Source organism: Ixodes scapularis, unplaced genomic scaffold (assembly GCF_016920785.2).
Source record: "Ixodes scapularis isolate PalLabHiFi unplaced genomic scaffold, ASM1692078v2 PGA_scaffold3__209_contigs__length_174095766, whole genome shotgun sequence".
NCBI lineage: Eukaryota > Metazoa > Arthropoda > Arachnida > Ixodida > Ixodidae > Ixodes > Ixodes scapularis.
This window is the reverse complement of record NW_024609868.1, coordinates 63,897,566-64,041,744: the sequence shown is the minus strand read 5'-3', so window position 1 is coordinate 64,041,744 and position 144,179 is coordinate 63,897,566. Positions and strand designations below refer to the sequence as shown.

The following is a 144,179-nucleotide window of genomic DNA, read 5'->3' as shown; positions in this document are numbered from 1 at the left end:
TAAAGGCGATGGCGTGGTTCCGAAATGCGATCTTCAACGAGAACATGACACCCATCGTACCCCATAAATCTGTAAAAAAAAAAAAAAAAAAAAAAAAAAAAAAAGGAAAAAAAGGTGTTGGATTGTAATTTTTATTTTTGTCGAAAGATGTGTTTTGCAACATCCAGGTGCCCAACATTCAATGTGGCGGATTCAACGAATCACGCTCACGTGTTCTATGGTCAATATATCGCTGACTGTTTTCTGCGGTTATCACCAGACAAAAAAACAGCCGAGTTGCTGGGTTGTGAATGCATGTGCGGCGTCTGAAGGTCCGCAGGAGAGAGCTATACTGCGCATGTGCAAAACGCGTTTTACAGCCCAGCAGACAAAGATGGCAGCGCCCAGAAGGCGACCATTAAAGGGGCACTGACACCCCAAATGTCGTATTTTTTTTTTTATTGTCTAAAACGATGCAAGTTGCAATCATAGACACGCAAAAAAAAAAAAAAAAACGCATCGCGAAAAAAAATTTTTCCGCGCGCGCGCGCGCCTTTTTATTTTTGGCGTTTGATTTTCCCGCCTCTCGCCTCCTCGCTTCTTTTGATTCGTGACGTCAGAATCATAAAATTTAGAAGCTTTGTAGGCGACGTTTCTATAACATTTAATAACGGAAATCGTAAAACATATTTTTTAACGCAATTGCGAACGCACTACGGCCCTTCTTTTTGAAATACCAAAAATCGGAGTCCGTTGTGGTGCCGTATCCTGGATTGGTATCCTCCAACGGAAAACAGGCGACACCGCTCAAAACCGGTCCGCCGGCGCTTGCTCCTTCCCTCCTCGCTTTGGGTCGCCATGGCAACAGCAGGGAGTCGTGAAAGAAAGTGGACTCTCAGGGCTCCGCAATATTTGGCGTCAACGCACCGGCGCGGATCGCGCGGGAACTTCGAATTCGGCATTTGGAAATTGTTTTTTTACTTCACAAATACTGAATTCCCAAATTTCGAATTTTGAGGGTAATATCCTGGCATCGTTTTCAATGGTCTCGCATAATAATAAAAAAAAAATAATGTTGATGTGTCAGTGCCCCTTTAATGCGTCCGCATCAGTGCCCACATGACAAAAGAAGACGGACAGCGAACGAAGGAGACGGGCTGCCGAAACCGGGGAACAGCGAAAGCAGCGCCAGGCAGCGGATGCCGCTGCTAAGCGGGCAAGGCGGGCGAACCAGAAACCACAAGACCGTAAAAAAACATAAAAAAAAATAAAAAATAAAGGAAGACTCGCTGGTGGATCTTTTGAGAATGCGCTAGCATGACCATTGGGAAACGCCTAGTGGCGTAGACAGGAATTATTTTCGGGGGGAGGAGGGGGGGGGTTGTCCCACCTTCGCGTGTACTCGTCAATGTACTGTAGAATTAACGGGTACGGACACGGCCGTATCCAACCCCCCCCCCCCCCCCCCCCCCCGGCTGGCTGGCTGAAACAATTCAGTAGTTATTCAAAACTTGTCTTCCTTTACCACAAAAAAAAAAAGGATTTCGGGGTAGGGGGGGGGAGGTAGGAAGGTCTCAGCCCCCCCCCCCCCCCCGCCCCCTTTCCCAAACCACCCCCTGCCTACGGCGCTGGAAACACCATACAACTCCCAAAGAGGCAGCAACAAATAGAGGAAGCCAAAGAGAAAGCCAAAAGAGAAAAGTGAAGGGGTCAGCGTTAGCGTTTTCCAAAGGGGAACGTGTGCGGAGTTTTCCAAAAGTGACTCTGACGCATTCCCCAAGGAATCCGTCAGCATGACGCATATTCTTTAGGGAATGCGCCGTGCTGACCAATGGATCTTTTGGAATGGTTTATAGATGCGCCATGAGGAAAGAAAAGAGACTGTATACTTGACGCTCGATGATACCCAATCATTTCGAGGTGAAAATCAAAATAAAAGAATTTCACGAATTAAAGACCGACGACCAGTTCGCACTTTCCACTTTTCCCCCGCTTCCACCTTCTACCCTGTCCACCATTGCCTGTTTCCTCCTCCCCCATGGCGAGGAGGATCTTCCGCCTTGCAGAATCTCGAGTCTGGTCGTCGGCCTTTCAGGTTAAGAATCTACACCTCCACGTGTGTGAATAAAATTCTGGGTATTTTCTTCGCCACGCACGCAACCTCGTGCATTTCGCCCATTTTCCTTAGTTTCACATTTCAGCCGCCAGGCCAGTTTTCGCTGCGCACATCGGTACCCGATATCTCCCGACTCCTCTCCATCACGACTTTTCCGCTGGGTGGCGTTGCCGCCCTTGGAGTTGTGGACAACTGATAGCAAATTCGTTACTTATGATAACAATTTTCAGTTGTAACATACATCTTGGGAGGAAGGCAAGTGGATCTCATCCGATGATCTCTATTTATTTATTTATTCATTTATTTATACACTAGTTTTTTGTAAATTGTGTTGCCCGCTAAGCGCCAACAGGCCTACTTAGTGGTAAACACAGGACGTCAACGGCATACAGTAGAAAAGAGAAAAGTAAAGTACACAAGACCAAGGGGAAACAAACGGATTAACGAAAATACTGAAACAAGAATGCTATAAAAAGCCCATGTTACTAATGAAGTTCGCGAAACGTCTATCTAATGCCAAATAAAATATTGATTATGAATACGCTCGGAAACACATCGATCATAGTATACTCCTGTATGCCGATAAGAGGGAAAGCCCTTGACCTCCAGATTTTTAAGATACAAAATTATGATTGGCAGCGGCAAACTCCTAGCGAAAAAGATTTAAAAAATAACAGCATTTTTTCTTTAATTACTGTAACTAAGGAAAAGGAACAAGAGAGAAAAAAAGAACAACTTCCTCGTGATAAAAAAAAAAAAAAAAAAGGTTCGATGCAGCGATTAAAGCTGTAATATTCACATCTTCAAATCGATGACAGTATTGCTTATACGCCTTGGACATACTTAGAACCGCGATTGGCCTCCAGATAAATGCGCGACAACTAAATATTTCAGAAGTCTCGGAAACACAAAATATAAACAAAACATGACAGGACAAAATATAGCCCAGTGTCAAAACGCGCGAGTACCTGTTTTCAAAGAATCTACCTGGCACATGTTTTAGATCGGCATCGCCTTGACATTTCCATGGGTCACTGTCAGAAAACGCATTACCGTTATCTGATGAAAAAAATATAAACAGCAAAAAGGACTTGTAAGATAAATGCGTACCAAAATGACGACTTGAAGTTTCCTTTCAAAAGGGTAGCGTACAGGAAGGTTCCTGTACGCTACCATTGAGAACCATGCTGGCGCCGCGTAACGTTTCCGCCATGTTGAGGTGGGCTAGGGGCACGTCACTGAGCTGGGCGAGGACAAGAAGGCGGCGTTTGCTGCATAGCCAACGGCAAGCGTTAGGGACGCACTTATTGTTTCGGAACGCAGGAGAAGTTATCCACACAGAATCGTATAGCATCAAATACTGTAGAGGAGGGGGCAGGTTTAAGGGCCAAAGCTGACTATATAGCGATCGCAGCCTCTGTTCCAGCACGTCGTGGAAGTCAGAGCTGCCGCGAGCGCAGCCATCGTTGACGCGATGGTCATGCGGCTTCTGGGGCGTTCTGTTAAGCGCCTTGAGACTAAATATTTTAATACTTTTTTTAATTTGTCACTAGTTTAGGTATTTTATTTCATTGTTTGTGCTCTTTCGAGGGGCGAAAGAGCACAAACCTGCATGTTTTAAAAATAATTTGTAGTCCCCTAATGCGCTCAGTGGTGTAAGCTTCAGCAAGAGACGCTTAGCAACATTGTACGAAAGCAGCGAATGTCCTCAGTGAGAGTAGGTCCGCCTTACCTCGGCGCGCGGTTCGAGGCTGAGCCGGGATCTCGCTTGCAAGGGTGTATAAAGGCGTTCCGCGCCAAAAGGCAAAATCAAGCGTGGCTGAATGATGGATGTGAAATGAAAGATGTGTTGCTCCGTCCCCTGTCTTTACGTATAAAACTCTTTCTAAACCTACATCCTTACCAACGCGCTCACTAACAAGTGAATCCACCGAATCGGCAAGTTGATCAATCAGTTATTCGGGCGTCTGATTGACAAGTTGGCGGGATAAATGATGAGAAGCGTCAAAAGAGCGTGCACCCTTATGGTGTTCGTTATGTTTCTGAACGTGTACTCTATCATCGCTCAACCAATTATAAACATAAAAGGCCCCATGACTTGCGCTCCAGACGCTGCTTGACTGGACTCGAGCTGAAAGGAAGTATATTACTATCTGCGTTGACTCAACAAAAGATTGCCAGTCAAGTGGGAAGTATAACGACAAAAGTCGAACAGCCGCTGAAATGCCGCTCATACACGCAATATAGCTTAATGATGACTCAGCTTTCTTCCGTCAGAGGGCACTGGAGGTCTCCCGAGCCACGCGCTCGCCTTATATCGTCCGCGCCTGTACATCCGACGGCCGACAGCTGGCGAAGAGCAAACGCTGGGTCATTTACATCGTCAGTCTCTACTTTCATCCATTTTAGCTGAATATATGTTAAACAGGGAAAACAACGTATGGCAGTCCCTTGGCAGCTTGCTGCATTAGCATATCCCTACTACATTGTTATTTACTCAAGGTGACCTATCAACTTTCCCCCGTTTTAAAGCTTCAAACATGCGGAAACGCGCGGCTACATGGCAGATTGAAGAGCCCAAGAGTCAGGTTTGATTACGTACGCAAGTATTGAGTCATAATTTATTTATTTATTTATTTATTGTGCCTACCAACAGCCACAGACCCATTACAGTAGCACACGAAAAAATATCAAAATACAACGCTGCAAATACGCAGGAGATCGAACTATAGGGGGCGCTTTATCCAGCTTGCCCCCACAGCCCGGTGTTTACTAACACAACATAGCAAAGAAATTGAACCTTATCACGTTATCCCAGCTGATGATGACGCTGCTTTCTCAATAACAAACGAGACAAAATCGGAGTCCGGAGTGATGTCGCCTTCTGGCTTCGGAAAGCATGGAAAACAAGCTCGACACATGGAAAGCAAGCTCGACAGATGTAACACTGAGGATGATCGGTAAGTCGGGGAATCGGACGAAGTTCTCCTTTTCAGGTGCACGACGACCTATCAGACTTCGAGAAAGAAATAGTCCGAAACGGTCAAAACAGCTGGGTTTGGTTGGCGTCTGTGTACCGTAATTCGATTGTGACTCCGCCGGGGCAGCCTTTTACGGAGAACCGGCGCGACGTGGCCCCTCACGTCGCTCACAAAAGTCCACGGCGCGTTCTCTTCGACCTCACTCCGTTTCAAGGAATTTGAGATCGCCAAAACAGCCCTAAAAGGACTTCAAACTCGGAAGTGAAGCGTCGTCTGCTCACAGCGATAGGCGCCACTCACGGAGGAGTGCGGCTGACCGCGGGACGCGGGCGGACACGACACTTCGGGTCGGGACGATTCGGAGGCGTGAGAGAAACTCGAGTGGCAGAACGACTCAATCTTTGACGTCACATGCAATGGCGCGGATAACTCAAAAACTTTAAATGACTTTTTTTTTATTTATTTATTTATAATTATTATTTTTTATTATTTTTTGACAAGTACCGAGTTTCCAAGTTTCGAATATTGAGGGCAATATCTAGGCATCGTTTTCAATAGTTTCGGATAATAATTAAAAAAAGTGAAAGCCGCTTACAACTCCATGTAGCGCCGAATTAGAGCGCAGCTCTTCAGGAGGAGGAGGGAAGGGCACTGGGGGGGGGGGGTTAAACTAACCAGGGGGGGGTCACGTGACCTTGGGGGGTCACGTGACCTTGGGGGTCGCGTGACCCCCAATGCCGATGATGTCATCACTGACGTCACTGATGACGTCATCAGTGACGATGACGATGCGGGTACCGATGACGTCATTCGTGACGTCACTGATGACTTCACCAGTGATGATGACGATGACGATGCAAATGTCGGTGACGTCATCAGTGACGTCGCTGATGACGTCATCAGTGATGATGACGATGACGATGCGGATGTCGGTAACGTCATCAGTGATGATGACGATGACGATGCGGATGCCGGTGACGTTATCTGTGACGATGACGATGTGGATGCCGGTGACGACATCAGTGACGTCACTGATGACGTCATCAGTGATGATGACGATGACGATGCGGATGTCGGTAACGTCATCAGTGATGATGACGATGCGGATGCCGGTGACGTCATCAGTGATGATGACGATGACGATGTGGATGCCGGTGACGTCATCAGGACGATGACGTAATCGGGGGGTCACGCGACATCGGCGGGGGTCACGTGACCTCGGGGGGTTACGTGACCTCAGGGGAGTCACGTGACATCGGGGGGTCACGTGACCCCCCCCCACGAGGTCACGTGACCCCGGTGGGGAGCTCGCGCGGTGCATTATGGGACATTTCCCATGATGCACCGGGGTCACGTGACCTCGGGGGGTCACGTGCCCCCACGAGATCACGTGACCCCGGTGGGGGGCTCGCGCGGTGCATTATGGGACATTTCCCATGATGCACCGCGCGGTTACGCCGACGGCGACGGCGACGCCGCTCAAGCCGGAAACGGGCCCCTAAGAGCTGCGCTCTAAAAAAAAAAGAAAGAAGATTTCGACGTGTCAGTGTCGCTTTGAAGTGACACACGACCGCACTCCGGTACGATGCTCCTCCAGATCAAAACGGGCATAGGGGTGGGTAGGGGTGGCCGTGGGGACTAAATCCAGGATCCCTGGGTTGTGAAGCGCGAGCTTTCGCTCCACGTGCTCTGAGCTGCGGTGCGCTAGCAGACTCGGCCACCAAGATCCTTCTTTGGCAGATGACCCCAGCTAGGGCCTCGTAAACCCTGCATCAGCCATTAAAAAAAAATTCCTTGAGGTTTTTACTGAGGCACTACTCGTTAATGTGCTAGGAAGGTAGGAAGGGAGTCCGTTTTGTTACACGCGAGTATTACTTACGAGGAGAAAAAATTGGGGTTGAGTTTCCGGGTTTCCCGACGCTTGTATATAGTTTCCGAGCAGATGTTTTGTTTGGCACACGGGCTGATTCCCCTGCAATGTGTGTCACACCACCCACGGCTCTTTTGTAGCCGCTAGGGGAAAGCAAAGCTCAGTTGTCTTGTTTGATACTGAAAGGGGTCGAAATTCCTCGGCTTCCTTCAAACTTGCCAAATTCCCTGACAATTCCTGGTTTTCCGAATCGGAATATATCAGGGAGGAAATAAAACGTATTCATTCAACATAAGCGATAGTGCATGCGCTGCATTGATGATACTTCTTAAAGGGGCACTGAAGTCGATTCTGAGATCGTCCTTTTGTGGTAACAACTCAATCTAGACGCTCTAAGCGTCCCAACAAACTCGAAACCACAATTGTGCGTAGTTTATTTTCTCGTTAAAAGCGTGTTCAAAGATCGCGACACGCCCTTTTTGAGAAGAATTTTGTTCCGAGTGAAGTGGTCGACGAAGGGCGCTTGTCGGCGAGTTGCAAGCGATGGCTGCGCCCGCGGAGAAAAAGAGGAGTCTTATCCGAATGTGTACCTCTCAAACTTTCCTCAAAACGAGTTATAATAAAATCATTCGAAATCTGCGCGTATTGTAGGGCTTTCGTTAGTCCACACAATGTAGTCCGCGAGAGAGAGAGAGAGAAAACAAAACAAAAAAAAGAGTCCACATGTTTTTTTTATTGCCCTGAGATGAATAGGCGGTTTTATAATAGAGGACATGGTATATGTGGGAACTAACAGATTTTAAACAATATAAGATCAAAAACAATCTTTCCAAAAACGACTTGAGTGCCCCTTTAAGACGTATGCGTACACGCCATTTTCGAAATGCAAATCGCGGAAGGCTTTGCAGCCAACTGAGTAAACGCCAAAACCACGGCCAACGTAAATATTACAGAAACAGAAATGTCCGCGTACCCCATCATATTTCTACGGCACTGATAATATTGCTATTCCGATTAATAATATCGTTGCCTTTTAAAGTCCAAATCACACGAGAGATGGGCAACTCTCAGTATGTTTTTTTTTTATTTATATAATAACAATTATAATCAATGAATCAATGTTTTGAAATAGTGCCTCTTGCGGTCGTGGCACGGGCGCACCTGGTTAAAAACGTTACAGATGTCATAGATGATAGCAGTTCACAAGAAAAACAAATGCAGATGAATTTTTGTTTTTTTCACAGCTGTGCGAATTAAAGTCGACAGATGTGCAGACTTTGTTCCTGGTCTGGAGTCCTTGTGACTTCCGTATCCTCCAACTGTGTGTTTGACACACAGCTGGGAATTCAATTTCTGAGCAATATCCTAATCAGTACAGGCATTTCCAGTAAAAAATAAAACCACGTTCAGAGGAAAAAAAAAAAAAGTATCCGGGAAAGCATACATCCCAAGTCGGTGTAGGTTTATCTTAATCACGTTATCCCAGCTGATGATCACGCTGCTTTCTCAATAATAAACGAGACAAAAAGCAGACGAACACATCCACCTAAAAATGTGCGGCAACGCGCCACTAGGGGGTTAAAAGCACGCGGATGCGCAGAACCTTTTTAGGAACAGTTCCACTCATCAGCCGCCCGAAAGACAATGAACAAAATACAAAAACTTCTACCCCCCTCCCCAAAAGCAAACCGTATGACGTCACAGCACGACCCTTCCGACTAATTTAATCGAAACGAACCACGTGTACACCGCGGCTAGTACCGTGCAGTGCACAATAAATCCTCTCCCGTTCTGCGGAACCTATATAACCCCCACCGGGACTTGGCCCCTCAATGGCGGCCATCACCCGGGGTGCCGCCTCAGCGCCGCCTAACGAGCGCAGCGGGGACCGTCGGCATTCTTTACCGGTTCGCAAATGTGCCTAATCGGGGCTCCGTTTGGTTATTAAGCGGGGTTCGACGGACGACGGGGGCTGCGCTAATCTATACTTCGCTCGCCCCTACGCCGATCGTGCGGTGGAAGCTATACCCGCTCGTTGGACCAGTCGTGCGTTACGTCCCTCGGCACGTGATCGCGCTCCCACCCATATTACCCAAGCGCAGAGAGCGCAGTCACGTGATCAAAGGGAGGCGGTTGATTGGCCCGGAAGCAGCTCCGATCGCACTGTTAGCTCAGGGGTGAACGGAGCATAGCGCTCGAGACAGGGGCCGGTCTCTTCCGCCTTTTCTTGTTGGCTTCGCGTCTTGTGTGCGCGTCCCACGGCTAGAAACGATTAATGAACTTAAGTCAGCGGCGAAGGAGAGGAACTCCGCGAGCTTTTCTTCTTTGCCAAAGGCCAGAGCGGGACAGGCAGATTTACTCCTCCGAGAAGAAATCGGTCGCACGTGCCTGAAGAAGAGACGGCAGAAGAGAGCTCTTTGTCTGAGTACACGGACTTGTAGCGGAAACTGCGCTGGACGAAATTAATCTCGCAGCACTTGGGTATACCGATAGCAAAGAAAGGACGAAATAGAAGTCACGTTACTACGATATAGATGACTGGAGTGTGCGTAAGGTGAGGCTCCACTCTATCGCTCCTTGCCTGTAAATCGCAACGATCCCAGATCGGCGTAGCTGAGAAAAGCGGACAGCGAGGGGCGAAGGCTGCGGAAAAAATTCTCTCTCTTTCATAGATAGGAGCGGAGGGACGAGAGAAGAAGGAGAAAGAAAACAACACAAGGGGTTAGCGAGCGGGGGCGGCAGGGAATCGCGAATTCCCTCGACGTAATTAAATTATTCCGCACGTACAAGTAAACCTGGGCAAAAAAAGCGAAGAGGGGACTACGTGAAGTGGGACACTGGAGGGCGGGGAAGCTGGAGGGGGGGGGGGGGGGGGGGGAGGGGGTATTTCCCGGTTAAAAACAGCATTCCTCAGGTTTGGGGGAGATTTTATACAACAGCGGGGAAGCTTCTCTCTCCTCTTCCAGAAACGGAGTAAAAGAATTTCGGCGCCGCACACCACCAGCAGCAGATGGTGTTGATTCGCTTCGTTGGAGACCCGCAACCCTCCCCGATCGCGACACGCGCGCGTGCACCGCATCGGCGGCGTAGGACGCCCCGCTTTGCCAGCGAGCGACAAAATACCCATGCACATACAAAGTGCCCGTATCCGGAACGAAACGCTTCTCTTCGCGAGTCTGCGCCGCGCCACACACACACGAGCGAGCATGAGCTCGAGAGCGTGCCGAGATGAGGCAGGAGCGTGACTTTAGCTTCCCCGCCATATACTCCATTTCACCGTACGAATGGAGGAGCGCAGCGGATGCTATGCTTCACAGAGTAGTTTTCTTACGTTGTGTTAGGGAAGCTTCCGATCAGCCCGTGTCTCGTTTGAAGCGTGGTAATAAATTCAATGAGTATAGAGCTATTCGACTCCAAACAGCGCGCATGCACAGCTGTCGGCAGTGCGTATGCGCGGAGGCGGTGTGGGCAAATGCTGTTTTGTTTGTACACAGTGTGTTGGTGTTATAGCTTCGCACGCGACGTTCCAAACGCGGACGTACCAGTTCAAAGTAACGAGACTGTAGCCATCTTATAGTGCCTAAAATCATTGCTGCCAGTCCTCTTGACGCTTTCCCTCAAAAGTAGCAGGAAACGGTTTTCCATCCTCCATAAATGATAACACGGTTAAAAACACGTCAAAACCAACGATATTGCATGTGCTTCCTGGCTTCGCTAATTATAACGGCTGGTTCTCACATCTGCGTTGGTTGCGTTCGCATGGAACCCAAACGATAACGACAAAGCCACCGGGACTAGTGTTTACCGTCCGCAGCATGGTGGCAAGCGATGCAAGGGGTAGCTTCGCGAAGCAATCCATGAGTCACGTTTGTTGCGGCGTTTTGGTCGTTAGGGTCGTTTCGGTTGCATGCGAACGCAACCGTTGCAAACGTGTGAACTAGCCTTAAAGCTCGATAAGTTGCGGTTTTGAATTGGTGAGGACCGCCGATTGCGCCAGCCGTGTGTGCACATAATACCAAAATGGCGGCGCACGCGAAAAAATCGGGGAATATACAGAGTGCCGCTAATCTAGCCGTAGTTTATTTAGTGACTCTAATCGGATCTATTCTAATGCTGTGTGGATGTCGCGTGAGCTCCCGAAGGGGAGCGGGGTCACATGATGCCCTCACAGAGCTTGAATGGCTATGGGAGCGGCGGAAACATGTAGGCACCCTACTATGGGATGGCTCGTAGTATTCGTTGCGGTCCACTGCAAGGTGAAACGGTCTCTCCTATTCAGATTCGACAAGGCATAGAAGTATACCTGATCGCGTCCTCTCCCATCATCCTTACTATATTATTATTATTTTTTTTTTTTTTTAATTCTATACTTCACTTTAAATTCTATACTTCAAGCACACGAGGGAGCCTGCCCAGGCTCGAGCTATGCTATCGATACACGGCAAGCTTCCCAAGCTTGCACGTATCGGACCAACCCAAGTAAGATGGGATTTTTTTCTCCTTTTTTTTTTTTCTTTTCCGTGCGTAGTAAACGGTGAAATTGAAGTGCCTCCCCATTATGCGGCTCTATTTTTACCGTTTTGTTTTATGACTTTTCGTTACGGTTTTCACATCCTGGTAGATATCGTAAAGCGTTCGTCGCTGCCGGGCGTGAACGCACACACGTTCTCGAACGTTGCTTGCGCCTAGTTGGGTGTAAATATTTTTTTGCATACCAATAAGGAGCGATTAAAGCGACCATAAATTTCCGGGAGGGGCCGTGCGATTAACTCGTTCGTGAAACGACGTGCCATGCAAACTAAACATTAAGTGCAATTTTGTTCGCTGCGGGCATTATGTGAGGATTCTTTGGGCTCCTTATAAACACAAGAAATTAAAACTGAGTGAAACAAAGGGGGAAAAAATAGTAAAGGAGGGGGCAACGACTTTGCGTGGGCACCGATATCTCGAGGCTTATTTATTTATTTATCCTCGTTTTTAATAATACTACAGGTGAGAATTTTAACACGCTGGAGTGAGTATGGGCAGTAAACAGAAGGCGACTCGGTCGGCCGTTAGTCAGCGCGGTGGGTGGCCAAAAACGGCAACTTTGGGTAGTACATGGCTCAGAATGATTGGTACACGAGCGCTGCGCCACTGTTCGGCACGGTACACCAGGACCGCGTTCAAGATCGAGATCATGACCAGCTGATGACAGTGGCCAAGGCACGTCTCAGAGTCGCGAAGGTTAAGCGATAACCACATGATGTACAGTCCCCTGCAATATGAAAGACCCATTCGCCTCTTCAATTTCTGAGCTGGTGTTAATCCCACAGATGCCAGACATATATAATTTTAGGGAGAGGAAGGAACAAAAGTTAATTATTTTTTCTGCAAAAAAAAAGGGGGGGGGGGTTGCGTAGTTAAGTGTTTGGAAAGGTACGGTTAGCTTTTATGTAAAATAAAATTACTTTTGCGTTTCAGTATACTCGAGTTATCTGAATTCTAAACAATTGCTTTATAAGTGCACGCTCCCCCCCCCCCCCCCCCCCCCCCCCCCATGTACGCTGCACCACCCCATTGAACCTCCTGATCGCTCCCCGCAGGCTCAAATTACCCTTTCATTTCTCAAGAAATTCGGAGACCTGGACCTAAGCATGGAGCTGCAACAAGGCGTGAAGTTGGGCTAGTTGGTTCATAATGCAAACTTGGAAACAGCGCGACAAGTGATTGAAAATGAAATATGAAAAATGGATTAAGTGTCTTTCATCAAGAAATTCGGCAGATTAGTTTAAGTGCTCGGGCGTGCCTCAAAGGGGTGGATATGTTTTATCTGTCTTGCATCTTTCATGTTTTCCTTTCTGTTCCTCGCAGAAATAAACTTCAGTTGCCAGTCAGCGTTGTGTTCGTTCCCTTCTCGTTCTTGTCCCTTTTTTTTTTTCTTTTTTGTCGCGCTGTTTTCAAGTTTGCTACACATTCAGTTTCAGCCCTCCCATGTATGGAGATTCAAAAAATGCTAAATACGCAAAAAAAAAAAAAGCTAATCCGATAACGTTACGACCAAAATGTGCAAGAGCAGTATCGGTTACCGTCGTTAGAGTGTAAATAAATAATACTAAAAAAAAAACTACCTACTAAATCAAGTTAGTTGGAGACATTGAGCACACATTTACAGTCGATGATCGGACTAGAACGGCAGGGACGACCGGAGGTCGTTCCTGCCGTTCTTGTTTGGTCATCGATACCCGGTATGAGCGACGAAAAAATATCAAAACATTTCAAATTGCAAGAAGTAAAAAACTTAGAGGGGAGGCAAAACGAGAATCTGTGGCGGTTACGTTTATGTCCTAAATGCCTTCTATTGACGTGGCGACGGCGAAACAATGTCTTCGCCCATACTGCAAGTGACGACAATTCAAGATGGCGGCGCAAGATGGCAGCGCGTTCCTATCCTGCCGGTGAATACGGCCCACACAAAATATCCTTCCCACATTAATATTGCGATCGATCAAATCTCACTGGACGCCATTTTAAATTTTAATAAGCACGCGAGGATACTTTTTTTCCTTCTTTTCTTTTTCACGAACACGCGTACGTACGCTATTCGTGAAATAAGAGACGGGAGTTCCCCGTCGACGGCGCCGAGAGGGAGCCCGTCGGGCGACGTCTGGCGCACCGGCGGCCCGTCGCCGATAAGGCATGTGCGACCTCTTCTCGCCCGAGCTCGCGGAGTGGCCGCTCGGGCCGACTGCCGAAGGGACGCCCAACTGCCAAACCAGTTCGCTAAGAGGACGACCTTCCGCTAAGAGCAAAAACAAGCGCACGTGAAGGGACATCAACGCGTAAAAGAAGCGGATCAAAGCAGAGTCAGAAGGTGACGAGAAAAAAAGTAAGCGAGCGATACGGCAAGGTCATTGAAGGAAGCCATCGGAGACGCTAACTGCCGCCTAAGTGACGGCCGTGGTGAAATCGCTCTTTGTTGCTGTTCAAGTCGAGGAAAAGAACGCGCCCCGAACAAAGAGGACGACTTCAAAGCAAAAAACAGTCGACCTTTTCTTCATCTTCGTCTTCATCTTCTTCTGTTTTTTTTTTCCAAGGCTTTTGAGAGCAGAGGATATCCGTAGAACACTCGGTGTTGTTTACGATCTCGGGGGCAGAGGCCCGAAAAGCACGCCGAACTATGTTCGTGTGTATGTTTATACAGCCAGAAGTGAGTCTGCCACAACGAGCAACTTGTCTCTCAGCTGTAGGTGAGCAATTTAGCTAGTGCAGTACAATTGCTAGCCCGGGATCTTTAACGTGCACCACGCGGTACGAGTGTTTTCAGTTGGCTTCGGTGCACTTGCATTGATCTTCGCTCACTCGTACACGTATATGGAACCCCGGCGCCTTTGTTCTGGAGAGTAATGTTTCAAATGGAACTCGGCGACATCACATACGGTACGGCGGTGCGGCTAACGTCGGAACCAGAGCGGTCCGTCGTAATACAGTTATCCGCCGTATAACGCATTTCGTCGAGATGACATTGTTGGTTGTAATGCCCACGAACCACATGCATCGGGCACCTTTTGGAAGATCAACGAGAAAAGAAAAAAAAATCTGAAGAATAAAATCTTAATATCTTCGTTTCTTTCTTGTTTAAACGTGGTTTTGCCGTACCCAGACGTTCACAAACAAGAGACGTTGATGAGCGTCCAACATTGCTAAATTACGGGCGTTCTGGTAACTCGCGGTTGCATCCGACTTTCGTAGCAGGCGGCGTAGTCAAACACAGTCAAACGCCGCAGTTTGTATGGGCCTTTAGTCACTTCATTTCCGCAGCTTAAACAAATCGAAAGCTGTACGTCATTTCCGTCGAAAAGTTAAGTGCAGTGTTAATGAAGGCAAGGGCGCGAGCTTGGAAACGTATTGTAGAGCTCCGCTCGCGCGGCTCTGTTCGAAGGACAGTGCAGCGTATACAGAGTATGAGATCACGAGGATTCTACCTTATAATGGCGTCCGGTGTCTACGCTATATGCAGTACAACTGCTTACCTACGGTCTTTAAAGTGCATAGTTGTAGTGTAACGCACAACATTAACCTGTCACAAGAAAAAAGTAACCAGGCACATGTCTCGCCAGACCTTCATCCGCCTAACTTAGCCATATTTCCATACAAACCCTAGTTTAAGAAAATAAAATGTATGCGCCCAATAAACATATTTCTTTATATAGTACAAGCACAACCCGCAGCGCCCAAGCATTATAGCAGTGCAGAGCCTAGTTATAATAGTATTACAAAAATATCGTTTTTTCTTCTTTTCAAAACTTGTATAATTTGTATATGTTCTGATATACATATTAAACACGTATCACGGAATTTTTTTTTTTTTTTATAAGGAAACAAGCAACCAAAACAACCCGGCGACAACACAGCACCAGTTTAAAAAAAGATCGCTGTACATGAACATACATAAGCTAAGTATGACCTGTAATAACACAGAAGTTCGGCGGGAAAAGAAAAAGAAAAAAGAATCATGGGCGCTTCGCAAGGTCCTGCCTGCCGCCTCCTCCACCAACACCGCTAATCACGTTACCAAACGGGCCCAGACACCCGCTCGCATTCGGGAAGTGAGGAAGACCTAAGAGGCGATTAGGGAGAGCGGCGGCTTTACAGCAAGGATTAGTGCCGACGCCGAAATGAGGCGTCTCCTGTTTGCTCGGGGAACACAGATCCGAGCCGATTATCTCCCATTTAGATAATACGGCGCACGGAATCTCAAGAATGTAACGGCCACAGCTAACGATCGGCGCTCGGGCATCTCGACGCACTTTGACCAAAGATGTACGCCCATTACGTCCCTCCCAGACCTCAGAGCGTCCAGAGAGTTGGGAAGAGAAAATTTAAACAAAATATACCCGCCTTCGCGTTCAGACGCGTCTCGTCGCAGTCTCCCGGAGAAGCCACCTGCGAACCAGCAAGCAAGTAAGTAAAGGCTGGTTCCCACACTTGCGTTGGCTGGCAAGTGGCAACCGAGTTCGTGTCACCTACGAGATAGCCCCGGAAGCAACTAGTGTCAAGGTTTTGCACTACTCGCGAGATCAAATGTGCGCTCTATGAAATATGGTCGTTTTATAACTTTGATTTCTCGAGTCCACAATGAAAAAATGACGATGGAAAAATGACGCAAAAAATATATATATACGCAAATGGCAAACTAGTTTAGGTGTGTGTACCATTTGATGAGGTCAGTGTTATTCTCAGATAGTAAGCGAGCACGAGGCTGCACAACCCACTCGGTTGAAAACAAACGCGAATGTATGACTTAGCATCGATATACGATAATGAATTATTTTAGACATAGCTGTGTCTAATAGTTGCAAAAAAAAAAAAAAAAGAAACGTACGAAGTTTTTCTTTTTTTTTCTTTTTTTTTTTTTTTTGGTAGGGGCCATTAGCCCCCTTACACAGTCAGCGGGCAAGGAATACAAAATAATATAAGACAGTAGTAAATGTATACAACGGAGATCAAAGAATACAACATAATATACGAAACACGTAAATGGATACAACAGAGATCGAGACAAACAACAAAGGAGCAGGGAACATTTACGACGTCAGGGAGTATATTTGCCGCCTAAGAGGAAGTAAGTGAAGACAGGACGCCTACTCCCTCCCCCCTTTTTCTCTCTCTCTCTCCCTCTCTCTCTCTCTCTCTCTCTCTCTCTCTCTCACACACACACACACACACACACACACACACACACACACACACACACACACACACACACACACACACACACACACACACACACACACACACACACACACACACACACACACACACACACACACACACACACACACACACACACATTAAGATGAAAAAGAAATTTAATAACGCCTTCCAGCATTGGAGACCATCCTATAGCAAGTCGAAAGACTCCAGCACTAAACGTAAAATGCGCTCCTTGGCAAAACTGTTCTTAATTTTCAAACTCTATAAATTCTGTTCCCTAAAGAAAAGAAATCACTGAAAAATATATATTCTTGCAAATCGACACACTCAGGAAGGTCACTCACCAGCATGAAATATGCCGCTCAAGGTCACATGTTTCTAAAAAAAAATAAGTCTAAAAAAAAAAAAAATTCCGCGTACAAAAATTTAGACATCCCGCGATTAAGAGATCTCGTTAAAAATTCCAGACGCACAAAAATGAAGGTAGACAACGAATTTTGTGCAAAACAAGGGGAAATCTCGGACACCAATCGCAAAAGTTGGCACTTTTCTGAACACCTTCGATGGCAGGCATTTTTCGGAGAGTCAGATCCAAAAAGTTCAGACATTATTCATTTTTAATGTACGTCGTAAAGCGACTTCGAAGTGTTCCTTGCGAAGTGCCGATTCCGGGTCTTGATGCCTCACTTTACGACCCGTGACTCGTGAACAAACGTTTCCGTCTCCACGTTAATTTCTCAACACCAAAACTAAAAAAAAAAAAAAAAAAAAAAAAAAAAAGACTGCTTTAGTTATTGTTTTAACATAAAAAAAAACGATTTAAAAGAAATCCGTTATTTTTCTTTAAAAAAAAAAAAGGAAACAGTAATCACAACGTGACGATTGCAGATCAGAATGACCAAGGAGACAAATTCCTGTTGGACATTTTGACTCGATGGACATTTGACTGGACATTTTGCCAAATGTGTTATTTCGGAGCCATTTTCAATAGCTATGAGCCAACTGATCAAATCACCACCTGAAAAAGTTATAAATGTAAAAAACTTGGCATCAAAAAAAAAAATAAAAAAGTACTCTCGTCGTTTTGGTAAAACACCAAAAGCGCGAGCTGCATTTTTCTTTTTGTATATGTATGCTTTTTTTTTAGATCTTTCAGATGATCTGTTAACGCGCTTTTACAGATAGATGCTGGCACTCTAAAAAAAGCCCGTGCGTTTACTTTCCCGCACAACACTCGGAGAACCAATCAGCGCAGCTTACGGAGACAGCTCAGCCAATGACGATGCCGAAACATGCGTTTAGACCAAACAACGCAGTCTGAGTTGCGACATTAGGCAATTCAAGCGTGACGTTTTGCATTGCTTAATGTCACAACTCAGACTGCGCTTTTACATCAAAGCTGCTGGTTTCCCCAGTTTCGTGTCGGGTACCAAACGACACAAAACTACACAAAACTCTGGACAGCTACCGCACTCTATGAGTGCCGTCGGTCGCTCATAGATGGCGGCAACCTGTCAAGCTATCACAGAAGAATGGATAGTTGGGCGAGTTGGTGGGAATTCATCGTACGAAACAGCGTGGAAAACAGACGACGACGAAGAAGCACACAGTGTATCAAGTACAGCTCCGCTGGTCTTCCTTCTTCACCAGAGTGGAAAGGCTGAACGTTTTTTGGGTCTAAATATATGTTTTTGAAAGTTACGGTGATTGGCACTCCGAGTGCTGTGCGGGAAAGTAGACGCACGGGAGTTTTTTTAGAGTGTGTCTGCACGGTCGCGTCTTACAAACACCTTTGCGCCAGCTGATAGAACCAGACCTATTTTGCCTCCCACTTGCCGGTACGCAGATTAACACGGCCGAGGGCCCACAAACAGGGACGCGGTTTATCCGAAGCCGGGGGGAAAGACGGCCCGCATCGGATAGCGTCCTCTTCGGATGATCTGCACGGGAGGCGGCCAGATGAAAGAGGCTCGACGGACGCAGGAAAGGGGCGACCTCAGCCAAGGTCGTCGGTCCGCCCGATCAGAGCAGCCTCGTTCCGCTCCCATGGCGGTGACCGGGATATTCGCGGAGGGCAACCGACGCCGGCGGCTCGTCGGTCAACATCCTATCCACGCGGTCTGGCCGCTGCTGCTGCCGCGCCTGTGAACTCTCTCACGTCAAGCCACGCCGGTGGCGCTGCTGTTCGTACCGCGCATGCGCAGATGCGAATCTCGTTTCTGCGCGCGCGCAGTGCCCATACCTACGGTACGGTGGCTAGAACGGGCCACCGTACCTACGGCTCTGATCCGGACACTTGGCGAAAAAGATGGCGAGGAATCCGGCGGCCGTGATGGCGTAGTGTGTAGACGGAGAGGCTATAGCAGACGACGCTCTTGTTCGATCTGATTGGACGAGAGAAGCAGCTAGCCCTTGTGGCCTTCCAACGAGAGCTCGGCGCCACGGTGCTCGGCGCTCTGACGTCATCATACGTTCTCATCGCCTGTATCACCGCGTAACTACCGTAGAATATACATTCGCACAGCCATTTTTTTTCTCGTCAAGAAAAAAGTGAAAGCCGTTTACAAATCTTTGTAACGCCGAATTGGAGCGCAGCTCTTGAGGAGGAGGAGTGAAGGGTACTGAGGGGTGGGTAGACCCCTCCTCCTCCTCCTCCTCCCCTCATTTAATATGCTCCGGGGGGGGGGTCACGTGACCTCGGGGGGGGGGGGGGGGGGTCACGTGACCTCGGGGAGGCGTGACCTGGGGGTCACGTGACCTTGGGTGTCACATGGGGGTCACCTCAAGGTCACGTGACCCCCAAGGTGACCCCCACGTGACCTCCGGGGGTCACGTGACCTCGGGGGGTCACGTGACCTCAGAGGGGTCACGTGACCTGGGGGGTTACGTGGGGGTCACCTTGGGGTCACGTGACCTTGAGATGACCTTGGGAGGGGCCACGTGACCTTGGGGAGGAGACCACGTGACCTCGGGGGTCACGTGACCTCAGAGGGGTCACGTGACTTGGGGGTCACGTGACCTTGGGGGTCACGTGACCTTCAAAGGGTCACGTGGGGTCATCTTGGGGTCACGTGACCTTGAGATGACCTTGGGAGGGGTCACGTGACCTTGGGGGTCACGTGATCCCAAGATAACCCCACGTGACCCCCAAGGTCGCGTGACCTTGGGGTCACGTGACCTTCAGGGGGTCACGTGACCTTGAGATGACCTTGGGAGGGGTCACGTGACCTTGGGATGACCTTGGTTACGCCGACGGCGACGGCGACGCCGCTCAAGCCGGGAACGGGCCCCTAAGAGCTGCGCTCTAAAAGTAGGAATGAGCACTAGCATGGCGCGACAACGTCGCGTGCCAGCCATGCATGATGAACACTTCGCTTCATCACCAGTGCGAGCGAAGGCGAAGTCATAAGCGTGAGCATAGAATGACCCTTTCATCGGCACAAAGTAGCGGTAAACCTGCGGCACAGGCGCGCGTGTTCGGCGGTTCTGCATAGACAGCGCATGCACGTGTAAAGTTCACGTGACCCCACAAAGGATTCCAAAGTTAGTACCACGATATTTAATGTGTGAACACCTGTTTTCGCGCATTGATTGTTTCCATATGGGTGATTAGGCCCTCGCGCAGAAAGGGAAGACAAGGCCTCCATAGGTAGCGATAGGGAATACAGGAAAGGTTATACTCCATTTCACATCTTGCGTGAAGTGCTGTCAGGGACAGGAAGGCGTCGCTTTCCAAAGTGCCGCCCGTGTATGCGTGACTTATCGCGAAATACTATAAAGCATCGCGGAAGACCTACACGATCTTGCGCCCAGTGTCTTTATTAGCGCTGCAAGCAATTCGTGGGTTACAAAACAAGGTATCCATCTTACGATATCGGCATCTTTCGCAGCTTTAACCTCGCGCCCTTACCGCTCACTATCCTTCAAGGCGGAAGTAAATAGGAGCGTACAGTTGCGCTTTTCATCGCAGCACGAGGGGCGGTCGAATACAGTGATCATCAATACTGGATGTCGTGTGCAGTGTTGTGGGCATCGTAGAATCGACCCCGTGATTTTAGGAGACGTCTTGGCAACAAAACTCCTCATACAAACAAAACATTATGCGCATATTTATTTATTGAAAGTACACTCAGTGCCCGAAGGCATTACAGAGGGGGAGAGCACATACATGAAACAAAGATAGTAATATAGTAACAAGTCAACAATATTAAATATGCAACAAACAAAGAAAAATAACAATAATAGGTCATGGGTCACTGCTAAAATAGCTAGTGATAGAATTTCTAAACAGGTTAGTACCAGTTATAGTAGCAATCAAACCGGGGAGGTGGTTCCATTCCTCGGCTGTGCGGGGTAAAAAAGAAGATTGAAATGTTGTGGTAAACGAACTTGGAACTCCAACTTTATGCTGATGGTCAAGACGGGATGAACTGTAAAAGGGGGGAGTAATCATCCGATTGCGTAGGAGAGGGTTATGAAAATACATTTTATGAAATAGACATAGGCGTGAAATTTTACGTCGCAAGGAGAGAAGTGGTAAACATAAACTATTTTTTATTGATGTGACACTTGGAAAGAATGAAACGGGCTGACCTATTCTGAATGGATTCCAATGCAGTGATGAGAGTATCGTGACCGGGATCCCAGATGGAGGCTGCATATTCTGATTTAGGCCTGATTAATGTTTTGTAGAGGATCAATTTTAGTGAAATAGGTGCCAATGAAAAGTTGCGTTTTAAGTAGCCCAACATGCAGTTAGCACGGGTAATAAGGTGTGCTCAAGCGCACCTTTCTTTCTCATCAGTGGGCAGATTATGACGTAATTTTGATTTGGTCCAACCAAGAATATATGTATTTATTTTTTTAGTAGATATTGATGATTATTTGTTTCGGCGTGGAGAAGAGCAAGGATGCGAAATTTTGATCGCGCGTCTTATTAGAAGCGGGACGCGTATGCGAATTATTTTTGAAATTTTGAAGTTGTATAGATTATGCGCCGCATGTCACAACAAGACGAAGTAGAAAAAAGTGCTGAACTGCATCTTCAAGTTCACATAGCAGTTTTACGTGACGTCGATCCTGCTTAAAGGAGCTGTGCAACGATATTCAATTGGAATGTTTTTCTCTCTACACGAGCTTACTCGCACACCTGGGACTCAAGGATACACACACGCAACGCCATTGGCCAAGAAACTCCTTTGTTGCGGTGTAATTTCAAGGACAAAAGCGATCATTTTCATTCAATCTCTCCTTTGCAAAATTTGATGACGTAACTCGGGGATCGCAGTACACCCAAGTGACGATATTTGAATGCGGTTCATAGATTGGACCCGAGCATTGCGTGGGCACTCGACTTGGGCTCGTGACAATTGCTAGCTCGAGAAGCATTCGGGTTGTGACCCGTGTCCAATCGCTGCAACGACGACAACAGCCGAGCCATAACAATGTCTGGAACTCAGCGCGTGTCCTGTGCTTTGCCAACCCCAGCGCGTGGCTATGATCAACACTGGCGGCATATAATCGGCTCCAGATCACGTGGCCGCTTGTTCTGGCTGCGAGTTGAGGGGGTGAACGCTGCTCGTTTTTCTTTAATTTTTTTTCTGGGACTTCTATTGCGTGGGGTGAAAAACGAACGCGTGTTTCATAGGTCATTAACGTTAGGGATCCGTTTTAAGCGGTATTTGCGCAAAGTACAAAAATTGTTGCATAGCTCCTTTAAACTCTCGAAACAAACCATACTGCTAAACCGTCAGCCTATATTTTTCTTACTCTTTTGTTTCTGTGCGGGAAGGCGATGTTTTCCAGCCGGCTCCAGTTCTCCCGCGTTGTAACCTACCGCTCAAGCCGGAGTATAGCTGGCCATACATATGGAGAATTGCCTGCATTTTCGGAAATACCGGCCAGTATTCGGATTTAAGACGTGGCGCTACACAATTCCTAGAAAAGCTTCCTATAGGACCATAACGGTGCTTCGACGGAGAAATGAGACACGTGGTAAGCGACGGTTTGTGCGACCTAAATACACATTCCGCAGTATTTCTTGAGTTCTGTTGTCGGCGGAGTCACTTCCATGTTTCTAAATCTGCCAAAACCAAAAACGAATGCTAATAACAAGTCGCTTACGCGAAAAAAAAAAAAAAGAAAGGAATATGGCAAAAGCGGTTTACAACACCAGGGTCGCAGGCAAAAGACGGGTTACGTCGATCACTGAACAGCGTTTTGTGAAGCAAAGCTGCAAGAGCCTGCAACCATATCACTTTCTCAGTGGCAATTTATGCAGTCATTGGAGCTGTTCCGACAAAACCACCTTTATTTCAATAAAAAAAAAGGACCTGCCATTTTTTTTTTGTTTTTTTTAATCGAGTTCGCATATCCGCCAAGGCAAATTTTGGTCAAGAGAAAACGTGTTTTCTTATATAGTTTGCACCCGGTGTATGCACTCGGTGCATAGTCCGTAGTGCGTGGCAACTCCGCACCTAATCCCTTTCGTACACAGCACACACTGACAAGTTTAGGCCCCATTAGGCTACAGAAAAGCGTGAACCACACGTGTAATTATCACCACCGGACTACGAAATTTGACACGCCTCATCATAATAAACGTCCGCGCCGTGTAAAGTTTCATCTTCTTAAACGTGTGGCGCAGAATCCACTCATTTGTTTACGAAACTACATCGAATTTCCAGCCGTCGACCTGATTTATCAACCGAGACGAAACTCGGCGCGAAAGAAACACGCGTTAACGTCGTAGAAACGCAGCTTATGCAACTTTCTTACAGCCTCGCGAAATTATAATTAATAAAAACCCACACAAAAATTTAAAAATTTTCAAAACAGGGCGCAACTGGCCAGAAGAAAAAAAAAAAGATAAAAAAAGCGGTTTACCTCAACTTTCTTCGCTGAAAACGTGTTTTAAGCTAACGGGTTTATATCCGCCTAACGGCTCCACCAAGCGAGGGCGAGAGCACGCGCGGGGCACGACCAGAATCCACAAACGTAAATTAACATCAAGATACGCGGATTATTTATTCCAAAAGAAACGAAAAAAAAGGGCAAAAAAAGTCGCTCTCTTTTCTACTACCTGCAGTAATCTGTCGCAATTTTTATTGCCCTGTTTTTGTATCAGTCAACGGCTAGTGTTTTTTTTTTTCTTTTTTCTTTTTTTTTACCCGTGACCGTACCACACGGGATAGTATTATAAGCTGCCAGAATTCCAAGCGCCTATCGTTTCGTCCCTAAGCTGAAAGTGCGTTGGAAGGTCTATACGTGCTCGTTGGAACAGTGGTACGTCTTTCTTTCGCCACGCGATCACGCTCTCGCCCCTACTCACGTGCAGAAAGCGGGATCAGGTGACGAAAGGGAGGCTGCTGATTGGTCAGACGAGCGCTTAGCTTCCACGGCACTGTCAGCAACCTTAGCGATAAACTGAGTATAGAGGAAGCGCCGGCGTTTGCTTCCCACGTGATCCCGCAGCACGGTTCAATACACACACACACACACACAAAAAAAAGGGAAAGAAAAGAAAAGAGGCGGAATAAAAGGAGGCAGAGACGAAGATATGCCGGTCGAGGGAATTCGGCAAGCCTGGAGGTGATCCGATTATTATTCCGAAGCGGCACCAAGAGTGTGTTTATACGTTGCAGCTGAGACAAGATTAAAGTTTGGGCGCTCTCTCAACTCTTCTTTCTTTCTCTTCTTCTTTTTTTTCCGCATCGCGATGCACATTTGGACACGGGGAGAGAGAAAGAGACAGAAAGAGAAAGAAAGAAAAAGAGATAAATGATATGATCTCGGTCTTACCTGAAAGGTGAAAAAAAAAAAAAAAAAAGAAACACACAGATAAAATCATATCCTCAAACGCAAGACGGGCGCGCCGATATCGCTGCAAAGTGACAAAGTTTGGAAGCGCTTTTGAGGGTGACGACTAGACTTGGTCGGACTACGGGAAGGAGCGCGACTGGAAGTTCAATACTATACTAATTGACAGCTTAGGAAAGACACAATGCGGCTACGTACGACAGTGTGGTTCTCGATCGATTCATGCATTTTCTTAGTGTTAGCAAATGATGTTGCGATGCCATGATCTCGAGATCAACAGGAGATCGCAAGGTGGTCCTACTCCCCAAACCTACTCTTTCTTAATCTTTATACTGATTCGGCTATTTACTTATCGCTATTTACTTATATATAGCTGGAATTGTTAGTGTGACGAAAGATACGTGCAAGTGTTTTTTATTTTTTCATTTCCTTCGAATATTTGCGACAGATATATGTTTGCTTTTGTGGGTTAGAAATCTGTGTATTTTACGAAATTAAACATAGTATTATTATTATTATTATTCTACACTCTCCCTTTGATTCCTTTGTCAAAGGAAGAGTATTCTACACTCTTCCTTTGACAATAACATGTTTGTGTCCGCACTCTTTATCGACGTTGCTAAGGCGTTCGATTCTGTAAACCACAACATCCTTCTAGACAAGCTCCCCAGAGTGGGCTTTCGTGGCCCATTTTTATGCATTGTTAAGAAGTTTTTTTAATAAATCGTAGCCAAGTTGTTTCAGTAGGTAACGTACGCAGCTCCCTCGCTTCCTTAACTTTCGGAGTTCCACAAGGCTCTATTTTGTCTCCATTATTTTTTTTAACATCTACGTAAATGATATTTCAACTTCAATCACAACTTCCAAAATATTTCAACATGCCGATGACACCCTTATATTTTCTCGACATCTAGTGTACGAGCGCGCAATCGAAATGCTTCGGATTGATGTCGCTAAAATAATGGACTGGTTTTCGCCAACAGGCTTCGGGTAAATGCTTCAAAAACGAAGCTGGTCTGCTTTCGTTGCCCTTTAAGAAATGTAAGCTTGACTTCTCAGCTATTTCTCCACAACTCCAATTGCTCATGCTCTAACTGTACACCTGTTGAATATGTTAGCTGCGCAAAGTATTTAGGCCTTCACTTTGACAGTGATCTCTCATGGGACTCTCACATGTCATATATATGCCAACGATTGAGAGCTGTCTTTTGTCTGCTTTACAATATCAAATCATTTTACCTTTGTCCATTAGAAAGAACATTGCAGGCATAAGCGTATTTTTTAACTGTCCACTCTTTTGGCACTCAAGAATTGATCGTACATTAAAAGGAATTCTGAAGAGTGTAGCATACAATACACACATTTCATCTAGTGCGAGCTTGTTTACTTCGCTTAAGTTACCGTGTTTTCACTCACTCTTTCTTCAACCGATAATTTGGCGACACTTCTGGGAGAGTGAGTTTAAGGTCTCGGCCAGTCCATCTCGCGAACTTAGATCTGTTCTGCGTTTTCAATATCCTCGAGTGAGAACTTACTATGGCGAAAGCATGCGTTCTTTTTATGCGCCAAAAGTTTTTAACGACGCTCCAGCGGCTCTGCTTGCCATTACTTCAAACAAAATGTTGAAGACCTCTCCGAGAAACAGGTTCTCCGATGTGGCTCGATAGTGACTTCTTTCCCATGTCGTTATTTTCCTTTTCTTTCGTATATAGTATGGTGATGTATGTGCTTTTTATTGTATTCACTGGACATGCAAAATGACGACTGCATTTGTTGCGCAAAGTTTCGTTGTCTTCGACCCGTTGATTGACTGATTTTCTTTCTACTAATAAATGTTTTTTTTTTTTTTTTTTTTACTGAACATGACATATTTGAGAGAAAGACTCATGAATTCAAGAACTGTGTCTTCGAATCTATTCATACAGTGTGTTAAAATACTCGCGCATGAGTGTTTTTGATTTTTTTTTTTACTTTTATGACTTTAATGACTGTAATTGACACAGTGATCAAGACAACGTTTGCTATAGTTTCATCTTCACTGCTTCAACCAAATCACGGACACAAACTTTCCGACTGCATCCTGTCAAGTCAATCACCTGAAGGTTATTTGCTTTTTTGTTTTTCTGCACGTGATGTTATTCCGAGCAAACTTCCTTTTTTTTTTTTTGTATTTTCCAGTGAGGGGTCTGGTCCCACAAGTCCCTGATGGCTTTGATCGGACCCGACACTCAACCGGCTACACCTGCACCATTGAGTAAATTTATTATTATTATTATTATTATTATTATTATTATTATTATTATTGGGATACAGAGCGTTTGAAACGCCTGTCTAAAAATAGAGGGAAACATTAACCTTGTTCTTACCAATGCGGATATACAAGGTGACGTAAACATCTTTTATTAATTTGTTAATGTTTTGTTTAAAGGAAGTGGCGTTCGACTGTCTTGACCCAGTGGTTGAATGTCCAGAAAGAACGCAACAACTAAATGCCTTAAAGATCCGCTCAAATTATTGCCCGTAAATTGACGTTAGCTCAAACAAACGAGCTGGCGGTTCATTAAAAATGTAATTATACCTCGGGAAACCTCTCTCAGAAGAGGTCATCTCAGAAGAGGTCAGTGTCGCGATTTACTTACCGCGAGCACTGTCTTTCGGCCGAGTTCTGTCAGCATTGAAAGGAAAAATGGAAGATTAATGACTCTTTCTGAATTCAATTCGAAAACTCATTTGGGCGCTGCCTGCGAGGCTACACGCATGCGCACTTGTGAATCTTGACGCGCGCACCGGCGACTGCTTGGTGCGCTCATTAAAGGGGCCCTGGCTAAACGGGACTGTTTCGATCGGGGTCTCTCGCAGACATCGATCGTGGGCTCGCTTTTGCACACGTAACCCACCGGTGTACGTAAAACTGGTGGCGTCTTCACAATACACTAGTGCACACACGGGGTTGAACACGTATACATTGACACTTTTTCGAAGATTCCAGAACGAATTCCTTATCGGAGTTCAGCAGCGGTTGGTTGGTTGGTCGGTTTCGAAACGTTTAAAAAGGGACTTGTCGTTTTTAAAAGCTTTTTAACATCCAAGGTTGTGAAGAGTCGCGCCTTGAGAAACAGATATAAAGGTCAAAAACACCCAAACAAGAACATGGTTCTTTTTCTTTTTTAGTACACGTGAAGCAGGTGTTTCCAGTGTCAATCATCTGTAGAATTGGAACCCGTTAACACCTCGAAATAACAGCAAACAGGTTTGTTTTTTTTTTTTGTTAGTGATATAAATATGCTTAGAATTTTTTTTCCGGCCTTAATATACCCTTTTCGAAATTCAGTGCCATCCGGTGACTCAAAAAGCAGTCTTCTTTCATAAAATTAATGGCGCTCATGAAACTGTATTCATCGCGCGCCATCACTTTCGCACATCATTGGCAGATGAAAATTGGTTCTTCGATCATTTCGTAACTTTTTCTTGGCTTGTTTGAGTTTCGATGGTGTGAACATAGGAACGGACCAGTACAAGGTAAAGCCCCTTTATACAGAAAAGTAGTGAAGTATGCCGTCTGCTATCTTGGGCCGATCCAGGGGGCGCTACCGTCGACGCGCGGGTGTAAAAAAGCAAAACAAAGATAAAAGGTGTGCGGGTCAGAGGAGGAGGGAGAAGTCGCTACCTATCTTAGGGCATCAGTACAAAGCAGAGACCCATAAGCCCATCGACTAAATTTCCGGAATCAAAAAGGCTTTAAAGGCAAACTTGTACAAAGGGGTTGCTCGGAGCACAGTTCAAAATAAACGCTTGCGCACCCTTGTATCTAATTTGTGCATCGTGTTGCGCTCACGTCTCGAACGTGCAGGCCTCAGAAATCTTCCGCTCGGAAGTATCTTCAACTTATTCCTTAATCAGCCTCAAGAATTAAGGCCGCCAGTGGCTTGGCACAAATGCCATACACTGAGATGATCATAGCGGCCAAAGTTTCCATGCTGAATTTTGAAAAAGGATTTTGAAATTAAAACGAAATTCCACACCAGAAAAAATATAACCTCTTTACAGCGACAATGTGTAAGTCGCAAGAACGCGTTTCGAGGCAGGTGGACTCAATTCTACCTACGTCCAGCCCCTACCTTTCAAGTGCAATCGCGACTTTAATTCTTGTCCGGGTCAAGAGGTTCTGTGTTGTACTTAATTAAAAAAACGCATTTACTTCTTAGTAATTAACCTATTTATACCAATGTCATGAAAATTTTCCTAAATAGAACTTTCTGCAAAAAGCCGGCACAGTATCGGCTTTTTTTTTTTTTTCTTTCTACGCGATGTGTATTTTTTGCAGGAACGAATAGACTACCGGCGAAAATCCATTCATGTAACACAGCGCACGTTGCATTATGGTACCCTTTTGTCCATGGAGAAGAGAGGCATGGTTTAAATTTCGACCGTTCCGTTGACGTGTATAGTAAAACATCTCAGCACTGCATACAAATAAAGTCACCGCTCGCTCGCATTACACTCATTCATCTTCGTAAGAGCCCTTTGAAGCATGGACCTTCAGCGGCCGCAAGGACCTGCATGCTTAGGCTTAGCGTGGAGATAGCAGTACGACCGGCCGCGTCCCTTTCCGGGTCACGTGGCCGGCAAAGTAACGAAGGCGGGGAAACATGGCGGTGACCCTGCGAGCGAGCGTCGCTCGCTTTGGAACTAATATGTCGTAGTAGCTGCAATATTGGGCGCGTTAGTCAGCAATGAATGGTGCAGGAAGCTTTCGCTTTTCCTTACCTCACTCAAATCGCGAAGCATGAGCAATGACCTCGCCCCATTTTTATAGATAGTCTTTCGATTCTGACCATTCCTAAGCCTCAATGAACGCGGTATACTTGTCAGCATGGCAACGTCTTTGGAGTACTATAAAAGGTTCGAAAGTTTTAAGGTTGGTTGGGGTAAATAGACTCGGTGTAAACAGTAGATACAAACATTACATATGTTGATAATTGTTACTAATGGCCATAACCGACTTGCTATGCCTTATTCCCTTGGCCCGTTTCTGCTTGCCATTTTCAGCATCGATGTCGACCATCTCCGCTACGGTCCACGCTTTGGCAGCGCGAGCGACGCTCCGACTGAAAATAACGAGCAGTATCTCATCATATGAATCAGGCTTTAGCACCCATTCTGTGACGTCCACGCGGAATGAATCGCCGCGTGTCACATTATTCACGCGACGTTTTGCGGTGTAACGTAATCGGACATTGCAAGGAAGACGTGGAATCACCCATTTCAACGCGAAAAAGAGCACGGGGACTCACACCGACGCCGACAACATCGCCTTCCGATGGTTTGTTTATGGGCGACGGCGACCTTCTTGCCCACACTCCATCGCACATGCGCGGCGCCGGTGGCGTGCGTTAGGGGCGCTCCGGTTTGTTTCTAAACATGAGTTTGTCTATATAACCTTTTCAAAATTCAGCGCCTCATCTGACGGCTCATAAAACAGTTTCACTATACGACGATATAATGGCGCTCATGAAACTATTTCATCGGGCACCCTCACTTTCGCACGTGAATGGCAGACAAGAATTGGTTTTTCGACCACCTTCAACTTCAGCAGTTTCAATTTCAGCTTTAGCACTGTGGAGAATGCTTTCGACTATCCAACCAGATGCTCCTATTCGCCCATGCCTCAAAAAAAAAATATATATATATATATATATATATATATATATATATATATATACGCGTTAAAAAAAGAAGAAAAATCTTTCCCAGATGGAACGCAGTTTACTCCAAGACAAGCGAACAAACAAATCCATCCATCCGTTCAATCGATCAACACTCCGCCCTCGCCCCCTCCCCCTCCCCGGGGCCAAAATAACAACAACAACAAAGAAACAGAAGAAAGCAGCCTGGCGTACCGAAAGACAAGAAATGGAAGACAACCAACCGATATGGCACAGCTAAAGGTCGAATATCAACAACGAATATACGAACAAATCGATCCACGAAAACAAGCGAAACAACCAGGAGCAAAAAAAAAAAAAAAGCGGAAACCTTCGCCCACTTAAACGTACATAAGAGGACAGCGGAAAAGGGACATTGGATATGACGCGTTCAAAACATTAGTCAACCTTTTTATTGGAACGCTCTAGAAAAATGAAGGAGAATTCTAAAAAGTGGGCTTCCAAAATACTTTAGGGCGGTTTGATGCCCCGTAACCTTTAAAAGAAACGCGCAAATAAATAAAAAAAAGTGCAGTAAAATGGTGTACTAAGCGACGGCCTAAAACAAGTTGAATAAGTACAAATCCCGTTGTTAAAAAAAAAAAAAAAAAGCGAGAAAATACAATAACTGAAACAAAGGAATCGACCTTTTAAAACGCGGAGAGGCGTTCTGAAACAAGTGGGAACAAGAGCCTCGTTGATGCTGTTCTCTTCGCCGCCGTTGCTACGTTCCCCTGGCGACGGGCACGGCCCCAAGTGCACACAACTCGGATCGAGGAAAAAAGAGGGCGAACGTATCCTCGAGGGAACATCGACATAGTTCACGGCCATTTGCAGGCATATAGGCCGCTATTGTGGGGGTAAAAGAAGGATTCACTCAGAGTCCGTCGAAATTGCGAGCTTCTTTTCGAGTTTTACGAACACCTTCCTATACATTTCTTTTTTTGTTTTAGTTGGGGGAGACGTTTAGGACCTCAGAGCACTTGCCCGTCACACTCCGTTGTTCGATGACGAGACAAACAAGAGGCTTTGTACGCGGGTAATGGAAGTTTACACGCGTGCGAACAGAGAAACTAGGGCGAGGCGTATAGACAACACAGCACTTCGTTCAACCACCCCCCTCTTCACCGTGTACACTCTTTCCTTCCTTTTAGAAAGAAAGAGAGAGAGATGGATAGATGGAAGGTGCGGAAACACAGCAAGCAGCAGATATTGTACGTTTTCTGAAAACTAATAGGCTTTTTTTTTAATTTTCTTAAGTTTTGCTGAATTGGGTTAAAAAAATAGCGATTAAAAATCGTATTAATATACGCTGAAAGATACAAACTCTAGCTACTTATCCATACAATTCACCCTCAGTTAAGGCAGCTATTATGACGTGGCACAGGCCTTTAGATCCCCTTCCAAAAAAAGAGTGGACGCCGAGGTGCTCGTGTCATTCCATCATGTGCGTCAGAAAGACCGACACTCGCCGCAGACGTACAAAGTGTATGGAGGAAACCGCATGAAGCTTTGGGAATGACAAACATACGTCCTTGATGATGGCGGTCAAAGAAGAACGTCGGTGGCGACTGACGCTCTTGTAGAACTCGCGATGGAATGACTAAGAGCCCAAGCGGCAATCTTTCTCGGGGAGAGCATGCAAAAGCTTGTGCCACGCCCTAGTGATTACCTAAATATTTGCCGCGATTAAGTGAAGAAGCAGCTATAGAGTACGCACCCACATTGTCTGTCAATTAACAGATTTCTCATCAATTGTTTTTATCACCCAAGTCATCAAAACTTGAGAAAAAAAAAAAAAGAAAGAAACAGCCTCGAATTAAGGTTTGCTCGCTAGTGGTTAACAGGAATCAACGCGTAGTAGCAGTGACATAAATACGCATACACAAACAAACAACACAGCAGCATTTAAACACTACGGGTCTTTCTCAGTGATGTTGAAGGCTACGCATTCGCTTCTTTACAAAAGTAAAAGGTAGATTCGCCTTTGCATGATGTAAGAGAAGCATCAATTTAGGAAGCCGGAATTCAAAGTACAATAAAAAAAAAAAAAATCGGACAGTGCACGCAGAAAACTGCGGTATGGATTCAGAGCCGCTGGTTTGCTGCGTCAGTAACCACTGGCAGCTCTGGACCGCGGATGGGCAGAACGTGCGCGGGACATCTGACAGCACATAGAGTACCATGCTTATGTCATGCGCGCCCAACCCTAGCTGAAATCGGTTAGCGTCTGTTACCATCCTCCGATACGAATCATATCCAAGCAACTTGGACATCACGTGTGGAAGGAAGAGCCTTGAAGATGATTGAGCTTGGCTTACCGTTACGGACGTGGCCTTGTAGCGTAAGCACAGCCGGCTTTCCCACTTGTAAACACAACTACGAAGAAACAGGTTTTCACCACGAGCGATTGTGAAACCACCTTAAAATATCCTGGCCCTGTTCCTGACCAAATAGGCGCCCCGATATAACACAGAACAAAATGAACACCTCCAGTCTCATTTTAGAGGATGACACACAGGCACACTTAGCATTCCGCTTCAGCACCGAAAAACATATCCAAAGCGCGAAAACACGAGAAAACAGAAAGTGCGCCTGAAATTTTTAAAAATTCACCTAAAGATATATTTTTACTTATTTATTTTTTTTGCGACGTTTGACACAAACACGCTGCCACCTCATCGCTCGAACCAGTAGCTTACCGCCTATAGATAGTCCAAGAATGCCAACGGTGGGCAAATAACAGAGGCAATGGAAGCACTTACGACAAAGTCCGCTTCCAAGTAAAGTGAAAAAAAAAAAAGAGCAAACGTGTTTTTTGGTTTTTAACGCGATAGCGTTTAGGAGCTCGCGTTGCAGAAGATCCGGCGTCGGCGTCGGCGGGACATGCCCCTGGTGACGTCACATGTGACACCACGAGGGTTGAATTTTCACGCTAAATTTTGCGAGAAAATTTTCTGCTACATTTAGTGAGTCGATAGGGTCACAACGTCACAGGCACGTGTGACGTCACGCCCCATGGCATCGCGCGGGAATTTCAAACAACCCACAACGCTTACGTGTGACCCCCCGTGACACCTGACGCTACCGACTAGACCACGACGCTTCCATGCTTTGGGAACGAGCGGGGTTCATATGAAAAGGCTTTGCGAACGAGGCCCGATAACGCTATCGCGTTCCACTCTTAGAGGAACGCAATAACGTCCACCACCATTTTTTTTTTTTTTTTTTTTTTTTTTTTTTTTGTGATTGGGGCAATATTTACACGTGCCTCTGTCCCGAGTCAGAACCTGTGGGCTTGAGACGGCGTGGTTGGGAGTCTCGCAGTTTTTTGGTCTTTCATGAAGCGTATCGAAAATACCGAGACTGACCTCATTTCGTAGTGAAAATATCCCCTACTGAGGAAGAGTAGTTTTTAAGATGCCTGCTCATCGCTCCCACACTTACATTTCAGAATTCCTCATCAACGTCTACTACTTCCTAAGTTGCAACGAAATTTCAGTAACAAGCGACACACAAGCTCGAAATGATTTAGTTTCAACATTAACAGTGTGCGTTGTCCTGGCTTAACTCTACAGCGAGCAGAGTACTCAAACAAAACGGAACTGTGCCAACATCTTGCCTGTTTTGCAAACTGAATCGCTGCAGGCCTATAAACGCAGCGCACGTTGACGTCGTGATATATTTTAAAGCAATCAAATTATGACTTAGTCACGATAAATTATGTTCAAATGCAACTGGATTCCTAACTTATTTACATTTCAGCTCAAGCAACCGTGACAGCAACCTAAAAGCATTGTAAGGACAATAGCGAAGAACACAGATCGACTAAACGGGGGAAGGAAGTGAAAAGCTTCACTGCTCTACGTTGATGAAGGCATTTATTTTCCCAGCGGGCATTTCCCACGCAAACACCTTCGAGCTTATAGAGGGTAGCCAAAATATAGAAAATAAGTTTACAAGAAAGAATACAAAACAACTCAAAATCGCTTTTCCATAATAATCACGGGGCGCGGCCAATGTCGGCTATGCATCCGGTCCCAAAAACCAGTCATCGACACAATCCGTCGCGCCAACGTGAGACCGGCTGTACCCCATTTCCTTTCGTAAACAGGAATCACACAATTGATTCACGCCTACGAGTGTCCGCGGGTTGAAGGCCGCGCGACACGCCTCCCTGTGCAGAAGCCTTCCGTGACTCCCTCCGGGCACCCCATGTAGCCCACGTAATCAGACAGCAATAGAAGCTTGTTACGCTAGCGCCAATGACACGTCCTTCAATATCACGTGGACAGTGTTCTGTCAAGATAGTGCACTCAAGTCATGCACTACCCTCGACTGCCACAGGAAAGCACCAAGCATCACCCTCCTTGACCATACTCTCTTAATCAGGGCCGTCTAGCTACTGATACCCCCCGACGAATCGAAACCGGGTTACCGGAGCTCCGCGATGTTTTCGCTAGTCCAAGATTAAAAAGTGCGACGATATACACTGAGCCATCGCAGCATATGCGTTTATCGTTCGCTGTGATGTATACTACCAGTGTACTGAGATGCTTCGAGTGTATCAGTAACTGATACACCTTGTAAGGTATATTTCTCAAATACACCATCTATTATCTCTACATGTGTATACTTCGCAAGTTATAGCAGCGTGCGAATATACCTCGCATATCAGTACGTCGATACACCTGATATATCAGCATACCGACATTCCCACAATCTCGCAACATTGTGTTAGCTTGAAAGATGTGTACAGTAGCAGGAAAAGTGAGCACGATCTGACCGATAACCAATCAATAGGTATAGCGCAATAATCGATAATCCATCAATAGGTACTGTCTTATCTCTTTTGCCCCTCGCGACCTCATAGCCGGTCATCGCTCCTCGTGACGCTTGACCCTCGTGACTCCACGTGGTCACGTGACGCCTGTGTCGTCGCGCTGCCGCCAGTCAGCACCGTGCCCGTGACGCCCTATGCTCTGTGTCACCTTACGTCCGGACGCAGCGGACGCACCACGTGACACCTGTGTCGGCGCACTGACACCAGGTGCCGCATCCGGCATCAGCATCTCGCAGAGGGTTTGGTCAAAGGGAGGCGCGGGCAGAGTCAGGGCGTGCACCAGACGCAGAAAGAGGACTTGACATGTTCTCTTGGCCAACCAGAAGCCGAAAAGAATCCCCTAGAGGTGGTAGCGAGAAACTGTTTTAATCATGGGTATATGGTTTTAATAAGCGCGTAAGAGTTAAATGTAGTAACCCTTCATGGTTGAAAATAGGATGCACGTGATGTTTCGATCACGATCATGCAGAAAGATGCAAGAAACGAATCTGCCGCTCAACTCTGTTTTGCTCGGACAGAGTGTGACCACTCGGACGGCAGATTATTTATTTATTTATTTATTTATTAATACTGTACCCCCTTTTTTCAGGGCGGTTACAGGGGTGGAAGAAAATGACATACCAATACATTTCACAATGTATTCCCGGCCCTCGGCGCCTGGCATACGGATTATGTCGATCGTACCGCTAGTCGCGCTCTTCCACCATGATACTGGATGACAGCGATTGAAACACCACGTGCACCATATTTTCAATCACCGAGAGTTACTCCGACGCGTTTATTAAGTTTATTTCTCGCGACCACCGCCAGGGTATTATTTCCGGTTTCTGGTTGGCCACAATCGAATTTGCGAAGACGCAGGCTACATCCAGCGCTGCTGAGACCCCCGATACAAAGGGGTTAGCCCTAAATCCAATCCAATCTAAGACCTGGAACACGCCCAGCCTGCTTTCGGCCAATGGCGTCTCCTCATTTGCGTCCTATACTTCCCAATGAATGGCCAAACTGTATATACGGCTCTGGTATCTCGCGTTGCCGCTGGGTGGCGCAACCAGGTTCAGTGATGCGATTGACCCGAGTCATTTTGCAGTCCCTTCTGGAGCAGCCAAAAGTCGATTATGGGGCAACAAAAAGTACTTTCGGAGCAAAAGCACACACTTCATTTTCATTCGCACCACTCTGAATATTATATGTTCAGATTTGCGTGGTGGCCTCTCCAAATAATAATAATAAAAAAAAAAGTGCATGCTTTGCTTTTACATTTCTGTGCAACGGCAGGTTTCATTTCCTAAAACACAGAACTAGCTGTTTAGTTACACAAAAAAGCACTAGGCATGGCCACACGATGCTGATCGATCAAGGACAGTATGAACTGCTGTGAATTGTCATTTTAGCTTCAGAACAAAATGTCAACCAAATAATATATTCCACTAAAATAATTCCAGAATCTTGAGCACACAAATTAATGCTTCCATCCAAGTTCTAAAGGTTGTAATAAAATTGAAATTCTGAATTCTCATATATATATATATATATATATATATATATATATATATATATATATATATATATATATATATATATATATATATATATATATATATATATATATTGTTAGGGTGAAGCTTTCGACAGCATAGAGGACAGGACAGGTGATGACAGAGAGAAGATAGAAGGATTTATGGAAGCCGAGCCCGCCTGCGGGGCCTGGCACGAGTTGGTCATGCGCGCCATTACCCCGTCGTCGTCTTCATCTCCCCCCCCCCCCCCCCCCCCCAGAAAAAAAAAATGTATATATATATTGTCAATAAATTATGCAAATTATTTACATTTTGTATGTAGAACCTCAAAATAACCGAGATCGGCATGTGGACGATAAGTATGCCTTCATAAAATAATCCAGCTAAAGTTGTTCAGGTTATGCCCAAGCTTCCTTCTACTGCTCCTCCTATTTTAGTTTTAGCTTTTTCTATTGACTGTGCCTCAAACAATTGAAACATAGAGGTGACAACTAAACAATGGAGCTCAAATACAAATAAACGTATAGAGCAGTTCATACACATTTTCTTACGAGTACCCTCGCTAAATCGCTAATTTGAAAACGATATTCCTAGAGTATCGCAGCCCATCATATATAATAGCCACAGCCTAATTCAAAAATCGTTACTACAACTAAGAGCTGTTTCATTAATACTCACAAAGGTCTTTTTTCTTTTCTTCCTTTTATATATATTCGATCTTGCGCGTTTAACGTCCCGCTCTGGGGTAATGCTTTCCCTTTGGCACTCAGATGCATTGTGGCGAAGCAAAAGAAGCAAAATTTTGATGCTCACTTCGCGGTTACTGCTTTATTGCACTACATAAGAGCGCGGTGAGATGCGCACCAACAAAGCTAACACGCCGGAGCAGACTAGTATCATAACGTATATTGCGAAAATTCCCAGTACTGTCAGTATTTGACACTGACAGAGAGATCAAATAGAATAGAACGCAATTCGCGGCTAAAATCGAAAGTCCCGGAAATTCGCAGAAGCCTACCATAACGATACGGACGTGAAGCGGGGCCTGAGCCATCCTATCTTCAGTACTTAATAAAGTGAAATCAAGTTTTGGCGCAATGTTGGCGCAAGTTCCTCACATTTGGGCTAAATGTAGCAAGATGTAGCAGGGTAAGCCCTTTGATGTAGTTTAGCGCAAATGGCGCAGCAATCACATCACTGCGGGTGGCCGCCAAGTGGGGAGGCGGTTACGGTGGTCTACATCACAACACGAAGTTATAAGGCGCATTGAATACGAAAAACGGGAGTTATCGGGCTATCAAACTCGACAAACTTAAGGGGATGCGTTGAGCCTTTTCCAATCACTTTCTAACTGTTCGCGATTAGCCCGCGTCTCTGAGGTCTTACCCAATCGCACTATGCGTATATATACGCATAACTCTGGGAACCGGTGTACGCTCAGGAATCCCAGTTACGCAGAGATCGCCACGAACGTAGTGGTAGCCATAACGGCGAATTAAGCCACAGCCTGAGCGGCTCGCGAATCTCTCGACGAATCAATTCCGACAAAGCGCGAGGCTGCACCAGCTGTCTCTGCCGTAATCTATACAACGATCCCCGACGGCCAACAAAATCCTGGGCGGTGTTTCCCGAACGGCCAGTTTTCTTGTTGAGGCGCGCAGCATGCACATAAACGAGTTTTCTTTTCGAGAGGAGCGAGCAGCGGCGGCGTGTCGTGGGATGAGTGGAAAGTGGACGAACCGGAAGACTCGAGAGGAGACACGTCGCCAGCCAGACACGGAAACAAAAACACTGTAGGATGGACGCGGAGGGGGTGACAACGTTCGGTGCTGCGACCGGAATTATGCAACGGAGGACGCCACCGAGCGCTGCGGACGACGCGAACACGGAGCGAATGCGGAGAAAGGCCTCTGATGTTCGCGGAATTGGGAAGCATATGCTCCCGCGGCAGAATGTTCGACTCTTCTATCCCTGGAACCAACTAAGGCCTCAGAAGTGGCGAATATGCGAATGATGATCGATGGCTTCGGTGACCCGTAAGTTGAGAATACTGAAGTTTGGAATGACCAGAGCTATGCGCCGAGAATGTGAGGGAGAGGAGGAGGCGACAGCTCGCGGTGACGTCAGACCGCCGAGCTCTGATTCGAACGAATAGTGGGTAGACCTAAAGCTATCTCTGCCTTTGTCTCCACTGCACTGGTCGAACGCGTTCGAATGCGAGAGCCAATTGCCGGATGCAGGCGCTCCGCGTTCTAACGCGTTCTACGAGTACAGCGGACACGAAGGCTGCCAGCTTTCGCTCTACCCACTAATCATTCCAACCACTAATCATTCCAACTCGTCTCCTCCTCTCCCTCGGTTTCTCGGCACATACATTCCGTTTGATAAAACAAACACAGCAACGGCATGAAGAAGCAGACAAAAAAGAAATTGATGCCGAAATCGCTGCTGTTGCTATAGGGTGATTCTCGATGATATGTGTTAGCATTTCGCGCAGGGGTTTCGACTCGGCGAAGGATGGAAATTCCAGCCTCGCAACGGTGAGCATATACTGTTGTCTTCGGAGAGCCAGTCCGTACTCTCGGGCGTCGGTGGTTTCAAATGCAGCCACCGCAGCGTCCCTCGATCGCCGCTATACCGCCTGCGGGAAAGGGGACGCAAGGAGCCGAGGAACGGAGCGAGAGAGAACGACGGGAAACGCGCACCGGCCTCACGAAACCCAAACCACAGACGGCTGCATGCACCGGGGCAATAGATGCTAACGCGTCTAAAAGGCGAGGAAGAACGTATTAGAAAGTGTGGGTTTCATCTTATGTTGACAGGTATATAGATACGCAGACATATACGTGCCTGCATACAAACGATACGTATACGCGAATACGCACAGGCGCAAAAGTACGAACGCACGTGCACACACGCAAACACACGAAGTCTGGTATAAAGACCAAATGACTGTACGTGGGTTAGATGTTTCTGATTTCGTGTACTTCAATTAAATTAATTCATCTTTACTCTTTCCGGAGTAGCTTCTTTTTATTTTTTTCGTCAGCTAGCATATATTATTTAGAGCCAGCCGTTGCTGCCTTAACTTGATAAGAAGAACACGTTCAAATTAGAAGCCACGCCTGTCGTAATACGGAACTTCACAGTGCTTGCGAAAGCATAGGCGGCATGTCAACTTGCGAATTTCTAGACCATATACATCATCGCTGCGGTGGAAGCGTTCGTGAAATATGCTCTTCGGGGTCGATGGATTGCTACCACATATAGGCGAAACCCCACTTATCAACCGGCGAGGACAAATGTTGGTTGCGCGAAATGCACGATGTAGAAATTCATTGTCTGCACGCGCTCTTCAGCAACGGACCCAGCTATGGCCACCAGTATTCGCTATAAATGGACACTAAAAAGCTCAACTTGGAAAGTAATTGTTTTCCAGAGCCACTGCCAGTTCGCTCAAACTCACTGGAACTAAAAACACAAATTACTTTGGCGGTCCCTATTAAAAAGTCTAACGTCATTGCTTCTTTCTTTTTTTTTTTTTTTTTGTTATATTTATACTGCGCTACAAAATACCTGACGACCGCAAAACCGCGTCTACGTGGAACTCCTCCCGAATCGATCAACTCCCCTAATGTTGTCTCACAACTATTCCTGCACGTCGACGCGCTCTTCCGCGAATGGAAACGCGCCGTATCTTTTAATGGAAGCTCCAAAAATGAGATCCCAGTTTCCCGTCCAATGGCACGCTCTGACGTCGTGAAATGGAACCAGACAACAAAACCACAACGAAACATGCAAGCACCACAAAAACATCCAGAGCCTCGAAAACAACAACAACGACGACTGGAATTTGGGTCAACAAAAGCGACATACAGCATGTGCCTCGAGAAAGCCCAAAAGAACACGACTCCACGCGGGGATTTTACACGAACGTAGACGCGTGTGCGTGTTTATACACACGATACACTCGGAGGGGAGATGCAATTTTCCTCTCGCCGGCCGCGCCGCCTCGAGATGAGACTTTAGAGCACGATGCGTCGCGTCTTTGTCGTATAAGTCGTGAGCCCCAGCCATTTCTGCACGTCCAATTCAATATTCAAGGTCCGCTGCCGCCGTCTACAGATAAGCGAAAGGGGACGCATTTGGAAGTTTGATTCGCGCGCTGATGCAGCTGCAGGAGTGATCCGGCTCCGAAAGTTTATAATAACGATCCTTCGTTGAACGTTGTAGGTCATTGTGAATACAGCAAGCCCTTCCGATCACCCGCAACACCGTCCAAGTGAAAAAAAAGAGAGACAAAGCACGTTGTAATGTTGTTTCGTATACTCCCTTTGAGTCCGTGTGAATGTACGTGCGAGCGTCGCTTCAGCCTCCATCCCCGACACAGAGAGAGAGAGAGATAGAGAGAGAGAGAGAGAGAGTCATTGCGATGAAAGGCTTAACCTGATTCACTCCAAACTGCCCAGCCGGAGGAAGCCATCTTGACCCGACGCCATCTCAGAAGTATATGTGCAGCGAGCGCTATCAAAGGAAAAGGCGCAGGAGCAGAGCTTGGCAAACTGCCTCGTTTCTACGAGTACTCGCGCATACAGAAAACGCTTTCATGCAGCTACCCGCTCGTGCCTTCCTTAACGCCACACAGAGCTCTTGCAATTCTTGTAAAAATAAATATAAGAAAGAACGAAATAAGGAACAAATAAAAGTAATAAGAAAACTTATCTCGAAACCGTCACTTCCCTTTTCAGTCAGTTTCTTCAAAAATCAAGGGTAGGCCCCTTCTTAATTTTCTGTTATTATAGTTGTAAAGCGGCAATGGGTTCGTCACGTGGTAAATAACATCTAAATACACACACAAAAAAAAAACCGTACACGAAGGTTTTGGGACAATGGCCGAATTGAATCGACATCTAAATAGAGAAAGCCTTCGATTGCACTGTCGCTTTGTTTGTCCCTTGAAAAATTGCGACTGAATCTGCAAAAGAAGGGGTTTTACGCTGTGCTCTTTGTAGCGCGAAAGTAACGTCATTGTCCGACAATCCGGTCACAGCCAGCCACGGCTGTAAATTTTAAATAAGCTGACAAAAAGGATAAACGGCAAGGTCAAGGTCTACAATGACCTTGAGAGTAAATAAATTAATAAATAAGTAAACAAATAAGTAAAACTGCCACTTAGCAACCGGTGATAATTTTCTACAAAAGCTCGTCTGTATCAAACATTTTTTTTTTTTTTCATAGATAAACTCATCTGCAACATAACTAAACATCAGCAAGCCTTAAACCGTATACACGAACTCTTAGCTGGGTTACGTTACGGCGCGGTGGTGGCGCGTCCGGAGCACTTCCGGTCTGGGCTGTGGGCGGAAGTCACCATGCGGGACGTGCAAACCTGAGTTGTTTTGAAAGAAACCAGACAAAAACCTGCCTTCTCGTCAAAACACCGCGACTGGGGCTGTACCAAAAGAGTCGAGAAAGGTTTCAAGATCATTTTCATCAGCTCGGTTCGTCCGAGAACGTTGATATGTGCCGCGAAAAGGGAAAACCAGACCCCGTCGGACTACGATTGCTTGGGCGGGAAGCACTGTTGGTTGAATTCACGGATACTTGCGGTCATAAGATTTATTTCTTTCGTTCCAACATGAACGCGGGAAAACCGTAAAGTTGTATGGACCACCTGCGGATTCCGTTCAGTACCTTTAAGTTCAAACGGCCGCCTGATCGTTCGAACTGTCGTCCGCTTTTTCAAACGTGTCTGCTTGCCGTCTGCTCTTTCAGACGACACCGGCCAGTGGACGAAATGTTGACCCGGTAATTGCGATAAAAAGTAAGTTCAGGCCTCAAAAGACTTTAAAGCTTGACGGTTGGTTATGGTAAGCAGGCCCGGAGTAAACAGTACAGATACAAGGAGATGTTGATCATTGTTACCAGTGGCCATCACCGACTCGTTTTGCCTGATTCACTTGGCCCGATTCTGCTTGCGATTTTCAGTACCGACGTCGACCATCTCAGCTAGGGTTCACGCTTTTGCAGCCCGAGCGACGTCGCGACTGAAAAATGCGAGCGGAATCTCATCATGCGAATCGGGCTTAAAAGTCCATTCTGCGGCGTACACGCGGGATAAATCGCGGCATGTCAGATTGTTCACGCGAAGTTCTGCGGGTGTAACAAGCCTCAGTAATTTCGCTGAGCCGGCACAAGTAGTCAAACATTGTCATAAAGGCGTAGAATCAACAATTCGAACGCGAAAAAGAGCACGGGGACTCACACCGACGCCAAGATCGTGCTTCAATGGTTTGTTCATGGGCGACGGCGAGCTTCTCGCCCACACTCCATCGCGCATGCGCGGCGCCGGTGGCGTCCGCTAGGGGCGCTCCGGTTTGTTTGTAAACAAAAGTTGGTCCATATAAAACACAATTATATTTGCATGGCATCTTTCCGTGTATGTTAATTTCCGGGAGTACACGTTCGACGCCATAACACTAAAACATTGTCGTATTTCTCTGTCAATCGGTAGGTACAAATCTAACGCGTGACACCGATAATTTATGGAGTTAAAAATAAACAACGTTACTTCAAGTACGAGTACGCGGCGATAAACCGCTAATCTAGTGAAACAGTGTCAGTAACTTGCTGTAGTAGCTGCCGTCCTTTTATTTCGGACCACACGTACATATAACGCCGTTCGAGGTAACAGTTATGATCAACACTGCAATGGAGGCTCTGCTGAGGACTCAGCGACCGTTTCTTCAGAACACACGCGGGAGTGTATCGTCACGGCGTTGCAAGAAACGTCGGAAGGCATCGTTAGCCTCGCCCCAAGACGCCTTCGACACACATCCGCGACACGTTTCTCGCCACCAGGAAACACGAGAAAACAAACACCCCGAAAAAAGGCTCGGCGATGCCACTTACGCTGTAGCGAGTTGTGGGGCTAGCGATAAACGAACAAACATAGACACATACGCGCCAAGTCCTCACATGATGCAGACTATACTGACGTCGGGTTTGGCCGGTAGCGAGAAGCCCTCACCATCCTAATGCGGCTAAAGCCCACCCTGGCAGCGGCGTGAACTCGCCTCTTTGGCAACCAAGAAAATGCGCGCCCCAAAAGCGCCAACACGGACACGAGGGCGGAACAGAGTTCCACTCACGTGAGACGCTTTTACAGCAAGAGTTGAGAAAAAAAATTGAACATTACCACGAGACACACCTCACCACAGGAGTAGTAGTAAGTAGCACCCAGAGGAGCAGGCGTGCAACCAAACACAAACACACACAAAAAAAAAAAATGAGCCACTTTGTAATTCATAGCGGGACAGGAGGTGCGGGCAGCACAAGTAGGCACCAAATATGCGCGAAAAAGAGCGTAAATAGAAATGCAGTATATAGGGTGGAGGCTTAGCACGTGCGCACGCGACAGTCGTTTAACAAAAATCGCTATTCCGGTCGCGTTTGCTCTCGTCCGGGGGGAGGGGGAGCGAATTTTAGACGCGCAAGCACAGAGAGCGGCCAAGTTCGTACTCGTCGTCGCCGTCGCCAGCGCCCGGACGCAGTCTATCACGCGCATGACCGGGCGTCCCGCTCGGTTTGGGACGGGTCACGCCGGAAAAAAAAAAAAAAAAGCGCCCACCACCGTTCGAAGGACATATAAGGTCCCACGTTGTGGTTACCCCCTAAATGCGTTCCCACTGGCGTTTGAACCGTAACGCGAAGCGCTCGTTTTCAACATAAAACGCGCGTGAAAATGCATTGCATCTTCAGAGGGACGAAATGTCGACGAAATACGACGAGATTTCGGCGTTTATTTCTTGGTCTAAACGCCTTCAAGGGAGCAGTATCAGAACGGACACCCCAATCTCTCGTTCAAAAAGAGACGAAAATAAATTAAAAAAAAAAAAAATTAAACTTTTAGCAAATCGCACCTGGGGGATGTTGTTAAAGTCTCGTTTATAATGTCCGTATAGGAAGATTGACAAGTAGTGACGATGCCTGTCTCGCCTAGAACTATAGCCTCTCTGGCTCATGCTCGCACACATCCGTGCAAGCATGTGCAACGTGCGCGTTAATAACGGAGTTTTTGCACGCTTGTAGTTGCAAGCACTTGACTGCACGAGCAGAGACTTGGCAGCGGCCAGATGCCCTGCTTGCAATCGTCTTGTCGACGTCAGCCTCGCCGCAGCCAACGTTGCCGCAGCTTTGCTCGTCCCGAGACAAATACGTCACGATTGCGCCGGATGTCACGTGCTCTCCGCTGGCCACTCTCCGCGCGCTTGACAGAGTGGGCCGTTTATGACGAAAAATGAAAGCCATCAGGCTCAAAATACAAACGTGGGATTGTCATTTACCGATATTGTAAATCATAATCAGCCTTTTCTGAACGCGACGAGTTTATATCAAATTTCGATGAAGTGTCTAGCAACCGCTTTACGAACGCGGTTCGACCGCGAGTGCGAATACGGCGTTACCGGTGTTTGATCTCAAGAAGTAACAAAGGGCACCAGTTCCCGATCAAAGAAAAAAAAAAAAAGCGTGTCCGCAATGCACAGTCCGCGTTGTCTTCCCCCTGTTTTACGCAGATTCAGGAGCAGCAGTATACTGTTTCGCAGTTATACCCGAGACAATTTTTTCTACCGGCATATATGGTATTCCTGTACTCCGTTTAAGCTGAAACTGTAGCCAAAGCTACAAGCGCGAGCTAGCCCGCGCTCCTGGCTTCGAGACGTGCATTTCTAGCGCTAGTGCACGTTCTGCGGAAAAACGCTTCGAAGCAGCGATTTCGAGTTTTCGTTCTCGTGGCATTGAGTGTAGTCTCAGCTTAAAGGTGAACGGAGTTCATACTCTGTTTCACCTTATGATGTACCACAGGAAAGGCTACAAGCGCGAGCTCCTTGCTCTAGGGCACATCTCGGCAGCACAAGCTCCCAACGATATATGAGCTCGCGCTTCTTGCCTTCTCTGCGGTACAACATAAGATGAAACGGAGTATAGTATTCGCTCGCAGTACGAGGTGGGTGATGTTGCGAACGAAAGTGAACGTAACAAGTTCTACGGTTCTCAATCCACAATATCGATAGTGCCGAAAACGACACGCGAAATAAGGTACGCTCGAAGAACATGCAAGCTGATTCCCAATAGAGCACTCGCACTCGCACGGCGTCCTATATAAACAACTTGTTCATACATACCCTAAACAAACAAAAATAACCCGCCCTAAACAAACAAAAATAACCCGGCGTTTTTTTGTGTTTCTTTTTTTTACGTTCATTTTTTTTTATTAGTGTGCACGCGTGCGTGCGTGTGTGTGTGGGAGGGGACGGGTGCGTGCGTGTATAAAGGTGCGCGAGTAACGCTAAATCATGTTTAGTTAGTTAGACACTCCTCGCCTTCGCGCCGGGGCTCGGAGCTCCTCAAAGGTTCCGCGAGCCGAAGCCATTTTCGGCGGAGCGCCGAGAGCAGTTCCCAGCACCGAGAGGTTTGAGTCCCGAGCAGGGTGGGAACGCGAAGAGGAGCTCGTCCGCTGGGAGGGCGCCGATCCATCAAGCCGCGAGTGACGCGGCACACAGATGCACCCGCTGCACCCAGGCTCGCTTCCAGGCGCCGCAAAGGGGCGCTCTCGAACACACACGCACCGAACGAGCCAGATTGCGACCGCGCGCACTGTCGCTAACAACTCAGCCGCAGTCAGGCTGTTAGGAGACACTCTGTTCGTTGCAGACGTGATGAGAAAACCGTCCACGGAAGACGCCCCAAGCATGCCTGCAGGCAGTTTTTGTATGATCCAACAGAACCGTTCCTGCATGGAACAAACACGCCTCATACATCGAAAATGTAATCGCACATTTTTTTTTTTTTCTAGCGCTACAATGTGTTGCTAGCATTAACGAACACGACAGCCGGAATAGGCCAATCGGCATAACGTCGGAAGTACCTAAGGAAGACGCGGGTACCAACGAGAGCTCAGAACTTCAAACCACTTTCAGAGAGAGAGAGAGAGAGAGAGAGGGAGATGAAATATTTTTTTTTTTTTTATGTTGGAGAGACATCTGCTTCCGCACAACAGTGCACAGAACTCCCGAAATGAAGTATAGACCCTTTTAGCAGGCGGCAGGCTACAGCCCTGCTGACCTTCTCTTACCGATATATCGAACCACTGAAGCGGGCGTTGACGTTAGCGTTGGTAAGTCAGCAAGGAAGCTTGCGTTGGACAGACGGACACCGTCTGTCTGTCTAGAAAGGAAATGACTTGTCCTCCGTTACAGCAGTGATGAAGTTATGAAGTTAAGCGAATGGAATACAAGAAAACAAAAGGCCAAGGTCGGTTATAGAAGCGCCAATGCAAAGCTGTCTTAAAGGTCTATCTCTCTCTCTATCTCTCACCCTCTCTCTCTCTCTCGCGGCTGATAACACGGTTATTAGAAAAATGTTTAATCAATTTCAAGAACCCGATTTTTTTTACAAACTCTCTTAGTTAAGAACACGCATATATATCTGGAGACACAAGCTTGAGGAGTTTGAACTAAACGCAGCCCGATCGCTATACATGAACCCACCGTACGCAGCAATGCAAATACAGAAACGTAAACTAGTAGGGAGGTAGCGGGCCGTCGGCAGCTATCAACACGGAACGGCATGCTTCATGCTGCACATTCCTTTATCCCCGAGATCTCAACTGATGGATCGGCGCAAACCATCAGACTACAGAAAGTGACGTCACCGTGATTTATGTTATCGCTTCGAGGCTGTGTTGCGAACCTTACGCAAGTGGTCCGATCTCTATCCGCGGGTTATGCCACCCGACAACACGAGTAGGTCAATGCAGAATGCGGGAAGACTTTGGAACGCCAAGGTGCTGCACGTTTAAAGTTGCTGCACCCTTCAAGAGGCGCTGACAGCTTCGGCGTCGTTCAAATAAAAATAGCGGAGATTGAAACGAATTACAGAGCTATACAAGCCCGGACATAACAATGAAGTCACGCCCCGCGTTTTCGAAGCAGTCATTGACGATACACCATTATGGATAGTGCGTCAAACCACAATATAATGGGACGGAAACAGAGTGCCCATAATGCCGGCCGACGAAATGTACAACGCGTGCCACGCTGCAAACAAGCGTCCCTTCCATTTCCGCGGCAATGGCTGAGCATTTCAAAGAGGTCGGATAGCTCAGAATACTTCAGAATCTTAAGCAGCGTTAGGAATATCTTAAACACGGCCCTCGCGCAGCCGCCGTGTGAGAGGGAGAGTGCGCGGCGTTCGTCGCATTTTGAGAGTGCGAGTTCGGCACCCGACCGAAGCGATTGCGCTAATTGCGGCCGAAACATGTGCTGCAGGCTGCGGTGCGCACGACCCTCCGGAGTACGAGGCCGATCCCAAGTCGGTCGCCTGCGTAGAACGTCCCCGCGCACGCCCCGTTTTTAGTCGCCGCGCCACGCGAGACCTCAGATTTGAATAAATTCGTCGCCGTGCCTAATGAATTCATGTTTGGAAGGAGCATTAGCTGCCTCTTTGGATGTACACGCGGATAGACCATCGCGACCTTGCCTCACACTTAGGCGACGAAATTCGGCTAGAGTACTCCCGAGTCCCCAGCGCTGCTCATGTTTCGTGGTGAAAAGCTTTTACGAAGACAATATAACAGGAGACTTCAATCGGGTGTTCATTTCAATAGAAAAGTAACGTCTGAAGGAGGACAAATAAAACTTACAATTGAGCGGCTGAGTTAACCCATATGGTCGATTTGCTTTTATAGCCAAGGATTAGTTCTGTCAGAATGAGTCAACATCGTGTCCTGCGAGTCAATAACAAACCGCAGCTTCACGACTAAGCCACTACAAAACCCAGTTTTCCTCCCAGCAAGCATCTTTGACCTATACAGAAAGTTGGCACCGCCTTTTCTCGGGCACATAAGTTGGCAGACGCTCTAAAGTCTGATTCACGGTGACACTTTTGGTATGAGGCGGTTATAAATTTCCTCGAGGAAAAAGGGCGACAGAGAGGTGCGGTTTAGAAGTAACTCGAGGAACGCGGAGACGATTTTTGTTGTAAATTAATTAAACCATCTGAGATCAAATTGGCATCGTCAGGCTCGTTCAATTTATTCACTGTCGTTCGAGGCAAGTTCTGCACTCCGATGATCAACAACGGAGGTTATGACCACAATAATCTGGTATCTCTGGAAATAAGTTCTACTGAGCATGTGCTTTTGAAGCACTCCAGGACTTACCTGGTGCTCACAGCTTTCTGAGAAGTGCAACGAAATGTATACGAAGCGTTATCGAAGCTAGGAAACTCGCGCTGGAAGCGGGAAAACTGAAAGAAGTTCTCGAAAGTATTTCTCCAAATGACATCGTCAACGGCATTCCGAAGTTTCTTGCAGATAGTCCTAGACAGTCTGGACAGGTCAACATACCAGATCTTCGTATCATCCGCCAAAATCGTCAGCAAATGTTTGGTGTGGACGCTTCCTCTACACGCAGTGAGGACAGTCTGCCATAGCAGGGTTGAACAAGTAGGGAATTACACGATGATGACTTTGAAGCTATATTAAAGCGCTCATTCTATATATATCTATTTATGCTCATGGATGCGCGAGTTAGCATTTACAGCCCTAAAGACGGATCCGTGAAACCTTTTTGAATCGCTCCGAGTCCACCAGCGGAATTCCCCAAGAAACGGGCTCAGCACAATTTAGAACGGCTGGTGTAACCTCGTGTAACCCGGCAATACAGTTGCACGCCCTCTATTACCGCAGCGCGCGCTGACCACTAGATGGCGTCACTCGCCGCCCTCATCGAAGGGAACAACAGCCGGCCATCACCGCCCACCGATTCCTGTCAGGCTCAGTTTTTTGCTTCGCGAAAGGTTCACGAGGTTTCGGGGCAAACAACGGCCCGCTTGACGTCACGTGGCGTCACCGGAGATGCGGAGATCAAATTAAGATGCGGATTTCGCAAAATCAACCACGAGCCGAGAATTACGACAGGCGCCAATAAAAGTGACGCAAGCGCGCCGCGGCCGTTTGGCAAGGCCGTACATCAGTGCAGCTATTCGCGTACTGCAGCCTCGCGGAAGGAATCCTTGGAACGCTCGGACGGAATTAATTCACGTATGCGGGAGAGTTGGCAGTTCGACCGTGCTCAAGAGGCTCGTCTTCATTCGCCTGAACGCGCAAAATCGGTGAAAGGAACTTTTTTTTTTTTTATATTAAACGTTTTCTCGATAAATTCGCACCGTCAGCAACAAAAACGATCGATCTGAACAATAGGCGGGCACTCCATGTGCAAATCCTATAAGTAAACGAGTCTGCGTAAACGAAAACCCCCCACTCCGTTGCGCTTCGTTCCTAGATTTGCTTTATGCCAAATCTATGGGAAAGACGATTTCTGCGAAGGAGTCCAATGAGAATCGTATTGCTAACATTCACATTAAAAATAAAAAAATAAAATGCTGCAGCGCCCAGATTAGTACGGTACTCAAGACAAGTAGTCCAATCACTTATAATCGATTCTATTCTCTTAGTAACTTTGTAATCGTTGGATTACATTTATTAGGCAGCAATCACAACAGTAGTCCGTATACTTTTGGAAGTACTAAAATTGTCTATAACCGTCCCTATTTTTTCCTTTCCCGTTTCGAATGGCGCCCTTTGTTCTTACAAGTTTCTTCCGAAGAAATCTTCGAATTAAGTCTCCGAAAGGAGGACGGTTTACCGAAATCGGTGGATTACCAAGATAAGTAGTTCACAATACAATATAAATATAGTTAATAATTGGCAAACTCTGTCGTTTTGAAAATATGAAGCAATCGGAGAAGCAACGGTCACTTTTTCAGGTAACGGCCAATTACTTTGCTTCTCAACTAGTTTTTATTATAGTTCTTTTTTTTTAAGCGAGAGTAATTGCAATTGTGATCTATTGCTTTTTTCGAGTACAGTGTGCGAGACTGTGAGCCCCATGCATTTTTATGGGATATTTATAAGTCGCGTAAGGCGCGAAAGAACGACCCGGTTCATTCCGTTTTGCTTTTTGTTTTTTTTCGGTCGAATGAAACGAAATTTGTGAACACAAGTGGGCTTATTTGAGACCCGGGCAGCCATCCGAAAACTATCGAGAAAATCACTTAGCTGATTCGCCCTCTTAAAAACACTTCTACACAACCCCGCAAAAACCAAATAATAATAATAATGCAGGTAATTATACGGCGGTTGCACAAAATCGTGAAACACTCGAACGGTCTTGCACTTCGGTGCATTCTAAGAAATATCTGAAACGTCTGCTTCCGCGCAAAGCACAATTGGGAGAGCCAATCGCTGGAACCTAAGGAGGTATACCTCGGCAAGTGATGGGGCTAGAAATACATGTTTCGGCCTAAAAATAAAAATAAAATGTTTTGCTGTGGCATTGACCATGGTGATTCGCCGATCTCCCTCCGCAGATTGCAGCGATTGCCTTTCCAAATTGCCTCGCGCGAAAAGATAGACGGCCCAGATTCCTTTTAGAGTGCAGTTCCGACGCTTTGAACAGGTATTACCATACGCGAGGACACGTATAAGCAAAGAAACAGAAGTATCCGCATAATTCGCCATACCCAACGCGTTTGATGAGTATACGATACACTTACGTTTATTCCAACATTTTTTTTTTTTTTTTTAGTTTCGGTTGACGGGACAAAAAGACGGAGCTACTCTAAAGTCAGCCGCCTGATGAAACCCCCACCGGCCCCCTCCACATTGCCCAGCAGAAACAAAGTTTCTGGACGAAGTCCATTAGTCACAATCAAGATGCCCCCGCGTTCCCCTTTCTTTAGTTTCGCGAAAAGAACATGGAAGAAACGAGCAGACGAGCAAAAGAAACAACGCGAGTCACAGGGGAAAAAAATAGAAAGAAAATATAAACATCCAACAGCGAGCATCGCAAATAGGATTTGATACCCGCGGCGGCATTCGTATTTCCCCAAGACACCGTCATCGGCCCGGAGCAGGGAGCGAGCCCTTTCTCCGACGCCCGCGACCGTATAGGGACTAACAGCTTAAGAAACAAAGGGCGTGGGTTATTATTTTTCTCATAGTTATTTCGCTTTGTGAATTGTGCTTCGGCATTGTTATCGAATAATGCGGCAATATCGATGGCTGCGGAGCCCGAAATGGGGCTATATATACGATCCTTTCCAACCGCCGGCAGCGTCAAGGCCGGGAGTGCGAACGCGCGGTTCGCTGCTCGCGATAACCACGTCTGCCTCGCGCACGAAACCCGTCGCCCCTCGACGAGCGAATGATTCGGAGAGAAAAAAAATAATAATAATAATATTTCTCTCGATTCGGAAGAAGGGGACAGCGCGCGCCGGAGGGGAAGACACGCGGAAAACGACGACGGGAGGACCAAGCGCGTTATGCCGGGACCCCCTTGGGCGACCAAATATCGACAGCACGTACGGCAGCAAAGTTGAGGACAAGAAGAATTTAAGCGGGGAAAAAAAAAAAAAAAAGAAGAAGGGGTTCCCAAAAAGACGAGACAGAAAAACGTTCGTGACGCGAATGGAAATCGAAATCGCTCCTGTAGCGTTCCCCTTTTTTTTTCCGACGACAAAGGGAATTGCTTCTATCGCGAGGGGATGAAATAAAGTATGCCGAGGTCGAAGGAATAACTCCGGTGTCTGCTCCGCCGGAAATAAGTAAATAAATAAGCGCGTAAACCGGGAGGGCGAAAGGCGAGCTGGCTGGCGCTTTGTTGTCTTGTCTGCCTTCCTGGTTTCTTTCGTCCGCATGTTGGAGTTGAGTAGATTGAAGTGGGACGACGGCGAAGCGACGCATTTTTTTGCCGTGCTGCGCTCGTGGGGACAGAAAAGCCCGCGAGTCCTGGCATTGGGACGCGACACTATACGACTGCCTTTTGGCGGCAATCGGTGTCCGAGTTTTCGGGAAGTTAGGAAAAACGGGGAGCGACTTTCACAATTTTCGTTTCCTTGGAAAGAATGTGCATCTATATCCTTCGAGCCGTTTCATTTATATTCGGAAGTATACATCGTAAACCAGACCCTTTGCCGACGTCTCGAACGAACCGATGTCGGGACCTGCTCACCTGACAACGAGAATACTTTTTTTTTTCTTTTTTTTACATACTTCGAAGCAAGAACGAACAGAATTTAATCTTCAACCCCGAAAGCACGTTTTAATTTAACAGCACGGCGACACGACGTCTCTCAAGAGCCTCACCAGAGAGAGAGAGAGAGAGAGATACGTCAAGACGGGTTTTTCGTGAACCCAAGAATCCTCCTCATCTAGCGTCGATATCTGCCTCCCACTGTCTCACGACGATCGCCCATTCTCCCGACAACATCCGACCCTCCCCATATCACCCTTCTGAAAGTCCGTTTCACCCTAGAATGGACCGCACGGGACGCTACAAGCCATCAAAGCCAATACGATGGTGCGTCAGATTCAACGCCTATCTTTTGCGCGTATTTCGTCTCTCTTCTTTTTTTTTTTTTTTTTTTTTTAAGATTCTTAGGTTGTTTGAGTGTATACGCTAATATGAGGCATAAAAGAAAACGAAGATCAACACAACGGCACGATGCCAGTGTGTTCTGACGGGCGAAGGCAAGTTCGACTGCCCCTCACTTGTAGTTCGAAGACAACTCCGCAGACGGCGATTGTTACTGGAAAAAGGGTCATTGGGTGTGAACGGCCAGCCTCTTCCCGACACGGATGCTATCGGGAAAGGCGTCGTCGGTGGCAGAGGCATCTTCACGCCGATGCGACCCTTTGATCGAGAACGAGGAGCCGCGCTGTTGCGTCGCTCGCGTCACGCCCGCGCCACACACTGCTCCTCGCGAGTGCGCGACACTAACAAGGTCGCACCCGATGGACCGCAACGGACGCTACGAGACATCCCCAACCAACGCTTAGAACGTATCACGCGTGACTACGCAACTCACGCGTCGCTGCGCCCTTCCCGAAGGTCACGTGACGCTCGCGCAAGATTTGATTGGCTGGGATATGGCTCCGCAGAGTCCTCGCGGTCCGTCGTGTAAGGTGAAACGAAGCGTAGTTGCGAGGCGTAGTTCGCTACTCGCTGCATCACCGCGCTGCGTAATAAGCCGCGCGTCCGATCCAGGGCGCCGATATTCGCGATGCGGAATGAGCATATGCATAAGTTAGTAGGCTCCGACGTAAATATCCCGAGCGGAAGATGGATGAAGTAAGGGTGGGATAACGTATGAGAGAGCCGCACGCCGCTCCCCGGCCGCGTATCCCCACACCAGTGACCCACTCACTCACTTTCAACCTCACGCACACCAAAGCACTCGCTCGTTTCTTTCTTCTTTTTTTTTTTTTTTTTTTTGTTAACAGGTGTTTTGAGCAGGTTTTCTCGTTTTCGTCAGGATGCCTGAAAACACCGCGCACTTTGTCTATAAGGAAACGTGAAATAGAAGTTAAAGTGGTGACGGGAGACTGCAGGTGATCCATCTTTCCCTAACGAGATTACGACGCTGTCGCGTTCCGGTGCTGTACCGGAACGCGACAACGTCCGCCCCATTGCGTGTCTTCTGGATAGATAATTGCCAAAATTATCTCCCCGCCATTATCTAAAAAAAGAACTAAGAAAAAATCGAGGAATACCTAGTCAATTACTTTTTTGGCAAACACAAGCGCCTGTGAGCAAAATACTTATTACGTTTGTGCCATAAGCTTAGTGCACGACAGTTGGTCGTGGCTTTAGAAAGTGAAAAGCTTTATCTCAGAGGTGGTAAACCTAAGCCAATCACGCGATCACGCACAGTCGTTTCGCGAATTGTACGAAGACGCACCCCCCTTCGCAATGCGCATCACCGTCAGCTCAACCGGTATGTTTGCTGATAAAATAGATCTTTCCGTATGGGTTTCTGTTGCTAGCTGAGTCTCGTGCCACCACTTCAAGCATGGCCCGAACACGCCGCACAACTTGCACTCCGCAGAGTAGGATCTACAAAACGTCCCTAAATTTAGCCCGCCTCGCATCGGCTCCTGAGCTCCTACGTAAGCTCTAGCCCGCTGGCAGGGTTGAGGCTTCCCTAACCGCTTTCCTACGCCACCGAACTACTCTTGCGTGAAACAAAGGGATTGACAGTGCGCTCCCCGTGTCACAGGAAAGAGTGGCTAAATCACACCACACCGAAACGTCGCCGCGTCACGCTGCGAAGACCACGACGACATTCCGTTCCGGCCCTCGTTTTACCCCCCCCCCCCCCTTTCCCGCGCACAGACACACACACAGAAAAATTGACGAGAAGCCAACGGTGATTGCATTGTTCCGGAACTCTAAGGTCCCTGCGATCCCGAGCCCATGAGGCCCGCTTCAGATGGTGAAATTTCTCACAGCAGTTTGATGTCGCAACACCAGCAACACTCGCCACCCGCGTTCACACGCAGCAACCGAATTCCTACGATTTGTCATCACCATCGTTACATTTTAATTTTTTTCGCACTATTTAGACACACAGTTACGCGCTATAAACGTGTTTTTATAATATCAAGTCGTCTATTAAAACGCCCTTTGTGGCGGCATTACCGCCACAGGGGTGTCACCTGAAAATAATGCGTCCCTGATTGGCCGATGCCGCTTCAAACGTCTCCGAGTTGCTTGTCCGAGTCGCTCGTCTGTTTCGAACCGGAGAGCAATTCGTGTCCCAGCGCCAGGATCTAGGGAAAACTAGGGAACAACTCGCCAGCAATACGGAAAATGAAGGGGAAGTTGCCCCGTCCGAAGTTGGAATGAGGTACCCTTTCTCGCAATACCAGTTTTACCCGAACCACGACGAAGAAGAAACAAAATTTGGAACAAGGCAAGTTAGTCTGGCGTGACATGGATGGAACTGCGCCACTACGTTAGACATTAAACGACAATGAGAAAAGGAAAAAATGCGCAGTTCGATCAATATCAATGAAAAAGAAACGGACCGACCAAAACCCCCATCGGTTTCCCTCTTTCTTTTTAGATTGATTGATCGCTCAGATACGCCGTCCGTATAATCCTCGATTGCAGTGTACGTGTACTCCCGCACCGCAGAAACGCGGCGGGACAAATGACTAAAACTTTTCGTGGCCGAGCGAACCGCGAATTATCGTTCGCCGCGCCGGAAAAAAGGCAAGCAGCGTCCTCGAAGTTGGGAGCGTGGGCGACGTACGAGCGGCCTCCCTTGCCCGAGGCATCACTCAGAGCGCCGCCGAAAAAGGGCCATTTATCGGCATCCCCATCCTCGCGATTGCCGCCGCTGCGGCTAAGCTGCCGCGGATTGGGAACACCGCGCGGGCACTCTTCGCTAAAAATATGTCTTCTCCGCCCCTCCGACCCGATGCCACGCTCCATCCGCGGGGGCACCGCATCAACGCACCCACGGGCACGGACTCGGGGTCGGCTGGATTGACTCGGAGGAGTCGGGATATTGCGGAACTATATTAAGGAATCGAGTGCGATCAAGTTCGACTTGTTCGAAATTCGCACGCCGAGTTCGACTGAAGTTTGATTTTTATGCGCACGCGCGAAAGCCGATAAACAAGCTGACGCCACCTGGCGGAGAAAAAGTGCGATATTCGTTGCGTGTGTTGTTTCGTCGCTCCGCATTAATAAACTAACCCAAGGGCTAAAACTACAATTGCTTGTTTGTTTTTTTATGTTGTGCGGACATTGGTAATTACTTTATAAGATATAAAATAAACAATTTCAGTAATTATTTGTTTCCCAACGGTCTAATTTGTTTTGTAGAAGTCGGGCAACACTGCCCATGGGTCGACCCAGTCGAACTTCGTCGAAGTTTGCTAAAAGTTCGAAGGGTCGCCGAGCCAGTGGAACCTTATTCCTGGCTTGATAACGAAGAAACGTAAGCACGGCTGAATGAACAGCGAGGTAAGACATAATGTAATAGAAGGCGAGAGTAGTTGTCCAAGAAGATGAAGGGTGCAGTACAAGCTCCTCCTACCATGCCCTCCACCCTTTCCACTTCAGTAGAGCGACCGCTCGAGAGGAGGCGGGTCCCTGCTCGCCTGCTCTTCAACGACAGCTCTACTAAAGTGGAAAGGGTGGAGGGCATTGTGGGAGGAGCTTGTACTGCACTCTGCGGGTGAAGTGACACGTGACAGCAATGCTGCCTGGCCGATAACCGACATACCGAACAGATGTTGAAAGAAAAAAATTATACGATGTCAGAACGCGAACTTTTGTCCGACTCACTTTCGAGAAAGGCACAATGTTCCACTGGCATCAAGAAGGCTTCAACACTCCACCTGTCAAATAATAAGACAGCGCTCCACTGTTTACAAAAAGTGGATTAATTATGCCTATGGCGGTACCAACCAAAATACTTTTTTTTATATACTTTACAAACAAGTGGGCCGAAGCGAGCCACTATTCCAATCGTCCGGCACGCCTTGCATTTCCAATGAAATACTAGTTTACTCGAGCATAAACGGAAAACGGGCGTCCTTTAAAGGGATACTAAACCGATCTTCGGAGCTCACAAAACAGGGGTGGAGCGATAGGCGAAACGCTGCAAAACCGAAAAAAATCACTCATAGTCATACTCGTACAGCGATATCTCAAACAGATGGCCGTATTTTTGGGAAAGTGCGCGACTAACACAATGTCCAATCTATAACTTCAAATATTTTCAAATCTGTCAGACTCGAAACCCACAGACGCGAAAAAGAGCACGCCCAAAACGTTCTTGAAACCGAGCCCCACAAAACTCTGACCTCAGGATGTCTTTCTCAGCAGCCTGCACTGAGAGAGCAAACTGTTCTAAGCAGCCAAGCCGAGCCTACCATTGGTCGGAATACAGATGCGCGGAGACGACAACAAATCAGAAACGCCGAGAAATACCGCGCGCGAACCAATCCTCGCACTTTGGCGCAAATACCATCTCGCATCTCTCACGCTTAGCCCTGCTGCTGATTGCCTTTCTGCGGAGCGACTCGACTAAAACATAAAAAAAAGCTGATCCAAAAAACTCGCGACACAACAAGCAAAGGAGGAGACGATAGCAGAAACAATAGACACTGCGGGGGCCTCAAGGCGGCGGCGGCGGCGGCCGAGCCCGCGTGTGATTCTCAGCACGAACTATGAGCGGCGTCGAAGTTGGCGGTTCGTAACAGCGGGCCGGCTTTCTTTGGAGAACAAACAACCCCGCCAACAATGGAGTACGGGCAAAACGTATCACAGAGTAAGCAAAAAAGAGCACAGTCGAAACAAAGGCAAACGAAGAAGAACAATGTCGACCGAGGAAGCAGACGAGCGCAAGGAGAGCACAGCACATGCAGTAACAAAGCTGTTGCGCGCGCCGCTGCGACAACAGCGCAACGGTTGTCTGCATGCCGTGCTCGCATCCTTCTGGCCGTCGATATTTCCACGCTTTTATAAAGACAGATAAGAACATATTCCCCCATATGATTTATTTAAGGAATTAGAAAGAAAAAGAAAAACGGTCGTTTTAAAAATGGGGTGCAAACATGTTCCAAAAGCTACGTAGATTAATGATTAAGAATGTTTACTCTGGCTAAACACAACACAAATGGTAGCAATACGGTTTAAACGTTTCGCCCCTACGCAGTGGTGTCCGTATGTACTGAAGATGCCCCCCGCATGGGTGGCGAAACGTCTAAGCCTTTCTCGTTACCATTTTTGTTGCGTTAAGCCATGGTGTAATCATTTTTAATTCACAATGGAAAGAGTTCCAAGTTATCGTTGACGATCACACGAATGTATACGCACGTTCGTGATATATCGAACATATTTTAGTGCATATCAACATCATCATCCCTCCAACTTAAGACCGACACGGTAGCGAAATTTAAATGGATTGACGGCAGGAAATGTAAGAAATTACCAGCGACCTTTACTTCCAAAGCGATCACTTCAATTTGTTCACTTATTATTCCGATGAGTGAAGAACGCATGTTTTACGCATTTATCCGATAAATTTGGCGGTAAAATTGACGTCACATAACGTCATGGTATCACGTGACACCGTGTCTAGACGCATCTCGTCATGTTGTGAACACGACGCGTGACGTCAGGCCACGTGGCTTGATGTCACGTGTCAAGTCGTCATGTCAATCTTCCGTTTAAATATAGCGGTGAAATTCGCGGACGGACGGCCCGACGAAGGAACTATGCTCCCTTTGACCTTATGTTGTACCGCAGCAAAGGCTAGAAGCCCGAGCTCATAGCGTTGGCAGCTGCCCTTGGTGCACGAGAGCTTGTGCCGCCGAGTTGTGCCATAGAGCAAGGAGCTCGCGCTTGTAGCCTTTCCTGCGGTACAACACAAGGTGAAACAGAGTATAGGGGTGAGCTAATACCCTCTCTTTCACCTTATGATGTACCGCAGGGAAGGCTAGAAGCGCGAGCTCATAGCGTTGGCAGCTGCCCTTAATGCACGAGAGCTTGTGCCGTCGAGATGCGCACTAGAACAATAAGGAGCTCGCGCTCGTAGCCTTCCCTGCGGTACATCATAAAGTGAAACAGAGTTTAGGGAAATTTCAACTCGAACCGAATTTGAATCGAATAGTGTCGAGTCCAATATAGCGGCCAAAAAGTCGAATATCCAATCGAATAGAAATGCAAAGTATATTATTCGCACTGCTTGCAAAACAAAACAAAAATATAGATAAAAAGTATACGTGCCTATTTTTCTAAAGAGCACGCGGAACGAGGATAGGCTAGCAGGGATAAAACAGATGTTAAAAGCCAAGTATGAGGGTTTTGCCTGCAAAACTGACAGCAGGCATCTGGCACGCCCGACAGGAGGTCATCAGATTAATTGCTATAACCTGAGGATCTTTTGACATTGAAATCTCTATCACACGGCGCCTTCTCTGCGTGCACGTTAGACAGCGGGCACCTCGGCCGGGATAACCGACGGATGTGTCCACCTATCCACGTGTGGATACGCAGCCTTCTGTATGAATGCACGAATATGGTTGAACCGGCTGTATCGGGTGATGTCTAGCATCACCGAACCCTGGGCCCTCGAACCTCGCTCGATGCAGCGGAGAGCGACCGGTTAGAGAAAGAGGGTGGGCAGTTACAGCTGTTATTTGTATTTTGACAATAATTTGTCACGTTAACGACGTAACAACTGAAAATTGGTTTATAGTGCACAGAGCTGGCTGCAGGTGACGTAAAATACTAGAATTAAAAAAATGACGACATGCCTGATTAACGGGTTTTCGTCGAGCACATCCAAGACGCTGTAAACAGCGTCTTGGATGCGTTCAAGGAACAAGAAAACAAACCGTCTGTTTTTTAAAATTATTTGCTATCCTAGGCTTTTGAATGCAGGCTTAGTTCAGATCCAGCAAAGGCCTGTGAGGAGTATTTCGCCACGTGAACGGCGTTCCTGGGTAAACCAGAATTTTTGCCGCAGTACCGCTACCCGATCTGTCGAATTATTTCAAAACTCGAATACTAGGAAATCGAAAGTAGGATCAAATTATTTTAGGCAATCATTATTCGATTCAAATGTGAAACTAGAATATTCACACATCCGTGTGAATATTCTAGTTGCGACTAATGCGATCAAAAAAAAAAAAAAAGTTGTATAAATGTTGTTCAAGTTGAGGCTTGGGCTAGTTGGTTTGACAGCGCGATGTCCGTGTATTTCATCTGGTCCATCGTCCTTTGCGCTGTTTTCATCGTCAAAGTTATATGAATGGTTACGGCGACCGGAAATCACCTTGGGATTAAACTGTCGTGGCATTTGGCGAAGACCAACATTTGCCCATAGCAGTGTACGACTCTCAACTAAGTATACCGCCCGCTTGCAACACGCACAAGCAGCAAGTACACGAGTAGGAGTCGGCAACAAAGCTGCTCCATAATGGAACAGGTATACGCCAAACACGGAAGAGCAGGTGAACAACAACGCGCACTCAGAGGTCGCACTCATTAGGGAGTTTTCGTAGACCGTTTTCCCTGCTCGGCTATCGCTCTCTACAACGATGACGCCACTAGAGCGCATGCGCACCGCTGGCCTTCACTGCAGAGTTCAGCATCCCCTGCAACGGGTTGCGGAGAGCGCTGCGGGACGAAAGAAACGATTTTAGAAAAACGCCCTACTATTCCCCAGCCTGGTGGCACACCGACAGGGAGCTAGTGCCCTGGATTGTCACACGCGGACACATGCGAGACTTTGCAGTCCAAACAGCCACTTCCGCCAGGAACCCCGGGCTCGACGGGGAACTCACTCCCAGGTTCCCGACGACTAGAGCAACCAAAGACGCTGCGCTTAGAGATAGCGGTAATCCGTTCCCCACTCGCCTCCAGTGATGGAAGTGCCATTTGACCTTTTGGAGCAGGCCTTGTAGCAGGCAAAATGTTGTTTTGGAGCAGGTAGTGGCCCTCTTGGAGCAGGGTTCGGCATATGTTGGCATATTACTTGAAAATGAAATAATGCTGCATGGCTGCAAAGCCCATCTCCATTATTGGAACACAGCGCCTGTCGCCCTTTTAAGACCGGATATATAGAATTCAACAAAGTAAACACAAAAAAAAACATTTTTTAAAAATAAAGTTTATCTGCTAATCAGATAAAAAAATTCAATTAAATATGTCACACTGAGTTCTGATGGTACAGGATATTTAGTTTAATCAGCGTGCACTTCTTTTAAGGTATTTGCAGCAACATCCAACGACCCTCACTGTTGTGGAATGTTTTAGTTCAGATTAGAGTTGTCTTTCGGGCAGCAGTTTCAAATATTGCGGTATCTGATATTCGCTTCAAAAATTCCGATTCATTTTCGATGTGCTGGCGAAGTCACGATCGGATCACGGCGAGTTAACCCGTTGAGTGCGCTCCTTGGCATGCACCGACGCGCTGCAGAGAAGCGACACCCGCGGAGCATACACCGCAGTCGCGCAGAGCTTTGTGCTCCGAAAAGGACGGTGAGGCTTTACGAGCACTACACCCAGAGTTTGGTGCAACCCAACTATACTCCGTTTCAGCTTCGGCGCCAGCGCAGCCGAAGCTACAAGCGCGCGCATGGAGCCCGTAACGGTGCCCACACTGCACGAGCCCACGCGCGAGTCAGGAATGCACAGAGCATTGGGCTCGCGCTAGCTTTGACTTCGCTGGTAGCTAGCGCACAGGAACAGGGCGGGCCAACATTGAAAACGTCCACAAGCTCGGACTTTTTTTTTTTTTTTTTTTTAATAGGCTGTTTAGTGGGATGGCTCTTTGCTTGGCCTCTGCGGCTTTGGTCTCAGATGTTGGTAACGTTGTTCCTTTCAATGATGACGATGATAATGCGCCCTCGCAGTTTCAGTTTGCGTAACAGTTGCGGCGCGGAAAATACCGCGGTACCGCCACGCGCTCTCATAAGACTTCAATTTTTATTTTTTTATTGCTACATCTCATCTGGGCGCAGGCATGGCGCAATTCTTCGGTAAAATGACAATTTGGCGCTACATGTAGCAGGATTGCGCCCTTGGCGCAATTTGGCGGAATCGGCGCAGCACTTCCATCACTGCGCCTCGCGCCGCCATTGACTCCGTAAGTGTGACGTCATGGGTCCAAACAAACCGTTGCTAGGCTCGTTGTTATGGACAAATACATGTGGCTAGGTTTCGCTACGAAAACCCGACCGTTCAAAAATCGGGAGTAGGATTTAAACTTCTAAAAATTACAGATATAGAAAGCTTGAATGTCATATATGTTGCGTCAGAAGTGCGCCGGTAATCGCTTGTTTCTGAAATATTTGCGACTGCAACTTCCGGTCCCCAAGATGCCTGCAGCAGACGGCGAATGCAAAAATAATGCCGTCTGCCAAACGCCCGCCGGCCAAGCCGGCGCCGGCGTCTGAATCGGGTGAATAAAGACGATATTCTGATATTGCATTTGTTTGAAATATAATGAGTTTCAGACACTTATAAGAATTCATAGTGGGGTGCGATGCAAAATATGGTTTATCGAAAGTCCGGGCGTCGATCGAGATGATCGGCTGCTAAAAGATCGCAATGCACCCGTGAGAAAAACACTTCAGGCGATCGGTAGAGATCCCAAGTTTGGTTTGCGGACTCGCGCTATGGGAGGGTGCTTCGTATCTGATTCTAACCATCGCGTGGAGAAAGATTCTTGCAGTTTCTTCAGATTTCCGCAAAACCCCAAAACGCGAAAGAACTGGATAAAAAACATAAGGTGTGTTTATTGCAGATTGTACTCTTATCGCGGGTTCAATGGAGATCTTCACCGAAAGAGCACATCCACTAAATTTAATGTATACAAAAAAAAAAGAAATTGCAAAATTGCGATAAACATGCAATATCTCAATAACCTGACAACCTCAATAATAATAATAACAAACGACTTATCTCGATGGCGCACGATTTGTTTCTTATGCTGGCCTGCACTACGCCGGTAATGCACTTTAGGTCGTCGTCGTAACTGATCTGCATGACGTGGTTTGATTTTACGGAATTTTCACCCCTCTGAACTAAGCTGGGTTCTTCACAGAAAAAAAAAAAAAAAAAAAAAAAACGCACATTGCGGAGGCCTCTCGGTCAGGGCGATGCACTTGCTTGTGTTGCTCGTTTACCGACGCAATTCAATGAAGACGCCCGCTGCAACAGAGGCCAGCAAATCTATCGTGTCGTCTGCTACCGAAGCAAAGTGGAGTGGAACACTTCAGAAATGGCTTTCATCGTTGCAATACGACGCTGAGATGACAAGAACATCTTCATAATTAGATATCAAGAAGTTAGGTTGCTTACAAAAAATTATTTACTTACCTATAAGCGAAAATCTAGCCTCGTGTAGAGTCTCCATGCATTACTCCATAGCAACGTCCTTAGCAACGGTTTGTGTGGACCCAAACGCCAAGTTGTGACGTCATCACTTTCGGGGTCAATTTTCGTGCTGAGTGCAGAAAGTGCGCATGAATATATTGCTAAGTTACACCAGCATCATGGAGAATGTAAAGAATGTATAGGTCCAGGCGCCACGGGTGCGGGCGGCTTCTGCAACAGTAACTGTTCTAAAGCAAAAGTCGAAAACATATGGCATGCATCTTTCGAAAACGCCTTGATTTTGGGTATTTACTTTGTATCTTTTACAGGAGGAAAGCGAACGAATACGGCAAGTACACCTATATATTTCCAGGGTTCATGATGATGCCTGGGTAATTGAGAATATGTCTATTGCGATCCCAACCATTCGAAAATGCGTCTTCCTGAATTGTAAATATGCCGGGTGTCTCAACGCAGGTCTTAAAAAAAAAAAAAACTAAAAATGAAATAGTAAAAAAAAGAAAGAAAAGAACACTTTCCGAAACTAATTGCCAGCCACGGGGGTCGTCAAGGATCGCCAAGTAACGTACTAATTAGCGAAATACTTAACTAAAGACAGAGAAAAATCGGAACCAAGTAGACAAACCGCGCCGGGGCGAGTCCTGTGTCTCTAAAATTGATAGCGCGACCCTAATCGCTTAATTACTAGGGATGCCGCCAGCTTTGTCGAACTTAAAGATTGAACCTTCGGCGTCTGGCAAAATTCGACGAAGCTCGGCTCCTCGAACAGTGTTGCCGAACATTTATACAAAAATCTTTTAATATTTTTGGGGGTCAAATATTTAATGCATGGGGTTTTCTTCAAATTTTAGTGTTTCCGCACTTTTACGCGAGCGAAACACTTTCAAAATTGTGTGTGTGCGTGTGCGTGGAGAGGGGGGGGGGGGGGGTTGCTTAAAATTTTGTAGATTAATTACCAATGCTTACACTATGTAATAAATGCGAAAATTACTTTTATCAAATTAGAAAGCTTGTTCATACATAAAAAACGATTTTTCTTTATATGTTAACCTGCAGCCTAGTTTATGTTTTAATGTAGGCTATTCAGACGTTCTAGCCCACTCCACTCTGCGATGCCTACGGGCCCTGAGGGAGTAAACAGGTAAATATTATAACTCAACACGACAAATGTGCCCCACACTTCCGCCAGGTGGGTTCGCGACATATCCCACCAATTACCGCTTTGAACAGACGCACTGACACGATGGCGAGACGCGCAATATCGCCGACGAGAAGGAGAGGGGCGGGAAGATTAATCCTGCTCTCGAAGGGGGCGTGGGGCTCTCCGTTGGGCGCGAAGCACCGCCCGGGCACAGCGGTCTTGCTCCCGAGCCTCCCCCGCGCAGACACGATTCATCGATTCGTCTGCTCGGAAGATACGACTCCCCGGGTGACGTCATCGACAAAAGCTGCTGACGTCACGGCCCACACCGGCCGGTTGCGCATGCGGCGTTGGGGAGGAAAGCCATCGCACGATTCAAGATCACGCGGTGTCGAGCACGACGCAAGGTCGTAGAGCGTCTAGCATTGACCACGGACGGCGCCGCCAGTCTGCAGTCTGCGTGGCAGCACCTTCTACCGCCATGTTATTGTCTGTTTGTTTTTTTTCCCCCGAAGAAAGGACAACGGAGCAAAAATCGTGAACATAATCCACGCGCCAGGCTAAACTCATTTCAGAAATGGAGAGGCGCAGCGGGATACCCAAAGCGAAGTAGTGGAGGCACATATCCCAGTGGCCGTGCTGTGGGGATAAGTACAATGAATCGTCTACGTTGAAGTAGGCTCATCAATGCTCTTAGCAACAAACATAAAAACAAAAACAAAACAAAACATACACACGGTGATCTGGAATGTACTCAATCTCGGTATGTATAGGGTGACCATATTACTCAGGTAGAAAACGGGACATCCCAGAGGGGAGGGGAGGGGAGGGCGTACTGAAGATTGAGGTTGGACCTGGTCTCCTCCACGTTCTTGTGCTTCTGAGTTCTGATGTGCTGGCTGATGTCGCTACGGCCACCGTGCGAAAGTGGATAACACGTTCCACAGATTTCACAAAGAACTCTGCTGTTACACTCTGTTGAACTTCGAAACGTATACTGATTGCGAAGATCTTCGTTGAACACACGCGTGCGTTTCTTCCGCCATTTTCGAAAAATAGTGTACTAGTGCTGCCAACCGAGATTCTACATGCGTGCTATGTCCAATAAATAATTTAAAAAAAATCTATACACGCGTTTTCGCGAAAGAAAAGGTGTTTGTGGGCAAGAACAGTTCTAAATTTTACTCTCTGGGTAAATATATTAAAGTACCTACGGTTATTTTCGTGAAATGTTCTTGTAACGAGCATACCTAGTTTCGGTTTGCTTCAACTCGCTTGGTGCGAATTTCGAAACTATGCACTCCTGCGAAAACGGGACATGATTCTTTATTGAGAAGCGGACCTCAAAAACAGGACTGTCCCGGCCAAAACGGGACGTCTGGTGTCACTCTAGGTATGAACGATTCGAACCTTGGAATACCAAAACTGAGTAGCGCCCAGCCACGCGATACACACCGGAGCAAATAAGTCTTGTAAAATAAACACAAACACACACACACACACACACACACACACACACACACACACACACACACACACACACACACACACACAACACACACACACACACACACAAAGCCATGTGCATACAAAGGCAGTAAACATAGAGACTTCATTAACATACTTTTTTAGGTCTTTATTTGTATTTTTCGTTTTCGTTGTTATCTTCTCTTCCTGATCTGGACAAGAAATGCCTCCGCCAACAAGAAACGCTTTTTTTCTGCGCTTACGTACACAAAAAATATGACACAGTATAGAAACTAATACTACACGAGTCCTGCCGAGAGAAATATTACGATATCATTCATTCGGTACATCGGGCATGTATATTGTGGGCTAATTAGGACCCTGTAAATATGAAAACACGCACACACATGTCGAAGAAAGGGGAGGGCACAACAACGAGTATGATCCATAAAGCCGGGGAACACCGCTCATACCATAATGGACGCTAGAGGATCAACTGGCGCTAGTGTGCTGTGGCAAATTGAAGCAGACAGCAACCAGTCGGAAATTGACATTCGGTAATAAATTTCTACTGGAAAAAGCAAGTGCATTTTCTCCCCGCGCTTGCCTATAAGAGAAAATATCAAGAATAATTCTTACGTAGTAGGTAGATTGAAACATTTATCAGCCACGCAGACGAAATAATGGGTCAGTTAAGGCGTTTTTCTTTCAAATTGCTAAAACGGCTTCGTACAGTATTTATGTGCACTGTCGGACACTGCTAGCGCGAACACGGCGTCGGCGCTTTCCAGCATGGGGGATATACGCGCTAAACGAACGAAGGACATCTGAAAAACCAAGAGAGACGGCGAGAACTGCGTAGTAAGACTGAATCAGTAACTCCCTGTGCATGTATATGATCAAAATAAATTGGAAGTCACGTAATCGACTCCGATTTTCAATAAATATTGCTTTAATTTTTCTACTCTGAATATATGTGTGAAGACGCTCAAAATCTTTGAAAATAGGGAGGAGCCAGGGAGCAGGTGCCCGATAAAAGCTAGCTGCGAGACATAGCAAATAATAGAAAGACACACCTTTCATAGCCCGCATACTTTATCTTTTACATTTCGAATGTTTTTTAGCCGCCCGTAAAGAGGCACTACGAGTTCATCTTCATATAGTGACAAGACGGGCATATTAGCAACATATAAGCACCACCGGAATGCTGGAGAACCTTGGACACACTCTACATTCCTTTCGATTGCTATTCTGCTTAGAATCGTCGCTCGTTTTTACATACACAGAGATTCGGGCCTGAAATATAGCGAAGTTTAACATTGTTCACTGCAGGTAGAGAAAAATGTACGAACTAAAGCAATTACACTTTTACAATGTTAATAAAAGTGAATACTACTGGGTACGACCGAAAATAATAAGTTATCTATGTTATTTTACGTCGAAGAGACAAAATGTACACGCGTTTCCCCATAGGAATGCGCAGGAGCACCGCAAAAGTAGACTGGATGCTGCCTGCTTCAATTTGCTACCTGGAAGTCGCATAGACACTAGCGTTAGTTGAACCTTTAGAGTACATTATAATAACTCTACGGCTCATACATCATACAAAAAAAAAAAAAAAAAACTGTTGGCAGACACGAGACACCGCAATATCCGTGGTTCGAATGCCGCGTGCCCAAATTTATCCTTGAACACTTTGCCATATGCCGCACTAGTTCAAAACACGGACCTCGTGGGGACTCACGTTCGAATCTGTTTGCAGACTACCTTTTGTATGACGTATAAGCAGTGTGATCCCAACTCAAAAAAAAAAAAAGAGGTAGACTATTTAGTGGTTAAAAAGAAGAAAGCGTTTACCGACAAGCTCATGTAAACGGCAAGTGTAAAAAAGAAAAAAAAAAAAAAAAAAAAACAACGAGACTAGAGCATTAGGGCCACTCCCACACGCCGGCGCGAGGGCCCGACACTTCCGCACTCGTGCGTAGGCACGCATAAAGAGCAAACGGCGCCGATAATTACAGCGAGACGCCTTCCTGCAGGTCTTGCTCCTGCAACACGCCCTGCCTCCATTGTTCCTAATGCGGGACTCGTAACAATGCCTATACTCATGTAAATAGTCGAGCAATTGCCACGTACGCACAACACCCACCGTGTGGGCGACAATATACAATTTCCCTTAATCGCCGATGCGCTTCGTTGTCATATTTCCCAAATACTAGAAATCCGAGCGCTCCCAAGAGACAGAGTCGTGTCAGCGTGAAGTTCTGCGAACCGCGCGGCCCCGAGCTGTATCACAACACACGCTGTTAATATCGAGGCATTAATTAAACGCCTCGACGTTTCGTTAGCGCCACTCCTTTAATCAATTCGGTCGAATGCGCCGGCGATAAAGCGGGCTTTCGTTAGAATGACCTCTATTCAACAAGGAACGAAGCCTTCGACCAAGCTCGGCACAAGCGCTCATTAGCATCGCCACCCAAGATAACTAACGGTCTAACAAAAAAAAAAAAACTTTTTGCGAACGTTTATTATTAGATAAACTTGGAGCGAGTCAAAATACAATCACGGAAGTAAACAAGGAGAAATCCGACAAGCATGCGCGAGAATCGCATGCGTGTCATCGCCCCAGCAAGCGTGATCAAAAAAGCAACGCGTGTAGCCTTCGCCAACCACAAAGCGCACTTGGGGAGTGTAGCCTTCCCGAGTCGGCCACGGCCGAAGTGATGATCATCCAGCGGCGGAGACTCGACGGGCATGCCGACATTCTCGCGTTAACTCAGATGCAGGATGTGAGAGAATCGGTCAACCGTTAAAACTTTCTTTTTAAAAAGACCCCCGGACGTCTGGTTGACTTCTGGGACAAAGACAATGGCGGCTCGCGGACCAGGAAAGTCGGGTGAAATCGACCTATTGTATACGCCGCAAGCTTGGTATGTGCCAGGAAGCATTTCTGAACAAGTGCGGTCACTGGAAAGGAACCATCCGCCACCGTTCGGATAGCCCCGAGCAAATTCACGGATGGTCTAAATTTATTTCACGCCGTGATTTAATTAATCACGATTTCATCTGGGACAATTATATAACTATTCGCAGCTCCGATACAGTATTGCTTTGTCTTTGGAGATTGTATTTTGCCTATTATTGAAATTAGAAAAAAAAAAGAACTTCAGTTGCTGCGAGGGACCTTCAAAACTCATGTGAGTTAAGATATCCAATTCGTACGATGGTGCATTATACAGCAGGCACGTAGCCAGGGGGGGGGGGGGGGGGGGGGGACTGGGGCTGGCCGCCCCCCCCCCCCCCCCCCCCCTGGAAATCTTCAATTTTGCTGGGGCCTCCCCTCCTGGCTACGTGCCTGTTATACAGAATGATAAAATACGAGACTGTGATGCACCAATTAGACACGACATCATCTCGGCATGTAGAGGGCCACTAATCACGAACGATCGATCAACGCAAACGCTCAGCGATACAAATCCTTCATAAACAACATCCTACAAGGGTCAACCGACAGAAGGACACACCTGTCACGTCCGTCAAGTCATAAAATATTTACGCTACAAACACTAGTAAAAAACGTTTAAAAAATATATATATATCGAGTAGTGGGTAGTCATTCGCAATTTAGAAAACATATTTTTTCCACCAGGAACAGGACATCATTCGAGCATTGCTCACGATCCCTCCAAAAAATCTCCTGGTCGATAATTGGATCGCGCAAGAAAAAAAAAAACAAAAAAAAACTATACGTGGTTACCCCATTGCGTCCCGATCAATCACGACGTCTGGGCCGCTTGAGCAGCGCGTTCATTCATTCCCAAACATAGCCGCTCCCGGATTTTATTTGATATCCGTCCGGGCCAAACCTCTTTCTCGCTGTTTATTTTATCTCCTCGCTGCGCGTGTGTACGCGTAAACGGGCGCGTGAAATGAGTCGCTTTCATCTTCGATAGCTGCCTTCCCTTTCCTCTATCGCGATCAGAGAGAGAGAACAGGACGGGGCAACGGCGGTGGATCTTCCACCATGCCTCTTCCACTCAATAACTGCACGTTTGGATCGCAACGCCTCTACTGCTCGCCACTCTTGCCGTGCAAGATAAAGAGTGCGCCGGATATGGCCTGGCCGGCCTTCGCCTGCCGCTTTGCTTCTTACTTTACGTGGAACAGTGCGTCGGAAAGAACTTCCTTTTATTTTTATTCTTTTTCATCCCGACGTTAGAGCGGCAGTGCGCCACTCTTGCAAGGCGTCAAACAACATGACCAGCAAAAACAAAAAAACTGCGCGTTGACGTCGTCCAATGTTACCATAACGTCGCGTTCCGCGGTGTTTGTATTTATATTTTCTTTTCTTTTTTACGTCTACTTTTTTATCGTTCTTTTTCTGCGTGTGCTACATGAATATAAACGCGTGCGAGCTTACGCACGCGAGCGAATCAAAGCATGCAACGACGTCGTTTGCATACTTCTCGTCCCTCTTACGCTCTCCTTTCCTCGCACACTGTTTTTCACCGAAAAGGAAAAGACGAGAAAGCCAGCGAAACAACATTAACAAAACACGGTCCTTTTTTTTCTTTTTTTTTTTTAGCAAAACGGCGCAATAGTGGAGCTCAAATTGATCGAAAGATGTCCAGTAAATTTCGTGTCGAGAAGAGGCCAGATTTAGAATGACGCGAAGTACGACACTTAAGCGACACGACACATCATGAAAGATTGTGTTAAGAAGTACATGCACTTTACTTTGAAAGTAAGTTGTGTTTATAGAACTTTACCTCAAGTGCACTGAGCCCGGCTTAATTACTACTTAAGTCCGGACCTCTCGCTTACTATGCACATTACTTCAAGTACTTTTTAGATGTATAACACTGCTCGTTACGACAACTTGACCACGGATTTTTTCTTACATTTTAGTGAATCCGATAAATGTAGCAACTTAAATTAATGCGGATTAAAAGAGTCACCTGCGTGTAGAATCGGACTTGCGACTAATACAGTGACACACATTGAGAGTTACTGTACACTCTAATTAAATATGCGTATATTGCTTCTTACTTCAATTATGTTGAAGTAAATGCAACCGGCATTTAACGAAGTTGATAGTTCGCGCCTATGAATATCTAGCGACGCGATGACTTTTCGGCGAAATCTAGAATTTTACAGGCGGCCATTTGCCGAATTTGCGCTAACAGCTGTGAGTTCGATTTTTTCCCCTTCCCGCATAATTATAACATCTGCTCCTATCCGCGTTCGTTTTATTGTGTATCGTTCCATTTTGCTCGCTGGATCTTGCTGTGAAACACGTCTTTGGGTGGCCGGTGCTGTTTGTGGACACAGGAAGTATATCATTAAGCTATCTTTATTACGTGACGGTTTCTAATTATTATTAATGTCATTACTATTAATAAACAATTGCGGGAATTATGTTTGGGAACTAGAAAACCCTTTAGACATCTATGACATGATCTAACAATGAACGAAATTGTGAACTATGCCTTGAATGTCGATTCGGGGTTTATCCCCGAATCGACATTCGGAGTTTATTTTTCGCTGAAAATTCGGGGTTTATCCGAGTTCGTTTTTGTTAAAGCCTCAATTTCCTTTTTTTTTTTTTTTTTTTTGTCATTTGGATAATTTTTTTGTGTGTATTTTATTTAAAAAAAAAATCAAAAACAAAATAAATAAAGTCCGTGTACCATGACCTGTTGTCCTGAAGGACGTGCTAAAAGGCAAACTCCTTTTCTTGATCTAGACTTCAGAGGAAACTGAAGTGGTACCTCCTCAGGACCACTGACCCTGTGCTCTTGTGAAGTTTATTTGTAAAACAGCGTCCTTTTTGCTATTTGTTTAGCCGTTGTGGCCTCATAATTCTGTGTTTTCCGGATAATCCGGATTGACTAAAAAATTATCGGCGAGTGGAACCCTACGGGCTGCCTGGCATGCTTCTGAATGTTGTTATGTCAGGTATTTTAGCTCGTGCCGCATCGCATCGAGTATTACGCTTATATGCAACCACCTCTAAAAAAAAAAAAGAAAGAAAAAGAAAACAGGAATAACACGATTTTGTTCGTGGTCACGACGACTGGGCGAGGTAAATTATGCATCATTGCACGCACACACACACACACACACACACACACACACACACACACACACACACACACACACACACACACACACTGCGGTTTTAGAAATTTAGACGGCCATACAAATTTGTCACGGGATGAGAAAGTTCACTGACCAAGCCTGCACACACTGATATCGCTTTTGTTTTTCTCCATTAGTTTCGAGAGTCCGCTTGCAACACCAAAGTATACAAACAAGGCGATGGGCTTCTTTCTACGGTATCTAGAGGTGCTCTCTCACCGGAAGCCGAAAACTATACAACGTTGATACGCAGCAAACGCACAAAACCCCGGTAAAAGATAAGATGATTCCTTAATTATCTGAAGGGCCCGTTGCGTCGCCCCTATCTCCGAAAACAATGATCCGCAACGTGAGAAACTTTTTCGCGGCGTTGGGGAAACTCGTGAGTCACACGCGCCCCGCATTCCAGTGCAAGAGCGTACCATGCAATGCGTGCGCACAATGCCGGTAAAACTGGCGGACAGATTTGCGCATAGATAAAGATGCGGGCGCCTGAATTACAACGCGTATCGTCCCGCAGTCGGTGGAAAAGGACGTTCATTTAGGTCTGGCGTCAAGAGTTACTCACAGATAACGAAGATATTTCACTCGGCCGCCGCACAGAATCGCGTAGCACGATCGCGCGGCTTCTCCAGTTGCAAAGGAGCGATCCGCGCAAACAGCGTGAAGAAAAACGGTTACCAGTGACCGGAAACAGCATTCCGGGATAACCTTAGCGGGTATTTGTGATGAAACCGACACACAGCTGCGACTAACGCAATTAGAGGATCCGTGTCGTTCACCGTAGGTTTATTAGGGCAAGGGCCTCGGGCGCTTCGGCAATGCTAGCGCTATCGAAGCGTGCTGGCGGTTCAATCACCCACATCTGGTGCACACAACGAGCCGGGGGTCTTCCGTCCGCCAAATGTCATCGCACTACCGCCCACTCTAGCCGGCATCAACAACGCCCAACTGCTACCTTCGGCGGCGCACGGCAAAACGACTCTCCATCGCGGCACCTCGCACAGACCGCCGCTTCGCTCGTCTGGCTCGGACGACACCATTTTAAGAAAAGGCACGGCCGGTGAGAGTTAACCGAATTTCGCGATCACCGCCCGCAACTTTGCCCGCAATTAAAAGATCGACTCCAGCGAGCGTCGCACATCGAGAAAGAAACCAAAACTGTGGTTTGATCGGAAGGGGGTGGGGAGGGGAGCCTCGGTTGTCGAACGACGAGTCCGCTTACCTGGCCGCTGGACGCCGCCGGTGAGTTGTCGGCCACATCGTAGATGACCGGTGGAAGTCCGAGGCCCGAACCGCCGAAGACGGAGATTCCAAATCCAAAGGATTCACTTCTTTTCAGCTGGACACTCCGCAACTCTCGGTCCTCCATTATCCAAAGCCATGTGCATATGCTGCCCCCGTTAGGCAGACGTCTGAATCTGCCAGTCGACGAGGAGGACTCGCGAACAACGCTCGCGAAGTTTCACCTTCGTTTGTGTAATTTTAGAACGATACAGTCATAATAATCATCGAAAACTCGTTACTTTCCCGGCATATTTAATTATGGTGATTTTATTGCTTTTTGAATGACTGATAGCCCGTAGAAAGGAAGGAAAAGCAACGAAAAATAAAGGAGTTCGAAATTTATTTCTAGCGCGTACCCCTAGTCAACCCCATCGATAGCATCATCACGGCTTGTTGCCATGGGAACGCCGACTGCTGCAAGATGGCGGACAAAGAATGACTTCTCGTGCGTGGTGTGGTGTGTTTTACAGCATTCCTTTATAAATAATCTGAACATTAGACTTTTAAAACTCGGAAATAGAGCTGTAGGTGTCCGTGAAATATGAACCTTTTTTTGAGAACACATCGTTTCTTCTCTTCTGCTTCTGTTCGAAGGTGTTCTGTCTCTACGAAGTAGGTAACCTCGCTCAGCTTCCGCTCTTCGTTCATTGTGTGCTGTTGTACGGTGTGTTTAGGAGACACTAACTGCGTATTATCTTTCTAACATAGGCTCGAGGCAGCACGGAAAGTGGAGGTGATCGATGGGAAGCGTATCGCGAATGAGATCGAAACGGAAATTCGCTCTGCCATCAACAGCGACCTCGTCCACGGGGGCAGGAGACCGCACCTTTGCGCAGTTCTCGTCGGTGACGATGAAGGAAGCGCCGTTTACGTCAAAAACAAGATCAAAGCATCAGAAAGGACAGGTAAGTGTAGAATATTTGTTTAAAGATGGCTTTCTAACATCTTGCGTTCACGTACGATTTTTTTTTTCTTCAATATGTAATAAATTTACGTTGTAACAACGTTTGCGGGTTCGAGAGGAGCGAATATAAAACCACAGTGGTTTGAAACTAAAACAGTGTAAATGAAAAAATCAAACTGGTTGTTGGGGTAAAAAAATAAAAAGATTTGTTGGATAGTTTTAAGCTTTTAACATATGTTTGTGAAAATGTAAGGTCTTTCTTGCTTAATATTTATTACACTGGATGAACAAAGCTTGATATTCGTAATTCCCGTTTCCCACAAATTATTGTTCGCAGCCATCATCTTCATTAGTATCTCGATGTCTAGTCTACCTCTAAGTTTGCCAACTGCTCACTTGTGAGTCATGGGTTGATTCCAGACAGATGGTTTCGACACATGTTCATCACGAAACAGAAGAAACGTGACATTACAAAACAGAAGAAACGATGGGAAGCTTGGTTATTTTTGGTTGGATAGGTTCAGCTTCATGTATGGATGTCAACGCACTCATGTTCGCTTATCCGATGTCTAATGTCCAAATTTCTGGTTCTTCAAATGGCTTGTATCGAGATGAAACATGCTCACTGTTCTTTTATTCTCATCTGATCAGCTCTATACTGTATTGTCTAAACGGATTGGACGAGGTAAGTAAACTATTAGGACCAGTGAGAGGTGGCTATGATCTGAAGCTCTAAAATTTTACCAATTCCGGTGAGTTCCTGTAGTGTGCATTCTGGGCTTTAGGAAGAAATAGTTATTTTTATCCACTTTTAGGATGCAAACACTAGGTAAAGTTAAGCCTTACTTATAAAAAAAACAACAACCTTGTACATATTTTAATGTGTTTGAGTTCAGCTTACCTACAAGCCTATGGTGCCAGTGAAAGAGAGCCAAAGGTGGTGGGCCATGTTGTCTTTCTATTTTGAGTGAGCATGTTACTGCTAGCTAATCTATTCAGGCTTGAGAGTCTTTGTTCTCGGTGAGCAGGTTTGTGTGTCTTATAGTCATCTACATACTCAAACTTCATGTCTAATGGAGCGCAGTCATGGACAATGTCGCGATCGAGCAGTTGTTTGGGACTAAATGTACTGCAGGGAGTCGAGCCAGGGCAGGACCTCATCAGGACGCAGGAATCGAGAAGGACCAGAGAGCAGGAGGGATGTCTCATATAACTCTGTTTGTTTACATATTGACAGGTTCAACTATAGAGCACTTGAGAACACACGCTAGCAGCCGCCCACAGCTCCTTTTATAGCATCGCATTTCCCCGTATCCCTAGCATGGAATCCTCATGGTAAATTCCTCGACCAAAGCGGTGGGGCTGTTGTTCCTTACTTCTAGGCACTCCCCTCTCTTTCACACACCACCAGCTGCGTCATGCACAGCGATGGACCGGGCACCCTTGGTCACTGTTTCGTTGGTCAATCTCGGGCTGTCCACGGCGCCATCGAAGTCTGGATGGAGGAAAAGAAATCTTCTTAAGTGCAGGCACCTTGGCTTCCGTGCGGTAGGGAAGTAATCCCATAAACGCTCCAAGAGGGGCCAGTTGGTAATGACGTCTTGTGTTGACACTGGCGTTGGTCAACTCTATAATCCTTCGTAGAAGGCCACGTCGTCCATTTCTACGAGGGCATGCTGGCGACCCCGTGGCGCCTCTCGCTTTGCCTCCGGGCGCAGCTCACCGGCACCACCTGACGATGACGTTCAAGGTCATGCACCTGTGCTGGTCGGACTGAACGGGCGAAATTTGTCTCTTGGGGTCTTTCACAACAGTATTCGATAACAGTCTACCTTTTATCAGCATTCTGACTATTTTCTCTCAAGAGAAGTAATTATGAAACAAATACTGTGCAAGCTTGCCCCTAGCACACTACTATGTATCAGCAGTAAAGGCCCACAATATTATGAATCCTGCATAAAAATGTGAATTTGTTTTGATTTTTGAAACTAGAAACCAAAAGAAATTCGCGTTTTATTTAGATTACCAAAGGTTCAAGAAAGCTTCAAAGTTTTTGGTGAAATACAATTAAAAGACACCTTCCAAATATTGCCCAAAGTCCCGTAAACCCAGGAATGCTGTGTTCGGTGGTCCTGTCATTCTTTCCGACGTGTCCAGGTTTTATAGGTGTCCACTTTGAGGTGTTTCACCCTCCGTGTTTTTTTGTTTTGTTTTTTAACAGGGATAACAAGCGAAAACATTCACCTGCCATCATCAACAACGCAGACTGATCTTCTGTCTCTGATCAAGAAACTGAACGAGAGCAAGTTCGTGGATGGCATCCTCGTCCAGCTCCCACTGCCTCGGCACATCGAGGAGAGCGTCATCTGCAATTCGGTGCTTCCCAGCAAAGACGTGGATGGATTCCACGCCCTGCAGATGGGGCGCCTCTGCCTCAACATGGACTCTCTGGCCCCATGCACCCCACTCGCTATAGTGGAGATCCTCCGAAGAACAGGTGAATGATGGCAGTAGTAATATTTATTTTTGTTCCGGAGAGCCGTGGCATTACAGAAAGGCAAGGCAAGGCCTGTGGCACCGCATCTAATGACAATGTGATGAGATAGTGTGCAGATGCCAAAGAGGTGCTGACAATGTTCATATGGAGCTTGTGAACAAAGATGAGGGGATGATGCTGTGGGTGATGACAGCCCTGTGTTGTCTAGTGGGCTACTTGCTGGGTCTGTCTTCTTTCCAGCTGGTCCCACGACTCACAAAATGTGGTGGCGGGTGCCATGAGATGTGCTGGCGGAACCCGGGGAAGTGGTGTTTTTAAACAGGGGACACTTCTATGGTGAACTATTTTTGCTGACAAAATGGTTGGACATCCTTTTCGAATTCCCAGCCTTTAAAAATCACTTGTTGCCTTCCATGTTGCTTTGGCCAAACGTGCGCACTTGACGCTCGTGAGGCGCCCAAGTGTTATCGAAGTGAAATACCTCCCTGCCATTCTCATCCTGTGAGTGACTATAGTCACTAAATATTAATGCAATATTGAAGCTTATAGGATACCCCTTCCTAATATAGATCTGGGGTACTATATTTCCCCAAAAATAGTAGTACTAGCTTTCACAAACAAGGCATGTTTTCCTGCAGAACATGCAAAGATCAGTCGCTGCCATTTACAGCCAGTGTCAGGGCACCCCTGCATTTTTTTATTTTATGTTTATTTATCGATACTACTAATCCTCATTGGAGGATTTTTGTAGGGTGGTACAAAAACACAGATGCATAACCATAGTGCAGAAAAAACAGTTATACAGAGGATAAAAAGTATATGAAACAAAACGGAGTGGATCGACATGGTATGTTCACATCATGAGCGCTTCGACATCATCCATGAACTGTTTCAGCGAGCTAGCGTGAACAACGTGTCGGGGCAAACTGTTTCATTCCTGGACTGCTAGCGGAAAAAATGAAAATTTAAAGCAATTATTTTTAGGTTGGAACTCCCTCAATAATTTCCCATGGTTTGAACGGGTTTCTCTTCCATTGTGGAAAATAAGGTATTTAGATTTTTCTATTTTAGTCAAGTTATTGGCTATTTGGTAAATTAATTTTAATCGCGCGTGCCAAACTTATTAGTAATAAACCTTACAGCGAGCCTCTGCACTTTGTCCAATTTTTGTATGTTAGTTTTTGTGAAGGGGAACCAAACAGGGCTGGCATATTCAAGCACAGGTGTGCTTGAATCCACATGTGCACAAGCACAGCACATTTGAACCTAAAAAAGTGGTTTGTACCGAGACACATGCCCAGTAAGCGTTCACATGCTTTGAATCATTGCACAGATCCTGTTTTAGGGCCTCAATGGTAGTGACCCATTTAATTTGTTACTCTTCAATTGATGGCAATAGCTGACTTCCATATGGTCTGGGGAAAGGTAGACATCTGGGCTTAGCTCATCCAAGGCCCATACTCCCTGCAGGTGGCTAGAGTCGTCATCTGACCTCGTTTCACTAAGTCACACAAGGCATTACCGAAGAATTAATTACAGGCGCTGAGTGGATCCAGGGAAAAAGTGACCAGGTCTTTCTCTCATTTTCATTTATGTTTTTTTTTTCTCTCGGCAGGTCCTTGCTTCTTGGGGTCGCTCACCTCTTTTGCCTTATTGAAATGTTTCGCAGCAAATGTGCATTGGAAAGACAGCGAAGAAATGGGAACAACCACTTTGATTTGTCCTCTGTATTGTTTTTATTGACTTCTTCCAGCTGTGTTTAGAGCCTCGAAATCTCTTCCCGTTTACAAGTAGCAACAAGTGGGAGTGTACACGTGCAGCATGTGCTATGCAGCTCTTGCAATGGCAGCATAGCACTGAACTGAGCTATCAAGATGCCACGCAGTTTTTCTAGGACCGCAGCATTTACCAGTATCTACCCAGTCATTGAAGGTCATAGAATGTGCTGAGTGAAGAAATTTAGTAGCCCTTGTTTTTCTGGGTTACCAGTTAATTTGAAGTGAAATCTGATAGGACAACTTAAAATAATGTAAAGCAAACCCGACACTATGGTGGTGCCTCTGATACATCTCCGAATGGTCTGTTTACTGCAATTTCATTTTTGGCTCCTTGATTTTCACCTGAGGGCGTCATATTCGTGTCATGCTGTTGCCTGCCATAGTCGTTGTGGTGGCACAGCAGGAAAGGCTAGACGGTAGATGCTTGGTTTGCTATAGGTCACTCCCTAGTTTGATTTTTCACAGGAACTTCAACAGCCTTACAATGTAAGTCTGTGACAACAGTGGCGCATACTTTCATTCATTGTTTTTGCCGGCCTTTCTATGACCAACCGACCCGATCGTGACATCTAACAGCACGACATGCTGGCTCATATTGTGTGTGACATAATTAGTTGTCACTTTGGGGCCACTTTAAACGAATGGGTGGTATAGGATGCTAAACACAACAGAGCAAGACACATTGCAGGCCACACATGGCATATGTAACGCGCCAGTTCGAAATGCGTTCCAGATGCCACACTAACACAAAGGGGGAGGTAGATTGCCGTAGTGGGATGACTTGTCTTTCATTGGGGAATAACTGGGTGTTTTAATTGTGACATCTGACACATGCTTTTTCTTATTCATCAGGTGTGAACACGACAGGGAAGCACATCGTCGTCTGCGGACGATCTACCATTGTGGGGCTGCCTATCTCAATCATGCTGGGCTCTGCGAGGTCATACGGTATGGCAAACATTTTACTCTGGTTTAGGGCTTTAGTCATCTGGAGCTGAAGTGTTGGCTATTTAATGTGTAATTCTTGCTATATGATAGGGCACTGCGAAATATATTTTTTGTTCTCACTGAGAATAAGTAGCATTAGCTAGCGTTCTTGAGCAGATTGCTCTGCACTGGTGCTGCTGAATGGTACAAGTAGTGCAACTCTCTGCACCAGTGCTGAAAGTTGCACTGGTGCAGGGTGCTCCCCATGGCACCCAAGTGCACCTGTGCTTGGTGGTTTACCCCTGCTATGTACTTTCAAATGGCCTACTCTTGCATATTGAATGAGATGAAGCAATGTTTTTTTGCACAAGCACATAGCTGTGAAAGTAAATTGAACTGGTCTAAGGAGCAAAGAAACCATGGTTGCGTTCTGACACTTCTAATTGTTTTGGTGTCCCTACCAGTAATGGCCGCCTCAGTGACCGAGGCAAAAAGGGTATGTTGTCTTAGGCAAAAAAGCCTGCGTCGTCTGTGGGGTGTTCTATAGCCCTCTTTAATTTTTGTGATGGATTCCCAGTTGGCAGGTTCCAATTCCGGCCAAGGTGCCCGTAATCTGTCTCATTACAGAGAAGGTATTGTGTAACTGAAATTTTGGTTGCTCATCAAAATATCCTCAGGTGGTTGAAATGCCCTTTGTTTGTTTGGCCTGTTAAACATCCAAATTTTTTACCATTCTGGACTGAAACAGTGGTCTATTCGTTTATGGTTGAGGGTAAAGGCCCGTTCACACTCTTGCGACTGCTTGCGACCTCTTAAACCTGGGTTCCTTAAAACTTCTTAAACCAGAGAACACACTGGCGCCATCTATTGGGAAGCAGTGTAAACTCGGCGGTCCGGCATATTTTTTTTTATTTCTCGCGCAATATCCTTTCTTTTTTGGCTCGAAAAACTTTTGTCAATGTTATAAACGAGCCTTTCTATGGGTATTACGCACATTTGACCTCGGAAATCCCGCAAAACCTTCGCTTTTGGGAAATGCAGTTCTAGGGTCACCGCATAGATGGCGCCACAATGTCAGTGTGTTCCCTCATACTAGAAACATTTAAGAAGTTGTAAGAGATCTCGTCTCTCTCAGTCGTACTCGGTCGCAAAAGTGTGAATGGGCCTTAAGCCGAAACGTAATTTCCCAACCTTGGTTTTCTGCTGTTGGATCTTTTAGTGGGTTAGCATTAGTGCCCTGGTATGTGCGCTGACCATGGACATAGTTGAAGCACAAATTCATAGAGTTCACAACGTTGCCATAGGATTGCGCCACCGCCCTACCAATCGAAGATCGCCAGCAGAGCGTGGGATGGCGGTTGTAGTGGTATGACAGGTGTAGTGGGATGGCAGGTGTATCACTGGTGTGCGTGTCAACCTCCCCCCCTCTCCCATTACGTCACGTGGCCGGCATGTGAGTGCACGCTCTGGATGCCCTGGAAGTTTTTGTAAACAGCTTTGGAGACCTGTGGATGCACATGGGCTGCAGTTCTGCACACGGGCTGCGGTTTCCATTGTTTGGCCTTCCATGCCGTTCGTGACACACAGTTGTCTCACCATGTCTCTGGGACATAAGTGCATGGTGTCATCGCCTCTGTATGCACAACATGTATACACTACAACGAAATGGCTCTGTCATTTTCCATGCATCGCACGCATTCTTTCATGCGCGCGCGAACTGACCTGATCTGCCTGCACCAGCAAGAAGAGGGGTTACGGGAATGTTCACCTCGTGAAAAAGTGCTGAGAGGCTGCATTCACTATGCTTTGATTTATATAACTGCCACAAAATGCTGGCGCATTTCTTCGAGAATCAGCGTAATAGCAGCAGGGATTTCGGACCATTTTTTAATTGTAAAATTGTTTTTGTTTGAGGGGAAGAGTGTTCACAGTTGGGAACTGAAGATATTTCCAGTTAAATAATTGTTCATCAAACAAATATGCATATCTGACTGTTGACAACAAATGATTCTTGAATCCTTGTACCTGATCTTGAAGAAAAATATCATGAGCCATTTCACTCTGTGAAGGTGGATGATTAGCGAAGCTGTTTAGCACACAACACAGACCCACCACGAGCAGCCAGAGGAAACTAGACGCGCGACGGGACCGCCACCCTGGGAGAGTGGAAGGAAAGGAAACTAGACATGCAAGCGCTTGGAACGACGACAAGGAGAGGGCAATGCAGTGCAGGCGTAGACGTGGCCGACGCAGGTCGCACAGCCGCTAATCTTTGAGAAACCTTTAGGATCTACCTGCGACTCTACTAATCTTCAAAATAGTGCCTATTTATAACTAACCCACTGAGTAGACGTATGCGGAGGGCAAGTACATCTGCTTGTTGCGCCGGGGGTAGCGGTGACGTCAGAACGCCGAGCCCTGATTGGCTGATCGCGAACCCCTATCTGAGCGTCGTCTGCATCTGTCTTACCTTTCCTGCGACTTTTGGAAATGCAAAGGCCAGATTCACGAAACGATCTTGCGCCAAAAATGTGCGTAAGACAAAACTTAAGAACAAATTCATATTCACGAAACGAAATTTTCGTAAGTTTTGCGCAGGTTACGACGAAATCCTACGGACAGCTCCGAAGCTGTCTTACACACTTCTTACGATCAAATTAACATGGCCGACAGCGTCGCGGTCGCGACGACCCAGGGATGTTTATTTTTCTATGTGCGCTTCTGACGCGTCCCGATTTCAAGCAGCAAGAAAAAAGTAAAAAGTACTTCAAACAGACCACGACGAGCAAGAACACTGGTTCCACAAACATCCGGGAAAAGCTCCATTGGCCACGATTCCACCGAACGCAATTAAACGAGCTGGGCAGTTAGGCCTAGCAGGCACTCCGCGACTCGGCGACCGTCTGCCCACGACCGGCTGGCATGCTGAATGGAATATGTCCGCGCGACCCTTGTGAACCCTTCCCGTATTATACTTTGATCACTGACCTCAATTTTAGATTAAGAGGTCAATTTCTTCGTCTTGTTATCTCCTTGTTTCCCGAGGTAATGGTGACTCTCGCCGGTGAAAAAGCGGTGAATCTCCAACAGACGCAGGAAAGGTAAAGCAGCCATCGCTTTGACTAGCAGACATAAAGCAGACGACATTAACTGCGCCAACCCGCCGACGCCGTTAAAGAGTGGGGGGTCTCGTCGCACACGAATGGAGAAAACAAGTATTTGGGAGGGAACTTGCACACACTAACATGCTCACTCTCGGTTCTAAGCAAACAAACCTCGGCGCCCCGGGACACCTCGCCAGTGAGTCCTTTGACTTCGCTCTTTGATGCGCGTCTGCTAGTTGTTAGACAAAAACAACGTACCGCTCGAGTTATTTCGTCCGCCCTCTCTTAAAGGCGAAGTCGAGTTCGCCCCGAAAGTCGCAGGAAAGGTAGGACAGACGCAGACTATGTTGTGAGCAGACGACGTTGCAAAGGAGCAGACGACGTTACAAAGGAGCAGACGACACTGAGATAGGGGGTCGCGATCAGCCAATCAGGGCTCGGCGTTCTGACATCACTACTACTTCCTTTCTCATGCGCAGAAGACGAAAATAAGCCCACTTGCGAGACGTATTGCTAAATTACCCAAGCATCAAGGAGAATGCAGGGAATGGTGTTCCATGTGCTGCACGTGCTAGTGTCTGCAGCAGTAAGTGTTCTAAAGCAAAAGCCTAAAACATATGGCATGTTGCACGTGCGTTCGTCAATGCTTTATTTTGGTTATTTACTTTTAATCTTTTATACGGGGAAGGCATGCACGTTTGGCGGTGCGTGTGTAAAGTTTTCAGTCACTGCACACTAAAAATCCACGGAACCCTAGCCATAAACAGCTTCGCTGTAATATTGTTTCATGTTATTTTCACTGCATATGATTAGCACCTCAAGCTCTGATGTACTACTAAATGTTTGGCTTCTGAAGGGTATAGGAAAATCGGGAATCTCCAATCAGTGCCCGTTTTAATATCTGTGCTCGGGAAGTTCTCCAGAAAATGAATAATTTGTTTGGCACGAGGAGTGCTCTCTGACTTGCGTTGTGTGAATGCATACACTGTTCAGTTTCGTGGAGACAAGAGTAAACGTATATTGGGAGGCTATGCAGGTTTACATAAAGTACAACAATACATGGGTCTACAAAGCAATGACAGTTTTTATATGAAAAAGTTCACTTTATATGTGAGCTCTATCGACTAGAATTAAAAGTCATTTGATTTTGTATTTTCCTAAAATGTATTGGAGAAGAAGACGGTATGTCATATGCGAACAGGACACCCTCACATGACGCTACAAACAAATGTGTGAATGCTCAAACTAAGGGAGCAAAAAAAAAAAAGATGTATATGATCAGTTGCCTATCTTTTCCTTTTAATGTAATCACCTGACTGTATGTGGAGCACAAGTTCATCTGCTTCTTGGGCAGGGGTTGCAGTGACGTCAGAATGCCGAGCTCTGATTGGCTTTCATTGGAAAAATAGTGGGCAGACCTCAATACTTGATGCCTTTAGGTCTACTCACTATTTCTCTAATCAGAACCAACCAGAGATGGGTGTTGCGAAGTCACCGCAACCCCTGAGCAAGAAGCAGACGAACTTGCCCTCTGCAAAGATTTTTTGAGAAGCAGGCACTAAGATACCTAACTGCAAATGTAATGAAAACGTTACATTGACACAATGGACGTGAAATTCTCGTTCTCAGATTGTGGGTGGATGGATATATAATAACTGCTGTACCTTTTGTAATGGGCGGTAGCTTGCACTGCTTAGCCTAAAAACGATAACTAAAACCTGGTTTCCTCTTGCCCTTATCAAGCCAATTCGTTTCTGTAACTATCACCAGGTCATGAAAATGATCGCCAAGCAGACCTTTGGGGGATCGGTCAAAAAAGCTACAAAAATCACCCCCAGCGAAAAAGCCGCCAATTTTCCTCTGGTTAAACCTGCTCAGCGTCACCTAACACCCGACCCACTCAAAAACAGTTTTGTGTGCATGCAGGTGTCCAGAAGAAGACGAGTTTGCATCCTTTGGGAGCCATCTTTATTATGCGACTTATAAAAAGCTTTCTCGCGACGCGGCAGCTCTCTGCGCCTCTTATTAGGGGCGCTGATAGTAGAAACCGGAAACTGAAACACGACGCTTTCCCTCTCAATAATTAATCGGGACCGAAACGGTTGGGTGGTTTGCGGGTCCTCGGTGGGTAGCGTGGTAGTGACGGCTGCATGGAGGTTACTTGTCGTTTTATCTGTGCTGCTGTCACTTCTGTCATTGCGGCTGATGTTGCTGTTGGCACTGCGAGAGCTGGCTTGTCCTTGACAGGTGGCAACAATACTGGTGACAGTTTGTCGTCCAACTCGAACGCAGCTTTGCTTGTGGAGGGTGGCACTGGCAATAAGTGGTTGCGGTGCCTCCTCCAGGTATGCACTCCATGCAACGTGGTAATTTGTACCGTATAAGACACGGGCCCAGTTCTTTTCAACACCATTGCATTCAACCACTTGGCTCCCTGTCTGAAGCTTCGCACCAGGACACAGTCATTCTCTGAAAGAGCACGTCCACACCTCCCCGATGAAACGATTGTTGGAACTGTCGTCCAGAAACTAATGCTTCAAGTGATGGTTTCCTAGCATCCAGGTGCATCCAAAGGGCTCTCCGCATCAACAAGAAGGCTGGAGCCTCCTGTGTAGTTGCATGAGGGGTGTTGCGATACGCCAGCAAAAACCTGTTCAGACTCTCGGCAACAGACTTGGATGCCGGAGCCTTCCTAAGGGGATTCTTTAGAGACTCTACAAAACATTCTGCAAGTCCGTTGCTGCTTGGATGGTGTGGCGCGGTCAGAACTTGGCACACGCCGTGCAGCTTGAGAAAAGAATGGAACTCTTCAAAAGTAAATTGTGGTCCGTTGTCACTGACAATAGTTTCTGGAAGTCCATGTCGACTGAAAAGTTTGTGTAGTTGGGCAGCTGTGCTTGCAGCGGTCGTAGACTTCATCAGGCAAACTTCAGGCCACTTGGAATGGGCATCGACGGCTACAAGGAACATCCAGTTGCGAAAAGAACCCGCGAAGTCCAAGCGTACTCGTTGCCGAGATCTCGACGGCCGCGCCCAGGGGTGCAAGGAAGCTTTTGCAGGTGCTGCACGTCGCTGCTGGCACACCCGGCAGGGCTTTACTTGAGTCTCGAGGTCTTTGTCTACTGATGGCCACCAGAGATAGCTGTGGGCCAGCTCTTTCCTACGAATGATGCCCGGATGACCCTCGCATAGCTCCTCCATGACCAGATAACGTTGCTTGGGCAGCACCACAACACGGATGCCATACATCAGGCATCCCTTACGAACCATTAGTTCATGTTGCTGTGGAAGAATGGCTTGAGATCAGTGTCGTCGATATAGGGCGGCCAACATGTTGCTGTGGAAGAATGGCTTGAGATTAGTGTCGTCGATATAGGGCGGCCAACCTTTCCGTGTGAAGTTTAGTACCAGCCGGAGAGTTGAATCACAGGTGGTGTGCCTTGCAATCTCTTGACTTGTCACTGGCATGAAGACTAACCTCAATGTGTAGAAAACTTCCTCATCTGTTTGTTCCTCTGCCATAGAAATGACCGGAAGCCTTGAAAACAATCTGCGTCCATGTTGTTCGCAGACATCTTGTAAAGCAGGTTGTACCTGTAAGCAAAAATTGCGGTGGCTTAGCTCGGCTATGCCAGGATATACGTAGCGTGAGCTTATGCGCACAAAATGAGAGGCGCTATCAAGTGGCTTCGGTGCAGCGTCAGACTTGGCTACTGCGCAGCGGAGGCACACAGCTGGGCACACGGCGGCGCCAGTGCATCTGCCGCGGCTATGATATTACTCCTCTGGAACGCACAGACCAGCGAGGCGGGCGCGACGGCGGTGGAGTGTGCAGCGGCGGCTTCGCGTGGCTCTCATAATGAGCTGTGCTCAATATGTGAGCCGTGCTCATTATGCAGAGCTCTGCCGCCGCCGCCACGTGCTTCGCTCATTATGAGGGCCACGCGAAACTGCTCGACCTCGGCCAGTGTAGCTAACGCTACAAAAGTGTGACTGCCTAAAGCTGTAGCCTGGCGGCAGCAATGGCAGGGATGCCAGTTTTCGGAACAAAAATGCGCTGCAGGGGCAGGTGGTCGGTGACAAAAGTGAAGCTGCGGCCGTAGACGTAGAAGTCAAACTTTTTCACACCTAACACCAGAGCCAGGGCTTCTTTCTCAATTCAGGTGTACTTTTCTTCTGCCTGAGTAAGGGTACGAGACGCGTTGGCAATTGGTCTCACCGTTCCGTCGGACATCACATGTGACAGAACAGCGCCAAGGCCGTAAGCCGACGCGTCACACGCCAGCTGCAGCAGTGTGTTAAGGTTGTAGTGGACCAAGACTGAGGAAATCGACAGGGCCGACTTGATCTTGTCAAAAGCTTCCCGGCACGCAGAGTCCCACGACCAGTTGACATTCTGTCAAAGCAGCCTGTAGAAAGGATGTGCCAGTGTTGCAAGATGCGGTGCAAACTTGCCATAGTAGTTAATCAGTGCCAGCAAGGAACATAACTGTAAGACGTTAGTCGGAGCTGGAGCTTTGAGCAAGGCTTCAATCTTCTCGGTTGTCGGCTGCACACCATCTGCGCTGATGATGTGTCCGAGGTGCTGGAGGCGGTCGCAACGAAACACACATTTGCTGTGTTTGACCCGTACACTGGATTCTGACAACCTTCGGGTTTGAATCCCATCCTTGTCGCCAGTTGTGTGCGTGTGGGTGTCCAGAAGAAGATTAGTTTGCATCCTTCGGGAGTGATCTTTATTATGCGACTGACGAAAAGCTTCTCCAGGGCATGGCAGCTCGTTGCGCCTTTTATCAGTGGCGCTGATAGTAGAAACCGGAAGTGGAAACACGACAGACAGGGTTGAGACTTTGGGCCGGAGCCACGCAAAAGGGAGTCCCAATTTTCCTCTGTCCTACCTGCCCCCCAGCTGCGCTAGTTAGTTGTACTTCATTCATTTTTCCCTAGATAATTTCCACCAGCACTCCAATCTCCTCTTTGTTGCCTCTGCTCTTTTATAATCCACCTTTCCATCTTCTCCAGCGAAACCAAGGGCCACCGGTACGTCTGTTGCCCCTTCGTAAAGGGCAGGAATAAGCTCCTTACATTTTAGAATCACATGCTCAATTGTTTCCGTCTCCTACCTATATATTGCACACATTGTATCTGTTCTTTCAAATTTGGACTTTTACGTTTTTGTTCTTAAGACTCCCATCCACCCCTCCAAAAGCAGAACGCTCCCTCTTGAATTGTCGAATATACCTTCCCCTTTAAGGGAATGGTGTTGCCAGCAACTTATGGGAGCGTCTCCAGCTCAACCTGGGGATGTGTTCGGGAGGTGGCAGCTGCCTTCGCTGCCCTTCCTTTCAGATCCATCACTGCTGGGAGTTTCAGAGACACTTGGGCTGACAGAAACAGATTCACAGTGTGCGGGACTGTGTATGGTCGCTGACAGGGTGAGAATGGTCAGGCATCACTTTCGGATGCTTCCTGCACACGCTCGTTGCCTTTCGCCGCGCTTTGGCTGCGCGTGTGCATGCTCAAGGCCGACGAGACACCCAGGTGTCATCGAAGGTAGGAAAGGAGCCTTTTGCCGGGGGAGGGACAACTGAAAGACCTCCCTGTGGTTCTCACCTTGTCAGTGGCCATCAACTTTTTCGATTTTCCGGAAGACTTTTAAAAGGCGTGGCACTTAACGGTGATGGAAGCCCTGTGGCATTTACGCCAAACTGCAACACGATTGCAAGTCTGCCACATGTTGCACCAAAATGCCATTTTTGCAAAGAATCGCGTTGCACTTGCACCAAGATGAGTTTGAGTGATGAAAAAAGAAAAGGGGAAAGATGGCCTTTATAAAGGAGTGTGGGGCACGATTGTACCCTACAATGGAAATGTTTCGCGCTTCGTCTAAAGGTGGACAGACTAGTAAAGTTAAGCCAGTAGTATGGGTGCGGGTGTTGAGTACGGTATGTTTGTGGAAAAGACATGTCGTGCACCTCGTGTCAAGCTTGAGTGCTTTGCACTGGAGCTAGTGGGTCAAGCTTCATCTCTTTGTGCACACCAGCGTGCTAGGAGCAAAGACCGATGCGGTAGAGCATTTGCATTGTCTTAATGGTCTCGCAAATTAAGCGCACATGCAGTGTAGCAGTAGGTTGACCAACAGCTAAAAATAATTGTAATAATAAATGTGATAATCAACTTTGTTCTCATGAACTCTGACCCAACTTTGCTCTAATGCTCCTAATGCTGCAAAGTAGTGTGGGAGTGTGGTCTCAAGGAACATACATATGTAAGTTTCCACACTTTTTGTGGGTGGTGGTCCTTGCAGTCATCATAGAAACTAGGTGAACACATTTTCATCAATCAACGTTTTAGGAATGTTTTTGCTAAAATGTGGGACGTAGGAGGCAGGTGCATTATCTGAACTTAAACGTTGCACTTGATTCACATGAAAATATTTTTATTTGTCCGGGGGTGGATATTTCAGCCATTTTTTATCAATACCTTAGCCTTCTCTTAAAAAAAGTATTTTAGTAAAAAAATATATATATAGGGTGGCTCAAGTCACCAGGCTCGGTCTAAAACGGACTGTAAAAATCGACGCCTGCACGTAGCAATCTAAACTTTTCGTCAAAGGTGTATTTCACAGGTCTGTTTTTTCTTGTAAAATTACAAAGCGTAGTTCTCTTTCTCTAAGAAATAAGGCCAAGAAACTTGCCTGGGGCAACGGCAGGCGGCGGCGCAGACGACCAAGTCGAGGTGCGGGGTGTGTTTGACGCTCTTATTGATAGATGGCGCTACCTCCTTGTTTCAGTCAGAGCTGTGGTTTCGGTTTGCTTTTAAAGAAATATCGAAAGTGCCCGTGTCGACCGTGGTTTATTGACACGAACATAATCTTTTTTTTTGTAATCTACCTTTGGCTTGAAAATAAATGCAGACAGAGATAGCAAAACTTCAAGTAACAAAAATAAAAGAAAACGCGGTTGCATAACAACAACGCTGCCGGCGCTCTTGCTGCCGGCGGATTTCGTCTGCGTGTCGTCTGCTTTTTTATGTGGTCAGTTGCATCCTCGGACGCCGCTTCCGAGACCTTTTTTTGTCGCGGTTGGTCTCACAATCATCTGGTGGGCTAGTTGGTTGATCATTATGTGGAATTAACACTGCAAAACGACAAGGAAGGATAGACAAGGGAGACAGGATTCTCTTTTTCATTAAACGTCAGTTGTTAGTTCAGCGCTCTTTCCTGTCTCCCTTGTCTATCCTTTTTTGTCGTTTTGCTCTATTAATTCCAGATAATGACCCTTCAGTCATCATCAAAGGTGGGCTTTCCATGAGCTTTACTATTTCATTTTCAAGTAATGTGTTAACATGTGCCCTAAGATACCACTATTAATTTTTCTCGAACTTAGGAATTCTGCAAATTATACGTTAATCCCACCCAGTCTAAAGCACCAGCGTCAGCCAAAAATATTCACCCCGTTGCGGCGGCCACGAGATCGCCATTGGCAAAGATGGGGATATCATGTAAAAATAAATGTGCTTTTTCTGATTCTGTTCACCTTGCCTCTAAAGCTCTTTTCTTTATTGACCGGCATTTTGGTTTTTACCAATTTGACCGGACAAGTGCCCATGTCTACATTAACCCAGTTTTCAGTGAAAGTGGGGTGGGCGCTTCCCCGGTGTTTTGAGGTATGTTTGCGCTTGCTTCAAAAGCATCAGGTACTGCTCCCAACCCACATTTTGCCTGCTACAAGACCTGCTAGAAAATGCCAAATGCCATTTTCAACACTGAATTAATGAAATGATGCCATTAAGTGGTTATATGCATATCAATTAAGTGTTGTCTTCAAATTTCTGAGCCACAGAGCTATTTGAAATAGCTAACGGGTTTTCATGAAGTTAGTTTCATATACCGTAAATGCTTTAATCTTCAACATCTACTTTAAGTCCACTAAAAAGAAAGCTTTAGAAAATTGAACACCAATTTTTTCTGCCACAGTTTAGATATGGTTTTCTTTTCATTTAAATAAACCTGAAGGATATTGGATCACAATTAATTGCTTATATGCCATCTTAAAGGGAAGCTACGGAGCTTCTTGGAGAAAATGAGCTAGAAGTGAATTCTAGCGTATTTTTACCCCGTGAACCTGAATACCCAAACCATTTGCTGCGTAAGTATTGTTAAACGCGAGAAAAACGCAAAAGACAGTTGCTGTCCGTGTTGTCATTGACGGCTCTTTTGGCTGCCCAAGGCTAGGGGGGCAGGGCTTCAGCCCTATTTTGAAATTGCTCTTGTGGCTCTCCGGCGCGTCGCATTGAAATATAATTTTGATATCTGTTATTCTAAAGGCCAAATGAACGCAATTCATGCGTTTTTTCTCAAATGTAGAAGTGCCCCATCTTCCCTTTAAACTCATTTTGTTTGATGTCGCACTATATCATTGCTGACCCATGTCAAGAGATCTAGCACAACCCCCAGAAACCGTTCAAAGCTGAGCATTAGGCATCACTTATCCCACTCATTTCTTGTTGCTCCGAGAGTTACTGTGTTGTTACTGTAGACATTTGTTCTTGTTTTCGAAAACAAGAATAACAAAGCTTTTTAGAAAATGTATCTGATGAACTAATGTCCTTATATAGTCTATCTCTTTTTCCCATAAACAATTTGCTAAGAAAAAAGACTAGTGTCCTCATTTTTTTTTGTGCAACCTGAAAAAGCAGGCAGCATTTTAAGAACATATATATATAAAAAAAAGTTATTACAGCAGATGCCTCAATTACAGCCAGATAGCTTTCATGCTATTCTGTCTTGGTGTTACAGGAAATGCAACCGTTTCATGCTGCCACAGCCACACATCTCCATCTGACTTGAGAGCACTCGTTGGTATGGCGGACATCGTCGTCACGGCAACCGGTGTTCCCGGGCTAATCACGGCCGATATGGTGAAGCATGGAGTCTGTGTCATCGATGTCGGAATCACGCGGGTTCACGACAGTGTTACCGGCAAGACAAAGCTCGTTGGAGATGTCGACTTTGAAGGTAAAGACATACTAACCACCTGTGCTTGAGTCTAGAGACACTGTTCGCACACATATGGGAAGCATTTTTTATTTTACCGGGTACCCAGTCACAGCTAAGGCTATAAACCGTGGGTGAACTGACTGGTTTTAAGAGGTCATGTGACCCTGCACTTCAGTGTTGTCGTTGCACTCCAACACAGAGTGCGGGGCCACGACAGCACTTCGGCATGCAGTCAAGTAATTGCTACTACGTGGTCCATGTTGAAGACATCAGTTGGAGTCGTACTTACTAGCAAAAGTGCACCTCTACAACGGAGAACCAACTTGTCACTCTCAAAGGTAGACTGACCTCTTGCTGGATAAACATTTGCAACGGGCCAATGGTGTTTATTAGTAGACATTCATGTCAGGCTTAAAGAGTCAATTGCTGCATTTGCCTTTTTCTGCACGCGCACTCAGACTTCTTCTTTCAACCGTTGCGCTTCGCCCTTCTTGGTCTGCATGCCCTGCCACACCATTCCTTCGTCCAGGAATGTTATTGTCTTAAAACTGGATCTATCACCCGCTAAATGTATGATCAGAGTAGTGCGCAGGTCGCCTCAAAGTCTCGTGGTCGGCGTTTGTATCTTTTTACCGCTTGATGCGTCCGAAGTCAGGCGGTTCTCTTGGTGTAACGTCGTCCTGAGAACACAAGGACAGTGGCTGCAAGTTGTGCTTTGTCTGGTAGTTTTCTGGCATTCTCCGGTGTCTCTGGCAGCCGTTGTCATGTTCTTCATCTGTGTTGTCGAGATCGACTTCCTCGCTCAAATTGCTTACTGACGGCGGGCCCTCAAACCTGTCGATCAGTGGCAGATTCTCAGCTGCTTCGACCGGCAGTGAGTTCTGCGCCGCTTCGACGGGTGGCAGATTTAGAACTGCATCGGCATACTCGTTGTTGACATACCGTACCTACTCGTTGGCATACCTACTTATTGCCGAAGAAACTAATTGTCAACATACTCCTCAATAAGCAAACTAGCCCTCTGTGTCGATTATATCTGGGTAGTCTGGGAATGCTGGAGGAAGAGTAGCCAGGGCGATATTCACAATGTATTGAACCATAGACAGCATGGTCAGCTTCTTCACATCGGCTAGTCTCTTTAGACGGTTGTGGTGCTCAACATTTAATTTTCTTTTTCACGTTTCTTGTTGGATGCGTTAGACGTGATTTGACGAAACCTTGAGGAAATCATAGAGACCCAACCACAGCAAGTGCAACTTTGATTAGAGTCTTCGTGGTACTGCAGGGCAATGCAGAAAAACTGTCACCAGGTTTATAGCTCCCTTCATTAGCAGTGATGTCCCAGTTGTGTTTCTTGCATCTTGTCATTTTCTCTTTCATAGCCTTGAGCTTGTTGCAAGATTGTGATTAGATGTGATGCAACGCCATTACAACTAGATGATGATATGTTAGCGTGGCTGTGCACATCCAACCGCATATCAGCTGAGTTCATCTTGTCTCTTCCAATAAAGACGTAATCAGGACTTTAGCCAGTTGAGTAACGCGCGCTTGAGCAACAAGGCATCATGACAAGAGGTAGTTTTGTGTTTCAGCCAGTCTGTGCCTCATACACATACACACTCAAGCTGTTCATAAGCATGCGATTGAAGCACTCCACTAATCCATCCAACTGCGGGCGGCAAGGGGAGGTCCTCTCCTTGCGGGTGGGAGTGTAGTGCCAATGGTACCCCCTAGTGACTGAAAAAGTTTTAACTTGAAACATTCTTTGGCTAAGCGTTCGGCATTTTGTGAAGCCCAAAAGTGAAGCCAGGATAAAGCCGTGGCCGCGAGGCTCGACACTGATTGGCTGCAAGTTGGGGGAAGAGGCCATCGCAGTAAAACAGCGTTTGCACCCGGCGGGAATCGAACCCAGACCATTTAGATTATTAACGAGTGTCTTTCCAGCATGTCACAACACATTGTCGTTTGTTGAGGGTGCTATTGACGTGAAACATTCTTCGGCGAGGTGTTTGGCATTTCGTGAAGCCCAGGCTCGACACCGATTGATTGACGGGTGGGAGAGGAGGTGGGAAGTGCTCGACACCGATTGGTTAACGGGGAGGTTATGGGACCAGAAGGGTAGGCGAGGGAAAGCGCGACCACCTGTGCGCACTGAGTTGGAGGAGCTCGAGAGTATGGAAGGCTCTGGAAGGTTGCCAGCTTTATCAACCCGATTAGCTGTAGTATCGCTTCATTCTAGGAACAACTATCAAGTGTACACATTGTATGCATTAAACTATCCGATGAAGAGCGCCTCGAAACGTAGGCGTCTGGAAACTCAGAGTATCGCTAAACGTTTGTTGCCATAAATTTGCCATAAATTTTTCGACAGAGGAGTTACCTACCTCCTTGCTTTCCTGAGTCTTCACAGGAAATGCTTCAATAATCCGAGTGGAGTAAAAAGTCGCCTCTAATACATATTTATGTCCCCTTTCCATCATCGGCAATTGGCCAGTGAAGTTTTCATCCACACGCTCAAAAAGAAAAGTGGCCACCTCCTGAACTGGTGGTGCTCGTTGCCTCGGGTTTGGTGCCTTACAAGCGTTGATCTTGACAGATATTGAGCACCAGCCAGCTATACTTTGTGGCATTTGAATCCAGAAATACCTTCCTGTGACCTTCAGCATTCTCGTGTGCCCAGGATGTATGCCCCCTGGTGACCAGTCACCGTGGCCATGCTAATGAGGAATCATGAATGGAATCCAGGGCAAGCGGTATCCACTAATAGGGGATTACGGGAACTGGTGTTGAGTCTGCTGTTTTTGTCCTTATAAGGCAACTGTCGATGAGTCTTAACTTCTGCCAATTACGAAAGAGTGCTATTGCAATGCATCGACCAATCCTTTTGTCGTCGCATTTTGCCCTTTTGGTTCATGCGCCCTGTTGCACATTCACAACATTCAATTTGCATCAGTTTGCAAAATATTGAGGCATGCAGTTATCAAACAAGCAGAAAACACTGATGGAATCCTTTGAGGGCAGTCTCTGTGGGAATGCTCTTACCCTAGAGCTTCCATCACTTGCTATAAACACTGTTCACTTCATACTTTAAAGGTGAAGAATCCGTTGATGTATAGTATCTAGGCATCAAGAAAATGTGGTCAGTGATTTACCAGGTGCCAAGTTTTACAATGAGTGATTTTGATGAAGTCTGTTTCCCTAGGGGTGTCGAGGAAGGCCAGTTTCATCACACCCGTTCCCGGTGGAGTTGGACCAGTCACCGTTGCCATGCTAATGAGGAACACCTACCTTGCTTACACTAGAGAAATAAATTATTGACTTTATTCTTGCTCATCATTCTTTATCAGCCACGATTTTATGGTATGTACCATAAAACTGCAACATGCTGTTATGTCCAGTTGGTGCAAATACTTTTAATCTTTGTCCAAACAGCTGGCTAACAAACTATTTAATTAATAAATTTGGGTCAGATCGAAATGACTTAGAAGTCTAACATACACTGTGCCTTGTCACTGTAGTAGAAGCAACTACTGAAAGAGGAAAAGATGTGTAAAGAGGGGCAAAAACAAAACGTGGGAGAAAAAGAGAAGAAAGGTCCATAGCATGCATCACATGTCAACTATTAAGCCTGTAGTTTCTGCTAGCTTACCTGCCTATGTCACTGCTACTCAATAACTTTTTACAGAACTTTTTAGAGACAGCCCAGTAAACCTGTGTCACGTAGGAATGCTAGAAGTAGGGCGAATGATTGGGTTGCATCACCAACAGAACTCGGAGGAAAAGAATATATCCTCCTTAAAAGCGTAAGCAACAGCTGCGAGCCGTAAGCTATCAAAAGAGGGATTTTCTTTATCTGTTAGTGTTGGGCAGCTTGAAAGCAAGTGATCAAGCCCTCAGGAACATTGCAGGCTGGACAGGTTAAGTCTAGTCGATGCTGGGCTAGTGCAGCAGGGGACATCCAGTGTAAGGCCAATGTAGCAGGTAAGCGCCGACCTGCAACATCCTTCAAGAGATACATGTGTGTGGTTTCTCGTCGGAGGTTCGTGGGTATAGGTGTTGTTGCCTTATTTTAGAGCGCAGCTCTTAGGGGCCCGTTCCCGGCTTGAACGGCGTCGGCGTAACCAAGGTCATCCCAAGGTCATGTGGCCCCCCAAGGTCACGTGACCCCCAAGGTCACGTGACCCCTTCCCCAGGGTCACGTGACCCTGGGGGTGGTCACGTGACCTGGGGGTGTCACGTGACTTCGGGGGGGCATCGTCATCGTCATCATCACAAACGACGTCATCAGTGACGTCACTGATGACGTCACCAACATCCGCATCGTCATCATCGCTGATGACGTCATCGGAGTCCGCATCGTCATCGTCACTGATGACGTCATCAGTGACGTCACTGATGACATCATCGGCATCGTCACGTGACCCCCAAGGTCACGTGACCCCCCCCCCCCAGTACCCTTCCCTCCTCCTCCTCAAGAGCTGCGCTCTAATTCGGTGTTACAGGGAGTTGTAAACGGCTTTCACTTTTTTTTTGTTGAGCTGGTAGTCTGACCTTGTGGATTTTTGGCACTCTGATTATGATAACGGCAATGAGGTGGCCACAGCACCGAGTATTTTGGCTGCGCCATTGTCACTGGTGCTGGCGAGCTCCGTTCCGTCTTTTGGTTAACGAGTCTTAATACTAAAAAAGGCTCGAGATACGCCTAAGCACTTCTCACGAGTTGTGAATGCGAAAGCATGCAGGTCGTTCCTCCGCTCCCTTATTTCGTCTGCAATACACTTATGTCGATGGTCGAGCGCGCATGCTCTCCTCGCCACGCTGAATTTGGGCATGGAGCGGTGGAGCTGCTGCCTCGCGGACACGCAGTACCATGGGGAAGCGCTAATTGAAACCGACGCACGGCGGCTTCATATCACTGCTGTTTTGTGTGGCTTTCTGTGTGGTTTCAAAGCTGGGATGCCTCAGGTCGCGGTTTCGGGAATTTTATCCGTCGTTTGGCGCGGCTGATGACGTCAACTTGCTCCATAAGACAGTTAATGCTTTTGCAATAAAATGCCCTTTCAGTGTTTGTGCTCAAGACAGGAAGGTCTAAGAGCCTTGTAACCTAGCACGAGAGCATTGACTACTGGACAGCGTGCAGTCCCCAAAATGATAAGGATTAAACGAGGTTAACAAAGATATGGTCTGCCTCACCTTAATGTGAACTGCAGCAAAGATGACAAGCATAAACTCCTTGCTTTAAAACTCACCCCGGATGTTTGATTGATCATGAACTGAGTCACCTACTAAAACTACCCGTTCGCACTCGTAGCCTCTGTTGTAGCCCAAGTTAAGGTGGCATGTGGTGTAATTCTGGTGGGTTGCATGTTCGTTAATGGGCTGGCTTACGTCATCATTTTCAAGAGTGCAAAGGGACTTACTTGCCTTTGCCTGGAGAATGTTTCTTTGCCTGTGATTGCAGATGCCCTGGAGTTCTTGGGGCAACTTTGCTGTTTCCAACTCTTAATGGCAGGGTTGCTTCATTGAATGTTTTTCTTTAAAATCGGTGCTATACTCCTGATCATTCTAAAAGTGCTGTACAGCCCTGGCCTTCCTGGCGCACCTACAATGTCATACACTAGAGCAGAGGGGTGCAAACTTTTCAGGTCCACGACCTTTAAAAATATTTGAACGGCATTTAGTGACTCCGTTCCCCCTCCGATGGTACACTTAACAATGACTCAACATTTTAACCCCCAGACGTCGCCTTGCAACTCCCATTTTGCTCATCTCTGTACTAGAGAAAGAGAGTGAGTGGGGAGAATGGTTAGCTGTCCATACTATTGTGCAGCAGTTTTTGGTCATAATTGTAGATGACACCGCATGTAGTGCACATTTCTCAATGCTAATTTGCTACAGCAACCTTTACCTTCCAGACCTAATTACAACAAACTGGCTAACTTGTTAATGAGCACATTACAGGAAACCCTACGGTTCCATCGCATTGTATTCACAGGTGTGACTTTCTGTAGAAGCTCCCTGGTAAGGGCTGTAATGAAACATCCATATAGGTAAATATTGATACGGTGATGTGCAGCACCTTTGCACCTTGCTGGCCAAGAGTTTAATATAGTTTTTATACTGGGCAGATTTTTCTTCACTACTAGGTAACCGTTAAGGAATAGTCGTATTTATTACGGTCTACTCGTACGAATCAGTTCACCCACTCACCACATGATTACTCTAGTGCCATCCTCCCCGTCAGACATAGCATTTCCCGAAAGGTCTTTGTGGGGTGCAAGTTTGCAGTGGCGTCGGAACAGGGGGGGCAGGGTGGGCGACCGCCCCCCCAGAGATTTTTTAGTAAAGGCGGCGCGCGAGCTCGATATTTCGCAAATTTCTCAGATTGCAATTTTTAAGATATTTCGCGGGCATGAATTTCTTGCATTATGGTGGCATGATGATATTCATCATCATGGGATTAGTTATCCAAGGGCTCAATTATTTGCGGTTATTTTAAAACCAGAAATAAGCAGGAGCTTCTCCATTTCTGAAGCCGAATAAAGCAGTCGATACGCGCCTACGCTGCTCGAAGCGCAAATGATTTCGCAGTTCGAGGCTGCAGTAATCCCCGGGGCGTCGTGCCGTACGGGTACCGCCGAGGACTTGGACGAAAGTGGTCGAGTATACGACCCGCAGACCTACATGACTACGCCGCATCCTGGAACACCTCGGTTCCAGGATTTAGCAGCGGTCCTTTCGGTTCCAGGATTTAGTTTTAGCGAACGCCCACGTTTCACCGAATGACACTTTAGCGAATATTCGGACGCCGCGAAGCGGCGTTTTCGGGTGGGCCAAATGGGTTCACATTTTTGTAATGAGCCGCCGCAGACTGTCGCCGCGAAGCGGCGAAAGCGCAGCGCGGCGGATGGGTTAACGCGCGCCCCCGTTATTCGCTAAAACGTCGATTCGCTCAAATGTCGCTGTTCGCTAAAACGTCACTCGCTCATGTGATATGGACCTAACTGCGATAGTGACAGTGTGCTGTGCTATGAATGTGTGGCATGGTGCACTATGAAATGCGAAAACAGTGTTCGTGGTGCCGAGGTGACTTTCATTTCATCCGGCTTCAGAAACTGGAAGAAGGCCACTGAGAAGTTTAGAACTCATGAAAAAAGTGAATGCCACAGCCGGTCCGTGGATAGCTTGTTGCAGAGACTGCAGAAAGCACCAGTGATCAAGCTTCTCAGTGAGCAGAGCCTGAAGGAGCAGAATGAGGCGCAAATGGCACTCCGTGTTGTCTTCAGTTCCAACAGATACCTTGCACGCTCGGGTCAGGCTCTGCGCGGACATTCGTATGAAGATGGAAACCTGCGGCTTCTACTCGACGAAAGATCTCAAGAGGTCCCGGCCTTGGAGATGTGGATGAAAAGGCGGGACAAGTGGCTGAGCGCTGACGTTCAAAACGAAGTCATTGAAATCATGTCTCACGAGCTGCTGCGGGGCATCATACAGGAAATAAAGCATTCAACCTTCTTCAGCATCATTGCCGACGGCACGACGGACGTTTCATCCTCTGAGCAGTTCTCGCTGTGCATCAGGTGCGTGGATCCAGACACTTTGCATGTAAAGGAGATTTTTGTTGGCTCGTACAACCCGAGTGATACCACAGCCGCAACTCTTTTTGCTGTGATCAAAGACATGATCATGCGGTTGGGTCTAGACTTTCAGAACTTTCGTGGACAGTGCTTTGATGGTGCAGCAAATATGTCAGGAAGGTTAAACGGGGTACAGAAAAAAGTGACCGAAGTGCAGCAAAAAGCTGTGTACGTTCATTGCAGCAACCACGCCTTAGATCTTGTTCTGCAGGAGGTTGGACGAGGCTGCGAGCTGATTCGCGACGCGCTTGCCATCGTTAAGGACGTTTCGGGAATCATAATGGAGTCAGCGAAGCGAACGAAAGCATATAAGAATGTTGTGATATCTCCTGGCCACGAGAGCGAAGAAGGTACCATCGCCAGTGGAAAAGTATCCAAGCTGCTTCCCCTGTGCCCCACCCGGTGGGTTCTTTGAGTAAAAGCGATGATGCGCTTCGTCGAGAACTACGAAAGGGTGCAACTAGCCCTGAAAGACATTTTGAATTACAAGGGGTATCCGCGAGACGACAAGAAGGCAGCAATACACGGCTTCTTGAAGAAAATGCAAATGTTCGAGACCATGTTTGGTCTCAACTGCGCCATCACAATATTTGGACCATGCAAAGAACTTGCAACATCGCTGCAGAAGCCAGATACTTCTGTGGGAGGAGCGCTGAGGGCGACGGAGGTCCTGGAAGCACACTTGACAAGGCAAAGAAAGGAGAGTGGTTTCCAAGAAGTGTACGAACGCACAGAGGGGGCAGCAAAAAAGCATAAGCTAAAGGCCCCTTCAAACAAGACCACGCGATGCGGTCCTCCAAGAAGGTACGAACACAGCAGCGAGCCCTGTCAACCAGCGTTTCTAGACGCGGAGACAGGCCTTCGGAAGCAGTTCTACGAAGCGTTAGATTGTGTTCGCGCCGAGCTTGCAAGGCGATTCAAGCAACCAGGCATGCAAAGTCTCGCACAACTAGAGCAAATAATTTTGTGCGCTATTCAAGAGAAGCCACAAACTGCAGAAGAACTTGAAAGGAAGTTAGGATCCCACGCTACTGATTTCCACCTGGAAAGCCTTTCAAGGCAGCTGAACATGGTTCACTCGCTCTCAAGCGGTCAGATCGGCTCCGTACCCGAGTTGTGCCGTGCTCTGGGCAGACAAGTCCCAGAGGTCAAGAGGATGATGACTGAGGTGATGCGCCTTGCGGCACTTATAATGACAGTGCCAGCGTCAGCGGCATCAGCTGAACGAAGTTTCAGCGCACTTCGGCGTATCAAGAATTACCTCAGAGCTACCATGTCACAAAAGCGACTGACTCAGTTGATGCTGCTGCACGTAAATAGTGAGCGAGCTGCAAAACTTGATCTGAACTGTATCATCAGAGAGTTCGTGTCGAGGACGGCTGAACGACGAGCCGTTTTCGGGCACCAGTGAGCTCTTTCTTATTTCACGCTGTTTGAAGACGTCAACATGGGAGAAAAACAAGATCACCACATTCCAAAAGAGGAAGGACATATATTCATTCTAAATATTAAAACACCGCAAGGACACGGACAAGAACAAGAAGGTAGACAAACAAGGCGCTGTTTGTCTACCTTCTTGTTCTTGTCCGTGTCCTTGCGTTGTTTTAATCTTTAATCATGAAATACCAACTAGCCCAAACTTCTACTTTAATCATTCTAAATAAACGTTTGTGAGCGTTTCGATTTTATATATCCATATTGTTCTAGATGCTTCATCCCCCCCCCCCCCCCCCACCCCCCACCCCACCCCAATAGACCCTTTCCGAAATTCAGTCTGGCCACTTTGATCACTATCATCACCATCTGAAAAATGGTATATGTGCCATACGAATGGCGGCTTTCTAATTACTGATGAAGGAACATGTTGAAGATACTTCTAAGCTGAGGATTCGAGGCCTATAGACGTTAGCACGTTGCGAAACCGGAATCGAATGCAAGCGCTGCGTAAGTGTTCATTTCTCTAATTCGAGCCCAGTGAACCTGTTAGTGGCACAAAATCGACTTCGAAACCCCTTGACTTGGCACTTCGTTCTGACTGGTTGCATCGTTGTGGGGATCGATACTGGAAGAGATGATCAAGAAAAACCTGTATAGCAAAAAGTTTATTCTCGTCTGCCGTTGACATGCAAAAGTGACGGTGCCCGATAAAATACTGCAGGCTGCGGGTTCATTGCCGCCATTCGTATGGCAAAAGTTAAACCGCCATTTCAGCCTCCAGATGGCACTGAATTTCGGAAAGGGTCTATTCCGTTGCCCCCCCACCTCAGAAATACTTCCGACGCCACTGCAAGTTTGTCTGCTTTTTTTACAGGAGTTGTGGTGACGTCAGTACGCCGAGCTCTGATTGAAGGATAGTGGATAGATCATAAGGCAGCTTGCTTTGAGGTCAACCCACTATCCTTCAAGCAAATTCAATCAGAGCTGGCATTCTGACATCACCACAACTGCTGCAGAAGAAACAGACAAACTTGCACTCTATATTGGAAGTGTGCGACAAACAGTGGTGCTGTGGAGCGGCTCCTTCCTAAAGCATTTTGCATAGACAACTTGTATAGTGGCCGACAGTAGTTTCTAATCCACATAAGCTTACCCGAGCACAGTGCTATACAAAACTTATGGGGCCACAGCTGACGGCAGTATTTTTTATGCAAGACTTGGAAATCGAGAACACACAACTTTTCTGTGCACTGGCAAAAACAGCCGTAATCATCTTAATCCCAGTATGTCTACTCAATCTGCCAGTGAGCGAAGAGCAATCTGATAATAAGAAAAGCAAAAAATATTTCTCATGTGGATTTCATCAATTGCTGGCTCTTGTGAATGTCGTCTCGTAGTGATTTCCGGATTGTCAAACACACAAGTGCTTCGTAGAGGCATATTCCAGCGCAGGTAAATGAAAAACATGGCAGTCTGTTACCGTTGTGGCCACTTACAACTGCGGGGAAAACAACAAAAACCGAGCTTTGAGCAATTCCTGTTGGCTGGATGACATAGGAGTACACGCAGTGCAACGCTGGACATGAATATATTTTCGAATGTGAAGGTGCCATACCTTTACTTGGGAGCGAGGTCGAGAAACAAGGCCACGAGAAGGTGCAGTTGTGGCCAAGATGCTGCGGTCGCGTTAGAACAGGTCTGAGCAGGTAGCGCTTCACTAGGCGGCTTAATGCGGACGCTGTCAAATGTGGCACTGTCAACCAGTTGCCAAGGCGGAGTGGCACACTCCCTTTAGGTGTCGCACGTGCACGATGGGATTGTTTTAAGCACCATTTTGCAAAAAAGGCCATTCTTGTCTTCTTTTTCACTGTGCCTAGACAATTTTAGCCTTTCAGACAAAGCATTCAGTACTGCCTGCCTGTTGTGAAGGGCTGTGTAGTATTTTCTGTTATGTTGCTGAGGGCATGCTGGTTATACTCCTGCCTAAGAACCCTCGGGCACTATATTTATACTTTGTTCTCAACAGACAGCACATTCAGGTGTGGAACTGTAGCTTGCAAAATGGTGACTTCTACCATTCACATTGATATTATGCAATACATTTCACATATGTCTGAAGCTCTCTATAGTAAAGACTGATGAAATGAAGATTTGAATATATAGTAATGCTAAGTTGAAGCACAGTTCTAATACGCTAGTTTAAGCATTTGAGATACTTATAAATTAAAACGTTTTCATAAAAAGAAATAAACTGACTATTAGATAATTGTAATGTGAGAACCACATTGTCTGGATGAAAAACAAACAACCTTTTCTTGCAGATGTAACTCTCACACCTTATGCATGCAGTGTTATCCCACATTCAGCTGGAGACCGCCCATATCTTATAGTTGGTTTCCTTCAGACTTTTACTCTATCATTTAAAAGAAACCACTGACACCCCCAATTTTTTTATAGGCGATATAATATGGTGTTAGAAGACTACCCAATCAATATTTTGCTATGTTGTCACATATAGTTTTAATAAATTCAAAAAAAAAAAACGTAACTGCTGGAAATTGAAACTGGACTGGGCGGGAAGAAGAAATATAGAGGAGAAAGATACCGAAAGTCACTTGGCAGTACAACTTTTTTCATTTTTTTTTTTCAGTCAACGTATTTGCAGTTTTTTAGAAGCTACAGAAAATGGGTATAATATTTTTTGTCCATTTCTAGTATTCAGTGTGTGCTTTCGATAACCCACGACCTTGATTATCTTTGGTAGTTGTGTCTAAACCATAGAAAACAAACATGTGACCACAAAGAAGAGAGTGAGCGCGACTCAAACCGGCCAGTTCTCGATTGGCGGTTTTCGGGAGGGAAGAAAACGAATCTCGAGCCGCAGATTGTGCTCTGGGTAGTTGGGCTCTCATATGTCATGTGCAAGTAAAAACCTTGACGAGCGTAAATGCCCTGTCAGTGTAAACTCGGATATCAGGCTTGCATGGACTTGTCACGATTCCCTATATTTATTTCACCAGCTACTGTGTTGCCACTGGCTAATAATTTTGTCTGTTTTGACATTTTCTTTCGGGCCTTGGTTAGCAGAGTAGGGATGTGTTTCTTCTGTACTTGTCTTCGAGGACCGCAAGGATGTTTTCGGCACACATGAGGGCTGTTTTAACTTTGGTTTCCTTGCTATCTGCAGCCATGTGGGGTGTCACAACTGGAAAGCAAGAACATAAGTGATTACTCAAAGTAAAAAAAAGTCTCCAATGTGTTGGCTTTTGTTTTAATGTTTCCGACTATGGCCATAGTAAATATTGTAGTTTGTTTGTCGCACCCTCTTTATTATTCAATCTCGAGTTTTGGAAGTGCTCACATGTTCTTCATCTGCTTTTTGCTGGCAATGGAGCTACCGAATATATTAAATTATGCTTTGACCACATGTCGTCGTCTGACTGCAGTCTCCAACATACATAGTTATGTGCAAGCTGCACATTTATTTTGATGCTTCATATATGTAGCGATATGTAGTGTGCAGTATAATGTTGGGAATATTAGAACTAAAACTCGTTAAAAAGAAATATAAAGTAGGGTGTTCTATTAAACTTCGAAAGAAAAACTCTCTCAATCTGACTGCTTGATGGGCTTTTTGTGCAATGCATGTTTAACTTTTCTATTAAAATTATTATCACCTTATATTAATTTGAGAAAGAAAAATGTAGTCTCATCTTTATTATAAAAAGGTAATCCTTTAATTCCTTGCTTTAATATTAAATCTTGTTTACATGCCCATTCAATCTAAAGAAACATGGAACAGCTTCTGTTAATCGTTTTCATGCAAACAACAAATTTTGTCATCTTTGCGAGATGATTGCCATGGTATTGACTGGTCGGGTGATGTCGCTTAATATTTTTTTTTTATTTCTATTTACGAGGTAGTTTGGTTGCCAATGGCTGCGTGTAATCGAGGGAGTTATCAAACTAAAAAAAAAAAAAAAAAGAATATTTGTGTTTTGTATTTGTGAAGCCTTTTTTTTTCATTTCAGTGAAGCTTAATGAATGTTCTTCGCTGCAATGCAGGTCGGTCATGTGGCGCAGCCACCCAGATAATTGGTCTTTGTTTTGCCAAGTATAGTATGTTCCCGGGTTTCTCTCCCGTCTGACTGATACATCTTTTGTGGCAAGGAGAGAATGCGCTGACCAAAAAACATTATTAGCGATTTCCCGCCGGGATGTGGCTCTATCTTTTCTGGTTCTGTGCATTAAAAAGCCTATGCGAGGCGTAAGTTCGTCCGCTTCCTCTGCAGGGGCTGTGGTGACGTCAGAATGCCGAGCTCCGCTTGGCCCAAATTGGCAAGATAGTGGGTAAACCTCAAGGCAGCTAGCATTGAGGTCTACCCACCATTCCTCCAATCAGAGCTCGGCGTTCTGACGTCACCACAAGCCCTACGCAAGAAGCAGACAAACTTGCACTTCGCATAAAACCGTTCGTCGATGAGTTTTCACGATTTTTTCTAGTTTTCTTTTAGTAGAAAACGGGGGCTTACGGAATGATAGGATCGACAAAAAAAGTGATGTATGCTTTGCGACTTGCACTAAATTAAGGAGATCCGTAAGCGTCTTGACCCCATGTGTTTAGTATAAGAAATTTAAAGTTGTGTTACTTTTAAACACGCAGTGATGTGATTGCTGCGTCTAACTGCTAAACTTTCATACATTTTACCGAAATGCGATGAAATGGCGCCAACATTGCGCCAAAAGATTTTTTTTTTTTTTTTTTACAGGTTTAAACTTTATTTGCAGCGCTGCATTGCCGGATCGTTTTATATAGGTCTGTGCGAGCTTTCGAAACTTTCAATTGTCGATTCGAACCATAGAGTTATTATAATGTACGCTAGAGGTTCAACTGGCGCTAGTGTCTATGCGACTTCCTAGGGAGGCTCAAGTGAGGGTGGGTGCAACTGCTAGATCGGCGATCACGGGACATGGACGCCATTTAATTGCTAAATTGAAGCAGACAGCAACCAGTCTAAATTTGCGGTGCTCCTGTGCATTCCTATGGGAAAACGCGCGTGCATTTTGTCTCTTCGCTGGTAAACAACATTGAACGCTTTGGATATTTGGGTCGTACCGAATAGTGTGTACCTTGATTAACATTCTAAAAGCGTAATTGCTTTAGTTAGCGCACTTTTCTTCATCGGTGAGCGATGTTTAACTTCGCGACATTTCAGTCCGAAACATGTATTCCGCAGCAGGTGCGTAAAATCAAGCGACGATTCAAAGCAAAATAACAACCGAAAGGAATATAGTGTGTGTTCAAGGCTTGCCAGCATCCCGGTGACGCTTATATATTGCTAATATGCCAGTCCTCTCACTATATGAAAATGACCCCTTCGTGCATGAGCGGATAAAGACATTAAAAACGTAAACAATAAAGTATGTGGGCCCTGAAAAGTGTCTCTTCGTATTGTTTTTTCTGTCGGGCACCTTTAAGCATGCATGCAGACACTTGTTCTCAAAGATTTCGGGGGTGCGGGTGATATTTTAAACGTAGAACAAGCATCTTCGCTCAGAGCAGAAAGAATAAAGCGGTACTTACTTAGTACTTAAAATCGGAACATATTACGTGGCCTTCAATTTATTTTGATCGTGCATACACTGGTAGTTACTGATCCAGTGTTACTGAGTAGTTCTTGCCGTCTCTCTTGGCTTTCCAGATGTCCTTCGTTCGTTTGGCACGTATATCCCTCATGCGCTGAAAAGCGGCGACGTCGTGTTCGCGCTAACAGTGTCCGACAGTGCACATAAATACACGTACGAAGCCGTTTTAGCACCGTTTTTAATGCAACCAATTTGAAAGAAAAACGCAGTAACTGACTAATTATTTCATCTGCGTGACTGAGAAATGTTCCAATGCGCCTAGTACGCACAAAATATTCGTGATATTCGCTCTTATAATCGAGCGCAGAGAGAAAATGCATTCGTCTTTTCCCATAGAAATGCATTACCGGAAGTCAATTTCGGACTGGTTGCTGTCTGCTTCAATTTGCGTCAGCACACTAGCGCCACTTGAACCTCTAGCGTACATTATAATAACTCTATGATTCGAACGACCAAGTGAACGTTACTAATTAGTAATTTCCCCTTTTACGAACGGAATGAAGATATATGAAAGTGCATCTTAGGTTCTCTTCACGTTATTTCTTATCAAGACGAACACGTTTCAAGCGCCAAAAGCATAGTTTCTTCCTTCGACAACCAAATCCTGTAAACGCTACTTCGCGCAGCGCGTAAAAATTCGCAAAACTTACTTTCTTTCTGAGACAAGGAATATATTTAATTCGACCTTCGTATCGGGCGCTGACACCTACTCGTGCTTCGCAATATTTCTCAAATGTTGAGGTTCGTTTAGCTGGGTTAGTTGGGTGCTCCGTTAAAGGGGTACTCCACCGTTTTTTTTTCATTGTCTCCGATTTGCTTGAAATTTCGCTAAACTAACCAACAAACATTGCTAAAATAGTATCCCAAATATTAGGTCAAAATATTGTTTTTTCGAGAAGTTATTGAATTTACAGTTTTGGTCTTCACCGTGTTTTTCAAACTGAAAGTCTCTACTGGCAACAATGAAAAAGTGACGTCAGTGGAAGGCAGGGGTTAACTTTTTGGACTACAGAAGTCGTTCCCAACAGATTTGAAGCAGTTTCTTTGTGTCAAATGAGTGCTTTGGAAGCTCGCTCCCGTATCCGCGCTCCAGCACGGAACAAATGATTGGCATATTCTATTTTTAGACTACTTGCTCGACTGGCAAGCCTGCCTGCCACTGACGTCACGGCACGGAAAAGTGCGCGAATATTTGAATATCGGTTCTTGCACCATTTTCATTTGCCGATTCCACAATACCTATTATGAATTTCGCGATGCTAAATAGCATACCGGAGAGTCTAAAGGCCGGGGAGTCAGAAAATATAGTTAGTTGAGGTAGCTCAAAAAATCGGTGGAGTACCCCTTTAAGTGCGCTTCTTACTTGTGTAGAGCAAAAAAGTGTCACTCACGGAGAGGGCACCGCTATCTGGTGTATTTCGTTTTGTCACGTGGCATTTGCGTGCTACGAGACAAAGCACTCCGCCAGAGAGGGCTGTTGCACTCGCGTGCATCGTGTATATATATATATATATATATCCACAGCCCAGCAGGCGTACGTTCGAGGCTTCGGAAAGCATGCAGAGCACGCACCATACACACGAACGCTGAAAACGGCACTGACCAGAAGCCTTTTACCTTAAAGTTCTCTATGTTCGATGCGCTGTCTAACGTCAGAATAGACTTCATTTTTTTTATTAAGGCGAAAGCCTTGTGCGTCTCATCGTTCAGTCGACCTTCAAAGTCCGTGAGCGAAAACACGTCAACGGCACAAAAGGTTCCAAAACGTTTATGTGACCGCCCAGGCGAGTTAGAGGCAATGAAATTAGGGAGGATGGCAAAGCTAATTAAGAGTAATCAAAGTGAATTAAGAGGAATTAAATTTAATTAAGAGGAATTAAAGAGATGTAAGGGTGATCGATGGGAATTAAGGAGGACTATAAAGCGAATAATGTGAAAAAAAAAAGAATGAAACAGTAAATCGTGCAACTGTCTTTAAAGGGGCGATGCAACAATTTTTGTACTTTGCACAAATACCGCTTAAAACGAATCCCTGACGTTATCGACCTATGAAACACGCTTTCGTTTCTCACCCCACGCAATATAAGTTTCAGAAAAAAATTAAAGAAAAAAGAGCACCGTTCACCCCCTCAACTCGCAGCCGGAACAAGCGGCCACGTGATATGGAGCAGATTATATGCCGCCAATGTTGATCATAGCCACGCGCTTGGGTTGGCAAAGCACAGGACACGCGCTGAGTTCCAGACATTGTTATGGCTCGGCTATTGTCGTCGTTGCAGCGATTGGATACGGCACGAGCCACTACCCGAATGCACGTCGAGGCATCGATTGTCACGAGCGCAGATCGAATGCGTACGCAGTCTTCGCGTCCACTGTGTGAGCAGCATTTGAATATCGTCACCGCAAAGCTCGGTGACGCATTCCCGGGGATCGTACTGTTGCCATTGTCCCCACAGCGCCGTCATGAAATTTCGCGAAGGAGCAAAAGGCGGCTTTGGAAGAAGGGACTGAAAGAGAAGCTCCGCTTTCATCCCTTGAATTCCGCCGCGACGAAGACGCTTCTTGGTCAGTGGTGCATGCGTTCGAGTATTCTTGGGTCCTACTAGTGCCAGGAAGCTGGTGTAAAGTAAGAAATATTCCTACCCAATGTCGTTGCACAGCCCCTTTAATGCATCCGTGCTTGGGCTTTCGCCGTCAAGTTGTCTTAGGGATAATATAAGAGACCATGTTTCTTTCTTTATCTGGGTATTGCGAGTGGATTTATAAACCCTCTCGACTATAGGCACAGTTCGGCTGCACCATTTATTTTGTGAAATGCCTCGGTTATTTACCACTTTTATGCAAACATTCGACTATTTGAAGACGCTTTTGGTAACATCGATTAATCTGAGAGTGTCGATTTGTTCGTTCAACTGCCGCGCAACTCACAAATATCCTGTAAAAAAAAAAAGTTTTATTTATATATTATTGGGGTGTACCCCTCAAAACAGGTTCATCTGACCAAATTCAATTATAACTTCGCGTGCATTCTCATGATAACTGTTCCAGACGAGAGCGCATTCACAACAGTCAGCTATTTGGGCACCTATACTCCATCTCAGTAGTTTCCCGCAGCAGGACCAAAGCTACTGAGCGCACAGAGGCGTCACTCTTGCGCGGCGGAATAAAGTACTTGTAGTAAGGGCTCTTTCCCTGCTTGTATCACCATAACTGCAGTACTGGCATGTACAGTAATGCTGTAATACTCCTCTGTGCCCGAAAACGACGATAATTTAAGCTGTTCTTCTTTGATATTTCCGTATGTGTTTTTATTTAAATGCAAGAACACTACAAAATAGTCCTTTATGTTTTGGTTTATTGTTTCGCAAAGAGACGCTGAAGTGATACACCATAAATAATTATCTGCTAATATACAGTTTAGAAATCGCAGTAAGTGACTCCGTCGATAGCTTAATCAGCACGAGTAAAAAGCCAAGTCACAACACAGCGGAAGACTGCGGCGGGGTAGTGCTTTGCCCAAGCCGCTTTTCGCAAAATGGTGGCATGCGCTGAATCGCCTGTGAGGTACCAACCTGTGAGGTACCAATCAAATGTGCTTTGTTATCCGAAACAAGCGAAGCAGTTGGCGTTGAACATGCTGGGAGTAGTGCAAAAAGAATGCGGCAAGGGAGCGGCTGTAGGTAAAAGCATTTTATCTTACCTTTTGTTATCTTTCTGGTCTTGGTTCAGATTGGAAGGTTGAAAGAGGCTACTCACATTGGGGGTAGAAAAGAGGATAAAAGTGACGTTTAACACTTATACTTATACCTTTAACACTTATAGTGCGATTAGGGTGGCCACACAGGCTGAGGTTCCGTTCACCGTCGCCACACAGGCCTTCGAGTTCCGCACGTGCGCGTGCACACACAGTGCTCCGGGTTGGCTCCGGCCTCACTAGGTATCGTCGTCGTCTTTTTAGGGGGTCGCTTCCTTGTGGGAAAAAGTAGCACGACGTTTTGAGCAGACAGCCTCGTGGCTTCTTCGAACGTTCGGTCGCCGCGAGCAGACGGCAAGCAGACGACGCGCGGAAGAACACGTTAGGGAGGTTGGCTCTCCTGATTGGCTGAGGACATCTGTAGGTTTCACACTGCTGCACGGAACTACTGAGATAGAGTTGTAGAGGCTTGCAGCGACAGCATCGTCTTCCCCGCAACACGCTCCCTCGAGCCGCGGAGGAGGCCGGCACGCACCGGGGATACCCGACACCAGCTCGGGGGCCCGGTTGCGGGCCAGTCGGCCAGACCTCCGTGGTGGTAGACTAAACAACTCAAGTCGCCCCCACGGCAAGAGAGGAGAGAGGAGAGGAGGGCAGACGCCTTGCGGGCAGCGCCCGGTTAGGACGCAGGAACATTCCTCGTAGTTTTAATGTCGTTATTCTTGTGTAATCTCTCAGAAAAATAAAACGAGTTCAGTAGAACATTATTTGAATCTACATTGGTGACCCGGACTAACGAAAAACCCGACCTCAAGCGCTGCGATGAATCAAGAAGAAGAAAATGCTTCTGCCAACTCCTCAACCACGGCGCCCCCTGCGGAAGGCGTCTCCGTCGTCGTCCTCAAGCTCCCACCGTACTGGCCTGCGGATCCCGAGCTGTGGTTTTTACAAGTGGAAGCGCAGTTCGCGACTCGGAAGATCACCGCTGATCGCACCAAGTATCATCACATCGTGGCCAGCCTTCCACCAGACATCGCCAGCGAGGTACGCGACCTGCTCCTCCAGCAACCAGCCACGGATGCCTACGCCACCCTCAAGCGGCAGCTGATCCGCCGCACAACAGCTTCTGAGGAAAGACGGTTACAACAACTCCTGACCACCGAGGAACTTGGTGACCGCCGACCTACCCAGTTCTTGCGCCGCATGCAGCAGCTGATGGGTGAGAAGGCATCTACAATCGACGCTTCGTTCCTGCGGAACCTGTTCGTCCAGCGTCTGCCCCACAACGTGCGCATGATCTTGGCGTCCGTTGGAGACCTCGGTGTTGAACACCTGGCAGAGCTCGCCGACAAGCTGATGGAGATTTCGACTCCGGTTGTATCGGCCGTCCAAGCTCCTACGGACGAGATACAACAGCTCCGCGCGGAGATCTCCCGCTTGACGACCGCCGTCGCGACCCTGCAGCAACACCGCGGACGTAGCCTGTCGCGGTCCCAACGACGCCGTCCATCTTCTTCACCAGCACGAACCGACATCTGTTGGTACCACCGCCGCTTCGGCGATAATGCCACTAAGTGCACCACACCCTGCCACTACACGGGAAACGGAACGGCGGAGCACTAGAGGCGGCAAGTGCCTCGGCCACTCCGGACAGCCGCCAACGCCTCTTTTACGTCCCCGACCGCGACACCGGCCTCCGCTTCCTCGTGGATACCGGTGCCGAGGTCAGCATACTACCGGCAACACCTAAAGACAAGCGGATGTCCAGCACCTCGCAGCTCCAAGCTGTGAACGGGACGCCAATTCCCACCTACGGTGAGCGTTCGCTAACCTTGAATCTCGGTCTCCGACGGACCTTCCGCTGGGTGTTCGTCGTCGCGGACGTGCAACATGCCATCATTGGTGCGGACTTCCTCCGACACTTCGGACTTTTGGTGGACATAGGACGAAGGCGTCTCCTCGACACGATAACTAACCTCTCCGTGTCGGGCGTATCATCCGCAGTGCCTTCTCCAGCTCCGGCGCATGTCATTCCTAACGCCCCAACACAATTCACAACCATCTTGCGCGAGTTCCCGGAGTTGACGCGCACTGGCTGTGACGAACGCCCTGTGCAGCACAGCGTTTCTCACTATATTGAAACCACCGGAGCTCCCGTCCATGCTCGACCGCGTCGTCTCGCCCCTGACAAGCTGCGAATTGCTCAACAGGAATTCCAGCACATGCTTGAATTGGGCATCGTGCGACCGTCGTCGAGCTCATGGGCCTCACCACTGCACATGGTACAAAAGAAAACAGCCGGAGACTGGAGACCATGCGGCGACTACCGCGCATTAAACCGCGTCACCGCTCCCGACTGTTATCCGATCCCCCACATCCAAGACATAACATCCAGCCTCGACGGAGCATGCATCTTTTCAAAGATTGATTTGGTGCGCGCTTATCACCAAATCCCCGTCGCCCCGGACGACGTGCCGAAGACCGCGATCATCACGCCATTCGGACTATACGAATTCGTCCGGATGCCGTTCGGTCTTCGGAACGCCGCCCAAACCTTTCAGAGGTTCATTGACGAAGTACTCCGGGGACTAACCTTCTGCCGTGCCTATGTCGACGACCTTCTCATCGCAAGCTCATCACCCGCCGAGCACGAACAACACCTCAAAGCTGTGTTCGAGCGTCTCAGGGGCTACGGCATCATCATTAACACCGCCAAGTGTCAGTTCGGTGTAGGTGAGCTGGAGTTCTTGGGACACCACATTGACCACCAAGGCATCCGTCCACTTCCCGCGAAGGTTGAGGTGATCCGGAACTTTCCTCGACCGTCAACACGACGCCAGCTGCGGGAGTTCCTCGGAATCGTCAATTTTTATCGGCGTTTTGTCCCCCACTGCGCAACAACCCTCCAACCGCTGCAAGAATTCCTCAAAAAGAGCCACGGCGAGGCAGCGGCTTTGACCTGGGATGCAACAGCGGAGCGCATGTTCACCAAAATCAAGGCAGACATCGCCGACGCAACCCTTTTGGTGTACCCCGAGGACAACGCTCCCCTGTGCGCCATGACGGATGCTTCGGAAGTTGCGATTGGAGCGGTCCTTCAGCAATGGCAAAACAACATCTGGAAGCCCATCTCCTTTTTCTCCAAGACACTGTCACCCACCGAGCGCAGATACAGCACCTTCGGACGAGAGCTTCTCGCCGCATATCTGACGCTTCGCCACTTTCGCCATCTCTTGGAGGGAAGAAGCTTCTTCATTCTCACTGACCACAAGCCACTGACCTTCGCAATACGATCGCTGAAGTCGGATAGCCAAACCCACACAACTCGTGAACTTCGTCAAATGTCGTACATCTCGGAGTTCACGACGGACGTGCGACACGTGAGCGGCCGCGACAACCCGGTGGCGGATGCCTTGTCACGCCTCTGCATCGGCGCCGCTGAACGCCCAGTGCTGGACTTCGCCGCCCTTGCTGCTGCTCAGAAAAGAGACACCGAGCTCGGCCAACTGCACACAGCTACGCACTCGATGGAACTGCGAGAGGTACCACTGCCCATGCATGACGCAACTCTGTGGTGCGACATGTCGACGGGAGCGCCTCGTCCATTTCTTCCCGCACACTTCCGTAAACTGGTGTTCGAGAAACTGCACTCGCTATCGCACCCGGGCATACGGGGAACACAGCATCTCGTTACTTCTCGCTTCGTTTGGCCCGGCATGAATCGCGATGTTCGTCAGTGGGCTCGAGAGTGCATATCCTGTCAGCGAGCTAAGACCCAGCGACATACCATTACGCCTTTCTCCACCTTCGCGACTCCCGATGCAAGGTTCGACCACGTCCACGTTGACATTGTCGGACCGCTACCACCATCACAAGGCCAGCGGTACATCCTCACTTGCATAGATAGATTCACACGCTGGCCGGAAGCTATTCCCATCTCGGACATTACTGCCAAAACCGTCGCTCGCGCTTTTGTGTCAATTTGGATTTCACGTTTCGGAGTACCGTCCATCATCACGACCGATCGCGGACGCCAGTTTGAATCGTCACTCTTCACTCAACTGACGCGCCTGCTCGGATCAAAGCATGCGAAAACAACCGCCTATCATCCGATTGCCAATGGGATCATCGAGCGGTTCCATCGGCAAATGAAGGCAGCCTTGAAAGCCCACCAGCGCACCGACTGGACTGACGTTCTGCCCTTCGTCCTTCTTGGTGTCAGGACAGCGCTCAAGGAAGACCTCTCGTGCACAACAGCAGAGTTGGTCTATGGCACCACACTCCGATTACCTGGCGAATTTTTCACACCAGCGAGCAACAGAGACTTGTCCGACCCAATAAGCTACGTGACCCGCCTAAAAGAGGTCATGGAAGGACTACGCGCGACCCCACCTCGAACGGCTCGTCGAGACCATTACGTCAGCACACATCTCGACACCTGCACGCACGTGTTCGTTCGACACGACGCGGTGCGAACTCCCCTCCAACAACCGTACGACGGCCCCTACAAGGTCGTAAAACGGGGACCCAAACAATTCACGGTCACAATCAGGGGAAACAATCAAGTAATCGCCACCGACCGCCTGAAGCCCGCTTTTGTAAACACCGCTTCCGACGCCGATTTCCCTTTCCCCATCCTTCCACCAGCTACAAATTCTTCGCCTCGTTCTTCACCGGCTTCTCTACCCGCGCAAGACCAGGGAGCGCTCCCTATCTCGAAAAAGCCGGAAAGAACCACACGCTCCGGACGGCGAGTTCACTACCCGGACAGGCTTCAACTCTCCCTGCGTGAACCATAAACTTCAAGTTCTCCTGCTCGTGCCACCTTTCTGCGTTCTGTGCCACTAGGGGGGGAGTGATGTAGAGGCTTGCAGCGACAGCATCGTCTTCCCCGCAACACGCTCCCTCGAGCCGCGGAGGAGGCCGGCACGCACCGGGGATACCCGACACCAGCTCGGGGGCCCGGTTGCGGGCCAGTCGGCCAGACCTCCGTGGTGGTAGACTAAACAACTCAAGTCGCCCCCACGGCAAGAGAGGAGAGAGGAGAGGAGGGCAGACGCCTTGCGGGCAGCGCCCGGTTAGGACGCAGGAACATTCCTCGTAGTTTTAATGTCGTTATTCTTGTGTAATCTCTCAGAAAAATAAAACGAGTTCAGTAGAACATTATTTGAATCTACAGAGTGTACACACAACAGCAGCATTTATAATAAGAAAGGCGAAGCTGTTCTGCCCCGAATTTCCAGCAAAACAAAAAGTAAAAAAAAAAAAAAAGATGTATGCATATTAGCGTTATACTACCGAAAAAAAAAAAAAAAAAAAAAAACGAAAAAGAAAAACATGCACCCGTACAACTCATATTCCACAATACCGTTTATGAAAAACCTATATAAAGGAAAATCTTTATTATATAGTTTTACCAGCGAACTTTGCAATTTTAAGTGATTCAAGCCAATCTCTCGTACCTTATACACGTAATATACAGATATAAAATGCTGTCGGTTCTGTTCGCCACATTGATTTAATTAAAATATCACTAATTTTAAAATGATTACCAGTGGCAGAAAATAATGCCATCTACGTGCCATCTGAAACGAAAAGTATGATAAATAACCGCGAAAAAACATTAAATTATTTTGTGCGTTCTTCACTGAAGGAAAAAAAAAAGTCATAACAATTGCCATATGGTTCTTTTATACGATATTATGGGATATCATATGGTTAATATGCGTCATATGTGTGTGTCTCTCTCTCTTTTTTATTATTAGTACAGTTGCGGTGTGCACAGAAACCGTAGTCCGTTGCAACTCAAGAGGGTAAGGCGAGGGTAAAACGGGCCGGAGAGGAGGAAGCAGACGAAACGCTAAAAAGAGGAGGAGGTTTCCCCCTCTCTTCTCCAGCGTTCCGTCCGCTTCCTTGGATTGATTTTAAACCACGAGGGTTTTTTTCTCAAGCCCCTCCGTGTCAGTAGAGGTACTTACTGCAGTTTTTGAGTGTCAAAAGAGGATGGCTATAGGGCAGAGGCTCGGGCGTCGTTGTGTCCGTCGCAGCAAAGGCGATGACGTTGTTCTTGAGGGCCTCGTAGAGGGCGTCCTGGTCCACGATTTCGCCCCTAAAGATCGCAACAGAGAGGTACATGGATTGCGACGTTATTTCATCGGGGGAAGGCGGACTTGCATGGGCTTGAATTTCATTTTGCGAAGTTAATGGGACTTGGCCGGGAGCTGATGCGTACCGCGGGGATTGCAAAAGCTTGAAAATCAGTTTTGGCAAAGGCGAACACCGGCGAGCGAGTTTAATTTCGTGATTTTTCTCGTTTAATATATTGGTGACAATGAGCTATTTTACAAGATGTTCAAAAATATGAGATAATAAAAACATAGCAGCAAAGCCCACATAAAATAAACTTACACGTTAACAAGTCGCTAATTAGGAACACGAATGAATACATTTACGCAATGGAGAAATACTGTAAGCGACTTTATCTTCGCGGGCTCAATATTTAGCAACTCGTCCAAGTCTGACTCCAGGAAGATTTTGCACGCACGAAATTTCGCGAATAAGGCTGGTATGCTACGCATTTGTTACGACAGAAAAACATATTCGCGGGACCTATGTTTCGCGATATCGTACAAGTCGCGAAATCCGCGAAGATTGGGCCTTCGCGAAAGTTAGGTCCTCTACACTATTCAGAAAGCACCCACAATTTTCAAATAAATTTTTCACAGAGGAATTATAGGCACGATACACGAAAACACTATACTCGGCCTCAACTTTTCTTGGCAATGCAGGGGGGAGGGGGGGGGGGGGGGGTACAGGCACGCGTTCCTTCTCCCATTTTGAGCGCCGAATAAAGCCGTGCGCGGGCTCTCCTCCTCTCGACTGCATTGCCAAGAAAAGTTGTCGCCGAGCATAATGGGAATACATATCATTCAATGAGTAATTAGGTAGGGAGAAAACAATCCCACACAACAGTTAGCGATATTTGGCCAATCACGTGAGAGATTATCCATTTTCCTAAGCTGCTTACCGACCGTTTAAAAACATAACGCCACTGCCGCGGCTAACTTCTGTACTGAAAAGAGGATGTGAGAGGGCTTTATTTTACGTCATAAATGCATTCGGGGCCATAAGAGCTGCGACTACGTGGAACCCTAATTCCGAATTAAACCGTTAATTGGATATATCCAGCGCTTTAGAAGCGGTTGAACCTAGGCATCACGTCGCAGTTAGTCACAGTGAGAGCGCTAAGCTGTTTGGAAGAACCGATAGCCGCTGATTTGAACTGCTTCCGGTGCACGCGGTCTGTAATTGCTTTCTCCCACTTCCTACGGGCCTTCGAAACTGTATATTAGCGCTGAGATGTTTCGGTGGCGCTCTCTTATGACTTTCATCCGTGACGTCGCGATCAGGATTTGCCTCGCCGTGACATCACGATTTGGGATCCTGCCTGCTTATCGTCAGTCGTTACCACAAGTTCCATGCTTTGTGTAAAAAGTACGGTGAAAGTTGGGCGTTGTCGCGTTCCTAAATCAACACCATCGAATTCGACGGTCTGACAATGCTCTCATTCCAGTCGTTTGGCCATCCACGGCGACGCTTTTGGTAGCGCACCAAGGGGAACGCTGAGAACAAGTTGCTACAGGCGCTGCACGCGATCACATAATGAATATAGAGTAGACCTGCGGTCATCAATTGGGGTTCCGCGGAGTCGCTGGGGGTTCCGCGAAGCCCTCGCTTCAACAAAGCCTCAAACCCCATCCCTCCTTTACCCCCTTCTCCATAAAAAAAAAAAATAAATAAATAAATAAACTTTCGCTAGGTGACGCTAGCTACCGCCCGTGATAAAGGGTACAGCCGTTACCATCTATCCATCATTTTACCTGATGATTCTCACTCCTCCCGTCTATAACAGTAAACGATGCCCTTTTTACACCGCAGTTAGTTGTCTTATTTTATACCGTCTCCCATTGCTTTAGCGGGTCCCTAACGGGTCTCCGACACATCCATGTTCGAGAACCACTGGAGTAGACGATCAAAATCAAAAGGAGGCACCTCGAAGCTTTATTTGTTTTAGGTTTTCGCTTTAGGGTAGCATGCTACAGACTCCAACACGTGTAGCGTGTGTAACTATACACCCGGAGACAATTTTTTTGTGGCAATGCCTTCAAAGGTACATATTCGAAAATGCCAGAAATCGCAGCCTATGCGTGCAGCTGCACAGGTCAGTATGTTCATTGCCTCGGAATGCGAGCAAAGCACGTGACATGCGCAATAACTATCAAAACAGAATATGCCAAAACCTCGTTATTTGAAACGGTCTATACACCTTTTCAGTGTCTACAGATCCACTGCCCAGGACGCGCGTGTTCGTGACTTTAGAAAGCGAGCAAAGCACACGCCATACGCGCGAACTTTGATGAGCCTGCCAGAAGCTTTTTATTGGAACGGTCTATACTTTCGCAGTATGTTGACGCTATGAGCTAATGGGACCAATCAAGCAGCGTCAATAGTACAAGTCACTGGACTTTTTTTTTTTATGAGTGATTAAGCGATAATAGGGCACGTGCAGAAACATGACAAACTCCATGATGGTGCGTTTTTGACGCTGTCTGATTGGTCCCATCAGCTCGTAGCGTCGGCTGGATGATTTAGCAAGAGATATTGCCCTGACCAGCCTGAACACAGCGGCAGCCTTAAAGGTAGTTGTAGAGAACGATTTGTTTTAATGAATTGTTTACCATTATTGCTTTAGTTTGGGACAGTAGGAAGACACGGAATAGAAGGGACAGCAATGAAAGATAATGTTATAAAATATAATTTAGTAGAGGCTGGTGGAAATAGCAATCCAAACTCAGATCGTCCGCAGCGCGTATGAGAACGTGTGCTCATAATTTATCTTGCGCTTAACTTAACAGGACGTGCTGCTTCGTAAGTGTCGCAGAATGTATTACATGCAAGTTTCTCACTGGCGCGACTATCCGGGTTCATTCAGCTGGTCCTAGCGGTTTTCACCAGAACTGTATACCTGCTGACGTTGACGAATATAGACGTGGGCTTCATCTGCCTGAAAGTTTTCTCGTTGAACATGTGCCGAGACTCCGGATTCAGCGGGCAGCTGGCGATCACGATGTCGCTGTTCACCAGCAGATGCTTGAGGGAGCTGTACTGGATGTCGTGCGGCAGCGCTGATCATTAGGCAGCATGCGTGACGGTTGCCAGGTTGAAGATATACCCAGAACAGAGAGCTCGAATGTGCATAGACCGACACGCTATTGCGCGTCTGCCCACGCCAGGTGCGGGCAGTGCGCAGAAACCAAATTCGCGTGATATGAAGCGTCTGCGCATGCGCCGTGCTGACAGCAGCGCCACCTCAGCGGCGTGACGTCAGACGCGGCGCTGACGTCACGCCACTGCGGCAGGGCGCATGCGCACGTCGCGAATCTGGTTTCTGCGCATGCGCAGTGCCCACACCTCGTCCGGAAACTGCGAGTTTGCCCACACCTCGTGAGGGCTTGTTTGGAAACAGCGCATTAAACCATAAACTGAAACCCAACTCACGATCCATTCTGGGACGCCTGTTGTAGTACAAGAAGCTTCGGACCTTGAAGGCCCGTAACCGGTTGACGATTTCCAGACCTAAGGAATAGTAACAGATTTCGAGAACTGGCTCGCGAAGGCGAGGATGATATACTCCGTTCACCCTGAAGCTGAGACTGCAGTCAATGAGAGAAATCGAGGTCGCGGTTTTGAAGCGTTCTTCTGCAGAACGAGCACTCGCGCTAGAAATGCACATTTCAAAGCCAGGGGCGCGGGCTTGTAGCTTTGGCTGCAGTCTCTGCTTAAAGGCGAATGGAGTATAGACATCGACGCCGCCGTTTAGTTACACTATGGTGTCGAAGATAATAGTATACACGTTCTATGTGTGCTCATTGAGTCAGAGCCGTATAATCAGAGAGTTTGGCAATTCAGTGGGAACTATAGGAGACAAATGAGGAGGCGCCATTGGCCTAAAGCGTGCTGTTCGTGTTCCAGGATGTCTTCAGAAATTCGCATGTGGCCAACCAGAAGCCGGAAATAATACCCTGGCGTTCGTCGCGAGAAACGAAATTAATAAACGCGTCGGAGTAACTCTCGGTGACTGAAAATATGGTGCACGTGGTGTTTCAATCATGGTCATCCAGTATCATGGTGGAAGAGTGCGACTATTGGAAAGATCGACATAATCCGTACGCCAGGCGCCGAGGGCCGGGAATCTGCCGTCCGAGCGATCAGACTCTGTCCGAGCAAAACAGACTTCGAGCGGCACATTTGTCTCTTACATCTTTCTGCATGGTCATAATCGAAACATCACGTGCTCCCTGTTTTTAACCATGAAGGGTTACCTACATTTAACTCTTACGCGCTTATTAATACCATATACCTATGATTAAAACTGTTTCTCGCTATCACCGCTAGGGGATTCTTTTCGGCTTCTGGTTGGTTCAGAGAGCATGTCAGGCCCTCTTTCTGAGTCTGGTGCACGCACTGGCTCTACCCGCGCCTCCCATTGACCAAACCCTCTCTATACACGGCTCTGCGTTGAGCTAAAAGCATCTATCGACATCACTGTGCCCAACATTTGTCATTGTGTTTTATGAAAGCTCTCATTTTTTATACTTGTGAGCCCATCACATCACGAATATATTTCAATAATATTGTCCAAAAACCGTATTGACAAAAAAATACAATCTGCGCTGGCGTACGTAACGTGCAAGGTGCCATGCTCATCGCCAGACCTCGTTTTAGTGTCAACTTGTCATTCGGCGTCGCCATTTCCTCAGCCCTGTCAATATTACCGTGCCTTGCAAAACCGCAGAAGACGATTAAGTCCCCTTTCTAAGGCGCAAATATTTGTACCCTGTGGGGATTACCCATGGCGCACAGGGTCACGAAAGGCAATGGCGCCCATACCTGAACAGGCTAACTTCTGTCTTGTCGTCACGTCACTTCATGACGTCACAGATGTCATGACGTCGTCACGTCACATACCAATTATGAAAAGTGTACGTACCGATTCCACCCAGGCCCACAATGCCAACGACTTTTCCTACCAGCTCCGGGCCAAGCATCCAGCAGATACCCCAATTTTCCAGAGTCCAATCTCCCCTTGAATGAAACCGAATGCGCATTTGTCAACTATAAGAAGAAGGCTAACGTTATATTTTTGATTATTATTATTATTATCTGCGGTAACGTACGCGAGTATGGCGTTGGCGCCTTCGAACATTCGTCTGGAAGCTGCAAGAGTCAGTGCCACCGCAAATTCAGCGACTGCGTCGTCCTGTACATGCGGAGTGTTGCCCACGTGAACATTCCTGCAATAAAAAGAATTTGTCATGATTTTTTTTTCTCCATCGATTTTACCGCCTACCTCTTGCGACACTCGTCTCTGTCGATGTGTTCGTGACCTGCGGACAGCGTGGACACTACTTGCAAACTTGGACCTGCCAGCGGAACGCACCCTTTTCGAGTGACAGCCTCCCCAAAATGTCTCGGCGTGCCTGCACGATCTGCGTCACTTACCTACTAGGTTCAGCGTTTCTGCGTCAATTTTTTCGTAGCTCTGTATGTAGAGGGCATTCATCCCGTTGACGTGTTGCGTCCATAGTTCTTTCCAATTATTTTCCATGCAGTGAACTACTTTTAAGTTACACCTACAAGTAACATTTTACATGAGGTTCACATAATTCCATGCGATGAAAGGAGTTTAGACAAAGCTGTTACAGAAGCCGGTAATAGAATCGGAAAACAAGACTCCAGGAAGCCTTCTTCCCCTTGTAGCCATATAGAAAACGGCAGGGCGTCTCTCTCCGGTGTCCGGCCTCAAGCACGCGGTCGTTGCCTTCCGTCGTGCTTTGGCTGCTCGTGCGCGTTCGAAGCTCACGAGATGCCGAAGGACTCGCTCTGGCGGCGGGGAAACTGAAGGACCTTCCTGTCGGCAGGGCGTATCTTTTGAATGCACGGCTTCCAGCACGCGCTCTATGCCTTCTGCCGTGCTTTGCTAAAGGCGGGACAGCTGAAACTCCGCCATGCCATTCTCACCTTGCCAGTGACAATAAAGTTTTAGTTTTGAGAGATGTGAAAAAAGGCATAAATGACATCGTAGTGACAGAGGCGCACTGCTTCCCTCGTTCGCTACGTTACGGACACGTCATTTGGTCGCGTAGAATCAGAGCCGTATTTTGGTTAGACTACAAACTTGCAAAGGAGTCGCACCCGTGCACCAAGTAGCACTCACGTTTTCTTCAAGAGGTCAATGGCTTCGTGTGGCACGTCATTCCTGCTGACGAATACGGTGGGCCTACTCGAGGCCATCTTGGGGGAATTCGTAGGGCTAAGCAGCCGATCTTCCGAGGGCAATCTCGAAAGGGCCGCGTTCACATCAGCTCCACCGGTTCATCGATCTGATGCCCAGTGCCTCATCGCCGACTGCCTTTTTTTGTGGAGATGGAATGAAGGCTGCCCAGCAGGTTGCACGAGAAAGGCAGCATGCTGCCTGGCGCGTTGCTGACGCCGCTGAAATCGTCGGGCAGCTTGGCAAATACAAACGGTGGCTTCGAGGGGAGGACGACGAAGTGTTCGGATGGCGAACAGTACTTTTTTTGCAGGTCAGCAATAACTTGTACTATTTTATCGGAAAACACTTTTTTTCACTAAATTGCATCTGAAAGTTGCAACTGGGAATATCAGTTCTCCCGCAAGGGAGACAGGCATCTAGCTGCGATGACCTCCCAAAAACAAGCGACGTTAAATGCGATCAACCCCACCATAACCAATGCTTCTTTTGCGTATCCCGAGGAGACAGCTTCTTTGTCCGGTTTAAAGTGCCACCCAGAAGAAATTCAGGATGGCTTCAGCATGACAGAGCGTGATGAGGACCTCACCAAAGTGAAGGACCCAACGAGCGCACTATCACTCTCATCGCACTACTACACAGAATCTACCTCAGACGCATCGGATATCACGTTCGATATGCGGGACTTCCAAACTGTGCTCTCTAACAAACGGAGGAAAAGAACGCCCAACCTTGCGCCCAAGATAATGGCACCCACCACCACGTTCTCTCCGGCTCTTCACGCCGAAAAAAACCCACAAAGCAAGTCACAACCTTTAATAGTATTCGCTTGACCGCGGAGTTAGAAGACATCGCTCCGCCCAGCATCCTGCAAATCAGGCCAAATAAGGTACTAAACGTCATTGCTATTACAAACTACAGCGCAGCTGTTGAAGTGTGAAAGTTTACTAGATGTACCGATGTACGCGTATGAACCAAGGTCTAAAAACTCGTGCCGTGAGTGTCATAAAGGACGTTTTGAAGAACATTACTGAAGAAGATCCCAGGGCACAGCTTAAGAGCAGAATTAACCTTGTTCAACTCGGGTGATTGGGTGATTTCCAAACAGTACGCCTTACTTTCGTCGGGAATGAGCTGCCAAGTCATGTCGCTGTGGGCTGCGTCCGACATCCAGTCACCGCATACCCACCACGCCCAGTGCAATGCCACTCGTGCGTGAAACTTGGTTACCTAACCCCAACGGGTGCGCGTCAAAAGGTATTTCTGTGCTGCTCCAACGCCCATGACACCGAAGAATGCCCGCCCAACGCCCCATTCAAAAGTGTGAACTGTAGAGGTAAACATCATGCGACATCGCCACATTGCCCGAAAATCAAACTCGTGAGAAAGATGAACGACTACCGAAAACAAAGTGGAGTGAACCACGCCACCGCAAAAGCAGCTGTCACTAAGCTTAACAAAACAAGGAAGACTCCCAGCCACGGTGCTCCCAGCCGAGACCACCACAGTCGTCGCAAACTTCGAAACACCATTCAACCTGGCCAAGCGTCGTAAAAGCGAATGCTGTCCCTGAAAAAACAGACGGCAAGCCGAGTATTCCCACGATTTAGGTAATCCAGCTGTTGCAGAGGTACTGAATGTTCAACCACCTTCCACAAGAAATTAAAGAGAAACAGTCGCCAGACAAGCCCCTTACCGTGAGGCGTCACCGGAAAGATATCCTAGTCAGAAGAAACAGAGAACTCCTCCAGAAACTGCGCTTACACTTCAGTCTTTTTTAGGCTGGCAGAGTCTCGTCATGTCCCTCCTGCAAGTTCTTCGTAGGTTGGTGGCGGGCGTCAACAACCCGCTTGCCTCGTCTGTATTAAAAATGATCGATTTGGCCGTGCCCCTTCTGGCTGCGTTTATTGGGTGAAAAACTCTGCAAGATAAGCTACAGTTCTACTTCGCCTCCGTACTGCAAGTGAGAAAAGCGAAAAAGTATTGCATCGATGGGGCAAAAGGAAGTCGCCTCTGTGTGACGGTTGCAAGGTCCCAGAAGACGTCGACCACATGCCCTGGGAATGTCCTAAACACATCATCTAAAGGCAGAGATTCTCCCAGCAGCTTCAAAACCTTCGTCCTCCACTGGAGGAAACTGATGACATTATTTTCTAGGGGGCTCTTGAGACCGCCGCAGACATATTCAAGCCCTTTTTCTGCGGTATTTTTTTAAGAGTTTTGGATTTTTAGCACAATTTTAAAAGCAGCCGATTCTAAAACAGCGCGTATGGGTGTGTGTATGTGTAGCAACAAGTGATTGTTAATATTGACCGCCGGCTTTCTTCCTCTTTCCTTCCTTCCTCCCTCCCCATCTCTTGTTTTCTTTCTCTGCTCTTTACGTTCCCCTCTATTTTTCGGACGGGACATCGTCGGTGTTTTCCCGCATGACAAACTCTGTCCTCTCTACCACCTAAGGAATTCCTCCTCCTCCTCCTGACTTCGACTCTCTGATAACTTCGTACTTGTCTCAATTGATGGCGTGCGGTCAAGTTACAGCCGCGAACCTTGCAGGTTGACCAATAATGGATGTGCCAGTTATAAACTGGGATAACAAGATTAGAGGTTGTCGTTTTGCTTTGGAGCAATCACCACCCTGGATATTCAGAATTATCAAACATTGGCACACGAACCATTCAGATCCTCGGCTAATCCCCTGTTTAAATAACTACCAAAAACAAAAAAAAAAAACACGAAACAACAACAACCTCCCTGACTATGTTATAACTAATGTGCCATCATAGCCGAAAAAACTACTCAGCAACGTCAACAATTTGTTGTCTTGTTGATACCACGTTAATCAGCACTGTAATGGCCGTACAGAGGAAATTTGGTCACTGCAATTATATAAATAGCGTGATTCGGACTCCAAATTTGTCATAGCACGATGCCTTAGAAAAGAGATGCTACAGCGCGTGCATTGCGGACATCTATACTCCGTTTCACCTTATGTTGTACCGCAGCGAAGGCTAGAAGCGCGAGCCCATAGCGTTGGCAGCCGCTCTTAAGTCACGAGAGCTTGTACCGCCGAGATGTGCCCCAGAGCAAGGAGCTCGCGTTTGTAGCCTTTCCTGCGGTACATCATAAGGTGAAACAGAGTATAGGACGGGAAAGATGCCAATCTTGTGAGAGATAATTAATGTTCTGGCCAAGAATAACCGCAGACATCACTGCGTGGACCAGAGAGTGTTCCACCTGCAAACACTTCACATATTGTCATCCCGAGGAACCGCTGTTGCTCCGAGAGACGCCCAGGCAGCCCTGGGCAAGAGTTGGAGCAGACCATTGTCAATTTGCGGCAAGAAACTATCTGGTCATCTATGACTCTTATTCAAATTTTCCAGAAGTTTCGGAATTGCAGGACACGACTTCAGCGTCGTAGAAAGTACTTTCTCTAGCGATAGAATACCCATTCACTGATGGTGGACCATATAGTTCTCGGCACGAGACTTTTCAGATTTCGCTGCACGTTTTGATTTTGTACATGTGACCTCCAGTCCACACTTTCCCAGATTCAATGGCCTCGCCGAGAAAGCCGTACAGGTTGTCAAAAGGCTCCTGAAAAAAATGCGAATATACTCGGGCTAAGACTTGGCTTCTTGAACTACCGTGCGACGCCGCTCGAGTGTGGGACAGCTCCAACAGAGCTACTAATAGGTCACAGGCCCCGTACTCTTCTGCCAGACTTTGCGACCCGTCAGGCACGTTCCGTATACGCAAGCACGCCCAGAACCTGGATCGTGGACATCAACTCGTTCCGTTACAAGAAGGCGACAGCGTTCGATTAAGACGGCAGAAATCCTGGGACACAAAAGCGCAAGTTGTGCGTGGCGAAGGCCCGAGATAATATCGAATTCGCACAGGTAAGGGACGAGAAATGCGCAGGAACAGCCAACATCTTCTGAAGACGGAAGAGGCGTCCAGTTTTCTCGATGAGTTCGACTCTGATGGTTATGACATGGACACACCTTCACTGCCGGGACACAGTGCTACTGATAACTTAGCAACACCAGTGGAACAAGCAGTTAGCACCACCAGTCAGAATACAAGATCGCCACCATCGTCACCTTCGCTCAGGCGATCGTCCCGACAAGTCTGTCCGCCACAGCGCTTGACATATAATGAGGACCTTCAGCAAGAGGGGCGATTGAATTGCATCAAACAAAGGACTGAGAAAAACTATTTTATATACTGAGTGAGTAAGTGTATTTGTGTATAATGTGTGTGTGTGTTTTTCTTTTAATACTCCTATAGAGAAATGGGGTGTCGGCAATCGGCCTAGCGGCATCACCGTCAGCAGGTGCGCCATTCACCATGCAGCACGGGACCAATAAATGGAACATCGGCCGGCGCAACCAGTTCGAGCCTTGTCCACCTTGTCTACGATCATGCCTGTCTTTCTTTGGTGCTAAGCACCAACCGATATACCGCCGTTACTTTAAAAAAAAGTAACTGTAATACCGTTACTCGTTACTCGCTTAAAAAGTGACGAAGTACGTTACTCGTTACCGAGATTCAAAAGGAACGAGTTACTTCAGGGTAAAACTAAGGATTTGCTTTCTAGTTATTTTGAATGTGTCGTTTTTCCGCTGCTTTAGCCACCTTCCAATATTTTTTGTCGTTCATATTGCTTTTCAACGCGTTCATGGCCATCTTTTTTTATTAGGGGCGAAGCTCCTTAGGGTCTAGCCTTGTCCGGCGTCCGTGCTCACATCGATTGCCATCCCACCTGTCTTCTTAAAAAAAAAAGAAAAAAAAAATGTTTGCGCAGTCGACAGGATTCAAACCTGTGCGGGGAGACCCCAATGGATTTCTAGTCCATCGCCTTAACCACTCGACCGCGACTGCAGGACGAGTAGGGGGCTCCGAGATGTGGTAGTAACTCAAAAGCTGGGAATGTCATGGATGAAGCGTTGCATGTAGCCGCTCAACGTCTATAGAGGAGAGGGCGTTGCGGTCAAATGCGTATATAATCGCGTTAAACTTTGCACGCATTGGCTCAACGTTTATAGACGAGAGGGCGCTGCGGTCAAATGCTCAAATGCGTATATAACCACGTTCCATACCACACATTCTCTTTCTGACATGGGTGAAAACGAACGAAAAGCTCGGCATGCTGCGGCTCAGTGTCTACGCACTACCAGAGCTTCGCCCCAATCAACATCATTCACCACGTGGAGATGCGGTCATTTTTTTCTTGTGTAGCGCTTTTTGCCGTGGAAGTCACAGGCGCGACCTGGGGTAAAAAACCTGGGTAGAGATAATAATAACAATAATAATAATAATAATAATAATAGTAATAAATTAATTATGATGATGATTAACCAAATAGGGTAACTTGTATTATACACTTTCCTCTCGACAAGTAATTAAATTAAATACCGTTACTTCTCACTGCATCAAAAAGTAGCTTAAGCGTTACTTCGCTAAAAAAAATTACTGCACAGTGTAAAAAAAAAAATACACGTTTTCTTATTAGAGAGTTTTAGTAGATCGTTCCGATACCTCCGATAGCCCCGATAACGATACTATGCGTGCGCAAGGGAGGCGGTGGCGGAGTATCGGGTATCGTTATCGGAGTCATCGGAACGATCTATTAAAACTCTCTACTATTAGAGCGCAGCTCTTAGGCGCCCGTTTCCGGCTTAAGCGGCGTCGACGTAACCGTGCGGTGCATTATAGGACGTTTCCCATAATGACGTCACACGTGACGTCACGATGGTCCTGCGCGTTGCATTATGGGAAACGTCCCACGATGCAGCGCGCGAGGAGGAGGAGAGGAGGGAGGAGGATGAGGGGAGATGACAGCTACACGTTGTGCAGGCAAGTGATATCACCATTCATAAATCACAGAGAGCCAAGTATGAAAACTTGGTGTACCCGTTATCCAAGTGGCCATCTACATGGGTACGGGTCTGTGCTGTACCCATCGATCTCAGTAGCACGTCAGACGAAGTTGGTAAATTGTGTGCTGCCAAGGTCGACAATGGCTTGCTCGTGGTAGCTCTGTATCTCTCGCCTACGGCACTCACCAAATATTTCGTGCTAGACAAAGAACTACATAGCAGTCATGCCGGAAAACATCCCATTGGCCCCGTGGGACATGCACTCGCTGTTCTGCTGTGCCATATCGGGGGAGTACGCTCAACACTAATGCTGAGGAAATCAAAAACGCCCAGCAGTCTTCGACAGAGCCGACAGCAAGCAGGATGACATCGAGAGTATCACGTGCCTTGTGAAAGTGTTGACTCTAACGCTGTCTCGTTCTCCGGTCTTGATCCTGCTGTCCTGTTTCCTGGCACCGGCAGAACTTAGACAGAGTGGAGCTTCCAGATGTGAGAACTACATTTTCTTTTTCCTTACAAGCGGTAAGCGAGAATACCAGAACATATAATATATATATATATCGAAATACCTCAAGAGAGGAGCAGGAGGAGGAGGAAAGGAGGGGAGGACGAGGAGCAGAGGATTAGGGGAGGAGCACAGGAGGAGGAGAGGAAAGGGAGGGGAGGAGGAGAGGGTATGGATGAGGAGGAAGGACATACCCTCCCCTCAGTACCCTCCCCTTTTCCTCTTCAAAAGCTGCGCTCTAATTCGGCGTCACAAAAAGTTTTAACGTCTTTCTTTTTTTCTTTTTTCTTTTTACCGCAGAAATAAGCTACGGATTGCCGAACTCTCATTTTCTGCCCAAAAGTAGCTCTTCTAGCGATCCGAACCAAAAGTCCAAAGTTTCGAAACTAACAGTTATATTATTCAAAAGTTATGAGCGATTTCCCAATATTTTTCAATGGGAAAAGGGCGGCCAACGGAGCCCTCGAATACGTGGAGCTGAATGGCGCCAGTTACCGCGAATAGGCCCCATTCTCCCATTGAAATCTTCAGAAAATCACTTCTGGCTTTTGAATAAGATAATGGCTAGTTCGGAAACTTTGGAACCTGCTTTGAATTAATAGCGCTACACTTTGATGGATAATGAGTGTTCGGCAATGCATAGTTTAACCTTAAAAAAAAAGCTAATATTTTTTTTTTATGATTTATTTATTTTGTGTGTTGAGGGGAGGGCTAAAGGGGGCAGAGGCGTTGTAGATAGAAGTAACGCGTTCCGTACAAGTCTGAATTCAACGGATGATCTCTGATTCGGCAGCACGATGTTTCGCTCCGTTCGATGCAAAACATTTTGCGGTTTCAGGTTTTACACGCTGAACCAATTATGGGCATCGAATTAGTTGTGTGACTGTTTATGATCCACATTTAAATATGTCCGCTCGTACCGCCGCTGTAAGGAAACAAACGGTTTTAAATCGTTTCTTCGAATATGTACGCAGTTGCGAATTGAGTCTGCTCCAGAGGAGAAAGAAGCATGCTGATGTCGAAGATGTACGAGACGCATGCATAGCACGTAGCACGCGCAACATTCCTGCAGACCAGCCGCACAACGGAACTCGTGGCAGTTTAGAACACTCACCGCATCCTTCAGGGCAGCTCGACGAGGATTTACGGTGTCGACTACTAAAGTATTTGGCAGCTCAAGCAGCATATGTCAACCGAGGTGAGTACGCATGAAGTTTGCCGGAACACAGGTATGCACTTATTCATGGGCGCACCAACCGGGAGGGCAAGTAGTGGGGCGCTTGCCGCCCCCCCCCCCTGTTCTCATGTTGAGGGGGGGGGGGGCGGCGGCCAACCGGGAGGGCAAGTAGTGGGGCGCTTGCCGCCCCCCCTGTTCTCAGAGTTGAGGGGGGGGGGGGGGGCGGGAAGGGGATGCGAGGCATGTTTTAATTGTCCCCCCCTGGAACAGCCGCCACTGGGCAGGGCAAACACTGGCCGGCGGCGCCAAAGGGAAACCAAGGGCACCGCCCCCAGGCTCGGGGGGGGGGGGGGCGCTTGCCGCCCCCCCCCCTGTTTTCATGTTGAGGGGGGGGGGGGCGGCGACCAACCGGGAGGGCAAGTAGTGGGGCGCTTGCCGCCCCCCCCCCCCTGTTCTCAGAGTTGAGGGGGGGGGGGCGGGAAGGGGATGCGAGGCATGTTTTAATTGTCCTCCCCTGGAACAGCCGCCACTGGGCAGGGCAAACACTGGCCGGCGGCGCCAAAGGGAAACCAAGGGCACCGCCCCCAGGCTCGGGGAAGGGGCGCTTGCCGCCCCCCCCCCCCCTGTTCTCATGTTGAGGGGGGGGGGGGGCGGCGACCAACCGGGAGGGCAAGTAGTGGGGCGCTTGCCGCCCCCCCCCCTGTTCTCAGAGTTGAGGGGGGGGGGGGGGGCGGGAAGGGGATGCGAGGCATGTTTTAATTGTCCTCCCCTGGAACAGCCGCCACTGGGCAGGGCAAACACTGGCCGGCGGCGCCAAAGGGAAACCAAGGGCACCGCCCCCAGGCTCGGGGGGGGGGGGGGAGGTGCTGGTTTGCTCCCCCCCCCCAACTCGAAAACAAATTGGTACGCCATTGCACTTTTTGTTATTGTGGCGAAGAGAAATCGTTTACGGGTTAGGGCTCGATTGTTAAGAATGAGCGCTTAATTTGCTCCTTCTATAAGGCTAATTTCATATCGTTGAGCTCGTTAATCAAAGCTGTTTTGGAGAGACAATAAATAATTTACAGCTTGAGCTTATTCCTCACTGTGCTTTGCTTCGAATGACCAAAACGGCTAAATTAAAAGACGAAGTCACGTCAGGACTTGATATCATTCTAGACGCAGCATATCAAGTCGTGTTAAAAAGACTTCTTCCTTTTCTCTCCGTAATTCTCTCAACTTCTCGCGCTTTATTTGGTGATAAAATAAGTAAAAATAAAAGGCGCAGTAACATTTGTTGTTTGCAATGGCTTCAGTGATTTTTTTTTTTTTTTGTTGTTGTTGTTATAAGCGTTATATTTGTTTTGGACATCGAATCTAGCTCAGGCTACTCTCGGAGTTCAACTCACGCGGTCGATCTGTTGAAGACGAGTAGTGAAACGTCTAAAAAAAGTTTTAGCCTGACTTTCGACAGATTGCTATTCGTGTCTGGTATTACACAGGTGTAGGGAGCAGGTGTTTATCTCCATTAATATACGATAGAGCAGTTGCCTGGTTTGTCAGATGGTTGGCGTGAAATATTCTCTCGCAGAAGAGGTGGTAAAAACGTCTTTATTTTTTTGTTTTTGTTTTTCTAAAGAAAATTTAAAGCAAATCGCACGTTTCTTCAGGTAAGACGAGCGTGTTGGGAACCTGTACCCACATTCTGAGCATTCTCCGTGGTGCTTGGGTAATTTGTCAAAAAATGTATTGCGTGGATCTTCGACCTTTCTTCGCCATCGTAACAGTTAGTTTCTTATAGAAGGAGAACGGATTTGCTGGTGATTTTACAGAACTAGCGAGGCGCGGCTTGAGCGTACCGAGTTGCAAAAACTGTTTTCTCAAAACCCAAATTGCTTCCGTTTTTTTTTTTATAGTTTAGCACGTAGATCAAGGTTATACTTTGTGCAAGTACATTATTATCAACTTCAGATATCACGAACGCACCGGTTTTCTGGCTGTGAGGCGCGAGCAAGGCGAGCGCGAGGGTACCCGATTGCCGGCCGCTTGCCTTGCTGCCCACCGGTGACATCACGTTTCGATGGCGAGGAAAACTGGGGAGAACGATGTTTCGGTTTCAGCAGTGAACAAAATATCACTTTTTTTAAGTAGCTATAGTTAATTTGTGGGAACGGGATAGCATTTTAGAATCAAGAAGCCATCCTCATTCATATGATGCCTTTGGATTAGGTAGCTCAAAGAATCGGCGGAATTTCCCTTTAAAAGCAAAGCTTAAGCGTCCCCAAAGTTTTTTTATCTAACGTTTTACGAGTTAAACGATAATATATATTGATAATCTCTTTAAGGGCAACAAGGGAGACATGCGTAAAGAACACCAAGCAAGCGACAGTAAGTCTTCTTCTGGCAAAGCACTGACATTCTTCGGAGGACAGTCCGCTCCCATGGAACAGAAAGCAGCCACAGCACAAGGAGCGACAGGGAAGCATCACAACAAACATAAAATTTATAAAAACGAACATAAGGGTGGCTCTAATGAGAAACCTTGGGAAAGCCTGACAGACAGTATCCAAGCAAATCAGAAAGAAATTTCCAAAGGGCCTAAGGACGAATATCGCAAGATATTCACGAGTATCCGCAATGAAATTTCCGGCGAAGATACTCAGCAGAGCATCAAAGAAAGGGTCAGCTTTCAGCATGACAAGGTCGACAGTGAAAGCGCCTATCAGCAATATATATGCCCTCTCAGCGACTTGGAGCTTGTTTTCAATCATCCCAAACAAGCCGTACATTCGAATTCTGAAGATGCCCACCAAGAACAGGGTAAGGTCATTCGAGAGGAGTCTAAGGACACACATGTTAAAGACGGTCAACTTGAAAATATCCCGAACGAACCATTTCAAGGCTTACAAGGTGAGGTAAAGGACAACCAGCTTGAAGATGCCTACAAGGCAGTTTATCAGGGCGTCGAAGGGAAGCTCGAGGAAAAACAGCAGTGTCAGCTTGGGTACTGTCAACTCGAATATATTATCTCAGATGATCACAAGAAGATTCAGGAGCCTCTGAAAGGCAGCCGTACTAAGCAATCTGTTGTAAGATTTTTGGAAGGTGTCCACCAAGACGATCATCAGAGCATTCAAGAAAAGTTTCAAGACATTTACCATATGACGTCCGAGGAGATCGATTCAACGGATCTTCGCCCGAAACATCGCCAGGATATTCAGAAGGAATTAAAATTACATCCTCCCAATCAGATTAGGAACATTCACGCGGAAAATGACCACGACGAAGATCAGCAAAACATCAAAGAATCCATCGGCGAGCAACACGAGCAGGCCGAGGCCAGCGGCCTTGAATCTATCACCCAGAAAACTCTCCAGGATGTTCAAGGGAAAATAACGCATCTAGAGAAACAAACCGAGGACGGACATTCGGAAGAATTTCCGTTAAGTGTACGGAGGGAGCTGAAGGACGAGCAGGACAAGTCAGAGAACCAACTCGAAAATCTTCAGCGAGAGTATTGCACAAGCTCCCAAGTTGGATTAAAAGATGGGCGTCGTGAACAGCTTGGGATTAGACGTCTTGATGACGCACGCGAAAGCTGCGAGCAAAACACCCAAGACACGCTCACGTACCAGCAGGAGAAGCTACCCGTGGAGAGTGATCTACTTGCCATCAAGGCGAAAGACATTGATGGACATCGCAATCAGCCTGAAGATGTACAGCTCGGTCCTTATCAAACACGCTGCGGAAAAGGTCGATACCAGCACGAAGGCCAAGGAGCGCAAACCAGCGTTATTCGTGCAGAAGATGTTCACAATAAAAGCAACCCGAATGGTAGAAGACGGCGAGGCTCCGTGCATGGCCGCCAATCCAAGCAAGAAAATCGCGAAGATATAGTGGATCGGCGCTCAGACAGCCCAGGCTCGCTGACCACAAAAACTGAGAATGTGGAGAACCGTGGGCTCTCGGCGTCGAAGAACTACGCCCACGGGTCTAACACTGCGTCTTCACGCAACGTGAGTCCTTAGATACCGTATAATTGTCTTTGAATTATATATAGGTTAGTTATTTTAAGAGGTAGTGTGACTAAACCAATAGCCCCACAATGAAGAAAAAAGAAACACCCAATTGATAGATTGGTTTAATAATGTCACTCATCATCTACCGACACGCTAATTCGAAAGCAGCACAGAAGAAACTACGACAAGATAGATGAGCACATAATATACCCCGATGCAAAAAAAGAATTAGAGGAAACATACGAAGTGCTGTGTCGTGTACGTATTATTCAGCCACCGTTGGTTTTGCCTTGTGTTCGATTTTGTTACTTATAGTCTGTTGCAACATAAGATCCACAAAAGACGAATCTCTGCCTGTACACAGGAGAGTTGTGCCAGTGGCCTTTTTTTTTTTTAAACTACTGCTCAGTGGCATGTGGTAAACAACAACGATCCGAGAAATGACCCCTTCCGAAATGCAATCTGGCCACTTCGATAACTATTATAATCTAAGTGCATATAATCTGTACATGCTAATGGCGGCCTTTCTGACGGCTGGTGAAGGAGGAATTTGCAGACAGGCACCGAGGCGGAGCTTGAACATTCCAGATGTTAGTTCGCTGTATTGTTCGGTGTCATCGTGACGAGACATAACCTTCTATGCGCTACGCATTGGAGAGTGTCATGTAAATCTTTGGAATGCTCGGTTTCGGCACCCCCCAGACAGCTCATGGCAGAATGTGGTAAATTTTATCGATAATTTAACTCAACTATACGTTTCGTACAGATCTGTGGTACACACCATCAAAAGTGAGACAAATCAAGAGAAAACTGTACAACGAAGAAAACCGTAATTTTCGTACATCTGCGGTTGACCGATAGGCACTCGATTTTAAGCGCCGTCAGCATACAAAAATTTAGATTGATGTTTTGATCCACTAGATAGCACTGAATTTGTGAAGGGTCTATTCCATAAAACGTATAATTTTAATTTCTAAGCACGTGTCGCGGTGTCCCATTTTGTGACGCCAGAGAAAAAAAAAACGCATCTCCACGTGGTGAATTATGTTGTTTGCATGGGGCGGAAGCTCTGGTGGTGCTTGTCTGCGTAGACATTGAGCTGCAGCATGCCGAGCCTTTCGTTCGTTTTCATCCATGTCGCGCTCAACAGTCGCGCACACAGCTATGGCCGCCAGTGAATACTTCCTATAACCACGTTCCATACCACTGACATGGATGAAAACGAACGAAAGGCTCGGCATGCTGCGGCTCACCGTCTACGCAGACAAGCACCACCAGAGCTTCGCCCCAATCAACATCATGCACCACGTGGAAATGCGTTTTTTTTTTTGCCCTACACGAGCACGGGAACACGTGCTGAAGTGCTCGTGAGCACGTGAGCGCTTGAGCTCAACAGCAGGAGCACGTGCACCCGACGGCGGACGGACATAAGGGCATGGCTAGCCCCTAAGAAGCTTCGCCCCTAAAATGATGCATGTTTATGGTGTAGAAAAGTTTTCGCCTGGAATTTGTGGCCGAAACTTCTCCTGTAGATCTCAGTCTCACGTTGCGACAAACTTATGTACGGTCATAGCCTCCTCTATACTGACGAAGCCTGGCAGATCGCCACGAGGCCCGGCTGCCGAAATTGAAAAGGTAGAGCGGCAGACAAGATACATGTAACGGGCGCCCCGCTGCGGCGAGACGCCGAAACACACTTGTCCCGAGCGATGGAATGTCCGCTTGTGCTTCTCGCGACCCTCGGGCTACCGCTTCGTTTCTCGTCGGGTTTGACAACCATGTTTCGGGTCCTCGGCGCTGCAAAAGCTGTGCGCTGAGTACCAGACTCCACGAGAAATGCTCTTTCCTATCAGATCCTCGCGCTCCAAATCTGTGACCGGGCACTGTATGGCTCCGTCATCGAACTGCTAGGCTTTGTGAGTATAGAGGAGGTTATGGTGCGGTCAAGTGGCTTCGTCCTACTAGCACGTTTTCGTGCAGTCGTGGTCTCACTCGAGCAGTGAGACCACGACGAGTTCGCTGATGCCGCACTCGTGTCTAGTCATAGGCTCATAGCCCAGCGCTGGCATACGGTAAGTGACACGGCCAGCCGGCCTCTTGTCTAAAGCCGGGGTCGCACTGCTTATACATCATACAAAAGAGACTACATACAGGTTCGAACGCGACTCACAGCGAGATCCGTGCTTCAAATGCCGCATGGCAATAAGTTCAAGGAGAAATTTGGCACGCGGCATTCGAATCACGGATATTGCGGTGACTCGTCTTTGCAGAATGTCTTTTGTATGATGTATAAGCAGTGTGACACCGCTTAAGTGATGTTTGTTCTGGTCACTTGATTGGAAAAGGCACCAAGAAAGGCAAGGACCATAGGTGAGAAGACAATGCGCGCTCCCAACTAAAGCTAATTGAAAAACAAAAATGACAGCCTTTATGTGTAATGTATTATCTGGCATGATATGTGGTATTTGAGGAGCGACTGTTTAAATTGTTTAGGAGGCATTAACCAGTCGTTTCCGGGAGATAAGTAGAACCTATATATTTAATTTTCCCGCTACATTTAACGGGGAAACTGACTTGTCACAGAGGTCACGTGACTTCAGTTTTCAGCGGGAAGCTATATGGGTGTTACGTGTAAGATCACGTAACGTCAGGTAACATGACATCAATTTTACCAAAAAATTTAGCGGAGAAACTTAATTGTTGTATAAGTCTCGTTACGTGAGATCACGTGACATCAATTTACCCCCGCCAAATTTAGCCGGAAAACTTAATTGGTGTATAGGTCACGTGACGTCAATTCGCCCGCTAAATTAGCGTGAAATGCGCGGACGGACGGACGGACTGACAACATGTTGGCGTTCGGGTTTTCGCCAACGTTACTAAAACACTCGGTTGGGAAACTCGCCGTCGAAACGTGGGCCGCTGACGTCCACCGAGACCGAGCTAAATACGACAACAGCGCCACTCTTTATCATTTGTCTGTACTGTGGTCACATTGAGCTTTTAGAAAGCATGTTTTTGCGTAAAAACAAACGGAAAATGTATGAAATTTATTGGAGCTTAGTACACAATTAAGGAAGCGCGATGTTTTTAAAATCTTTAGTTTGCAGGGTTTGCGGCACAATTAATATTGTTTTTATACAACCATGCCTCAGCGGTGCTTTCAGGTAGCGCGTCCCGACCCAGGTGCATTTTAACTTCCGTAGTAAGCCAAGGTACATGTACATTGAGTAAGCCGCGGCGCGTACGTTGGGGAGACAGGGGTGGCGCCCCTGTAACCTCCTCCGCGGCTCTGCTCCTCCGCTGTATCTGTTTCGGCGCCAAAATGACCGATTAAAGCCTAAATAGACGTCACGTGCAGTTCCTCGAGTGGCCGCTGCGGGGGAAATGGTGGCGTTGCAATTGCCATTAGCTCGGTTCTCGAGGACAGATCGGGGCCACTTTTTCAGAGAAGTCTCTATGGCAGTTTCCCAACTGAGTGGTTCTAGTAACGTTGCTTTCCGCTAAAAAGCGTCGCTTTAAAGCGCATAGATATACAAGCCACATCTATGTCATCTATATGTTATCCATGTTCGATGAATTACTTCTTTTCAGATTATGGTAAAGACGCTATGCTGACGCAATCTGTATCTCTCTCCGTAAAAAAAAGGGTTTTATCAAACAGGGTTAACACAGATAACACTGTACCTTTAACTAAAAGTACAAAGTCAAGGCACACTGGCAACTAAAGTTCAGTAAAAAAAACGGGTGGCTCTTTTTTTTTTTTTTTATTAAACTTTAGTTGCAAGTGCGCCTTGTCTCGTTCAACTTGTCTACGGTCCTTTCTTCTGTGCGGCGCTTTTTCCAGTCAGCGATATGAACCAAGGTGCTCAATTATCCATATTGCTGCAGTTCTTGTCACATCTGCATGGGCATTTGAGGGACTGTTGGAGTTCTGGGGCCGAGCCTCGCTCACGGTGTCTTTCTTTTTCTTGTTCGTTGTCCAGGACCTCGTAGAGATGTCGACGGTGAGACCCATGTTTGATTACAGCGCGCACAAGAGGAGTTACCATGTATCGGCCGAGATGCGGGCCCTTGTTTCCAAGCACCTGCTGTCTAGCGTCGAGGATATCAGAGACAATCCGTTACTTGGGTAATGCAAAGACCCTCGATTATTCTTTGCGTTTCTCGTCTTTATTTATCAATATACTCCAAAGTTGGCAGTGTAGTGGATACTACATGGTGAATAGACCAACCAGTCATTGACTTTGGGCCAAGTGATCGTTATCTTCGTGAACAAGTATATGTATACAGTCGCAGACCTTACGAATGAGCCCAGGCGAGCACGTGGCCTACAGGGCCTGCCGCGCTATCTATCAGAAAAATGCTCAGCCATTATCGAGGCTTAAAGGGGCACTGACATCCCAAAGGTCGGATTTTTCTTTATTGTCTAAAAGTTTCATTATATAGAGGGCTTTTCACGAAACGCAGGCCAAATCGTTCTTTCAAGAAGCTCGCATCGAACAAACAAAGAATGTTCTTGTCGTATTCGCCTTAGCCAAAGGTCATCTAGGGTAGTCATTAACTTTTTTATTACTTAATTTAAAGCCGAGGACTTTACCCTCCTGTCGACGCCAGCGCCGCACGCGATCGCGCTTCAAGCTTTTCTAGGGTGCCTTCGTGTACGCTTTGCTTGGGGTGATGACATCTGGCCATTTTGTTTAGAACGCTTATTTTAATATTTTGTTCTGAAGCGCGTGAAAGAGCGTGTCCCTGCACGCGCTCGTGGCGCTGACTGTGTTACGGTGACATTTTGTTTCTTGCGATTTCTTTGTATTTTCCCCGTGCGCGTGTGCTGTCGGCATCGGGTACTACGAACGATGGCATCACCCTAAACAGAAGTGTCTTGAGGCACACTAAGCTTTTCCATAGCGTTACTGAGATGTTTCGAGACCCGTAGCTGTAGTCTCGCCGGCTCGTGCCGCTAATGTTCATTCCTGCCACGAGCCCTGGTTGGCAGGGGGCCTTTTTCCAAATTACCCGAGCATCAGAAAGATTGCCGGGAATCTATGGACACTCGTTGCGCGTGCTGGCGTCTACAGCTCTAACCGTTCGAAAGCAAAAATCTAAAACAAATGGCATTTCGCACGCGGGTTGCGAACGCTTTATTTTGGTTATTTACTTCGAATATGTGTTTTTCTATAGGGAAGGCGCTAATTGACCGCGACGACGATCCCGAATATTTGCCGACAGTTTGATTGTATCGCACGCTACCAGACCATAGTTGAGTGGTCGTGTCCAATTCGTGAGCCACACAACGTCGCGACACGACCGGAGTCATTTGCATCCGTTCGGAAAACAATAAAATCAAAAAAAGCTTCCAGAAAAAAAAGTTAGAGCACTTTTATATATATATATATATATATTAAATTTTATTGCGGGTATTACGTTTCTGGCTTCTGACCCTTATGTGCTATATAGTGTCTCACTGCGCAACGTGCAGCAAGTAAAATCAGAACCCAAATTATTTCATAGTGCCCTGAAAAAACAAAACGAAAACACATCGCTTATTTTTAGATGATACGAGGTTGACGGACGCAATAAAAGGCTACAAGCACAGAAGGTAACAACGTACCCTGGGTTCGACTGGCTGCATATGATTCCTTTGTAATCTCTCTCGGTCTCGTTTTTATCTTTTAATTGTATGCGTTTTTAGTGCTTTAACTGGTCCTCGCGTGTCTCATTTACTATATGGTTAGATCCTATTAGATTCGAAGTGGTGCTAAGATTATGCAAAATTGGCGCGCCGCTTTTTTTTTTCTTTTAAGCCAGTTAAAAGTGGTTTCTTAATTTTGACTTACGTGGACTGCGCGTCTTGTTGCAGGAGCCAGTTGATCATCGTATGCCTCCTGTTATTGATTGGCGCACTTGTAATTGTCTTTTTCCTGCTGAGCGCGAGGAAAACATTCACCATCGTCACACCGGTCGGCACGTTCAATCCTGTGAAAATTCCCTTCGAAGGAAGGTGAGTACGTCGTTGTCTTTCCTAAAGAGACACTAGTGGATTTTGGGGTCGTCTTTTTTGTGGCACCACCAACTCCATATACATAGCGTATGCATCGAAGAGAACCCGAAATTCCACGGAGGAATCGCCATCACCCTCCTCTACAACTTCACCGTGCACTCTAGAGAGTATGGGCATGTAGTAACCATAGTTTAGCAAGACTTGATGCTGGGCTAGTTGGTTCCTGGCACTGCATCCCCAGAAATTTGTGCCATCGAAAACTTGCACCATCTCTTGGTGGGTTACTGTAGCGCTCCCATAGAAGCCCATGTATTTAATGTACAAATATGGCCATATCACGGAAACGTTACGCTTTGAGAAATTTACTATGATACTACTCCATTCTATCATATACCGCTATTCTTGTGCCACAATTATGAGATGACGTGTAAACTGCAGGTTCCTCAGTCGAATAAACTTTTTGATGTATTGCCACTATGGACAGTATTCAAGTTAATTCAAGTGTACGTGGTTAATTTTGGGTATAAGCAACTTGTTGGAATTGTATTAATTAGATATAATACCTCCACGACGGTTATGACAAATTCTGTAATGTCTAAAATCGGTATTACATCTGTAGAATAATATATTTTGGAGGCACCTCACACAATTTTTTGAAGAACAGCGAAGTTTAAACAAGCCCAATTTAAGAATACAACAAATATAACATTTGCCCTTCGACTGCATTAAATTCGAAAAATAGATAGTGTGCTAGTTTTTGTTTTTGACTTCCTGGGACAAATTTGCCAAATGAGGTGGATTTGTCCTCGTTTAGACGTTTAGATCATTTCCAGTATTCTGCTACTGACATCAACAAACTAAATAACAAAAAATATAGCTGTTTTATATTACGATGATCTAAAATTGTAGAAAACGTTTCATGTTACTCTTGTTAATAATGATATGATTATAGCAAAGTGATTTTTATTGTAAGGAATGGAAGCACTGCGGTGAAAGAACGATTTATGAGGTGTTGACTGTTCGTGTGAACTTGACATTTACGTGTCAAAAGTAACATTTAGGCACCTACTAAATATTTACATTAAATTGATTATCCCAGGCGCTCTGCACATAAACAGCAACAAAGAAAAATTCTGAGAAAAGCGTATTGAAATATTATAATTGATATCCCATTCCTTTAAGAGGCCTGAAGCTTACAATTTTACAATAACACCGTCTTGTAGTCGGCGGCCTTAAATTTTACATTTTTTCGTCAGTTAATTGAAAACCCGGTTGATCTAAAAATGTCCCCTGACAATGTGCGGGTGACCACATTTTAAATATTAAACGAATGCCTGAAGACATTCGAGCCATGTACAGTTCGAGACTAGCTTTCTCAACGATGGCTAATTTTAGAGGATCTGCCATAGTAGCTCCTTGTAGCAAAAATGCATAAATTGTGCATTTCGCTACCAGTGAATAACTCGGCCCATCTCAGAACGCGAGGGCCCGAATTTGAAATGATGAATTAATACCTGAAAAAATAGTCGAACCATGTCAACTTCGAGACAAGTTTACTCAAAAACGGCTCAATTTGGAGGATTTGCCATAGCAGCAGCTTGTAGTCGAGGGCTCTAAATTTTGTATTTCGCCACCAGTTAAGTTTTTGGCAGGCCTCCGAAAGTTTCCGGATGAGGAACCGGTGCCCAAACTTGAAAAGATGATCGAATGCGTAAAAACGGCGGAATCATCTCCACTTTGAGACGATGCCACTCGGTATGCGTTGATTTTTGATGATTGGGCACGACGAACGCGGATGATAAAATTCGTTGACGCTTAGCAAATTTCTAATGTAAACCTAGGTTTGTTTTCACTTATAAAAAAAATTCCACTAATTTTTATTAATTATTCGACTTATCATGACGATTGGCACCCCCTTATAATGTCCTCCTGGCCGTATAACTTACGTGGTTCTACTGCATTAGTCTAGCCTAACAGACTTTTAAAAACGATGTGTAAAGAATCAAATAAACACCCTGTATTCATGACATAACTGTAACGAATTTATACATTCGGACGTAGTGTAAATGCCGCATAAGCGATTTATATGCTTTGCTTCAGCTTAAGTCCAGACGTAGGCAAAGCTACGAGGTAATTGGACCAATCACGCAGCGTCAAAAGCGCAAGTCACTGGTCCTTTTTCTATTTATGATTTGTTCAGAGATGATAGAACACGAAGACACGACGAACATTATACTGGTTCGCTTTTAATGCTAAGATTCGAAAAGCACAAAAACAAAATCAAGGACAACATAAAGAATTGGACGAAACGATGCGCCACTGTCATTTACAGTAGCGCACCGTTTCGTCCAATTCTTCCTGTCGTCTTTTTTTATTTTTTTTTTTTTTTTGTGGCGTTTTTCGAATCTAAGGTGTACCAACTCGCGCAGCTACAAATGCTTTCGACGCTGTCTGATCGGTCTCATCTGCTCGTAGCGTCGGCTGTGCGCGGATTTAAGGTGAAGACATTGTCGCGTCCTTAGCGTATAGTTCAATGTGACGACGCATGCGGCAGTCACGCAGAGGTATGGAGTTCGAATCCCACTGGGCCCGGGTCCTTGCCTTATTAATTTCGTACTCTTTTAAGAAATCCCAGCCCAATCTCGGCAGTTATCGAATGTTCTTGTTCAGAACATTTCTGAACGCGCCGCGTGTATCAAAGTACCGATTACGCGCTGCTTACGGTCACTCACCCTTCCGACGCAAGATGCGTGGAACCTTTGTCTTTATGTTTGTAGGCGCAAGTTCGCCTCATTAAACTTTTATTTTTCGTTATAAATTAAGCTATTACTGGTGACAGCATTGCACCAGGCGGAAAGTAAATATAAATCAACGCGTAGAAAAAAAAAAGTTCAGCCTTTTCATTTTGGTGAAGAAGGAAGAGCAGCGGAGCTGTAAGTTGTGTTCTCGGCGGTGGCTTTCCAGGCGAGCGATCTGCTCTTCTTTCACAAGAGAATCTGAAGCGCTCGACGCGGTGGAACTTGAGGCGATAACGGCCTCGCGGCGGTTGCGGAACCATTCGCTCTGCTGCGCACATCGCCGCTCGTTCCGTTCCCGCTCTTCTTCCTCCGAAGAAATGTTGCCGCCATCTACTGAGCGATGACGACAACCAGAGTGTTGTGTCGACCACGGGTGTCAACATTTGTTTGGTACCGGACACGATCCTGGGGAAACTAGCCCTTAACAGCTACGCTGTAAAAAAAATGTGCCCGAAAAACATACATTGACAGACCATCCTTAGGTATGTCCTGTACGGAATCAATAGCTAATAATAACGTACGTTTTATGACTTTTGTACTCACTCACAACACAATTATTTCTGAAGTTACCTTAGTATATCGCACTCCAAGATAACTATTAGAGCTATGAAAATCCGTACGATGAGTTGTGTGGACTTGTTTAGAAGCTACAATGTCCTTTCTTTGATCGCAGTATCGCCATGAAATGGTAAGGGTGTATGATAAAGTTATCAGTATGTCGCAACCGCAAGACGCTCATTATCTCATTCTTTTTTATAGCTTTAAAAAAATACTGTTTCTTTTTTTTTTTTTTTTTTGCCTTTTTACTCGCACACACTCCGCTTTAGAGAGAATTTGCGCACGGCGTAAAAGTTAAAGTTGAATACGCCACGTGGGAACAGATAAGTGAATTAAACTAGGTGAGGATTTTTTTTCTGACGTTCCCCAAGAAGTGAAGACCACGCAGCACAGCTGTGATCGGCGCTGAATGGGCGCGAGCGCACGGTTACCCATGGCTTTCGCTTCCTTGCCAATAAAAGTTGTCCCCGAAGCGCCTGTCGCAAATTTCTGGCCATGGAGTAAACTTGTATTCGCAAACACAGTACTAACGGGGAGGAGTGGACAAGGACAACCGCTTGTCCTTGCCCACACCTTCGTGTTCGTCCTCTGTGTTTACGCATACAAGTTTTACTCGGTGGTAACCGTAGTAGGAGATATACGGCACACAGCTTAGCGTGCACTAAGGTAGGGCGTCAAGGTACGTACCGAGAGGTTTAATTTCTTGTGGGTGCCTCCTCGCCTCCTCTCCAGCATTCGCTCTGCTAAAGTGGAAAGAGTGAAGGACTTTCCTTGAAAAGATTGTCCTGGTTTCCTAACCTCAAACAAAGTATGATTCAAGCCTGAGTAAGCACTTGCGTACATTGTTTCGTAACTTTCGTTTAAATTTCTGTGGGGACCAAACCGGCTGACCTGACATGCTCTGACGTGGAGTACGCGCGGGCGCTCAGACGAACGGACAAATTTTTGGGAGAAGGAGGG

The 144,179-nt window shown here is 46.8% G+C and overlaps 4 protein-coding genes across 4 annotated transcripts; 3 read left to right on the top strand and 1 right to left on the bottom strand.

The window, feature by feature from the left end:
• Positions 1 to 73,744: 73,744 nt before the first annotated feature.
• Positions 73,745 to 94,869, top strand: LOC8040553 (bifunctional protein FolD). The gene is made up of 6 exons (XM_029970442.3): positions 73,745 to 73,947; positions 74,044 to 74,240; positions 76,461 to 76,736; positions 79,367 to 79,462; positions 91,346 to 91,564; positions 94,749 to 94,869. The coding sequence occupies exons 1-6, from the start codon at positions 73,877 to 73,879 to the stop codon at positions 94,862 to 94,864; spliced, it is 975 nt and encodes a 324-aa protein (XP_029826302.3). The 5' UTR covers positions 73,745 to 73,876; the 3' UTR covers positions 94,865 to 94,869.
• A 3,670-nt stretch (positions 94,870 to 98,539) lies between these two features.
• On the top strand, positions 98,540 to 99,598 carry LOC121837196 (zinc finger MYM-type protein 1-like; the record flags this gene model as incomplete). The annotated part of the gene is made up of 1 exon (XM_042292747.1): positions 98,540 to 99,598. A coding segment is annotated over one exon (1,059 nt), but the record flags the coding sequence as incomplete, so codon positions are not given.
• A 12-nt stretch (positions 99,599 to 99,610) lies between these two features.
• LOC121837195 lies at positions 99,611 to 100,594 on the top strand. Its single transcript, XM_042292746.1, has one exon. The coding sequence runs from the start codon at positions 99,611 to 99,613 to the stop codon at positions 100,592 to 100,594; it is 984 nt and encodes a 327-aa protein (XP_042148680.1).
• Positions 100,595 to 103,559: 2,965 nt separating this feature from the next.
• On the bottom strand, positions 103,560 to 122,314 carry LOC8040557 (glyoxylate reductase/hydroxypyruvate reductase-like). The gene is made up of 9 exons (XM_040504276.2): positions 122,238 to 122,314; positions 121,523 to 121,653; positions 121,371 to 121,443; positions 121,198 to 121,314; positions 121,011 to 121,105; positions 119,519 to 119,596; positions 118,986 to 119,145; positions 115,939 to 116,069; positions 103,560 to 103,825 (listed from the first exon to the last, which is right to left on the bottom strand). Exons 1-9 carry the CDS (start codon positions 122,312 to 122,314, stop codon positions 103,701 to 103,703), a joined length of 987 nt encoding a protein of 328 aa, XP_040360210.2. The 3' UTR covers positions 103,560 to 103,700.
• Between the last annotated feature and the right edge of the window lie 21,865 nt (positions 122,315 to 144,179).

Coding starts and splice junctions, on each gene's coding strand:
- LOC8040553 (XM_029970442.3), top strand. CDS start 73,877: ATGAACCTTTTTTTGAGAACACATCGTTTCTTCTCTTCTGCTTCTGTT. Junction 73,948..74,043: donor AGGTGTTCTGTCTCTACGAA/GTAGGTAACCTC, acceptor TTTCTAACATAG/GCTCGAGGCAGCACGGAAAG. Junction 91,565..94,748: donor TGGAGATGTCGACTTTGAAG/GTAAAGACATAC, acceptor CTGTTTCCCTAG/GGGTGTCGAGGAAGGCCAGT.
- LOC121837195 (XM_042292746.1), top strand. CDS start 99,611: ATGCGCTTCGTCGAGAACTACGAAAGGGTGCAACTAGCCCTGAAAGAC.
- LOC8040557 (XM_040504276.2), bottom strand. CDS start 122,314: ATGGCCTCGAGTAGGCCCACCGTATTCGTCAGCAGGAATGACGTGCCA. Junction 119,146..119,518: donor CAGGCGTCCCAGAATGGATC/GTGAGTTGGGTT, acceptor CCTAATGATCAG/CGCTGCCGCACGACATCCAG. Junction 116,070..118,985: donor ATATTCGTCAACGTCAGCAG/GTATACAGTTCT, acceptor TGCGATCTTTAG/GGGCGAAATCGTGGACCAGG.